The 121,896-nt window shown below is 48.6% G+C and overlaps 9 protein-coding genes, 2 long non-coding RNA genes and 1 pseudogene across 23 annotated transcripts in view; 7 read left to right on the forward strand and 5 right to left on the reverse strand.

The window, feature by feature from the left end:
• The window catches only part of MSI1 (musashi RNA binding protein 1), a 31,198-nt gene extending 25,339 nt beyond the window's left edge, over nucleotides 1-5,859 (reverse strand). Inside the window, exons 1-5 of the mRNA XM_075167312.1 lie at nucleotides 5,641-5,859; nucleotides 5,328-5,368; nucleotides 5,115-5,196; nucleotides 4,917-5,001; nucleotides 147-188 (exon numbers count right to left, since the gene is read on the reverse strand). Of these exons, the coding sequence (XP_075023413.1) occupies nucleotides 147-188; nucleotides 4,917-5,001; nucleotides 5,115-5,196; nucleotides 5,328-5,368; nucleotides 5,641-5,699 (309 nt within the window). The 5' untranslated portion in view covers nucleotides 5,700-5,859. The remainder of the gene's footprint in view (nucleotides 1-146; nucleotides 189-4,916; nucleotides 5,002-5,114; nucleotides 5,197-5,327; nucleotides 5,369-5,640) is intronic.
• Nucleotides 5,860-53,197: 47,338 nt separating this feature from the next.
• On the forward strand, nucleotides 53,198-54,660 carry COX6A1 (cytochrome c oxidase subunit 6A1). Its single transcript, XM_075167313.1, has 3 exons — nucleotides 53,198-53,380; nucleotides 53,670-53,809; nucleotides 54,390-54,660. Exons 1-3 carry the CDS (start codon nucleotides 53,278-53,280, stop codon nucleotides 54,474-54,476), a joined length of 330 nt encoding a protein of 109 aa, XP_075023414.1. The 5' UTR covers nucleotides 53,198-53,277; the 3' UTR covers nucleotides 54,477-54,660.
• A 2,071-nt stretch (nucleotides 54,661-56,731) lies between these two features.
• TRIAP1 (TP53 regulated inhibitor of apoptosis 1) lies at nucleotides 56,732-57,999 on the reverse strand. Its single transcript, XM_075167314.1, has 2 exons — nucleotides 57,812-57,999; nucleotides 56,732-57,355 (listed from the first exon to the last, which is right to left on the reverse strand). Exons 1-2 carry the CDS (start codon nucleotides 57,956-57,958, stop codon nucleotides 57,272-57,274), a joined length of 231 nt encoding a protein of 76 aa, XP_075023415.1. The 5' UTR covers nucleotides 57,959-57,999; the 3' UTR covers nucleotides 56,732-57,271.
• A 43-nt stretch (nucleotides 58,000-58,042) lies between these two features.
• On the forward strand, nucleotides 58,043-61,076 carry GATC (glutamyl-tRNA amidotransferase subunit C). 4 transcript variants are annotated; one of them, XR_012676396.1, is made up of 6 exons: nucleotides 58,043-58,230; nucleotides 58,612-58,778; nucleotides 59,180-59,283; nucleotides 59,651-59,845; nucleotides 60,754-60,893; nucleotides 61,004-61,076. XR_012676396.1 is itself a non-coding variant. In XM_075167318.1 (4 exons), the coding sequence occupies exons 1-4, from the start codon at nucleotides 58,060-58,062 to the stop codon at nucleotides 60,771-60,773; spliced, it is 462 nt and encodes a 153-aa protein (XP_075023419.1). In that variant the 5' UTR covers nucleotides 58,043-58,059; the 3' UTR covers nucleotides 60,774-61,070. The 4 variants fall into 4 exon arrangements, 2 of the variants coding, with proteins under 2 accessions (XP_075023419.1, XP_075023418.1); XR_012676397.1 differs by lacking the exon at nucleotides 59,651-59,845; XM_075167318.1 differs by lacking the exon at nucleotides 59,651-59,845 and having other exon boundaries at nucleotides 60,754-61,070.
• A 23-nt stretch (nucleotides 61,077-61,099) lies between these two features.
• Nucleotides 61,100-65,300, reverse strand: LOC142090064 (uncharacterized). The gene is made up of 3 exons (XR_012676398.1): nucleotides 64,657-65,300; nucleotides 64,416-64,532; nucleotides 61,100-61,192 (listed from the first exon to the last, which is right to left on the reverse strand). It is a non-coding gene; the product is annotated as an uncharacterized LOC142090064 (long non-coding RNA).
• On the forward strand, nucleotides 61,129-62,706 carry LOC142090065 (uncharacterized). The gene is made up of 2 exons (XR_012676399.1): nucleotides 61,129-61,205; nucleotides 61,994-62,706. It is a non-coding gene; the product is annotated as an uncharacterized LOC142090065 (long non-coding RNA).
• Nucleotides 65,222-67,584, forward strand: LOC142090063 (dynein light chain 1, cytoplasmic). 2 transcript variants are annotated; one of them, XM_075167319.1, is made up of 3 exons: nucleotides 65,222-65,320; nucleotides 65,922-66,059; nucleotides 67,194-67,584. In XM_075167319.1, the coding sequence occupies exons 2-3, from the start codon at nucleotides 65,928-65,930 to the stop codon at nucleotides 67,329-67,331; spliced, it is 270 nt and encodes an 89-aa protein (XP_075023420.1). In that variant the 5' UTR covers nucleotides 65,222-65,320; nucleotides 65,922-65,927; the 3' UTR covers nucleotides 67,332-67,584. The 2 variants fall into 2 exon arrangements, with proteins under 2 accessions (XP_075023420.1, XP_075023421.1); XM_075167320.1 differs by having other exon boundaries at nucleotides 65,240-65,320; nucleotides 65,917-66,059.
• Nucleotides 67,585-68,242: 658 nt separating this feature from the next.
• COQ5 (coenzyme Q5, methyltransferase) lies at nucleotides 68,243-76,579 on the reverse strand. Its single transcript, XM_075167316.1, has 7 exons — nucleotides 76,300-76,579; nucleotides 75,753-75,902; nucleotides 75,043-75,267; nucleotides 72,203-72,309; nucleotides 69,296-69,384; nucleotides 68,966-69,077; nucleotides 68,243-68,848 (listed from the first exon to the last, which is right to left on the reverse strand). Exons 1-7 carry the CDS (start codon nucleotides 76,451-76,453, stop codon nucleotides 68,747-68,749), a joined length of 939 nt encoding a protein of 312 aa, XP_075023417.1. The 5' UTR covers nucleotides 76,454-76,579; the 3' UTR covers nucleotides 68,243-68,746.
• Nucleotides 76,580-77,845: 1,266 nt separating this feature from the next.
• Nucleotides 77,846-80,674, forward strand: LOC142090066 (dynein light chain 1, cytoplasmic-like). 4 transcript variants are annotated; one of them, XM_075167325.1, is made up of 3 exons: nucleotides 77,846-78,071; nucleotides 78,600-78,737; nucleotides 80,069-80,674. In XM_075167325.1, exons 2-3 carry the CDS (start codon nucleotides 78,606-78,608, stop codon nucleotides 80,204-80,206), a joined length of 270 nt encoding a protein of 89 aa, XP_075023426.1. In that variant the 5' UTR covers nucleotides 77,846-78,071; nucleotides 78,600-78,605; the 3' UTR covers nucleotides 80,207-80,674. The 4 variants fall into 4 exon arrangements, with proteins under 4 accessions (XP_075023426.1, XP_075023423.1, XP_075023424.1 ...); XM_075167322.1 differs by having other exon boundaries at nucleotides 77,846-77,976; XM_075167323.1 differs by having other exon boundaries at nucleotides 77,866-77,976; nucleotides 78,595-78,737.
• Nucleotides 80,675-80,925: 251 nt separating this feature from the next.
• On the forward strand, nucleotides 80,926-121,254 carry RNF10 (ring finger protein 10). 6 transcript variants are annotated; one of them, XM_075167332.1, is made up of 18 exons: nucleotides 80,926-81,109; nucleotides 85,111-85,321; nucleotides 93,866-94,068; nucleotides 95,043-95,242; nucleotides 96,271-96,361; nucleotides 97,396-97,580; nucleotides 97,659-97,795; nucleotides 99,373-99,533; nucleotides 100,107-100,235; nucleotides 100,392-100,650; nucleotides 100,892-101,025; nucleotides 101,857-101,974; nucleotides 102,319-102,420; nucleotides 102,925-103,059; nucleotides 103,806-103,903; nucleotides 104,128-104,188; nucleotides 104,352-104,510; nucleotides 105,421-107,791. In XM_075167332.1, exons 2-18 carry the CDS (start codon nucleotides 85,288-85,290, stop codon nucleotides 105,495-105,497), a joined length of 2,283 nt encoding a protein of 760 aa, XP_075023433.1. In that variant the 5' UTR covers nucleotides 80,926-81,109; nucleotides 85,111-85,287; the 3' UTR covers nucleotides 105,498-107,791. The 6 variants fall into 6 exon arrangements, with proteins under 6 accessions (XP_075023433.1, XP_075023431.1, XP_075023430.1 ...); XM_075167330.1 differs by lacking the exon at nucleotides 80,926-81,109 and adding an exon at nucleotides 84,586-84,644; XM_075167329.1 differs by lacking the exon at nucleotides 80,926-81,109 and having other exon boundaries at nucleotides 85,030-85,321.
• LOC142090070 (dynein light chain 2, cytoplasmic-like) lies at nucleotides 81,318-83,621 on the forward strand (annotated as a pseudogene).
• On the reverse strand, nucleotides 107,889-109,731 carry POP5 (POP5 ribonuclease P/MRP subunit). Its single transcript, XM_075167336.1, has 5 exons — nucleotides 109,697-109,731; nucleotides 109,463-109,605; nucleotides 109,218-109,367; nucleotides 108,563-108,646; nucleotides 107,889-108,384 (listed from the first exon to the last, which is right to left on the reverse strand). Exons 1-5 carry the CDS (start codon nucleotides 109,714-109,716, stop codon nucleotides 108,281-108,283), a joined length of 501 nt encoding a protein of 166 aa, XP_075023437.1. The 5' UTR covers nucleotides 109,717-109,731; the 3' UTR covers nucleotides 107,889-108,280.
• Nucleotides 121,255-121,896: the final 642 nt, after the last annotated feature.

Below are 121,896 nucleotides of genomic sequence, written 5' to 3' on the forward strand. Positions count from 1 at the left end.
GCGCAGCAGCTCCCGCTCCAGGTGAGTCCTGAGCAAACCCCAGGGAGCGACTCCGTTGAGTGCACTGGCAACCTTGCACGGAGGGACAAGATTCACCACCACAAATTTCACCCTTTGGAGTGGCAAGGGCTGCCCGCAGTGCTTACCTTGGGCTGTGCTCGGCGGGGGAACGCTACCTTCGGGTCAATCTGAAAGAGATGTGGGGAAGAACAGGTGAACACGCTTTTGCTGCCTATTTACAGACGCAGGGTTTCCTCCATGCGCACGGCTGTCTCTGCTCACGTGGCACCTTGCTAAAAACCCAAATAATCTACCTGAGGTGCATAAAATGAAGCTGGCTGCAGACATCTTTCCCTCTCGGTAAGGTGTAATCCAGGGAGACTACAAGTCCCAGCATGCAGTGGTCCGTCTCCGGCTGAGCGCTGGCCAGACACACCCCGGAGCCCATCACATGCTGGGATTAACAGGCTGGGCTGCACCCTCCCGCTCGGCCTGCCCCTGGGTGCCCTGCATCACCGGCCTCATATTAAAAGTGCTTTCTTTTGCCTTTTTGCTCTCCCCCTTCACTCTACCTACAAGTACAGAAGCTCACCTGGGTAGCAACAGGACAGAAAAGCGGCAGCGCACAAAAAGCCAAACGTTTCATCCCACAAAACACAGCGTGAAGAACTAAAAGGGCAGACAGGACGGCACAAATTAAACCGAGGAGTCCAGAGCCCCCCAGGCTGCGGAGGCCGTGGCCGCAGGGCAGCGTGCTGCCCCTCTCCCCAGGCTGCGCCGCACACAATGATGCGATGCCTCCCCTCTGCAGGCTGAGCCCTCCATTGTGCCTGCTCAGCTCCTCTATAAACCTGCCGCCGGCCGGAGCTGCCGGTCCCCGCGCCGCCATCCAGGTGCCGCACGTTCTGCTGGGCTCAGCACGGATGAGCGCGTGCCCGCATTGGCCTCACACCACCACAAAAGCCGGGACAACACTAATGCAGCTGCAAGCCAAACATCCACAAAGCCTCCGCTCCTCCTCAGCCACCACCTCTTTCTTTATAGCCTATTTTTACAGCAACTCCTGTAAAGTTACATCACATCAGGGATGATCCAGACCTACAAATCAGCTTACAAAGACCTATGGTAAAGGCAGGCCTGGCTCATCCCCGCACTTGGACATGCTGCAGCTGGGAGGACAGCCCAGAGCGTCGTCCCATCAGCCCGGCAGCTCAAACAGCCCAAAAGGAAGCTGTGTTTCTCCAGCTCCTCTCACTGCTTTGTTCAGCTTTCCAGCCTGGCCACCCTCCTGTCCCGCGTCCTTTCACTTGTCACACAGACCCGGAGCTCAGCCTCCCCGCACCCTTCCACCAGCTTCTCTCCCTGCCTTCCCCACCTCCATCCTGACTCACAGCCTACAACATAAATAAACTCAGCACGTAAGTAAACAGAGGCAAAAGTGAGGAGCACAAATAAACTCAAAAATAAACCTCCCTCCCCAAGCTCCAAGCACCAGCAGATTAGCATTACCCTCCAGTGCCTCCCTGGGGCATCTGAACCGTCCCTCCCCTCCCCGCGCACACACACCCCCCCACCGCTTCCTGGCTAGTGCAGACACCCACGGCGAATTCTGAGGACAGGGGACGGCAGGAGACCAGGAGGTTGATGGCAGATAATAAGCAAAAACAATAATCTACTGTCTTTTACTTCTCAGCCAGTGTCATTCAGCTCCTGCCAAGAAGATGCTTTCATACTCAGCAATGCTAAGCTCGGCCTCATTTTCTCATTACCCTGAGTGTGATCAACTGGGCAGAGATAACGCGTCCTCCTGGCTGGAGGGAGCAGGCAGTCATTTCACAAATTCTTCTGCACAACCAGCTATTGTTGCAGGTAGAGGGAGGCCGGGGCAGCGGACTGCAGGGGCAGCCCTGGGAACGCGCGGAGAGGAGCGAGTTCAGTGCCGGACTCAAGTTACTCGAACTGGACTGCTCCTCGGTGGCTGGAGTCTTTCTAATTAAAGCAAAAGCGCTGGTACCTTATTCCCTCATTTCTGGTGTTAAAACAAATAGCCCTGGAGGAGTTGTGTTTCAGTGTCACCCGCTGACGTAATGGATCCTTTTTACAAACCTAGATAGAAATCTGCTCAGTAAGAGCATTCAGAACTGCTCAGATTGTATCCAAAAAACAAAACCCTGGGATCAGGCCGCGGTGAGTGGAAGTCACTTGAGCACAAACCGTTTCCACTTCACCCCACAGGGCTTTGGGGATGAGGAATCCCACTGACGTTGCAGGTGTACCAAGCAGGCCGGCCGGGCTCCTCAGTAACGCTCTTCAGGCCACCTACGGCACCGTTTAATGGCTCAGGTCACGTAACTCCTGCGTTAACCCGGCTGGTTTCAGCGCCCCAAAGCAGGAGGAGGGCAGGGAAGGACCCGCGAGACCTCAGGACTGGGTTTGTTCATTCATCGCACCTCTACAGCTACCTTCGCTCCATTCGTCAGTGCTGCCCGAGAGCTGCACATCGCTCCCTCCGCCACAAAAGACAAACCCAGCAAAAACTCAGCAACGGCAACAAAGAAACGACAGGGCGACCCAGCACCGCCAAGCCTGCTCTTCCCACAGCGCATAAAGAAGCAGCTCAAGGCAGCAGCCAGCTGCAGCTTTACAAAGTCACACAAATCTTTTACCTTGAGACTGCAAAGCCAATTCTCGTATCAAGCATTTCCATAAATAACCCCATAGGCTGCTGCTATCTAGCTTACAAACAAAGAGGAGTCTGAAAAGCACAAGGTTTCCCCCGAGAATCGGGCCAACAGCCCTCGTTAGGGTACGAAGAATCGGAAAACAATGAAGCAACAAGTTGGGCAGACACTGTCTATCAAGTGTGACTTGCCAGGAGACACCGAGCCTCAAGAGAAGGCTGTCCTTCCAGGACACTGGGCCTTTTCCTGCAAAGTTTCATAAAACCCTAAATTAGGATTCAGATGAGTTTGTGTCATTTAACCCATGACTCACAGCAGAGCCTTTCAGCTCAGCAGGGAAAAGCCATACGGAGGCTCCATGCGGTACCACAAGACCAACCTCTCACCCAGCAATTACCAGGCAAAACACCCCAAAACATCTGACCCAGCTGAAAACCGCAATAAATAAAGAATAAAAAGGAAGGGGGGAGAGGATCAAAGTTCCTAACAAAGGAAGGGCCCTGGCAAAACTGCCCCCATTCTCTGCCGCGCCGGCAGGGCGAGCGGAGCAGATGCAGCCGGGAATTTCAATGGCTGGCCGGTCCCCACGCGCCCTGCGCCACGAGGCCCTTCTGTTCTCCCGCAGCGCCCGCCCGCCCGCCCCTGCCCTGCCCGTCCCTCCCCGCCCTCGTGGGCCGCACGGTGGGCTGCAGAGCGGCTTCGCACAGGCGGCAGCGGCAGTTCGGGGAGAAGAACGGAGAGCGTGGGTTTCGGCTCGCTCCTAGCCCCAAAACACTTTCGGGATTAGTGCTACAGCAGACATCCATCACTTGCCTTTCCAAGAGGGGTGTATGCCAGCCCGCAAACTCATGACGGGACTAGCTGAGCAGACACTGTGTTTACACAGGCTAGTAAAAAAAAGAAAGAGAAAAAAGAAAGCCCTGGGCCTTCCTCAAAACACTTCACTGTAACCCTCCCCCAGAGCAAAACTCACTTTACATCACTCCTGAAAGGAGGAGGGCTGGGAGTCCTGGGGACCCAGCCTCGGCCAGGAAGGCTGGGGTAGGTTTAACCGGGAGCTCCCGTGGGGAGGAAGGACCTGTGCACATCAAAGGGAGCGATCCAGGCAGTTAAACAGGAACAGACATAAATCTCGCTGCAACTCACGCCGTAAACCCTAAGAAAGGGGGTCTCGCTCTCCCGCCCTCTCCCTTCTGCCGAGATAAAGGCTAGGATGCCCGAGCCACGCGCTGGAAAAAAATAAAGTTGCGTGTTTGGACTCTTCAGCAGCCTGTGCCCAGAGCCGGAACGTCTTCCCTTGCCGTGCCACCCCCTCGCAGCCCCCGCCGCTCCCCCATCCCTACCCTCACCTTCACCCCCGGGCAGCAATAAGGAAAAGGAATTCAGGGGAAGGCAAGTCACTAAAACTACAGAGAAGGGACCTCCCACTCAGACACCTCACCCCCACCCCCCGAAACAGCCTGCACATCTCCCAAGCACCGCAGATTTGCAAGGCAGGACGGGGCACGGTGCGCCACTGACCCAGGGAGCCACCGAAATCTTCCTGCTGGCCCAGCTGGGGCTCCTCATCAGCCCCCGCTTCTAGAGCAAGGGCTGGAGCTGTGGTCACTCCAAGAGGTCGGTGGTGGCCCACATGGGCGGGCGCTGGCCACACTTGGAGACAATAAAGTCTTGAACCTCCACAACCGTTACAAAAACTTCGCCTGGGGAAACCATGGAAGAGGGGCGTGCGGCACGAAGGCTCTCTGCCGAGGGGAGGGCACAGGCCACCACGGCTGCGGGAAGCGGGGCCTGGGCGGTGGGGGACAGCACCCCCGGGAGGGAGTGGTGCTCGGCAGCACACGGGGGGAGGGGGTGGCTCCCCTCTCCCCAAACGCAGCCGCATCCGTTTCCTGGTGCAAACCCTCGCCCCAAACGCGCTCAGGTGTCCCAGCTCCGAGAGGGCCACGGTCACTCCTCGGAGGGGCCTTACGACCCATGGGCAGGAGGAAAACCATCGCCAGGATCTGCAGACCCACGCCAGGACATCGGCCCCGGGCCGACGGCGAGCCCGGTGCGCGGGCGGCAGCTAGGCTACCCGCCAGTGAGCGGCACGGAGAAGGGGCCAATTGATCCGTATCAGGAATCGATAGTTTACAACCTCTAACTGGAAATCAAACACGGCAATCGACGGCTGCTCTGAGCACAGCCACTCCGCCGGCAAATGCACCCCTGAGATGAGAGAAGTCATCTCACCGTCTTGGAGTCCAGTTCATGTCTGGATTGGGCCAGGACCTTGTCGACGCCAGCCTGGTCCATGAACGTGACGAACCCGAAGCCCCTGAGCCCCGCAGCCCGGGCAGGAGAGGGGATGCGGAGAGAAGAGAGAAAGTTGGTTAAAGTGGCGGCCGGGCCGCGGCGGGGGCGAAGGGAGGCGCGGGCCCGGCCTCTCACCTGGATCTCTTTGTCAGCGGGTCCCGCATCACCAGGCACTCCTTCACCTCGCCGAACTGGCTGAAGTACTCCCGCAAGCCCTCTGCAAGCACAGCGCCCACCGTTGGGTGCCCCGGCCCGGCCCGGCCCCGCCGCCCCCGCCGAGCTCGGCCCCGGCCCCGGCCCCGCCACCCCCGGCCCCGGCGGCAGGTGCGGGGCCGCCGCGGCGCTCACCTTGCGTGGTCTGCCAGCTCAGTCCCCCGATGAACATTTTGCTGCGGGAGGAAGGGGAGAGCCGTGAGCGGGGCCGCGCCGGGGGGCCGCGGCGCCCCGCGGGGGTGGCGGCGGCGGCGGCGGCGGCGGGGCCGGGCGGGGAGGGGAGGGCGCGGATCGGCCATGTTGGCAGCGGCACCGCCGCCGCCGCCGCCGCGCCTGCCCGGGCCGGGCGGCCGGGGCCGGGGGAGGGGGCGGCCGCGGCCGGGGCCGGGGCCGGGGCCGGGAGCGGGGGGGCGGCGGGGGCGGCCGGCGGCGGCCGCCGCGGCGGTACCAGGGGTCGTGCGGGGAGTCCGGGGAGGCGAGGCCGGGCTGGCTGCCGTCTGTCTCCATTCGGACCTCTTCTCCCTGCGAGGAGCGGCGCCGCACTCCCGGGGCAGATGAGCGCTGGAAAAGGGGCCGGACGGACAGGCCATGCTGCCCCCTCCCCCGACCCCTCTCCGCCGGGCGGGGAGGGAGCGAGGGAGGAGGGCCCGGCGGGCACAACCTGCCCGGCTCCTCCCACCCCCGCCGGCCCGCCGGCCGCCCTGCGCATAAAACCCGCCGGCGGCGCCGGGGCCGAGCGCTGGGAGCCGCGCCCGCACCGCGCCGGGGGAGCGCGCCCGGCCCCGGGCGCGGCGGCGGGAGCAGCCCGGGAGCCCACGGCCGCTTTGTCCCCGGCCGCGCCGCCCGCACCTGCCCCGGGGCGGCGGACAAAGGGCGGCGGGCTGAGCCCCGCCGCGGCGGAGCCGGGCCTGGCCCGCTGCGCTCGGGCTCGCCGCGGCGGACCCCGGAGACCCCGGACCCCCCCCGGTGTCTCGCCGCCGCCGAGCGGGCGCCGGCACCGGGCGAGTTAAAGCCGGCGCGGGGAGGGCCCAGGACCGGCCCCCGCCGCCGCCCTCCCCGCCGAGGGCGCTTCCAGGGCGGGACCGGGGCTGCCCTCCTCGCCCCCGGGTCCCCAGCGGGGCGGTGGGCACCGGGGAGCCCCGGCGCCCGCCCCGAGGCGCCTTCCCGGGGCCCCGGTACCTCCGCGGGGACCCTGCGGGGTCAGAGGCGGCCCGGCCCGGCCTCGCCGCTGCCCGCCCCGCACGGCAGTGCCCGGCTGCACCGGCCGGGGCCCCGAGCAGAGCTGCTGCTGCTGGGCACGGCCGCCGAGCCCCGCGGCGGCGGGTCCGCGCAGCCCAGCCCGCTCTCCGCACCCGCGGCTCGCCGGGAGGGCGGCCCGGCTGGCCCCCAAGTCACCGCGCGGTTCCTCGCTCATTCAAACTGACAGACGGACTCGTGCCAAGCTCCAGCCTCTCTCCGCTGCCACGCAAGTTCATCCACATGCTGATGGCTTCTGGAGCAGGTCCGTGCACTCCCTGCCTTTGCTCTTGGGCAAGCCGGCCCGGGTGGCTGGAGGAGCTCAGCGAGGAGCAAATGCAATGCTGGTTGTCACCTGTAAAGCTAGAGTCAGAGGAGAGTTGTAGCCGCTCTCTCCTGACTGTGCCATGCATCGCTCTGAGGAAGGGCACTTGTTTGCATCTGCGGCATATCAGAACAGAGCAGTGCACAAAACCTCTGGTGACAGTTGCTGTGAGCCCCTCTCGTTGCAAGGGGGTGTCACAGGGTCCCAGGCACCTGCGTGCCACTGTGCTGCCAAACGCTCCCACACGCCTCCCTAGCTCTACTCCTCCCAGCACCAGGTATTGACAGCTCTCAGGTCTGTGCCGTTCCCATTTGACCTTTCTTCCCCTTCTCTCGTGACTGCTTTTCCACGTGCCAATACACTTCATCTCCCTCCTGGAGAGGAACCAGGACACCTTTGTTTTAACAGTACTTTGCAATAGTATCTTTCATTACATGGGCTCATCCCAAGGCTGCAACTCTGAGTTAAATTCATCCTCTGCCCGTTAGCTCTGCCAAACCACCATTCACCCACTCCATTTCCTGAGCCGGCTCAGTGACACCATCCCGTCTCCTGGCCCCGTACCTGGGCATAGCAACACACTTGACACCAGAGACTTGGTAGCCACCTCTGGGAAATGAGCTATGCAGCATCCCAGCTGTGGCCATGGAGCAGCCCCAGCTCCCACTGCCACCAGTCCAGGCTGAGCTGCTTCTCCAGAATAACCCACTCATCATTCCACAGGGCTGAAGTCACCACTTTGGGTGGAGGTGCCCTGAGAGGCAGCGGGGCTGGTGCAGAGAGAAATATAAATAGCGACGGGCAGAGGTGGTACCGCAGCTGGCAGTGATGGGGAAGGGCTGCGCGGCCGGTGGAAGCAGCGGTGCTGAGGCAGCATCTCGGCCACCTCCCCTTGTATGTCCTGAGAAACCCGGACGATAGCTGGGCTGTCAGAAAGCCACCGCTGCCGCCTGCCATGCCGCCCAAACTCACTGCTGCTGCGCTGCCTCCTGGCACCTGCTCTCTCCAATTTGGATGGCAAATACTACAAAGGGGCGCGCTAACATTTTCAAGTCACCTGGCACAGGTTTTATGCTTCATAATTGCCCAACCTAGGCACAGTACTAATGCTAATTAAACACAAGAAAGAAAAAAAAGAAACAAGAGCTCAGTGTTGGACACGCTAAAGGATAACATCTCTTGGTTTACTATCGGTGCATTGCTGTAATTTTAAATGTGTGTTATGTATAAGACAGATAAAGTAGAGCACTCTGAGGGACACAGTGTTAACATACTTCATTGTATCTTTTTTTGCATTGTGCTTATTACTTTATTCTCTTTTTCTCCACCAAAATAATGTTGGAGAAGGGAGAACAGGATCAGTGTGAGTTGACATCTGTGAGCATCAGAGGAAAAAAAAGTGAGCCTTCAGGAGGATTTGGATGGAGGATGTGGCTGGACTTGCATCACTGGGAATGACGCTGTACCATGTAACTTATTCCGAGGCCTTCTCCAAAATATACATGCAATATTTTGTATTTCCACCTTAGGACCCCGAAGTGCTTTGTAAATATCAATTCATTTATCTCTGTAACACACAAGACAGTGGGTCTTGAAAAATCTGTTGATTAGTGACAGTAGGAAGCTTTCCTCACAGGGAAGTAAATATATAAAACATTCCAGACCTTATGATTGGAAAGATGATCTGCAAATATAAAATAATGCAGCATTGTATTCCTGGGGTTGCAGACAGACAGCTGTAGTGCCTCTGTGGCTGCTGCTGAGAGGTTGCCAAACACCAGCGAGATTAACAAAACTGCTCAGTTTTCTTGCTGCTATTCAGCGTCTCGTGTGTGGTAGAGTGACACTATCAAAATCATGTCCACTTCCTGCTGAGGAGGATGATTGGCAAAGCTCTGCCCAGCACCAGTGGCAGACACTGGAGTTATTCATGGCGAGAGGGAGGTTCCAAAAAGTGGAGGTTAGGGGAGGGGCAGGGCAGCAGCCGCCTCTTTTCCTCCCTCATCGTGTAAGGCTTAAGGAGAGATTGTGTCTTGGAGACCTGTCTCTAGCCAGGAAATTTTGGCAGTCGGGTACTAAAGAAGTTTTGCTTTTCATTTAGTTTGGGCAGTTGATAAACAAACTTGAACTGGAATTCAAATCATTTTTGTAATATTTGCATTACGATGCTAAACATGCAAACCTGGAAGATATTAACTGCAGCTCCGTAGGCAGCCTGGGGGCAATGCCAGTCTCTGGCAGCGGCTTCCGGCGGTGCTCGCGCCTGCTTTGGGAGGGATGCTGACCTCTGGGAAGGCTGATGGCAAAACCTCCCTGCTAGCCCATGCGCGAGGCAGCCAGGGGTGCCTGCCTCAACGGGAACCCTCTGCTCGGCCACCTCCTGCCTGGCAGGAGCTTGCTTGGGGCAAGAGTCAGGCATATAGGGGGAGAAGAGCTATTTAGAGAAATTTAATTATTTAGACTCCACTCAGGTGGGGGGAGGGAGAGAGTCAGCAACAGGAAGAGAGGAGTGGCTGCAAAGGCACCAAGGATTTCTTTGCTTCATGTAAGAAACCTCACGGAGCAAGATTCGCAATGGGAAAACAGGCTACACGGTGCAGAGCATTGAAGAACAGGGTGGGAAAGAATAGAGGAGAGGAAGCGGGCTGCATGCAAGACAGGAAGAGAAAAGAGAAACATAGGTGTGGGTGAATAAAGAGCAGGAGAGTCTGAAGAGTAAATAAAGACAACTGGGATAACTGGGAGAAAGGAGTGAGGGAGGAGAGAGGAGACGACCTCCCAAATTACCACAAAACAGCAAGAGGGATTGGAGCCTCAGAAAAAAAAAAGGGAAAGAGGTCTGCATGGGATGGAAAATAAAAAGAGAACTTGTAGTGTAGTAAATAGGGGTTCAGCATAAAACAGCAAACAAGGAGAGGTCTCTGAAGGACAGTAGGAGATTGCAGGCTTCCACTCGCTGTCCTGGAAATGATGGCTAAGGGAAAAATCAGAGAGCCCTTCCTGCTATTCTCCCTCTCTACAAGCTCTAAAAACTACTACGTGGTGTCTGGTCTCCATGATCCTACCTAAATCAGTCCAGCAAACGAGGGAGGAAACACTGACTGCTCAGCTCTAACACCGGAGCTGCTCCGCACACCGAGAGCGCCCAGCACTGCACCAGCCTGGCCCCTGCGCAGGTGCCACCTCTCTGCAGCAGCCTGCAAATGGTCCCACTCTCCGAAGAGGAGCTGAAAACATTTTCACGTCCCATTATTTTTTTTTTTCTTAACACAACACTCCGAAGATTGCATATAAATTGTCAGAAAGCAACAACAGATTTGAAAAATGAGACCTCTCTCCTCGAAGGTGCCCTGAGCTCCACCTTCCCTCTAACCTCCTAGTTACCATTTGTCACAGCCTTTCATCAGTCACTGCTTTCTGCTCCATCCTTGCTCCTGCCTAACCTCTCCGCAGTCCTCGCTCCAGCAACCCGTGTAAAGGGGACCTTTCCCAGAGCATCCGCTGTTAAGAGGCTCTTCCCCAGCCCAGAAGCGGAGCATTGCCTCCTGCTCTTCCCCTCCTCGCCTGGAAGCTCAGAGCTTCCCGTGGGGTGACACAGAGGGACCCATTTCCCCACCGTTAGAGAGATGAGGACGGATGCAACAGAAATCCACCAGATGTGCTAGAGTGTTTCAAAGAAGACATTGATTAAACTGTTCCCTGTGCTCATTGAGGATAAGGCAATTGGCTCAGCTGGCACAGAAGGAGACAAAGGTTAGACAGTAGGAGAAACTTAGCAACTATGAGGATGGCTAAAGATGGGAGAGGCCGGTCAGGAAGGCCAAGGAATCCCCATCCATGAAGGTTTTTAAGAACAAATTAAGCAAACGTCAGGTTCTATTTTGTCCTTGCCTGTTGCAGAGGAGACCCTCTTGGCACCACTTTCAGTCCTCAGTTTCCACAGTTTCTTCAGCACGTGAGGTGAAAGGACAGGAGCAGTTTGAAGTAAAGGAGGCAAAAGCGAGGGCTTATCTAATAGGAAGGGGAGTTCTGGGTGCCTTCCAATGCATAGACGGAGGCTAGAGAAGAGAGGAGTAACACAGAGAAATTTAAAGGCTATGGTCCACGGGCACATGTCAGGGCAAGGATGCAGCATGGGGCCGGGCTGCACCAAACACCACCAGGACTGGAGAAAAGGTCTGGGACGGAGTTGGATAAATAGGGGTGACAGAAAAAGGTCTGGGTCAGGTTTGAGAGCATCAGCCAGTGCACCGGCTGCCAGGTATCTTAGACAAAATGGGTTTCTGTATTAGCATTTTTAAAGAGTATTAAAGTTCTGTATTAAAAATAAAATCCTGTATCCCAGTGGGGAAAACAAAAAAAAAAGAAAAGGAAAGAAAAAACCCCAAACACAGCCTCACACGGGACACAGCTTTTCCAGTGTCTCCCCGCAGTGACACTGCTGGGTGCCTTGCAGCCCAGTCTGCTGGGCCTCCAGTAACCAGCTCCTCAGGCAGGGACCAGTGATGCTGCACTATCAGTTGATCTGCACATCCTCTGCAAGTCTGACGCATGTGTGAATTATTCATCCGGGGCTGAAGTCAGCACCATGTCAAGGACCTCTAAAATCCGCCTTAAAGGTAGCAGAGTCCAAGGGAACAGGGGAGCAAGGCGAGAACAGGGCTCAGGGGAGGGAGGACTGGATCCTCCGCTAGGATGCTTGCAGGAGGCAGAAAGTCTGGGTCCTGGCACTGTCCCAGAGCAGCACCAGAAGGAAGAGGCACTTACAGGAGCAAACAGAGAACTTTTGGCTCAACACACGAACAGGAGCTGAGCAAGCAGAAGCGTTTCTTCATCCCCTCTCTTTCAGGACATAATCGATTTCCTACCTCTGCTACAACACTCACACTGGCTTTTAACTCTCGCATTTCTTCAAGACTTACTTTCTAATCTAAGCTGATGGAACCTTTGCTCCACAAATCCCAACAGCACTTCTCAGAAGACAACTTTATAGCATTCTGGTACTATGGTGGTGTAAAGTAACTGGGACTACACTGTTAAACCTAACAGCACAAAACTGAGAAGGTTTACAGATTATTTGGAGGAATGAACAGAAAAGACCATCTTTAAAATCCAGAGTACATGCTGGAGCGCCTGAGACGGGAAAGGTTCAGACCAAGGCAAGTGCACAGGACAGAAATACACGCTGTAAATCTCCTTAAGCAGCTCAGCCTGTCCTGGTTCCTCAAGGTTTTCCCAAGGTATTTTGTTTGTACTTGTCACATGACTTACATCAGGCATCACATCCTAATCAAGACGGACACCAGTGTCTTCCCAGGCAAAGCTCCCATCCTCAGACTGCAGGAGCGGCTTAGCTGCTTTGTACATGTAACCCCTGCCTGAGCCTCCTCCCTGCTGCACGGGGAATGGAGGCAAGAGGGGCTGCGGGGGTCCGGGTGCACTTGTAGTCATCTCTGGTCGTTCTTCTCTTTGCTGTAGAAGAGTTGTCTACAGCAAGGCACAAACTCGCCCAGTGGGTGTGGTACTTAGAACTCCTGGTTTTCTACAGCAGTGCACCCGGAACAGATGCTCCGGGGCCAGGAGTGGGAGGGTTCCCCCCACCCCAGGGCACAGCATCTTCGCCCAGGCTTACAGGCTCCCAACCCTTCCAGGCTAGGGAATGTGAAATGAGGCAGCTGTTACTGAAGAATCCAGCTGCAGCAACCTACACCAGCTTTTAAATATGTTGAGTTTGGAACTGGAAAAGGCTCAAAATCCATTCTTTGGTCCCAAGGCAGAGCGATTCCCCCTGCCCACAGACCCAGAGAGCTAACCTCTCGCTGAAGACAAGCTCTGATTCTGCACTGCTCATAGTCTAGTGGGAAATACTTTGCTCCTGCTGCTGCTTGTCCATTCTTGCCCTTGTATCTTTTGCTCACTTTTCACAGCCTTTAAGCATTTATCTTTTCACGCCTTTGCCTGCTCTGGATTTCCCTCAAGGCTGATTTTGCTACATAAGGGTCCTTATGCCATTTTCTTTTTTCTTTTTTTTTTTTTTTTGGGGTCCCAGGCAGAACTTTCCCACTACCTCATGCCCATGCAGTTCCACGAGCTGAAGTAAACTGAGTCACTGACCCTTTTCCCACCAGGAGCAAGAAGCGATTCGCAAACTCTACTCCTCACAGCTCCCAGCTGGCTGGTGGCCAAGCCACCGCAACAGCAAAGGAGCAGCTCCCTCCAAAGTAGCTGTCCAAGACGTTCTTCAGCACAACGCTGGGACACAAGCAACATGGAGATACTCTGGCAGAAGCAGGGGGATGCAGAGGAGCAGCAGAAACCTCTCACAGTGGAGGTGCACAATATATAGTGGAACCATCCCTTTACTAAAAGTAGGAATGAAACAGTAACCTCTGCAATTCAGAGTCTCTGTTGGATACATGTATCAAAATGGAGAATATTAACATAAAAAAAACACTTAAGGTTCCTACAAAAATTTAATCTAATAAGTGTTTTCAGGATTTTAGCTCCATCTACCTGCCACATTCCTGATCAACGAATGAGCAGATTCCGCCCTCCTGTTTGCAGGAGTGACCGGTGCAGCTCTGGAGACAGCAGAGGAGAGGAATCTCATGAGTTACACTGTAAATAGTGGGATCATACTCAGGCTTGTGACATCCTGACTCACCGGACTTGTAATCTGATTATACGGGTGTTTTTGGAAACCCTGTTTAGTATGTCCTGCCCGGCTCCAGCATTTCCCCTCTGGGGATCACCAAGTTTGCTGCTTCACAGACACCCTTGGGGTTTGGAAACTGCCCACTTGTGACGGATGGAAACAGTGAGGCGTCTTCCAAAACTTCCCGTTGATTTTGAGCATTTGAGTCAAAAACCCGGAGATGCAGCAAACGTTCCTCTTTCCAAATAAGGCCTGGGGAAGCTCTGGGCATGCAGCATTTTCTGCAAAACAAGCACGTGGTGTCTCAAGGTGCGCACCCAAGATCGGAGTTTCTTTATACGTAGTGGCATAGGTCGAAAGCGTAATGCTCAGATAATCTATACTTTCTCTATGTTTTTAGCTGCCATAGCACCCTGTCCTCTGTTTACTGACACTTCTAGACACCAAGAAAGCTAGTACAAGTGTTTTCCTATCTCAAAATTTATCATGTTCCTGTGACATGAAGTGTATTTAAAACAAATCACATTTTGTAGGGTGAATCTAAAAAAGCCTCTCTGGTGTTTGAAGAAACCTGGGCATAGAAGAGACATCTGCTGGGAGAGCAGCTCTGGAGCCAAGCAAGTTTTTGAAGTTGGAAAGCTCCTCTTACACACTCCTGCTAGTCAGAGAAAATGTGCTCAAGTTCGTTGGTCATTCTGGAGCCCTGAAAGCAATGCAGCGTCTGGTAAATTCATTCCCAGATGCTGGGGGAACGAGGGATTGTGGGAGACAGTTTAAGATGGGGAGGGATTTACTGCAGAACAGAGAAAAAGCAAATCAATGAAAGTTTGTTCAGCCTTACTTCCCCTTTTTTTTTTTTTTAAGCGAGGCTGCAGTAGGAGAAATTTTGGGATTTTATGCTTGTGTTGCTTTAAGTACAGGAATGCTGGAAACGGAGGTATTTGATACCTTTGCTGCTAATTACAGTGCAAGGTCCCAGTGTCCTGACAATGCCCTTGTCCCTGACCTGGAGGGGCCTCACTGTCTCAGGGTCAGCTGTAATTTAGTTTTAGGTCAGACCTGGGACTCTCCTGCCAAACTAACTGCACTTTGTTTTGAAGTAGGAACCGTTTACTAGCAAGTCTGAGACCATCAAACTCATTTCACTAACGAGAAACAGGAACGAAGTGCAGAGCCCCAGAGACGAAGGTCAGTGTTCGACACAAGGAAAGCTCAGCTGCGTCACGAAGGAAGGGGCTGTTCTGCCCACCGAGCCACACAAGCGCGCGAGCTCACATCTTCTGCTCCCTTCAATTACGCGTGTTTATTACAAAAATACCTAGGGACCAGCTAAGCCGTGCCGGCCCCCGAGCAGGCACGACGGGCTGTCAGCCCCCCACCTTAGAGAGCTTACAAGACAGTTGCTGCACTTCGGAGGAGGCTCGAGAAAGAGGACCGAGCTCTTCAGTAAAGCTCATGAGTCGTTGGTGCTGCTCCTACCTCTTCTCACAGGTTGGCCAGGTGATTTGGGCCAAGAAACTCCGGTTTTCTACTTGAAAACTGAGATCTTTCTTCCCTTCTTTTTTTTCTCAAAAAAAAAAAAGCTTTGAGATCTTCAGAGAGAACATGCTGCAGAAAATAACCCAAAAGCTGTAAAGGGAAATACTTTTTAACTTCCTCCAAATAATCGGCACTCTCTAACTCACAGGGAATGAAGTATTTTTTCACACCAACAGATTTTGATCCGATCTTCTTCCCCCTCACCATATTCATGGACAGAGATTATACTGTCATGATACCGCACAGCATTACCTGAAATTAACTTGTCACTTAAAGAATCGTTCTTTACAATTTGTGGGTTAGTCTGAGCGCCCAGTGCATTTTCCGTATTTTCAGAGTCCCTGCTCTTTTGCATTTATGTAGACATAGGACTGAGTTTGCTAAAGAAAAACCTACCCAGAGCACAAATTTTTTCCAACTCTGCACATCACTGCGACGAGAGGCCAACTTGCACTTACAGGAAAAAAGCTGGATGAAAAATTTGTGCCAATTTACTAAACAGTAAAAGTCTTTTGACAGCAAAGGAGTGTTCCATGTCCGAATCTGTAAACACATGAATGAGACAGAGAAGCATAGACCCAAACACGCTCTTTGGGAACACTAAACCAGCTCTAGATGCTGGCCGCAGTTGGGGTTAGTGACCAGATGCAAGAGACCACAGCTATAGTGAGAAACAGGACCGCTAAGGGATGTTCAGATCTTTCTTTCATAAAAGTTGACTAGAAGACTGCCACACACCGTGATGTGCGTTAACACTTGTACACTGCCGTGCTTGCCAGCTTGTGCTGGTTTTGGCTGGGATAGAGTTAATTTTCTTCGCAGTAGCTACTATGGGGCTGTGTTTTGGATTTGTGCTGAAAACAGTGTTGATAACACAGGGCTGTTTTCGTTCCTGCTGAGCAGTGCTTGCACACAGTCAAGGCCTCTTCTGCCCCTCACCCCACCCCACCAGCGAGGAGGCTGGGGGTGCCCAAGGAGCTGGGAGGGGACACGGCTGGGACAGCTGACCCCAGCTGACCAAAGGGGTATTCCATACCATACGATGTCACGCTCAGCATATAGAGCTGGGGGAAGAAGAAGGAAGGGGGGGACATTCGGAGTGATGGCGCTTGTCTGCCCGAGTCACCGTTAGGCGTGATGGAGCCCTGCTTCCCTGGCGATGGCTGAGCACCTGCCTGCCAATGCGGAGTAGGCTATGAATTCCTTGTTTTGCTTTGCTTGTGTGCGCAGCTTTTGCTTTCCCTATTAAACTGTCTTTATCTCAACCCACGAGTTTTCTCACTTTTACCCTTCCGATTCTCTCCCCCATCCCACTGGGGGGGAGTGAGCAAGCGGCTGTGTGAACTGAATTGCTGGCTGGGGTTAAACCACGACACAGCTGCAAGGCAGTGTGGTAGAAAGAATTACCAGTCCTGCAGACTTTCAGATTAGTTCAAAATGCAATACCCCCGCTGCCAAACACCACAGGTCCCTAAGTACACGTAAACCCAAATCTCTCCTCTCACCATTGGTGTCTCTGCAAATATCAAACCAGCTTCCAAGAGCTCATCTTAATGACCAGAGCTCTTTGTGGGACAGGTCCCAGCTATCCGAGAGCTGGGTACCTCCTTCATGACTCCCCGAGAAAGCCACGTGTTTCAGGAGCGATGCAACTGCCATGCACCAGAACAAGGCTCTGGAGCACAGCAGATAGCTTCCTTGGCAGCTGGCCCGCAGAGCTGGAGCTTGCTCCCAGGAGAGATTAGAGGGAGTAAAAACCTCATTGCCATCAGAGCAGAGCACTCAACCTGCTTCTACCAGAGATTTCTCACAAGAGAAAAAAAATCCAAAAGTGTCTCTACAAATAGGAGGCTGCCGGAACAGAGAAAAGATAACCCAGTCAATGTCATGCACACAGCTTTGCTAACAGCTTGGGTAACACTGACCAGTAAAGGACAGGCAGAAGCTCTGAGCAGAGCCTGTTTTACACCCGGAAGATTACCTGACTAACATCTGGACAGAGAATTGCCTCCCTACATAAAGTCGCCCAAAACCCAGATCTGCAGCTGCAAAGCTTTCAAGTGAGGTTTTTAAATTTGGAAGTTGAATACCACGAAATATATTCTATCCCCCAAACAACCTTATTCAAGCCCCTTTTTTTATTTTCAAGGCATGGTAGAGGACAGAAGCTCCCCTCATGTTCCCAGGTCGTGCAATTTATACCCTGAGGCAGATGAAAGTACAAACTACTCGGACTCGCTTGGACTCTGTGTGCGTTTGGACTCCCCTGCTACTTCAGGTGTCACCACATCTGCATAACCCTCCAGTGACGAGGAAAGGAGAGGTTTTCAGCGGTTTCAAGGAAGGCTGAGCTCTGCCCATAGACAAGGTAATTTTCTGTCGACACACGGAGGCTGCACAGACGAGCCGTTTCCCAAGGGCACAGCAGAGCCCCTTCGGAGGCAGCTCCGAGGCTGGAGCTCCTGTGCAGCAGGGCACGATGTGGGCTCACCCCCAGCCCAGCAGGCTCCTGGGGACAGGGCCACAATGACGATGGACTGCCCAGTTAACCGTACGGAGGTCATCTCCTGTCCTCCGCTCCACCGGCAAGAGGTAGGGCTCTGCAAGGTGGAGCGTGGAGCTCTGGGCAGGGCTGCGCGGGCAGCAGCCCGGCCTGGGAACTCAGGAGCAGCAAGGAAGGAGAGGATGCTGGAGTGGAAGTGATTTGAATTAGAACAAACTGGCTGCTGAATAGAAGCTTTTATTCCAGCATGGAGAAGGCTTTGTTAGTCAAGCACATGTGATGCACAAAAGCCCCCACTTGAATTCATTGAGTTTTAATTGGTTCTCAGGTGGGGGAGGAGATGGGTGTTAGGAATTAGGGATTCCTTAAAGAGGCAATATCATTAAATCTTAATGCCTCTTCCCTCTCACCCCCAGCTTCGGCTTAGGAGTCTGGCCTCATTCAATTGTCTTATGTTAGAGAATCAGAAAAACTGAGGGAGAGAAAGGGTGGGAGGGGGAGTCACTAATAAAGCCTAAAGGGAGATCAATGAACGAGGAGGGTGAGGGGCAGGAGGAAGACTGAAAAAAGAAAGAGGCTGGTTGGGAGAGGAGGGAGGTCACACGCAGGCAGGGAAGGCAGGAGAACCTCAAAGGGATGAGGGAAAGAGAATGATACCATTCGAGTCGGGGCTTTCTTTTCTCCCTGCATTCCTTCTTTTATTGAACACTTAAGACTTCCCTTGGAGATCCTCTAGCTTGGCTCTGTGAGCCTGTGCTCCAAAACAACAGAGTCGATCACCACAAGGACGGAAGCAAGTCCAGGGATGGGCATGGGGTGCATGTGCATGGGGAACGACGGCAGCGAGAGAAACCTGCTTGGAAGGACCTCGCGAGAGCTGCTGCTTGTTTTGCCAGACACAGCACGTTTCAGACAGAAGTTTTGTTACTAAGAGCCTGCCGCAGACGTAGCTGAACCAAGGTCCTTGTGAGTGAAAGAGAACGGGAGCAATCGGGAGCCAAGGAGATTTCACAGTCGGCGTTGTGGGAGGTACAGCACGCTGCCCAGCTTACGAAAGAGACCCTGGGTACCTGCAAGCCAGACAACTGCTACACTGTGATGGGGGACACACATCTCACGAATGTATAATGATTTCCATCAGTCCCATACATCATAGGAGAATGAATTAATATTGTTTTACCTATTACATTTGGAATTTAGATAGGTAAGTGAATGACATACCAAACACACTGCCAGCAAACACCAACTCGAACGCATTTTCTTTTAGAGTTCCCGACAGAAGAACGCTGCTTCTATATTTAAGTCAGACAGTTTATCCTGTATAAAGCCATACACAGCAGATCTTCTTTGCAGGAAGCACTGCCTACTGTTTTACTATAATTCTTCATTACAAAATTAGACTGCACAATCTCTGCTTGTAGACACCACGGCACTAACCTCCCCCGAAACAGGGGCACTGCGGCCGATTACCATGTGTACTCAAATGGGAGGTCTCTGACTCCTGTTCCAGGACAGTGTGGGACGCTGAAAACAGCATTCCCACGGTGGCTTCTCTCTAAGAGGCTGTCTGATCCGAGTCACTTACTGTGGTGTGAAATCTGAAGGAAATACAAGATCCTCTGCTGACACAGCTGTGGTACGGGGTAGCTCTCACATACACGTGGGTTATTCATGTTTTTAAGGTGATCAGTGAATTCACCTATTGAGAGTGTCATAGGATCCAGTTTTCCAACCCCCCTCCCTGAAATACAAGCCTAAGTATCATTTAGAAGTGACACAGAGACTGAAGTCTCATTTGGTCCTTAACTCCAACTAAAAGCAGACGTGGTCTCCACCTGGCAAAGGCATTCGTGAGCAGCGAGCCGCGACAGTGCCTGGCACCGGCTACACAGAAAGCGTTTAACCACACATGGAGAAGAGCTAACACTACTTGCCTTGATTTTTAATACTGCAAAGTCTACACTCTGACTCTGCCAAGCTGCCTATTGTCACCGCTTGACCAGTGACAACCCACAAGAGCCCTGCCCTCCAGGAGCAGCAGGGCTTTCCTCCAACAACGGAGTCTCCCCTGGAAGGCTCATGTAGGAAAAAACAAACAAAAAGCCCCACAAATCATATTAGAGATTTTTTTTTTCCCCCTTCTATTCCCTTCTAAGCAATGTTTCTTGTGTGCTTCAGTTTGCCTCTTCTCATAGCGCACCTGCATTACAGGTAGCATACAAGTTACAGACAGATTTATTTCATTTTCTATCTTACTAGTTTTAATTAATCCACAGGCATAATTTCAAATTATATCTGACTCACTTGAAGCAACCAGCTGCTCTTCATCATCAATGGTAACATTTGCGAGTCCATCTTTTGTGCATAGTTCTAAACACGATCCCTGCCTCATCAGAAAGCCGCATCGCTCTGCAGAGCACTAAGCAATTGCACTGTCTCCTACAACCCTGCATTCAGTGTTAGAGACAGAGCAACTCCTGTGACTATCTTCCCAGTAACAAAATGTAGGAAAAGGCTGTCGTGGTAAGGATGGGCAAGGTCATGCCTCCAAGATTGTTCCCTATATTTATCCTAGACTTGTTGCCCTGGATGCATTTGCCCTCCTCCCAGCAGTTTTCTAGTAGCAGCCTTTCCTGCAATTGTTTCCTTCTCTTTCAGATACGTTCAGTTTATCTTTATACTTCAGTGCAGGAGTATTGGTTTTCCTGATACCACCTTGTTTCTCAGCAGTTCCCTATTTTGTAGCTTCCAATAGGATCAGACCAAATGCCATTTGTGCCTTTGGAAAGAAAAATAATTAAAACCCCCTCCCATTATGCTCAAAAATCTTGCTGCTCTCCTATGGCTTTCTGTAGAGGCCTTTGGTAGTTGAGATCCTCCTGCAATATTTTTCCTAGCAAGTATCATTTCCACAGCCTTTTGGTATGCGACAGCAGGCACTTCTGAACTGCTCCACTACACAAGCCACAGATTTGTCTGTCACAAACAGTGTCAGTTATCACAGCATCAAATTTGCTGTGTGCAGCAGGTCTCTTTAAGACTGCCATGAATTGAAAATTGTTTTCCTACCTCTTCTCAATGCCTGACGGAACAGGTATCTCAGCAATCAGCAGTGGTTTTGGAGCAAAGTGTGACTGACACATCTGTATCAGCTATCCAGTTAATTTTATTCCCGGCCTGTTTCGTTACATTAAACCTCAAGATGCTCACCATATTTCCTCCCTTCCAAGCAGGAGAGATAGCAAAACCATGTTTTTGGCTCCAGAAAAAGTTTAGCTACGGCTGCTCCACCAATTAGACTGGCTTCACCTCACAGTAACCAGGAGATTGCCTCTTTCTTTGCAAATACGAACATCACACAAACGAAGACAATCCTAAGCAGAACTCGGCCCTAACAAGATATGGCTGCCAATTTCAACAGGACCACAACGGCTATGTCCTGTGCCAAGCTACTGGTCAGGCACAAGCTTTTACGTTCTGTCATCCTCTGTGAAGGGGCAGATTTATGTGGCTGCTGACACGGTTTCAAGAGTTATAATACGAAGACCACCTACAGCACAGGTCTTTACAAAGCTGGTTGGAACGCTAGTACAGAAAGATGCTCTGCCCTCCTTGGAAATCACCTATTTCTGCTCCAGGGGACAAGCCCTTGCAAGGACTTTGGGAGCACCCATCCTTTGCTCTGTGGAGGGCCACATCAGCACGCTGTGCGCAGCCCGAGGGTTTCCTGCGGCCTGCCTGCCAGCGAGACAGCTTGCAGCAGCTTGCAGCAGCCCCCGGCAGGCTCCACATGCAGGCTCCTGCCCCAGACCACGCCAGGGCTGTAGCTGCTGCAGGACCGGACGTCAGAGCATTCTCAGCTTCTCTGGGCCCAAGGCCACGTCCAGGTTCGTGCAGGAGGAGGAGGACAGAGCTGCACTAGAGCCGGGCACTACGCATTACAGAGACAGAATGAGGCTAGGATGACTAATGAGAGAAGCCAGCACCGCAGAAGCTTTCCAGCCCAGTGCCCTCACAGGTTTCTGTGCGAGATGGTAATGCTTTGCACATTTATTGGTGTAATATTGCACACTTACCGTTCTTTAAACTTGCACGAGCCCACACCTCGGTGGCCCCCAGCCAGTGGGCATTCTTAGGAAGATCTTTGCAAATGCACATCGCTACTGATAAACACCACACAAGTCACCACTGTGAACCTCAGGGCAGTGCTCTGCTACTTCAGTACGTTTGCCCGTTGTACCTAACGTGTTATTTCTCTGAATGACATCAGTGCTCCGTCTCCTGTGTTTGACAGGTAAGTAGAGGAGGGGCACTGTGGCTTTAAGAAGGTCATTTCCACTGTCCTGCCGGTGTAATTAGCCTGCTCAAGAAAGGGCAGAGGCTGGAAATTGGATTGAGCAAACCAGGCTTTAGCCGCAGGATTGTTATGTTAATCACCTGAGCTCAGCAGTCCCTGCCCTTCAAACCAGTACAAACCCAGTACAAACCCAGGACCCCTCTGCAGAGCACACCCAGCCTGGCTCAGGCTCCAGCTGCCCCAGGACGTCTCTCCACCGCCCGGGATGCGGGGGCCAGCCCCGGGGCCGCCCGGCACCGGGAGGGGATGCTCGGCCCGCGGTCATACCGCTCCTCTGGTCCGGCGCGGCGGCCACGGCTGCCAGCAGCGCGAAGACTCAGCGGGGTCACGGGTGCCGCTGTGAGCTGACGGGCCAGGCCTGCTTTGCACCAGCTGAGGATCCAGCCCCGGCCGTGCTGAGTCAATAAGCAGGTCTGAAAGCACAGATTGCTTACTGCTATTTCACCGATGAAAAATAGCATTAAGAACAATAGGCCAGATTCGTATCCGGCACAATAACGGCTGTAGGCAGCCGAGCCGCGGGCGGGTTCAGTCGGGTGCCAGCCCCTCTGCAGCGACAGCACGAGGCCCCTGGTCCCTGGGCCGCCGGCTCGTGCTCACGTCCAGCGTCTTCAGCACCAGGGCTGCCCCAAGTTAACCCAGGGGCGAGGCCTGGGGGTACAGCCTGGGGGTACTCTCCTCAGGAGAGCCGCCACGCTCCGCACCGGCGTCACCTCCAGCACCAGCTGCTGCGACGCCGCTGAAACAGGAGCCCTGCGCAAGCCAGCGGCAGTGGCCAGCCTGGCCCAGGGCGCCCCGTTTGCTGAAGGGACCGGCGCCGCCAGCGAGAACTGGCCCCGCTCGCCCCAGCCACAGCCGGCTGCCTGCTGCCTCCTGCTTTGTCCTCGCCACCCCTCCCCTCCCCGGGAAGCAAGGCTGGGGTTTACCTCACTGCGCTTTACTAGCTTGTGTCCCCTGGAAACGTCCCTTTTTGTCCCTCTCTGCTCAGAAACTTTGGGCCAGCCGTCTTCGCTGCCGCCACCACCAACCACCCACCTTCTTTTTAAGGCAGCGACCCAGGCTGGCCATTGTCCCCTCCTTGCTGCTCCTATTTTCTTAGGGCGAGCTCTCGCCTCTCCCCCACGTCGGGCCAGCTGGGGCTCCGCGTTACCTCCCTTGTTCTTCGGCGCATTTTTTCACTGCGTCCCTGCACTGCCGGGGGGGGGAGGAGGGTGGGAGGGCAGCGTCTGGCCCCACACCCAGCGCGCCGGATGGCATGGTTTTGGAGAGGCCTGGCTTAGTGAAGTTATTCAAGCCAACGGCAGCCTGGCAACCAGGCGGCCACAATGGGAGCGCAGGAGGAGGAATGTTTCCACATGCCTGATCAATGGGAGCAAGGGAGACAGCAAAGCAAACAGAAGCTGGGAAAGAGACACAAAGAGAAAGCAGCCTTTTCTCTGCTCAGTTCCTTTCATTTGTCACAGCTCTTTGTGCAGCTGATGACAACGGAGGCCCTTCGGAGGCTAGTTTTAGGGAGTTTGGTTTTTCTAATTAAATAAAACGCCGTGTCCTTTTTCTTCACTTGTCACCTTCCCGCTCGCCAAAAAAACCCGAAGAGCAGCCCCATCTGTGCTCGAGCCTCCCGCCCCGTGCGCCTGCCGGGAGCCCCAAGCACCTCTTTCTCCCCGGGAAGGCAGAACGGCACCACCACCCCCTCGCTTGCTCAGAAGCGGCTCCCGGGCGGGACGCGGGGCCCTGCCCGAGCGGCGGCAGGGCCCTGCCCGGGGGGCCGGCAGCGCCGAGCAGCACATGCCACCCGCGCCCCCCCGGCCGCTCATTACAGGAATAAAGAGCCCGGCGAAGGACAACTTCTCTGGAGGTGGCGCGCTCCCCGCAGCAGCTGCGGACGAGACTAACGGGCAGCTTTCTATGGGAACGAGGCAGCGTTCAAAATAGGGTTAGAGGAGAGTTGCCTTGGAAACCTGGACCATTTCTGCCAAGGGGCTACAATTTCCCTCAAAGGGTCCCAGACAGGATTTACCTGGGAGCCGACTGTGGGACAGAAACTCCTGCAATCTGCAAAGCAGCTGCCCCGGAGGGGGGTGGAGGCGAAGGAGGGGTTTCTGGGCAGAGGCACCAGCTTGCTGGTGCTGGGCTGCACGGTCACAAACAGCGGCCGAATCCAGCCGTGTTGCGTAACCGCTGGTGGGAGCCCAAAGTTGTTTCCTCTAATTGCTATGCAAGAGTTCACAGCAACAGGCCTCCTCTGTGCAGGAGCTTACAGGAAAGGTCCTCCCCGGCTCTAAGGCAACACCAAGCAAACCAGCAGGAGAGAAAGTTTGGGGGTAAGCTTTCCTGCACTGAGGCCAGAGCAGAGATTATTCTGTCTCTTTTTAGGAAAAAAAGGTCTACCTGGATGTATATAGCCCTGAAGAACAGAAAAACCTGGCTGCTGAGGAACAGGAGACAGGACACCTGCCTCCTCCGCCAAAACGCAGGCTTCTCCTCCTGTGACCAACTCCATCCCCAAGCGGCTGGGGCTGCAGCCCTCTGGGCATCATGTGGAGGAAGAGGATTAGTGATCCTGCCTTAGGAGGAGGGAACTTTAGTTAGGAAGACGGCAACATCTGGGACCCCACCAGTCTTTTGCTCACGGTTAGGTTCAGGATGTGACCAAACTGTAAAAGGGAGCTCCGGCAACATGAGTCAGGGAATGGCAGCGTGAGCTCAAGGGAACAGAATGAAACTTGGTCCTAATCACGGATGTAGCACTGGTTCAACAGCACAGGAAAATTCCTGCCCACTTCCAACAGCCAAAGACACAAGTGGCTAAGTACAGGCTTCTCAGTCCCCATGGCCAGATGTTCAGAGGTGCAGGTTTATTCGCTGTCAGGCTCTCCAGGCAGACAGCAAGTTCTTCTGCCGATACCTGTTTCTATTCCCAGGATTGCTGCTGAACCCTGGGATAAACCTCTGGGCTCCTCAGTCGTCCTATTTCTCAGTCAATCAGCGGGGCTAATATTGGAGCAGACATTTTGGCAGTCAGGCTCTGAAGTGATAAGGACACGTACTCTTACCAGCTCTGATGTCACCCTGACTAGCACTTCACACCCTGCACCTCCACCCAGCCCTCTCCTTTGAGGTTCAGGCACACCCCCGTTGCCTGGTCAGGTTAAAGAGGATCCCACGAGCCGTTCTGCATGAAAACTGAATTCCAACAGCGTGGGGGTTTCCTCTGCTTCACTCTGGAGGCATCAAGGGGGTGAAACGCTGCCTCAGTTTCACTGCTTCCCTCACCTCCTAACAGCATCACGTGTGACGTTTTGCTGGGTAATGATGTTTGTGAGGTGTTCATTTAACAACGTAAGTGCCTCTAAATAATGATTAATAATAATAATAATAAAAAAGACTAAAGAATAGGATTCTACCCTACCCCAAGTCTCCTTAACACCAAGTTGTTTGCTGCCATATAATCAGCAAACTTGTTTTTGGGAAGCGTCTCTATTTCCATATCGAGTATATCACTGCCATCCCACAGCCCTACCTGGCGTTCCACTGCCCCCAGACATGCGCTAAGTGCCAGCCTGCAGCTGAATGAAGAGCAGGAACCTCCCCTCCCCGACTTCAGAGTGAAAACTCACTCCACAAGCATTACCTACTGCTTCAAAATTATTCCAGCACTCCTTGAGCCTTCTTGTAAGGAAGGAGAAATCCACCTTCACTCCTGCTCAAAGGGTTGCTTTCATTAGGGCCTCTATAGATTTGTGATGGCAAGTATTTGACCTGCTTCAAAAATATTCATGAGACTCTCACATGCATTCAGTAAGGGCAGACAGGCAAAAATCCTCAGCTTATGTTCTCCTGGGGTCTCAGGGTGCTGATGGCAATGTACATCCTAATTACAATATATACCATACTGAGAATGAGACCTTGTCAGCTCTGGCGACACTTTCTTTGAGACAAAGAAACAACCTGGAAGTGATTGTGATTATTTCTCAATAGATCAGAAAAAAGTCTAACCACGTGAGAGTATTTTTAAGTAACTGCCCTTTTCCCTGGCCTCAGTGAGAAGCTTCCAGGACAGGCCACAGGGAACATCTGAACCGTACAAGAATATTTAGACACTTCCAGAGCTCAGGTTGTGTAGGACAGCAAAGTGTGCTGCTCCTATACAGGGCGGGGTGCGGGGGGAGGTCTCAGGTGCGAAAACTGCCAAGATAGCGCATTACGGTATTCACTAAGCTCCAAAACAAAGAGATTGCCCTTCTTTACAGACAGTGCATTTGAAGTGTCACAGCGTAACATGCATGGGACAAAACAAGCAGGAAAAGCAGCACTCACTCACCACAAACAAGCACCACAGAATGCTAACCAGTTACTGCAGACTTCCAGAAATGTTGCAGAGAAGCGCAAAATGCAACCCAAGTGGTCCCTTATGAGAAAGAAAAGCAAAATGTACTCCCTTTTAACACGATCACTGCAAGGCAAAGCAGTTCTGACACAGCCAGTGCTCCTCTTTCACTCTTGCACCTGCTGTGAAGACACCGTCCTGACAAGCAGCAGCACTCTATAGCTCCCCGGACTGCCTCTCAACAAGACCCTTCTGTGCTGCCCGTGGATTCATCTCCAGATAACATTCTTCAGTAGAAGGACAACCTGCTGATGGACACATGCAATTAGTAGCCTGCTGACAGGCACCCTTTCAGCCTCTCTGTGGCCCCTTTTACTCAGGTAAAGCTGGCACAGTGATCCAGCCACCCATCCTTTGTTACAGCTCTATAAAGTGGAGGGAATAATTCAAAAAGTCTTAAAGGGAACCTCAGGGTGGGAAGAGAAAACATGATAGGTATTTCATAGCTGAGGGAGAAGCAGCGTTTTATCACTGTTGAAATGGCTCCCACTACTGAATCAATAAGTGCTTGAGCTTTTTATGATTCTCCTTAGCACAGGTAATACCACAACAAGGCAAAAAGCTACCACCTGCAAATATATAAACAGGTAAATCTCAGAGGGGAGAAGGGGCGGGGTGGAAAGAGAGCATTTCTTTCAGGAACTACTGCATTAATCCCAACTGAAAGGGGAATACTTCCCCTAATACCCTTCCTTTCAGTCTTCTGACAATGCGACCCTGATGCAGACCGCACAGATGATGCGGACAGCACACGCAAGGCAACCGGGATGGCGGTGCTGCCCCCCCGACCTGCTGGTGTCCTGCAAGGCGTGCAGCGCACACCGCAACCAGTGACCAGATCTCCAAGCAGCCTAATTACGTGACCTTGCCACAGGGGCCGACCCCAGGGCGGCAGGAAAGGAAATCCTTTCAGGCATTTCACGTCAGAGCTTCTTGAGATCCTTCCCACTTGCTCATGTTCCAGTCCCACTGGCACACGTGGGCCACAGCCTTGTATAGCTCTCTTCTGAACAAAACTAGAAGCAAAGTGATCCCAACTCATTTTAGTATGGATCAAGCAAGTGGTTACAGGACAGACGGCAAGTATTTATTATAACAGCCTCTTCCACCCACAGCCATAGCTCCCTAATGAAAACCAGAGAAACCCATCCCCTGGGGTACAGTCCGTTCATGGCCGCAGCACACGTGGGTGCCGGAGACAAAGCACAGGGCGGACCCAAGCCTGTCTCCTTCGCCACTTGAGACCCTGACCTTGACCATCACTTGGCAGAGGACGCAGGCGCTGTTCAGAGATTGCTCCCCCCAGTGTCCAGGCTTTTCCCTTTGCTCAGGGACATTACACAAAACACAGCCCAGACTTACCACAGGTGGTACTTAATTGTGAAGAACAGCCATCCTTTCTATACAAATCCACCAGTCTCCCCCTAGCCTGCCACAGCCCACTCAGACATTCCTACAAAACCAGGGAAAGTGGCTTTTAACCTTTTCTCATTTGCAGACTCTTACAGGTTTTTCACTAGAAATATGGACTTACATATAGTGAACTTCAGCCTACTGAAAATACACCACACTTCTCTTGTCAAAGCATGTAGTAAGAATCCTTACAAGCTAGAGAAGCAGAAGTTAAGCTGGGTCAACCAGGATAACAAGAAAAAATTACAATTCATTGTCTTTACCTAGGGAAGAAATGTTCCTTTGCTCCAGTGAAAAAGCTGTGACTTCCAGAGAGTTTGGGCATGCTGACTTCTACAGCCCATCCCTCATTTTCCAGTGATCAGCCAGACTGCGCAGTACAAGGAAGAAATCTCTTCTGGCTTGCCATCTTACTTCATGTGGGGGACCAACGAGCAGACATGTGAGCGCTACCCATAACCTCCACTGGAATTAAAAAGTCATTCACACAAAGCCATCAGTAACCTCCTATACCCTGCCAAGATCTATGACCAGGCACAGAAGTGCCCTCCTAATAGCTCTGCAAGTCCCCTTTTGGAAAGGCTCTGACAGCTGGTCTCTGTTATACCACTTAGCACCTGATGAGCAGCAACTGGGAAGGGGGTGCTTACAGGTGGCCACAGCAATGCGCTTCCCAATTCTGGGGGCCTGTCAGTGGCAGAGTCCTGCACAGATCTGGGGGAAAGTGGATTTCACCACCCTGAAATTCTGCCATACAGCAGGTCACCCCTCTTCTGCATCGTCACTCTGTCCTGCTGGTTACAGACAGTTGGCTCTAACTCCAGGAGCAGCAAAAGCTACTGTCTCATTTCCTCTGTCATCTGTATTGTCTTAGCACTAAAAGCCATACGAATCCACAGAATTAAATCCACCCACTGCTGCAATTCCAGAAGTGTATGCATCCTTCCATCATAATAAAACTGCGACACTAATGGTGCCCAGCAGCAAGTCCCCCATCCTGCCTGTTGGCCATTATAGCTCTTAGTGATTCTCTGTCATGCTAGCAGAGTTTGTCAGCTTGTCTCACACCCAGTTCTGGGGATACCGGTGTATCCAAAAGGCATCTCACAACACCCATCACAAAAACAACCACAGGGCTGAGCACCGAAACTGGCCACGGGATGTCTGCCCACAGCTCTGAGAAGCTAATTTGAATCAGGCCAGCTGTATGGACTCAATAATTAACAAAGAATGTACCTGAAGCCAGTATATTAAGGGGTGAGAATGCATTTCAGGTCTAGAGAATTAAACCATTGTAATCAGAGGAAAAAAAAAAATCTGCGGCAAAATCCTTGCATAGACCTTGACTATTCCCTTAGCAGGACAAACCTGATGACTAGTTGTTGTTTACAACGATAAGGTCAGAGGAAAGGCCATTTCCTCTCAACAATTGTCAGAAGGGATTAAAACCTGCATTCAGGCTTGCTTTGAACTAGCAGGTACTCCATTCCCCGATGGTATCGGGATCCATTCAGCGAGGTCTCAGCAGCCTCCAGGGCACGTCTCCATAATGCCCCTATTGTGGGAATATGCAGGACTGCTTCCTGCACTCACTCTATCTTTATGAAGCTTCACCCTTGTGGTCTGATACCCAGGTCAGGAAGCAATCCTGCAATCACTGTTTAATTAGTCATTTCCCAAGTCTGCCTCAGTTGAGAGTTGCTGCTGCTTGTCAGCTTCTGAAGAGGGAGGTTGGGAATCAGAAACATCACCCGCAGACTGGGAAAGAAAAGTTGCTCGCAGGGTTTGCGGCGCGTTTGTACCGCAGCCCGGCACGCCACATTCTCCATTTCCACCTTTTTTTTTTTCCTAAGTAGAAGGATTTGAGCAGATGAAGGGGCCATTGCACCTTCTGCAAGTCAAGACAAAAGCTGATTTATAGCAAAAGTGGTTTTATTTTTGTTGATTTGTTGTTATGGGCTGGGCTTTGGTTGGCTTGGGTTTTGTTCTGTTTTTTTTTTTTTTTTTCCTTGAGAAATAGCGTCTTTGATACAAAGCACATACCTCAAGAGAGGTCTGTTCCAGGAATTCCAGTTGCATACTTTCCTTTGTGGAAGTCAGTACTGAGCCTGAGAGGTTGGATACACACAGCTTCAGCTTTTCCAAATGAGCTCACTGGAAGAGGTACTTCTTACCACACAGGCACCAATTTGAAAAGAATGAGAGTTACGTAGTATTAAAATACTTGTCTAGATAATGAGTGTTTGTGTGTGGAGGAATGCTAAAGGAAAAATGTGTTTGTTGAAACCCAACTGTTTTGAAAAACATGGTGATTTTTCTGTTCAACAAAATAAATGAGGTATTTCAATAATGTCAAAAAGGCCTATTTGGGCATTTTCAGTGTATTGGACGTTGTCGAGAAAAGCTTTTCAAAACAAAAAAACATACAATTATATAAGAAGTTACATAAAGCTATATAAAATAACTTTTTTTTCAGTTTAAAGACACTGAAATCAGAGGAACTGCTCAATCAAAACAAAACAATGTTTTCAGAGTTTCATTTTGTAAGAAAATTTGATATAAAATGTGATTCATTCTGGAATGGAAAAGGTTTTGAAATCTCAACATTTCCCAGTAAAATGAGAACTTCTGTCTTTCTCTAGTTCCAGTTTCCCTTGCTGTAATGAAATAATTGGAAGAGTGGTGTATGTGAAAATTTCCTTCCGACAGCGGGACAACCCTGCTTTTGAAAAGTGTGTGTGAAGCAAAAAAAAAATTCAGAGGAACAAAACCCCTAACAGATCAGTAATCCCATTGAGAAATTTACATAAATGTCGAGAAACGATACTGGAATTCACAGAAGACTGATATGAGGGAAACTGCCTCCAGTGGGGAGTAGAACTGGTGAGGGAGTTATAACATGAATTATCGTATCTATCATATGAGAAGTTCCTGCTCTGCCCCTGGATCTAGCATGTAACTTCTTACAACCTTGTTCAAATCGTATCTTGCAACGTGCTGGATCAGTCTCTGTACTGGGCTAATGCACATTGCTTCCAGCAGTGCGGAGTGCAGGCAGAAAAAATATGTATTTGCTACAAAAAATTGTGCAAGTATGTCCTCAGAAGGGTTTCTTTTCCTCTTTCTCCCGCTAAGGCTATACTAACCCTGGTAACAGCCAAATCCAGAAGACGCAGGGATGAGATAACATCACATGAGCATCCTTTCTCCTCAGCCACGCCTTTGCCACTCAAGGAGACAAGTGGCATCTCCATGCTCCGCTCCTCTGATTTCCTGACAGTTTCCCTTTCTGCAGCAATGTTATCTGGGATTACCCTATGCAGTCTTCTGTTACGTGATCTTCCTCTTAAGCTGAGATTTCTTGCAAAGTGCCAAAATGCAGTAAGAAAAATTATTTTTAAGACCCGCACTGATGAGAGAAGGATGCAGAAGAGAGCTGTGAAGAGAGCTCAAGAACACCTGTGAGGTTATCATCTCCATCCTCACCTGGGGGAACAAAAGCTCGGCATCCAGCATTACCATAGCACCAACAGCCATCAGCAAATTGCTCCCGTAAGAAAAGAACAGATGTGACAAAGATTGTTCCAGGGTCTACAGCAGACCACAGCCAAAGCACAAGAGTCTAAATGTGCTGGGCTGGGATGGCAAGGGAAGTCACAACTGGGTTCCATCTAGGGGGAATTATTCTTACACTCAATTCATCAATTTATGGGCAAGCGATTCCACAGGCAACGTTGACTTGATTAAACAGAGCCATAATGACAGTGAGTGTAGGGAAGCATCCAGCCAAGTATGCAAACTAGCCTTCTCAGCCTAGAATAAAAGCTTCCTAACCAATAATTTCATGCTTTTATCTATACGATCATTAATACAGATACCAAACAATGCCAGCTCGACGTGGTGTCAAAGGCTCTGACAACCTCTAATTGATAATAAATAATTCAATTTCTGTCCCAATCCAAAACTGCTGAATCTTGGGACATGTTCCAAATAAATGATTAAAAAGAACTTTGAATGTAATTATATCTAACACAATTGGGGATATTGCCCAGATGAAATTTACAGCAACTATTCAGAGCTACAAAATTTCAATGACATTGGCAACTCTTTATGCCTACCAGAAAATGAAATGTTCTTTACTCAGGCAATGGCACAGACTGCATTTTTTATCTGCCAGCTGTATGCCAGCAACTCACCCAGGCCAACCGTGCTTCCCACAGAGGTGCAGTGTTTCCCAAAAGCACTCGAGAAAATTTGGGAACAGGCTTTTGCCACAGCCAGATCTTTAGTGCTCTGTACATGCAGAACTGGATCTTCTTTCTGATACAGCTGATTCTTCCCCTCCCCCAAAACTGCTTACATTACAATTAACAAAAATTTCTTAAGAAACCCGTAGTTCCTGGAATGAAATTAGGGCGATGTGTTTCAGCAACGCAAGTGACTATCAGCACAATCCTGAAGTGATGAATGCAGCATCTCAGAGGCACACCGACTGTTCCCAGTAATTCCCAAACTCCAAAGCTAGAAGGAACTCTGAACACTTATTAGTGAAAACACAAGACACATATTTACAAGAGCATTCTTATACAAGATTTGACTCCTATTTTTCTTTCACTTGCGTAAATCCTTGCTGAAATCTTAGTTTCTGCATCTGTAAAACAGGGATGATGACATTCACTGTGATTTCTTTGGATGCAAATTGTTTTGAATGCCAAATTTTTCTTTTCCTGAGAGAGGCAGGAGGGAGAACAGCGTATGTAACTGACCTGAAGAAGTGGTGACTCTTAAGAACTTTTTAGATCTGCAGCAGTTATCTTACTGAGCTCATACTGAAACAGTAGAAATGCATTTGCCTTGTCGAACCTGTCCTGTTTCTTTATTCCCAGTCCCTTCTGGAAAATCCAGCATCGGCATCACTGGAATCCCCACGCTCACAGGCAGGGCAGCGACAGCACCAGCGTGAAGGTGTGCAAAGAGGTCCGTGTTGCCTGTCTAGAACTCTGATCTCTCCCTGGACCTGCTTAGGCATATTTCTCAGCCTTTACAATACAACTTGCTATTTGCGAATACGAAGTGCCGGAAGAAGACAACAGCTCTTCATAGTTCACAACACACGGTTCTGGACTTTGATGCTCACCGTGTTTACCTGGCAGAGTGGTCAGAGACAGCGGCCAGCCTGAAGCAAAGGCAAAGAGATCACCTGCAACGTCTGCAGGATCATGACAACACTGGAGAAAATGAAATAGCTCCATAATTTGGTGAAGTTCTCAACTACCATGATCAGGGGAGCCGGGCTTGTTTCTTCAAGAAAACAACCATAAGGGAGAGAGGGGGCAGGTGAGCGCCAGAAGCGCGCCTGCGTTATCCAGAGCTGCGCTGCGCGCCCCGTATCACGTAGGTACTAAAGACAGCCTGCTCCTCTCCGGAGGACCGAAAGGCACTGCTGTGCTCTGACAGTGTCAGCTACTGCCCAGTTAGGCACCTCCGTGTTAGTCACATGACAGAAGGAGGCATTGGTATCAGTAATTGGAACAGCCAGTTGTGTTAAACAGGAGACAATGAACAGATTTAACAGATCTCGGATCTGCAGTTAGCAGACCACACAAGCATATGCTTAGCTTGAAGGAAGGACGCAGTGCTGTTGGAATCGGTGGTTTATTAGACCCTATGGGACCAGCTCACATGCTGAGGTCAGAGCTGGCACCTCAGTTCCTGCTGGATATTCACTCTGCCTCGCCTACAGAAGAAAATTCTCTTACAGGTGAAAAAACAGGTGACTATTGTGCACCTTCTTACACTAGATACTTTCTCTGAAGTATCTGCTACCAACCCCTCTAAAAAGGAAATGTTATATAAACCTACACTCCAATCTAGTGGTGACAAGCTAATAATAATGATGAAACTTTGCTGGCTTCCTTTAAAAAGGAAGAAAACTTATAAACTACTCTTAAAACCTAATATTTTAAATGACTGGATCTTCTTTCACAGCAATATTCACCATAAATTATAAGTTAAGTTATATAAAGCAAGTTATATAAGAGTAAGTATATATATGTGTAAGTTATATAAAAGGGAGACAGGCTAACAGAAAAATTAAATATCAGAAAATATAAGGATGCTTTCCTTACACAATCTCAGTTGCACACATGAACTAGCCAAAGATCTCATATGTCTTCAGAGCCTTGGTGAGGTTGATGTTATTTTTCTAGAAACCCCGGATAATGGAATAGTGGAACCCAGGCACCGAAATGCTGTAATGTCAGAAATCACGTTGGAAGTTGATGGGAGAACTGGATCGAACTCCATGACCCTGTAACATTTTCACCACCAGGTCACAGGTGCAGAGTGTTTGTTCACAAAGTAACTTCACAATCATTAATACTTTGTGATTAAGCTACGTATCTACAGGAAATGTTTTCCAAACGCTTTGTTATGCGAAGTTCATTAAACGGGAGTTTGCAGCAGTTCATCCAGAAATTCCACATGGCAGGGTCCTTTCTGAAAGAGGAGAAGCCAGTGGCAATAACAGAGGATTCAAGTTAATATCCTGATTTCTCACTGAAAGCCTGCAGGTTGGAAAGGGCAGAGGATGCTAGAACAGCTGTATGCTTCACCTCTAGAAAACCAGGCAACAAACCCCGGCCAGCAGCTCTTCTGCTGAACAGAAGGGGCAGCACTGGAAGACTTAATCTGATCCGTTGTGTTAAAAAGAATTTCTCTACTAAAAAGCCCCTAAAAACAAAACAAGAAAGAAAAGCATTTCAGAGCTCCAGGAAGGGTCAGAAATGGGATAAGATAGAAGCAGAAATGCAGAAGATGTATTAAAAAGATGTCATCACCTCTTTAATGTGTTTTGTCTTTTCAGCTGTAAACATCCATAGTTGCTCCTTTTGCACTGGTACAGAAGATGGGAAAAGGCTGATCTCGTAGCACCAGCCGTACTCCGAGGGCTGGGCAGCTGGCTCCAGCCTTCCTGAACAGACGCAGGGCGCGTGCTGCTGAGGTGAACTCAGTTTAATAGGTTGCTGCTTACAGGCTTAGACTGATTTACAGGTGTTTGCCCTGAAATATGACCATCCATGTCATCACTGCTAATCCTCACCCATCTCTGAAACCCTTCCACTTCAAGGGATAGCTATTTTTGGAGGAGAAAACCACATACATACCAAAAAGAAACAGTGCTCTCTAAATCTCCTCCCACGGGAAGGGCAGCCTGGCTATCACACACCCGACAAGTTGTCTAGTACAGCACAACACCAAACCCTCGGCTGCCTCTGTCGCGGCGGGTGTCAGCCATCGGCATGTGACAGTAATAACAGGGACGTCACAGGGAGAGCACACACAGACCTCGCATCCTCCTCCCTTGCAGCCTGGTAGAAAACCTCCTGCTGGCAATGCAAAGCCTAGGAAGCATAGCTGGCCTGCGTCCTGGGTATTTTCCATCTTTCTCTGCTGAAGACTTCTCTTCTGCTTGCTCTCTCAGGTTTGTGACCTCTTTTCTGCAACTGACCTTCCATGAAGCTCAGAACCCAGTGCTGGATCCTGACGCACTGCTGGAGACCCAGCCTGATAGACCCAGCGGCCGGAGCACCGTGACACGCTTTACCTGGTGAATCCGTTTCTATTCCCTGCACATACTGCTCCAGCAACGTGGTAATGATTTGCAGACATACATGAGAACAAGGTTCACAGTATAGGTAGTCTAAACAAAAAAAATACCTTGGCATTGAAAGTAAATTTACAAAAGTAGATAACCTTTTTTTTCTTAAGTAATATATCATATAGGTACTGACCACATTGCATTAATCTGTCTCTTAGCTTAGCTGAGAGACTGCTGAGTACAGCTTCTAGAAATCTAGCACTCGCAGCAAAATACAGCTTCTAGGAGCTCACGGCCATGCCAGGCCTCACATACTGAGCATAAGACCCAGTATTCTGGCTGCTGTGCTTTGCTCCATACCCACAGAACCCGCATTTTAGCTATTTTGAAGCATAGCATCCCGCCCTCTCTGTCGCTTTGGGATTTCACGTGGCAGATACACTGGTTTGGCAGGTCACGGTGAGTTTCATAGCTTTGCCAGGTAACCGGGCACTCTGTGGGCGAGGTGTCTTATCCACGAACCACAACCAGGAGGACTGCTGCCAGAAGGAATAGCCTCGTGTTGGGCGCCATTTCCCATCACGTGGCCCAACACATCTACCTGGTGGAAGATACAGAAACCTATCGCAGAGCCCGAACGATGACTCCGGGCATCGGGTTCTCAGTCAACTCAGCGTATTCCATAACTTGGAGAATCAGATGCATGGGCACAGGTCTCCCATTTTTTAACCCTGAAAAAAGCCCAGAAAGCTTCTAGAAACTTTCACAGACTTTCCAAGCGGCCAAGCAAAAACCAAACATGAAGCCAAACTACACAAGCTAGAGACAGAGATAAAACTGGATGGAAGTCCACAGGGATTGTGAGTTTCATATCCAAAATAGCAGAGAAAATTCATCTCTGCACTGCTGTAAATGTCACATCGGTGCTCACAACGCTGCAGGAACAATCCGTCCAAGACTCCCCACTTCTCTTCAGTGCCACAGACCCAATACCTCCAGCAAAAGCTGACGGTGACTCTACGTGCTGACAGTGCAGGGATCCCATTCCCTGCAGCATGGAGTACAAGGAACTTCTCACACGCCTCAAGTTTCATCTCCACCTCTCCTATTCTTGGCCTTAAAAGAACAACAATATTTTGAGGCATCTGAGTGCATACCAACACACTGCAGACTGCCCTACAATTTCTGTGGATGCTACCACTCTCCAAAAGTCTTCCTTGGGACAGGCAGTTGCATATGTGTGTTTTTACCTCTTCAGTTTTCCCAGTGACTTCCACATTCTACCCCCTCCTGGCTCTTTCAGATACATCCTGCTTCTGTTTTTCCCCTGCTGTGTGAGCAGTTCTCTGTCTGTTCTTGCTTCCTTTTGCTCTAGCTCTGCACAGCACTTACTTGTTAGTTACTCAGAATCCTAATAATTTAGGTCAAAAAGCCCGGTGAATCTGATGTGGTTTGTTTCACATAAAAAGAGTGAAATTGAAAACCACCTTATTCTTCTCAACTGAAATGCTGCATCCCTGTTAATTCAGGTGTATAAATAACACTCTCTAATGCTGCATCAAGGGCTCTGCTGTGTGATTAAACCTGCCTCCCTGACCTGTAATTAGAAACTTTGCCTCTGAAAGGCAGTTTGCAGAGAGAAAAGGAGAAAGAGAGAGAGAAGGAACCGGCTCTCAGACCCAACAATTTTGTTCTTAATAAATTATTCAGAGTTTTTGAAAGTTGAGCTGGATTTCCATCTGCTGGCATTGAAGACCCAAAGGGAAGAAGAATTGAAGGATTCTCACAGCAGAACACAACCGTACAGAGCATGGGGCTGGAAACAAGAAGCCAGCCGAGAAGTTCACTGTACCCTCTGCCTGTCCCTGTTCAGCTGCTGCCTTTGCACGCCTGGACTTCCGACAGGTCTCGGAGCAATGCAGAGTGACCCTCCGCCAGAGTCCCACTGAGCCAGTGTCACGTGTTTGGGATAGAACATTAGAAGAAACCCCCAAAATTCAGGGAATGCTTTACGAATGTCAGCAGAATCAGGCAACGAACATGCAAAATAGATGGTGATGGACATGAGTACAGAAACAATATAGAGACCGGGTTGCATGGTCCCACACAAGTAATATATAAGCTTTTCAAGACAAGTAATTTAAAGACGAATCCATTAATGATTAAACTGATCTTTCGCCCCAGGGCCAGACGGCACAGACCATTGTACTACTACTGATGGTAGTCACTGTGAGCTGCAGCCCCAAGGGTACACCTGATGTTATAAGGTGAACTTCTCACTTGGAAGTGCGGAGATAGTAAATATGTTTTTCTCCTGGAGTCACAGTAGGAAAAACTGCTATTCCTTCAGCCAAATGTAGATTCATTTAACAAAAAACCAAATAAAACATTCCAGCTTCTACAACGGATGTCAATAATCTTTCCTCTTTCCATAAATGGGGGATAGAATAAGCTTCAGAGCACTGGCCCCAGGATGAGAGGTCTCTGGCCTTGGGTATTTGGCAGCTGTTTCCAGAGTTCTGCTTGATTTCAGATCAGAGAGATTTTGTGATGAATTCCTCCTCTGGTTACACCTATAATCTTTGTGTTGAGGGTGTGACTGACATCATAGTTTCAGTCTTTTATGTTTTCAGGCTCAAGTTTGCAAGGCCTCACACTGGGGGGGGATCAAGAGTCTGACAATTTTCTGCATAATTGTATTTTTCTAGGAATTTCACAAGGTTGATCCAGGGTTTCAGGGAAGCCTTATGAATTGAGACATCAGGTTTAAGGGGACTTACGTGAGAGAGGAGAAACCTAGCATTTACATTTCAAGGACCCTTTGGTCAAAAAACCAGACCTCACTGAATTCTCCAATCTTTATGTCTTCTACTGTGTTTTAGACATCCACAATTTTAACTCAAAGAAGAGGTGAAGTCTACCAAAATATTAAATTGTCACTGGTGGAAATGTCTTCATCCCAGGCTGCCTAAGTTTGTAAATGTATGAGGTGCAGAGCCATGGAGACCACAACCCTGGTATGAGGGTACAGGACTGCATGAAACAAAAGAGTCCTTCAAATTCAATAACAACAACTTTCAGTAATCTTTTGTGTTTGTAATGTGGTAGAGTCCAAGTTTATCACAGAGCTGCCAGAACATAAATCTGATATAAACTACTTTGGATTAGATAGCGCAGCAGAAAGAGCTTTACTGGGGTATTGTGACAAGTTTTGTGAATTTCTTAAAGAAACAGAACTTGGAATTACTAGCAGTGTTGTTAAGTTATTGCCTTGTGGGCTTGAACACTCAGCACTAAGAAGGAAAGAGGAAAAAAGGTAACAACTTCAGAAAATAGAGCAGTACTTGAAACTTATATTAAGGCACGTTTGGTTTTCAATCAGAATTTTAAGTCAGTGGTAGTTAAAGCCGTGAATCCAGCATGCTCTACCTTCCTCCAATGCAACCATGGGCTATCCTCCCCCCATTTTTACAAATCCTCAGAGTGAGTCTACTATCACTTCACCACTCTTTCCTCTGAGGGTCTTTCTCATCTTTTAACATTGGTAAGCAAGTACATAAGCAAAAAGAGGTAAAAAGAGCTAGGAACTTGCCATACATCAACTTCCAGAGACTGCCTGCTTCTGCACGGTGCTTTCACACACAGGGACTGCCCAGTGGCCCCCGAGATGCACCAGCTCCACACCAGCATGGCGAGGAGCAGCCAGGCAGGCAGCTTCAGCGCTCTGCAGGGACCGAGTTCACACTCAGCTGCTTGTGGGGCTCTGCTCGGACTCTGTCCAGCCCTGGGCTCCACTCTAGCCTGCTGAGTTACTAACCAGGTTCTCTGGTTTTCAGCAAGTCATACGTCAGCCAGAACCAGCCCGCGTGGTTTGAAACAACCCTTCCCGTCTGCTGCCTTGGCCCCCCTCGCTCTCAGCAGCTCTGTCAGCATAGCTGCTCAGTGCGAGCTGGCTGGCCTGCCCTCTATTTCCCATTTCTTGAGGGCAGCTCACTATCTACAGTCGTTCCTTTGCAGATTTTGCACTCTCAAACCAGGATTTACTCCATAAGCCGCACTGCCCCCCTGCACAAATGCCTCATATGCCACCTTTCCAAACCCCTCAGCTCCCCCTCCAATGCCTGGGGCATGCGTGAGCCCCCAAGCAGGCTGTGTATGGGTTGCTGTGATTCCAACATTTTCCTCTTCAGGAATCCCTCATTCTCTCCTACAATAGCATTTTAATGCCCCATCTACCTCCTTCCCCTGAGTAAATGGGTCCTCTAAATGTCACTGTCAGGGTTTCTGCGCGCACCTACACTACTGCTGTAGCAGGGTACCCTCAGCTCCCTCGTATCGGGGTTGCTGTGTGTCCCCATCCTTTTTCCTTCTAACTTTGGATCTTCAGTCTCCTCCTTCTGCAGAGGTTGCACACAAACCCTGTATTTATCTGATTTTCAGTGTGCTCACATGATAACTTTTCTAGAGTGATAGACAGAGATGAGATAAAGGTATTGGTATGAGTGCTATCACCCTACAAATGCAGTGGTATCTAAATTACTGCTGCTCCCCTATTTTTCCCTTTTTTATTTCCTAGTATTTTCACAAACTAGCGGTGTTCTCTCTCCCAGTAATAACACAAATTCTCTGAAATTTTTGCAATTGGTCAGATGGAGCATTTAGAAGTTGTCCTGTTCCATGAAGTCAGAGAGAAATGATGTCCAAATGAGCATGCAGCCTCACAAGTTTAGCCTTAAACATTATGAAAATCAAAGGGAACCTTTCGTCATTCCAACCTTGAATTGAATGAACCACAGTGGGATAACCTTCAGTTCGTCTTGGGAAAAAGAGGGTTTATGTGAGGTTTTCTTGGTGACATCCCAAGCGACTTCCAAATCTCAGAATAAAAGGAAAAGTGGATCTAATGGTTTGCATTATTCCCAACCTCCATACTGAAATACGGTACTACACTGAAAAATGTCTCGCAAAAAAAAAAGGAGGAATTGTTCTGCATCTATTAAACTCCAGTGACTCTGAAGAACACCTTTCCTGTTCCTCAGTACAAATATTTTTCTAGCTTTCAGAATGCAGAGAGGGTTCTGAAAATCGAGCTGGGTTTCTGTGCGTCAACTGAGTCAGAAGGTGCCATTTCTACACAGCGGCTTTGCAAATATGATTAAAGCCTGAAGCACAATGCTGTGCTCCATGGGACATATCTGACCCACACACTGCCTTTTCAACTCTCTGCTTTTTCTAAATCATGTACATTATGAGTCAATAGGAAGGAAACGTGTAAACAAGAATGGAAAAGGTTGTCGCGAGTTCATTAATTCTGATCACTTAATAAGCTGTAAATTGAAGTGCATGAATTCCATTCTGTTGAACACCAGGGTAAATTTGAAGAATCTCTATTGACTTAATTTACACTGATATGCATTAGAATAGTTTCTGGCACATTCAGAATCAAAATAATTATTACAGTAACATTCAAGACCAGAAGCACCTAGTTCACGTTTAGATAACTAAATGAGGGCCAGACTTACAAAAGTAGGGAATCACCACATTAAAAAAAAAAAAAAATCTTAATCCTTTTTTAAAGGCAGTGCAGAGGCACGGCCATGGGGCCCAGGCAATTTAGGGCTGCAGGACTGGCCTGAAGAAGCAGGGTGATACTTTGCACCTAACTAATGAGAACACAGTGTTGTGCAAAAGAGTGACTACTGACCTCCGTACCTGCTTCTTACAGAGAAAAAGATTAACTGTACACAAGGAGGCAGAACTATTTGAATAACTTTGTCAAGCCAATATTCAGAGTGGTACTGATACATTTCAGAGCTTCTTTGCGTACAGATCCCCTCAGAGGTCACAAGGAATCCAGAAGGATATCTTTCCACTCAAAGACAAGCATTGCTTTGGAATTCTTTACTCTGTAGTTAGGATGCTATCCATAAAATCTTAGACTAGCTTTCTTGGAAGACAAAACACTTGGCCCCTTCCAGGGACCAAAAAGAATCCCTAACATCTTCAGGAACGCTTTAGGTTTCTGAAATAATGAAGAGAAAGACATCGTGGTGGAAGGAGGAACCTGAGGAGTCTCAAAAAAAAACAAAAAAAAATCACTGGAGCTGCTCAGCTGCAATGCCACGAAGTTGCCTCTGTCTTCTGCTGCCGCGGGTTTGTCTGCAAGGAAGTCCCAAGGAAGCAGATCTAAAGTGATGCCCTTGAAACACGCAGCTATGACCGTCCGAAAATGCTCCAGCGAAGCGTCTAGAGAGCTCCTCCTGCCGGCCGCTTTCTCCGCGGTCCGCGCTCGCCCAGGCACCCCGTTCTCGGTTTGTCTTTTCAGGGGTTGGCAATGAAGGGAGGCAAAGCTAATGCCACTCTTTCGATTCGCCGTAGCAATACACTAGCACGGTCCCAAACGCCTCCCGTACCGTGCCCATTTGCGCTCTGCCCGCGCAGGCGGGCGGCGAGGCCGTGCCCGGCGGGCCGCGGCCGGCGCGGCAGCTGCGGAGGAGCGCGGGAGCGCGACGGGCAGAGGCGGGCCGGGCCGGCAGCGAGGCAGGCGGCGACAAGCCCTCAGCGCCGAGCGGCCCAGTGCCACAGCCACCAAGCGAGAGGAGCGGAGCAGGTCCGGTGACAGCACCACACCTAGCCAGGAGCCCAAAGACTGTCAGACAAGCCCGCAGCGACGAGCCAGGTCTGAGGCCAAGCCGGAAAGCCAAGTCGGCAAGTCAGGATCAGCAAGGTCCACAGGCAGGCACAGACACCCCGACATCCTACCCCAGCCGAGGACCGAGGACAAGGGCAGCTCTGTGCCGCGGCTGCCAAGGGAAGCGGGGAGGCCCCAGCAGGCTTCTCTCAGCTCTTTGGCACGCAGCTCTTTTCACAGCACTCTGATCCCAGGTTACTCCACCGTATCAGAGCAGACCTTGAGCACAGGCAGCCAAACCTGTAGGACAGGGGGAAGAGGTTGCAGAGTCAGCTGGTGCACCCAGGGCCCCGACAACACGCGGCCCAGCACAGTCAGTGAAGAACATAAAAATTACTTGAAGTGCTGACGAAAGAACCTGGGTACAAACATGCCACGGGGGTTGGCAGCGTGAAAGATTGACAATCTGTACTTCAGCTGTTTCAGGGTCTGGTCAGGAATGACCTTTGCAGGACGCTGTACGTGTGCTTCGTTGTGCCAGAATGAAACACTTCATTCTAAGCCAGAGTAAATTTAAAACTGCCACTGGGATGTAAGGACAAAGCCCCTCCGAGTTTTTCACCTATAACTTGAAACAGAAAAACACAAATGTAAACTAATGCTGGCTTCCCATACAAAATCCATCCACACCACATACTCCTCTGTGACGTTTCAACTGCTCGGTTCTTTGGTCAAGCTATGTCCCAAAAGAAGAAATGGATGAGACATACCGGCATCCCATTTCCTACCTCCTCACTGGTGACTTTTGCCATAACCCTGCATCGGCTAGATCTCGCAGGTATGTGCGCCGGTTCAAACTCCCAACCCTGCCTGCATGAGGAGGTAAAACATCCTGAGGCAACAAAGCTCAAGTGGCAGGTAAGAACTATCTTCAAAAAAGGAGCTTGTCAAATCAACAGGGGGAAGACTAACCCTTTGGAAAGGGCAACCGTGATTATCTTATTGAGTTACAACAGGAAAAATCAAAGACAGACACAGAAGGGAAGGGAAACAATGTGAGGTGAGCATCCCAATAGTGTTCCCAGCTGGACTGACACTGATACGCTGCCTAGATAAAGGTAGTCTGCCCTGCAAAGGCTGCGTGGCTACAGCAGAGAGCAATGGTCTACTGAAAAAAGAACATCTTTTATCGATATTGATAAACAAACATCGCCAGATTATGTAAGCTATTTTGGAAAAAAGTCACATTTACAAGAGGGACCTGTAATTTTGCTGAGCTGGCCAGGGATGTATTTTGTCTCCTTCTGTATAGAGTACTGAATGTATACAGGACTGTTACTAAATGTGGTTCCTCTGCCAAGCAATTGTATTCCCGTACTTTATATTTCCAGTGCGAAAACGCTAATGAAACATTTTAAACCAAAGCCGTTTCCTTGGAGCTGCCTCTGACCTTCTTTCCCTCCTCTCAGCCGAATCTCCCTGCCAGGATGAATTCAGACCCAATGTCTGCTCCTCCCACCAGGCTTTTGGATATGTGACAATATCCTAGTCACTGGGAGCTGTGCCTGCTGGTGTCCATTGTCTTTTGTCCAGTTTGGGAGAGGGCTTTTAAGGAACAGCTCAGAATGAAATTTATGAAGAGTCCAATGATTTACAGGAATGGCCAACCATGTAGCTAGTTTCTGCATGCATCTATCAGCAACTTAGGAGTCCTTGGCAATTAATTCACAAGGCTCCAGCATAGGAATGGTTCAAGGCTCAAGAAGAGGCTTTTGAAACGTTAAAAAAAAATTTGAAATGAGGAGCCAATCTCAAAATACTACAACCCTGTGCATCAGCTAGAGCTGTGGTAGGATGCTGGGGGAAGCACAGGGGGACTGCCTTCCAACCTGCCATGCAGAGCCTGTTACATTCCCTAACAGAGCCCCGACAGGCACAAAAAGGGGACACCCTGACCAGAGAGGAGCTGCTGGCTGGGCTCTGTGGAATGCATCTGTTCCATCAGTTCGGTGACGGGCACAGCAGGGACATGCAGTCTGATCACAGCCACTGCTGAGTACAGCCGAGCGACTACACCCTGACACTGAGGTCCCAGTGCAGTGAAAGGAGATAACGTAGGGTCCAAGAAAGGTGCTGCTCGTAACGGAGGTGCTGAGTAGGGTGCACGGCCCAGGTGGAACAGCAGTGGGTCTGTGGGACAGGGCATAGGGACCATCAGCCAGGTACAGCAAGGTGCAGCTGACACAAGGCCCTGGATAATCCAGCAATGATGCTCACGGTATGGTGGGGTACTACCGGAAGGAAAACAAGTCACATGCCTTATTTACAATCAGTCACGATCTGTGGGGACATTGTATGCCCATACCCCATAGTGTCATCTGCGTCTCACTTTGTACGATGTCATCTATACTGCCTGCCCTATATAGTTTAGGTACATGAACAAATACACACCTTGGTAGTGTAAAAGTAAAACTGCTTTCTCTGTTAACATCTCCTGTAATCACACTGCAAACAGGGTGCAAAAACCTTTGCAGATATCTATCCAATTCCCACATTAAATTACTTGACAAATGCTTTCATTTGAAGCCCAACTACCTGCTAGGAATTCACAACTACGCTTGAGTCCTTTGTCTACAAACTCTTAACTTTTCTTCTTCAGCCCCTTGTCCCCCCTTCCATCAGTGTTCTGCAATTTGCCAGCCTCCTTTATGTCTCAGTTATGTCTGCACAATGTGAGGCAGGCAGACCCATGTGCCCACAAACAGAAAAGCTCCTCCAGCTCACAATAACTCAGCAGGCTTCTGTGATTTTCAGAGACGGCATTACTGTGTGCCCATGTCTGCTGTCAAATTAGTGCCTGGACACGGGCTCCATGGCTAACCTCAGCCTTACCCCAAACATGAAACTGTCCCCGAGCCCTCAGAAACATTCATCTTCTCTTGCAGCTCTTCTTACAAAGTGGTGTAAACCTGGTTGATGCTTCTAGGAAATAAAGAACACGCTTACTCCTCCAAAGACTTATTACGATTTTACGTCCTCTTTCTGCAACCTGCTGAGGGTGGCTGTGCTCCCTATCATGCATTTACAACACATCAAAACAGATTTGAAGGGTGGGCAGTCCTCTTAAGATTTCTGAAGGAAAATGAAGACAAAATCCATAAAAAACCATCCTTCACGCATAGCAGAGGTTGAAAAATAAAACCTAAACCTAAGTTCATTTTCCTCTTTAGTGCAAGTTCTGGCAGTCCCGGGACTGTTCTAACTTCTAGCTGCTTGTCATGGCTGTAACATCACAGCAGTGAGGAAAAACCCTGAGCACGGTTACTCCAACCTTAGCTGCCTTCCCCTTAAAACCCCCACCCTGCCCTACTCTGTCTGAGGCTGTGAAAAGACAATAATAAAGATAGGAAGCTGTTCCTAGAGCTCCGACAAGGGAAACAGTTATTTCCATGCCCTGCCTTACTTTAAATACCTGTACATAGGAAAGATGGCATGCACAGACCACACACAAACCTGTAACTGAAGCAAGATTTTCTCAAGTCATAGACGTTATCTATCTAGACTGTAATTGCTGTTGTCTGTTTCAACCTTCTCCTCGAGGTGTCTCCACCTCCCATTACAATGTCACAGCAAAAGAAGTTCCCTGGTGGTCTGCAAAGAGGCAAAAGGAGCAAATGGCAAGACAGAACTGACATTGTTTATATAACATAAAATTAATTCTAAATCAACAATTCAGAGAAAGTAACATTGTTGTGCAAAAAGTAGACAAAAATAGTTATTTCATTGACAGATGGTGCTACTAACAGCAACATTTTGCATATAAAAAGCACGCTGTACCCCAAATCCTTGAAGTGTTTTAGAAAAAGGAATACACTACTATTCTTCAGTGTTTTACAGAAAAAGTGAGGCATAAGGCATTCATAGGGCTTTGTCAAAGTAATGACAATTTATCACCAGAATGAAGAATAGAATCCAGGCTTTTTAATCCCTGTTACTCAGTTATGTGCATTACTTTAAAACAGCCCTTGGATTTACTCATTTTAGTGTCGGTTGGGTAAAAAGGAGCACTAAAGCAGAAGGAAACATGTGTTCTACATCTTAAAACAAGATTTTCCTTGTGGAATGGCAATAAGGATACCCTACAGCCTTAGCTCTTCTATGCAGCCATAAAGCCTTCATCCTCTTGACTGCGCTGGTAGCCAGGATAACCCCCAATCCATATTCTATGCCCAGTGCATGCTGCGGGAGGCAAAGATAACAAAGGCTGTGACAGAACTCCATCAGGGAAGTCCTTTTGGGCCCCATTTCCATCAACTCATAAAAGGAACAGCCTGGACCCACATGCTGGGCTCTGCTAAGGCTGCTCCAGGCTGCAGCTCTTCATTTGCAAAAGAAATGACCCATTCATTTCTCTCTGACCTCTGCAGACACTTCAGACTGCTGACCTCATCTGCCGATGGCCCCCACCACTACTGCGAGCTTCCTCAAACAGGTGCTCCTGGACTAAAACCTCTGCCTTCCCAGGCAACCTGAACTAACGCAGCTTCAAGAATCCTGTACCAGGGCTCCCGGGGGGCTGTTTGTGCACCGTTGGGAATGCTCAGCCCTCAAAGCATTTATTTCCTATCCAGAAAAGCAGAGGCCATACAAAAAGGCGGTGCAGATGAGAGGATGTAATTTTAACTGAGTCAACTGAAGGTAAAAAATATACTTGCTTGTGTGTGCATGTGCACTCGACAACACAGATCTCTTCCCTGCAACTACTGACAGCTGCACCTAGTATTAGCGTGTGGTTGCGCAAGCAAGTCCTGCCGTTCCTGTAGAGAAGCGAGTGGCTTGTGCCTGGGGTGTTCTCGTCTCTGCAGTAGATTTCCAGATTCAGTTTTGTGTCGATGGATGAAAGGTGACAATGATACTTCAGCAGGGGAATCCACACGCTTGCACTGCATCCCAGGAAAAAGACACATCTCTTCAGACATGCTCATCACCCACATTTACCTTGGCATTTGCAGCCTTATTCCCAAGAGTATCACAACCCATCTTGACTGTTGTTCTTAACAGCCCCATCCTAGAGAGAAGGTTATGCCGTTTCACAGCTAGGCGCAGGGTAGCGAGTCTCTTGTCAAAAGTCACAAAGGCATTCGGTGGCTGAACCGGGAATTCAGTGCTGGTTTAAAGACCAAGTTCAGAGCCCTGCTCACCGGACTAATTCTAGACAATAACATTTTTCTACTTGGCAGAGAGATGGGACCTTTCAGATATGTCTAGAAGAATACTGAGGTCCTCAGATGGAGTCACAGATATATGCAGCACAGACTAACATAATTTTTCAGTAGAAGTGGCATAAAAATAAAGCAAACTAGGTCAGTTGTTCCATTGGTCTCCAAAGAACACCCAATTATCAGAATGAACACAACCATCTTTAATAAGTAAGCCGGTTTGGAAGCTGAACTGTTTGTTCCAAGTGCCACATACACACCAGCTCTTGCTACTGGCAGAAGCGGCCTCTGAATCAGAGCCCGAAGTCTGATGCAAGAGAAACTTGGGCATCTCAAGCTGCTTTCCCCAGCAGAGAACAACCCTATTAGTTTGAGAAAGTCCCCTGCCTGCTTTCTCTCTGAGTAATTAAGAGTGAAATCCTCCTCTCTGTGACCCCAATGCTCTCAGCCTAGGCTGATTTACACATGAAAGGAACCCTCTGAGGGGCTTTCTCCCTTTCACATTCACAACCAGGCAGGACCTATAAATAAAACCTTTCTGAAAACAGGAGCTTTCAAAAAGGTCTGTGTATGTGCGCAAATGTATACGAGAGAAAGGGAATGGATGTGTGCACTTGAGAATGCGTGTGTGTTTGCATGCATATGTGAAGAGCGGGTGAGAGGAATGTGCATTCATACACCAGCCCGCATGCAAACAAGTATACTCGGAAAAGCATCTACATGGACGTGTGAGTGTGCACAGGTAGTTGGGAGCACTTACAGGAGCAAGAGGGCATGTCCAGGCTGATTTCCAGCTACACGGTTCCAGAGGACGTTCACCCAAGTCAGCTGAGTCACTCTAGAGTTACACATAAAAAAAATGAGAGCAGATTTAGACCCAGCTATGCATATGAGAGTATGCTTGTGATGCACTTTCCCTCTACAAAGCAGTAAAGTTTTACATCGCTTTGGATATTATGTGGGAGAATCGCGTCTTGTGGCATGTGTTCCTACGGCTTTGACAGAAGGTGAGATTTTTAAAAGGCTGCATCTTCTCAGCGGCCTGGGACAGAGAGAACAGTGTTGCATTTTCCAGGGCTGTCATTGTTCAAAAGTAATTCTTACAGTTTGTTGGAACACAAAACCCCTCAAAGTTTGAAAAATAAACAATGGGACTGATGCCACGAAAGTGAAGGTCAGAAAATCAAAAAGACTGTGACTGCCTTTACATAGCTTATAAACACAAAAGCGCCTAGATACGAATCTGTACTCTCCCCCGCTGTGCTGTTCACCCATGTGTCTCTGCAGTCAGGGTATTCCCCCTTCCATGAGGCCGAAGAAGGGCCCTACACAGTTTCCAGGAAGCTGGCGGTCAGTGTGACCCTGCCCTAATGCAAAGCAGGTGGCACAGAGCTCCGAGCCACGCCAGGACAGACTGCAGGGTTTCATAAAGCAGGTACCGGTCTGCGAGTCTTTGTCCCCATAAGAGGCTTTTTAAGACCTGGCTACAACGTGGTAATTTGAGAACGGCAAACTCTTTCACTCCGCTACCCTGACCAGCTGAATCATCTGCTTACTGGGACCGCATCCGCGCTCTGTGCCAGCAGTCGGGCTATAGGGCGCTAGCACCGCTGGAGCTGCACCACGGCTTGGTGGGAGACTCCGGGGTGCAAGGCAGGAGGGGTGCTGCACCCTGCACCGTTCTGACTCCGCCACTGCTCATGGCAGCTCTCAGATCTCTCCCCCGCCCAATTCTTATGCAAACATTTAGAAGCAGCAGGCAGAGAAAGGCACAAAGCAGGAGACTAAGCAGCGCAGAGCCTCGCAGAAGTGCACAAAGCGCAAACGCCTCTTCTGCCAGTTCAAAAACTCCTTCCACCAGGCAGGCGTGTGTGAGCAGGGATGCAGAGCTCCCCTCCTACTGAGCTCGCCGCTAAAGCCCTCCCCCAGTTCCCAGGGTCTTCAAATGAAGATTTGCATAGTACTTCCAGATCATTCCCGAGAGAAGGGACAATGGCTCTCAGCGCCCTCTTCCCCCCTCCCTCCTTCACTTACAAAGCTGATAAAGCCCTGGTGAAAAGGAGAACAAAGGATTTACAGATGGCAGAATATTGATTTCTGCAGTCCCAGGACTACAGGGAGAAGACGAAGAACCCCCCAGAAACTCTGTGAAGTTTGAGACACAGGCGCGCTCTCTGCGGCACGAACTCCGCGTTTGTTAAGCCAGCATCCGAAGGAGGAAGCATTGCTATTCGAGAGGGACGAGCAGGTCCCGAAAACTTGAGAATGCAGAGAGATGAGGTTACAGCCTGAAACCCCCGTGAGCGCCTCTGTTGCTCCCGCACCGCCCGAGCGGAGAGGCGCTTCCAGCGAAAGCAGCTTGCCACCCGGCGGGCCAGCCCGGCATTGCCGGAGCCTTCGGCCCCGGCTGGCGGCGTCGAAGGCTTTTAGGAGTCGCCCCTCATCGGTGATCCATGCGGTTATCCGTGTCCTCTTCTCCCCGCTCTCCGCCACTGCAGCTAGGAAAAATAAGAAGAAAGGTGAAAGGCGAGCCTTTGGAAAGTGGCCTTTGATTCTGAATTACAGTGGAACCTCCCTATCTCAAAACTCACTAACTTTAGGGCCATCACCTGAAGGCTAAAGCTTCCTGCCTCCACAAGCATTTCTGTGCTTAGTAGGTATAAACCCAAGCTTTCTTTTGTGCTACAAACATTCTTTTTCAGCTTAGCGAGTCAACTCCACCCCTACTGAACACCAGCTCACTCCAATTTTGCTAAACTGAACACCGATACTATCCAAAGGGTTCAAATCGGACACTGCACATCCACAGGAGACATTTACTGTGTACCCAAGTCAGGTTCCAGGAGTTCTGGCCTGACCTCCACCTGTCCCACCACCACACTAAAAACAGCTTTCTCAAAGTGGCTGGCTACCAGCACTTTATATGTTTTTTTTTTTTTCTTTTCAGAGCTAACTTTGTGGCAGTTCTGCACTCAGAAGGCTCCCAGCATGATGGATCTTTTGGAAAAATGCATGTGTTGAAACTTCCTCAAAATGTGGGATTTAGGACCAGATTTTTAAAGGAGATAAGCTAGTTTCTAAATCAAGCTATAGGCCCTCAAATAGGTCAGCTTTGGAAAAACCCACATGAAGTCCTTTCTGCAAGGCAGTAGCGCGTACCAGTGAGGACAAGAGGGGGTTCCCAGGCCACAGGTCAGTAATCCAGACCGAGCCACCGAGCCAGTGGCAGAGCTGACTCTTCATTCACCGGTATTTTCCCCACAGCTTTGTAAAAATATATGCTGCCAGGATGAGTGCAGTCATCACAGTGACAATAACGATTACATATTGCCCAGTTGAAGTATATTTCATACAACTATACCAAAACATTCTTCACAATACTTTTAAAAATATCTAGGTTTCTTCGAATACCTATCTTCTCTCAATGAGAAATTTTTCACATGGAATCTTTTGTGTCTTCTAGCAGTCACTCCCAATTTACACCACATTTAAAGAAGAGGTGAATCAGACCCATTAGACTCCTGACACACCTGATACGGAGATTAATTGCAGCTGTTGGGATGATAAAGCCTAAGAAAGTCCCATGTTAAATCAGCGTAACTCAGACTGTAATGAAACTGCCACCACACTAGCGTTCAGGACAGACCTGAACCCCATTTTCAGTTGCTCTCCACGAGCCCCTTGGAGCTCTGTGGGTGGAAGAAGTGCTCACAAGGAATGCTTTTAGCCTGGGGCAGCTGTGCTGAGCGTTGCCACTGCTACATACTGCTCTCTGCGAGCATCTTCCTCTCTGAAGAGCATTTTCAAGACTGTCAGAGGAGTGAAGGCGTCAGGGAGAAGTAGGGAGAAGCACACCTTGGCTGCTCTCACCTCCTGCTGAACGCTTGCACGTTGTCTTTTGAGGCTACTGCACCAGAACAGCTCACAAATTCTTCTTAGAGAGTACCACTTCATGCTTCTTTCCTCATCCTAGCCAAAGTTTGCGTCTTGTTTTGCTGATCCTTTTCTGTTTTCTCTCCTTTGTAAACACGAGTGTCTGTTGCTTACTTAAGAGTTCTTTTTGCTACAAACAAGTAGTTTTGTTTATGTAGCTCCTGCTATAAAAACAACAATTTGCTTTAGGATACAGAACTTAATCTTGGTTTCATCACGTAATTATACAAAATGCTTGTATCTTCTGTTCCCAAGAAAAGTCACATGCAAATTCCTTTTTAAAAGTCTGATATTACACATCTCGTAAGCCTGAATCCAAAGGATGCAGGTGGAGAAAAGCAAAATCTACCGCCAGTGTGGACAAGAACTTCATTACAAAGTTCCCAACCTCATTCAGCAAAGCAGGCGTGCATGCACACGGCGAGCTGCAGTGGTTTCAGGTCTGTACTGTACAAAACGCATCACGTCGATGAAGACAGAAGAACACTTCTGCAGGTACACACAATGCCACCAGGGAATAACTTTTCCTTTCAGTAGGGAAGCCAGACTGTTCTTAAAATGATTTATTAAATGAAATAATATGAAAGCAAATTACTGGAAGACGTAATTGTGATTTAATAAAGAGAATAGCAAACAAACCAAAGTACTTATTAACAGAGTTCACACTGCAAAGATACAGTAAACATAAACAACTGAGCAATATCTTCACGGCAAGGTACATTTCACAACAGCCTTCCAAGATCCTGGCCATTTTACTGTTCCTATATGCTGCACAGTAGATTTGGACACAAGCCCTGCTCCCAGTGAAAAAGGGGAAAGAAACCACGCTCCCCAGCAGCAAACACAGCTCCCTACCATCTAACAACCACGCTGTAACAGCAGCTCAGCCACACCATGTGCTTGGGCCTTGCCAACAGAGAAGTGATCGGTTTCGTGGGGCCAAGGTGAAACATGAGCCTGCACCACCCCGGCCAGAGCAGCACTGCGTAATAACATCACCCCTCTCGCACCTTTCTTCAGCTCCCCTTCCTCTTTCACGGATGTCTGCCTCATATCACAGACAAACCTCCCCCTTCTCCTTCCACACACAAACATACCTCGTTAGGAGGAAAATACAACTCCTCCACCAACATTCGCTCACTGACCAGACCTTACCACCGACCCTTCCCGAGAGCCCCGTTTCTCTGCTGTCCCGCTCTGCCTGTGCCAGTCCCTCAACCCACTACAGGAGTCCTCTCATTTTACTGCAGGGCTTTAAGTGTTTGAAAACATACTCTCCATCTACATGGCTTCTACCAAAGGTCAAACAGCCAACCATCCAGTAAAGAATTATAATAAAATAGGATCTGGATATTGGCAAATTAATGATGATGACTTTTTTTTTCCCCTGGAGATCTTGTGTTTATTCAAGTGATGTTATTATTTCAGCAGACTCATCCCAGGAATCCACATAATTAAGAACACATCAGTGGTTACAAAAACACACTTCATTACTGACAAACACCTTTTTACTGTTATGATTGAAACGGTTTTTATATCCCAGTGATGGGATTGGTCCCTAATGTGAGAAAGTCACGTTAACAAGAAACTGCCCTTCTCTGTTGTTGCATACAAGAAACTCAAATACAGCTCTGCGATCGCTTCACTGCCACGGAATTCTCCGCAGGAGGCCAGGGCTGCCTCCCAGGTCACCTGCACCGAGGCTCTCTGAAGCCCGCCCGCGGACAGCCACGGCGGCAGGCGGCCCTCCCCCGCTCTCCCTCCACAACGCCACCCACCAGCGCGCTTCCTTCTGCCCGGAGAGCCGGGGGGTCCAACATCCAGCAGAAGCCAGTGCAAACCACTGCCGACCGCCACAGCCGCCCCACTCAGCCCCCCTCCTCCGCAGCCCCCCGGGGCACGGGGCTCCGCCGCTCCCCGCCCGCCTGCCCCGGCTCTAGACCAGCCCCGCCCGAGCAGCCCTTCTGCGCCCTCACACCCGGGACGTCCCCGCTGCTCGCAGGGTAGGCGCCCCCCACCCTCGGCCCCCTCCCCTCGACGCCAAAATAGCGCCGGTTCCCGCCCTTTAACGGCACCTCCCGCCCCCGCCCGCGCCCCCGCGGGACGGCGCATGCGCAGCAAGGCGGCCGCGGCCCGCCGCCGCTCAAGGTCAGGCTCGCGGAGGGCGCGGAGGGCGCATGCTCAGGCCCGGCGGGCGGTGCGCGCGCAGGCGCTGTGTCCCTGCCGGCCGCCGTCGGTTCCGGTTCCGGTTCCGGTCCCGGTGGGCGCCCACGGAGGCGAGGGGATGGCGGCGCTCGGAAGGGTCTCCCGGCTGCTGCTCGCCGCCGCCGCCCCGCGCTCCCTGCCGGGGCGGAGCATGTCGGCCGCGGCGCACGAGGGCGGCGGAGGTAACGGGGCTCCTCGGGGCGAGGGCGAGGCCGGGGCCCGCTGCCCTTGAGAGCCGCGGCCCTTTGCGGGGCGAGCCCCGGCGAGGGGCCGCAGTCTCCCCGGCATGCCCGCACGAGAGGGGAGCTCCCTCTCCCTCTTGAACCAGGGAGGGAGACCCACGCTGGAGTGGGGGACGTGGAGCGTAGCTGCTCGTTAATTTGCATGTTAATTGCATTGAACGTGCTCTCGGGTCACTACCGCCAACGACATAGCGACTGTTGTTCTCATTCACGTCTCGCTTCCTACCAGCCCGCCTGTGGAAGCTCCTGACCTTCGTGGTGGCCCTGCCCGGGGTCGGCGTGTGCATGCTGAACTGCTACTTGAAAGCGCAGCACGAGCACGAGCGGCCCGCGTTTGTTCCCTACGCTCACCTCCGGATCAGGACCAAGGTACGTTCGCCGCCTCTGATCAAAGGCCCTCTTTTTCCCCCACGATTGCAGAGCTGCGTCTGGGATTACCGCAGCGTCTCTTGCTTTCTTGTCCGCTACGTGAGGTGCTGCGTGTGTAGCCACGATCTTAACTCACAGCTTTGTTTGTGAGGCAGCAGGAGTTTCTCACCGCTCAGGTGAAGTACCCATCGTATTCACTGGCCGTCCCACCCCCAAGTAATCCTGCTAATGCCTTGCTGAAAAGCGTTTCAGTCCTAGAGCTGCTGTACTTACCTTAAACTAATACAGATCTAAAAGCGAACAGAGGAGATCCCAGATTCTCAAAACTGGGGTCCTTATAGTGTAGCACCGTTGACGTTCAAGCAAGAGCAAAGATCTTGTTATCTCGGGATGGTGGCTCCCAGCTAAGGGAGACTGTTCCAGCTCCTGCTTCCTACAGCCCGGGAACAGATGCCAGCTCGCTTAATTCATCAGCCCGTCGGGCTGTGTGATGTTCGAGTCCAGGTTGCTGTTGATTTCCTGTGCTCTAGAGATTGTGCAGTCGGCTGCCACTGGTTTATCTTCCTTCTTCTCCCAACAGCCTTTCCCCTGGGGTGACGGGAACAAAACTCTCTTCCACAATCCCCACGTTAACGCTCTCCCAACCGGTTATGAAGATGAAAACTAAGATCCTGACCACAGCCAGAACTTTGGCTCTTCCCGTCTTGGACCAGAATGTTGTGTGGGAACCATCGTTTAGGGAACCATCATTTCAGAAACTCCACATTCCTTCTGCGATGAAGCTGAATAGCGTTGTGACCTCTGTCTGTGCTTGTGTAGAGGTCCTTTAAATAAACAACTCCAAACCTGAATTTAGGATCTGACTTTTTATGTTAATCTGAACCCTTAGAAGTTCTTTAGTTCAGCGTTCGCTTAAAACATCGAGGCTTCCCATGGGATACAGTGCAGGAGCAAAGGGGTTTGACTGCCTGAATGTTAACATCTGCTCCCGTATCTGGTAACGCTAACAACAGGAGCACAATATTTATTAACAGTCATGAAGGCAATTTTCTCTCAGACCCTTCTGGGAGAGGGAGTGGCAGCAAAGATGTTTAATTAAACTCTGTGTGCCTTCACAGTGTTAATCTTCGGCTCTCAAATTTTCTAGTGTATCAGCACACATGTTGCTCACAACTCTGCTATTCATAAAGCTGCAGTCTGGTTGTACAAAATCTCTCATACAGGTGTTGCAAATGAAAACACAGTTTTTGCTCCGTTGCATACATCTGTATAATGTACACTGTGTCACTCAGAAGCTTCTTGACCTAGAAGAGCTTAATTACCTTCCAGAGCTAACAGCCGATTCTAAAGCCCTGAGTCTGTTCCAGTACAGTATTAATTTTGAAGTTTTTCTTCTCTGCAAATCAACCGTTTTCCAACTCCTTCTGCAACTTCTGTATTTTTTGCGTGGTATGAAAGAGAGCTATGTCTTAGCTGTCATTAATGCTGTTTTTGCCAAAAGGAAGAATGCAGCAGCTGACTTGACATCTTGCTGCTGAAAGCAGTGATGGATGGCAAGCGAGAATCCTTCCCCACGTTTCAATGCAATTTTTTCATCCACTTACTAGTAAAATGACTGCTAAGACAAGCTTTTCTGTGTTAAAGGCACAGAACAAGGCACTAATGGACACAGTAGTTTTAAAGCTAGCTGACAAAATCGCACTACATTTATTCCTATATGAAGATCACAGAAAAGCAAACTGGTTGTATGTGTTATTCCTTAAAAAAAAAAAAGCCGCATACTTGACAGTCCCAAAAATGGCATTTACAGTGCTCCTAGAAAGACCTTTCCCTTAACTTACTATTTGTATCCATACCTGAGCGACCCAGCAGTTTAAGTGTCAACAGCTTGTCAAGTGCCATGTGTCACCCCTCTACCGACGTGGCACTGGCTGCCTCGCGCAGCCGGGAGAGGAGCGTGGCTGACCCGGGCCGCCTGGCTGCGCGCCGGCCGATCTGCCCAGGCCACACCGAGACGCAGGGACCGACGGCCCCAGCCCGCTGCAGCTCCCGCCCTTCCCTCGCGTCCCACGCTGCTCTCGCTGTCTGGGGCCATTGCTGAGGGGCTGTGCTGCAGACAAGCCAGCCATTATGTTTGAGAACAACTTTTTTTTTAAGTTTTTGAAAAAGTAAAACCTCTGAATGATCCTTCAGGTAGTGCCTGAAAGCTAAGAGAGTGAAGCTCACTTTTTTCCTCACTGTAATTCTAGGAGAATTAGGAAGCTGACTTCTCCTTGATCCCCACTCATGGTATTTTTCACTCTTTCACCGGTGTTGGTGTAACGAGAGGGGACATCTTTTGCCCGTCCCTGTATGAGGATCAACGGAAACCTCCTCCCCTGCCACAGTGCTCTCAGGGCCACTGGAGGGGATGGATCCTGACCCCTCGCTTCTCTTCCAAATACCCTTTTTCTAATTAGTGCAAGCATTTCTGCAGTTCACAAGCCCGCACAAATAACTTCCATTTGCTTTCCTGCGTGTAAAGTACACGCAGTTCAGGAGCAGCTTCGTGAGCCGGTGAGATCCCCACCGGCAGCTGGGGCTTTTGACATTATCAGCTCTCAGGCTTCATCCCGGTGTTCCCCTCACTCCACACACGCTTTAGCTACCACACGCAAAAGCCTAACAGTGATCGTGGCCAGCCTGGTGCTTCGTGGTAGTGTGGAAAAGGACGGCCAGGGCTGCGCTGCGGTTTTGCTGCAGGAATGCGTAATGCTAAAGGAGAGAGAATTCAAGTTCAGGATTGTTTCGGTACCTCAGAAAAGGCTGAAGAAGTAGCCTCCGCATTAAAAGTGTCCTCTTCAGCTTCTGCTGCAGGCCACCTCTGTCCCTCCCAGAGGTCACACCAGATTCTACCGGACAGTTACCTACTTGAACAAAATATAACCTGGATGTATTTATTTTAGCTAAGTTATTGCAGGCCCAATAGAGTGCTTTTATACCATCTCTGTGGCTGATACAAAACAATGCTTTAGCCCCTCGGCATTCAGGATCACCTAACACAAACTTCTTCCACCAAAATTCAGCAGCATAGAGACGAGACAAAGTAAATCAACCTCCTTCATACTCTTTTTAAACACTTTCAAGTGTTACATAAATAAAGCACAAAGCAACTACTATCTCAGCCCACTCTAATAAGCATTCTCCCATTATAGAGTACATTCAACAGGAAGTTAGTTCAAACGGCTTTTCACGCTGTTAGATGCTGAACCACCACCAAAATTCATTGACAAGGAGGCAGTAGTTACACACGATCCAGTCTTTTTTTGTGTGTGTGGCTGTTTGTTTTTACAAGCAGAGAAGATTCCTCGCTTCCCAGAAAGCAGCTTAACAAAGGTCTTATCCAGGCGGCGTCTAGTCTTTGCCTGGTGATGTTGCTTGGCCCAAAGGCTCCCACCAGTGACTCCATCCATACAGCTGAGGTCAAGAGGAGTTTTCAGTTTTTCCTTTGCTTGGGCCCATGAACTCCAGGCCTTCGATGGGTATGTCCTTCTCCTTGATCGCCTTCTGCAGAGAAGAAAAACAAAACCAAAAAGTTAGACTTGACACGTCTTTATAATGCTGGTTGATGTAATCTTGGGTACAGAACACGACATAGAAGAAGCAGTCTTAAGACTGACTTGGATAAAGCCTCAATATTAGAGATGCTCAAGTGCACACCGGGGACCCGTGCTGAGCTGCAGCCCCGGGCACGGGCCGCGGCCCCTGGAGCAGCCTCCAGAAGGTACACGAGCGAGAGCGGCCCAGCAGGAGACTCCTGCGAAACGCTCCACGGCACCACCGGCAGGACGGGCAGCGCGAGGAGAGCCGGAGCAGCGCGGCGGGGCGCGCCGCTGCGGGCGAGGGCTGCTGCAGCCGCCGGGAGGGCTGGGGGGGGCCCGGCGGAAGGACTCCCGCGGCGGGCGGCGAGGCGGACAGCGAGAGCGCCGGGCCGCGGAAGGGGCCGGGCCGCGCGGCACGCACCTGCACGCAGAGCTGGTAGCGCTTGAAGAGCTGCCCGCAGGGGTCCCCGGCGCTCTCGCCCTTCAGGAACTTCTCGGCGAACCAGCGGTTGAAGCACTGGTCGTACTCGCGCTTCAGCTCGGTGCAAGCCTCGCCCACGCTGTTCATGGCGCCGGCCGCGCGCCCCGCCACCGCGCCGGGCCGGCCGCGCCGCCGCTCTGACGCGCTTCCGGCGCGGCGCGGTGACGTGGCGCCGCCGCTAGCGCGCGATGCGGGCGCTGACCCTCGGCCGCTGGCTCCGCGGGGCGCGGGGGCGCGGGGGGGCGCGGGCGCCGCGGCGGGTCCCTCCGGCCCGGGCCGCCCTGACGGCGCCCGCCCCGCGCCCCGCGCCCGTCCCCCCGCGCCCCGCCTGGCAGCGCGGCCAGCAGCGGCCGCCGCAGGTAGGGCAGCTCGGCCCGAGCGGCGCCCGCGGGGAGCGGGAGGACGCGCGCGGCCCCGAAACGCGGCCCCGAAACGCGGCCCCGAAACGCGGCCCCGAAACGCGGCCCCGGGCGGTCCCTGCCGCCGGCCCACTCCGCCCCGCGCTGAGAGACCGGAGCCAGCGCCCGCGCCGGCTTGCCCTCCGCTGGGCCGGGGGTTGGAAGGAGGGAGAAATACGAGTTCGAGTAAATTTTCCAGGAAAGTGCAGGAAATCGGCAGTGCCGGCAGGTGTAAACTCGGGTTTCGCCATGTAACAAGCTCTTAGTCAAAAAGAGAAAAGGAGCGCTGTACTACACTTGCTCACCTTTGCCTCTTTTGTCCGTGTTTGTCTCTTTGTACAGCGAAAAGTGACGGTGGAAGTGCTGGATCGCTTGGAACACCTGGCCTTGGTGGATTTCCGCGACGCAGAGGGCGTAGAGCGACTGCAGAAAGCGATCCAGTTTGCTGATCAGCTTCACGAAGTAAACACCGATGGAGTGGAACCGATGGATTCGGTCCTGGAAGACAGGTAATGAATCACAGCAGCCTCCTTTCAGCTGTTAACATATCAAACTCTTAGCTTTTGTAACTTTTTTTCGCCTGGGAATCTCCCTGGTTATGCATTTGGCCCCTCTGCGTACAGAGAAGTCTTACCGTGGCTTTGTGTGGAAGGAGGATGTCACTGGCACCCGTGACATTTATGTGTAAGCACAGCAAAGACAAACTCCAGCTCCTTTGTGTATCTTGCTTGTCGTGAGTGATCTGCACGCGCTGCTCCCCAAGTATGTCAGTGGCGTTCTTAGTTGCTTCAAAATGTTCCAATACTTGTCTTACCACTTACTTAAGACCAAAACCAGGTTTAGAGGTAAGCCACACTTCATATTCATAGAATAGCTGTATTACGACAGGCTAGTAATCTTTGTTCTTCAGGTGTCTGTATCTCAGAGAAGATGACGTTACAGAAGGCAACTGCACGAACGAGCTGCTGAAAAATGCCAGAGAGAAAGTAGAAGAATATTTTGTAGCCCCACCAGGTATTGTCTTGCTTATAAAAACCTCTTAATTTTGCTTGAATTAACCTGAGGAACGTAACCTGCCATAACTGCATTTACTTTCAGAAATACTAGCTAGTAGTAAGGAAGTACTAAAATAAATAACTGAAGCCATCTGAAAAACACAAACTGCAATCTATTGGTCCAAAAGCAGCGCAGAAGCTAACCTTACTCTAAAGTTACTGCACATGTTGAGCGATTATTTACACAGGTCAGACAGAACTTACTTTCCTTACTTGTGCAGGAAAGTACATAGAATAAACTGGAGAAGCGCTTTTCTGCTAAGCTGTGCTACCCAGAAGGTAACTTACAGCTGGTCTCACACAACTTCCGTTTTGTTTTCTATCAGGTAACATCCCTTTACCAAAGCTAGAAGAACGAGAGACTTTTCTGCAGGGCTCTTAGCGAAAGCCCGGAACCCAAACGCCGTTTTGGTACTTTATTTGGGAAAACTAAGGTTCGTGCAGTCACAGCCGAGAAACCCTGGCATGCATTTTGATCAAAAGAAGAGCACGTGCAAGACAATTTACGGAAGGAGGAAGGTGTAAGAAGCTTAGTAGTGCTACTGAAATACTCAACGTTTATGAAGCTGGAAGGCAGCATGACAGATGACCTTAGTGCTTTTATTTAGCAAAGTGAATTTGATGTTATTCTTTAAGATACTGAATGGCTTAAAGGCTTTAAAGAGAACATTAAAAGGTGATGATTAAAAAACCCAGAACACTATGTTTTTCCTCAACAAGCTTGTCAGGAAAATGAGAGGTTATGGAAGAGTACGTAACATTTTTGAGTATCTCTGTGACGTACGGACAGAACTCAGATTTTCATTATGGAAGAAAAGGCACTTTGAGAAGATGATTCACTGAAATATTTTGCTTCTGTCGAGTATTTCCATTTTATCTCTGTGCTCCATGTCTGTGTGGGTTACCTTCTATTTCCCACTTCGTATTTTTATTCTCACAAATCAAATAATAGGAGTTGTACATTTGAGAAAGAACTTTTCATACATAGAAATAGCTGCTCTAAAATTAAAAATCCTTGACATAAATATTTCTGTACACCAGATGTGTATCTCTAGTGATACTAGCGATGTTTCCTAGATTAAACCATTTTTCTGCTTCAAACAAAGCATTGCAGTTGTTTGTTATTTAAAGTATCCCGTGTGGCTACGTTTGTTGTAAATAAAAAATGTAATTACTTGTGAACTTGGCATTTTTGTTCTGTTGGCGCAGTGAACTAAATATGCACTATAACCGTTATTTTTTTGTTGGAACAGGTTTTAGAAATACAAGTACCCCAGTACCCTTTAGTGTTGCAGAGAGACATTGCTAGCAGGAAGCTAGCAATAGCTTTATTAGAAGCAGCAGTAACTTTTCTTCCTGGATGGTGCCCCATCCACATACAGATTTAAGAATGCAGATTATTTATTCCAATTTTCATGATCTTTTCCAGTGCACAGAGTTGCATCCTGAGCCACAGTGGAATTTTCTTCAGAAGGGCTAGAAAAGACCCCTGAAGTTACTGCAATCGGATACTACTAGCCAGCAGCTCTGAGTCTGCTCTCGCGGCTCTTGGGAGCCTGGCAGGAGAAGGCAAGCAGGCTCCCCCATGACTGCAGGCGCGTGCTTCCCCTGAGGGCAGAAACTCGCCCCACGAGATCGTAGCTTGATGTCATCCAGTCACGTTCTGTATCTTTTTGCAGAGGAAAGCCATTGCTCCCGTTCCGTCTTTCTGTACGTCTGTACCAGCTAGGCGTGGTGTCCCTTCAGGTCCTGCCGTTCAGGTCCTGCCGTTCAGGTCCTGCCGTTCAGGTCCTGCCAGCTGTCTGCTGGACGAAGCCTGAGCGTGGCCGTGATAACTATTTCTCCTATGAACTGCATCTTCCACATCCCTGCAAACAAGAGGTAATATAAACTAGAGATTAATGATACACGTGTGTTGTTTCTTAACATCTCAAAAGTCCATCAAGCACATTAGAAGTATCATAATTTGAAAAACACTGAAAAAAATAAAGAGTGTGAATAGTACTGCTACTAGGTTCAGCCGTTAGTGGCTTGCCCGTAATACCATGTGTACAAACTGCTTTGACAAGCTCCTTCTCGGGCCGTCCGTTATGTGCCACGTATTTAATGGAAAACCTAGGCTGAGTGAAAAGGACTACTTTGCTGGTATAAGAAATCACAGCCATTGGGTAGGATCCGCTTCCACTCACTACCCTCAAAGGTTGCATGTTTGGTAAGCTTTGAACTGTTTTTTTTCTGGAACTGATTTTTTTTCATCTTTCTCTGGCAGGAAGTGAGAGCAAACTCTTGTCCCACTCTTATTTGTGCAGTTACTTCATTATTTGTTTAAGCTTCCATAATACACACACACACACACATATACATACGCATGAAACGTAATTATTACGATACTTGAATTCTTTCAAGGGTGTTGAATTGAAATCTCTATTTAACCCCACCGATCCAATTCTCTGCAAAGCTGTAACACTGTATTAGTGCTTTAGTCTCAGGCTTTTCAGGAATCGGACCCTGCAAATGCTAAAGTTTTACAAATATACAAACTCAGCCTAAAAGTCATTTATGATGCATTATATAAATCACAAGGAAAGACCTCAGGTCACAGCATACAACAAGCATGTTAGCAGAGCATTCCCAGTTTGAGAAATCCCCACTTGTTCTATCCATTTCAGCCGCCGCCTCTGACCATCAGAGAGAATGGGGACAACATTATTTACATGGAAAACGGAAGAGGAATTTGAGAGTGGACTGCATGGCCGCAGGAGCTTCCAACCCAATATAACATCAAGTAACTATTTAAAAGCAACAACCAAACCAACATTGGGACAAAGATGATCCCACATTCCCAATGCAGCACAGGCTAAGCTTAAAACCGCCAGTTCGCTGCTGCTCCCTTACCCACATACTCCAGTGAGAGAACAGACTGCCTGGTGCTTGTTCCCTGCAGCCTAAACTGCGTTGAAAGTGGAAAACACACATTTCCTTAATGAAGGGGTTTGTTGCAACTTCACCACTAATAAGGGAGTTACAGCCCTGACTCAGACACCTGCAACCACCAAAACAGAAACCCCAGCAAGGGCCAGAGGAGCTGCCTGTGAGGCAGAATACGTCAGTGCCTCAGCCTGCCCTCGGCGCGTCTAATGCGGTGGGTGCTGCGCCCCACGGGATGGCGCAAAGCCCCGCTGGGCCCCGGCTGCACCCCAAGGTGGGGACGAGACGCCCTTCGAGGTGCTGGTTCATCTGCCTTCACTGCAGGGCCTTGACGCGCAGGTGGGTCCGGATCTGGGTCAGGTCTTTACGGTATTCTGCCACCGTGCAATTTATAAACCCTGGCAAGTGAACAAATATAGCTAAGGACTCGTGTAATAAAATCGCTACCTGTAAATTCCTCGTAACTGCAGTGAGGCAAACTTAATGTATATTTGTGAAACAACTCATCTTTTCCCAGTGGTTAATAGGTATGGCAAAAAGAAAAAAAAAAAAAAGTTTGGTAAAAAAAAATAACAAAAGGAGGCCAGATTCTGAGATGATGTAAATGTATCTAGTTTCCCTGGAGACCATGGAGATAACTTGACTTACACGTGCTAAGGTTTTTCCACTATTATGCAGATCTGTAACATATAACATTGGATTAGAAGTCTTAGCATGTAGATTCCAGGTTTACAAAGAAAATTTCAAGGTGGAGATTTCTTCAGTTTTACGGAAAAAAGAAAATGGAAGTTGTTTTACTGCTAATAATGATTATTTTATGTTTTGATAGTAACTAGGAGCCCCAGGAAAAATCTCTATTAGATAGAGTGATACTGTATGCAACACGGAGCAAAAAAAGGCCTCAACTGAAAAGTGCTTACAATCTAACCTCCATCTGCAAGAGGAACCTCATGATATGCCTTATCCATTACCTAATTTTCTTCGGCACCTCCTGTACTCCAGCTATCATCTCCTATGTGTATTTGTTCTGCCTTCCCCTGCAGCTCTGTCCTGAGGGAAACTATACTTTTATATTCTTGATTAACAAGTAAGGCTCTAATGTTTCTCTTTAAAGCCATCTATCTCAGGCTTTAATGTTTCTCGTTAACGACATGTATCTCACCCACACTGACATTTCCTGCAGTCGTCATCACATCTGTTCCTTCAGATTTCTTAATAAATGCATAGAAATTTGCCTGCAGCTACCAAACACAACCACCTCCTCAGAGATACATGGGTGTTTCTGAGGTTCATTGTGAGCACTGGGAAGATTGTTAAATGGTTCAGTTCTGTCAGCACAAAACTACCTAGCACTCAAAGAACCATTGCTAGTGCTGCAGATACTAAACACAGTTCTGTAAATTAATTGCTTACTGTGCCCTCGAGACTATTCCAAGCTTCTTCAAGGTCTCTTATGCCCTTTCATCTGCTATATTAAACCAGGTCAGTTCCCAGAATTTCGTAACTTTCCGAGTTGTCCCTAACATGCAGTCCTGATGGCAAGACAGAAAGCAAAGCTGTGAACTGCATCTCTTCTAACTGGAACGCTAAACCCTGGGAGCTAAAGTCAGAGGTTATTTCTGAGATACTCTAGAGTGACAGAAGTACTACATTATCCAGTTTTAATATTTTGGGGACTGTATATTCTTCTGAGGTTGCCCCAGAGCACGCAAAAGCAAAAGGTTGCTTGCAGTTATGCTGCTTTTGCTAGGAATGACACTGAGCAGGTAACTATACTGTACAAATATGAAAAATATTTGCATTTCAAGTGAGGTGGATGACTGCTCTTGAGTTTTTTATTTCTACAAGGAAATGGCAGTCCCACCAACCAATATTTGAAAACCTCTTTTAAGTCATCCAGTGCTGTTTGCTATAGATATGGTTCAGAGTCCTGTTATTAACAGATCACCAGCTATGGAAGACTCAACAGCAATTTTCTAGCTGCTGACAAGAGTGAAAGTGCCCCAGGGAGAGTGAAACTAACAAAACATAGCACTGGGGATCTCCCAAAACATCTCGATTTCTTTAAAACAAACAAACAAACAAAAACCCCAAACAAAACCAGAAAAAATAAAAGGGAAAAAAGGTAAGAGTTGCAGAAATAGCGAGGTCTGCAAAAGATACCTTAAATGAGACTTAAGAAGTCTGATGGATTCAGTTCATTAAAGGAACAAAGTTTAGAGCTGGCTTGACCACACTCAATGAACATGGGTAAAAGATTTCTGTCAGAGGTCGCTCAGTCTGAAAGACAAAGACAAACTGAGCGCAGACACGTGCATAGGAAAGATGATCAAGTGCCATTTGCAAGACACGGAGTCCTTCCTCCGGCAGGCGTGGGCTTTCCTCTCGGCAAGGGGCACCTTACCGAGGAGCTGTGCCAGCTCGGGGAGAAGCGAGCGCCTGCTGCAGGGGTCGCTGGGTTAAAACGGCCTCAGGGTGATCTGGGTCGCGGCGAGTAATGACGTGGCCTTTGGGGCCCCCGTATCAGCGACGGAGAGGCGTTTGACAGAAGCCGGTGGGCACGTTGCACTGCGCGGGGGGCTGAGCGTACCTTAAGGTTTTTGCCCAGGGTCCCTAGACGTGCCAGTGCCGAGCAGTACGGGAGCCAGGGCTGGAGGCTGTTCGTACACAGCCGAAACCTACATTAACATCCCAACAGCACGCGCTCTGCCGGAGGCGCGGGGCGCGCTCCCCGGTGACCCCTGCACCCCGCGCGGGGACCCGGGACCGCCCCAGAGGCCTCGCCCCGCCGGGCCCACGGCTGCGCCCACGCCGCTGCGGCCGCCCGTCGCTATGGGAACGGACGCAGGCGCGGGGCATGCCGGTCTGAAAGAAAACGCAGGAGTAAAACCCTACCAGAACGCCGGGCCGAGACCAATGAGCGCTCGGGGGGGCGGGGTGGTGACCAATGGCTGACGGCCGGTGCGCAGGGGGCGGGGTTGGGGCTCTCGGCGGCGGCCGCGGCGCGCAGCGGGCACTCCGCAGCGCTGCTCCGCTACAGGGCCGGTCCCGCAGCGCCCGCCTGAACGGTGAGGGGAGCGGGGCGGCTCCCGAGGGAGGCCGGGACCGGCCCGGGCACCGGCTGCTGTGCCTCGGTCTTCCCGGTGCCCGGGCACGCTGGCAGCTGGCAGGGCCCTTCCCCAGCGGCCGCCTCCGCCTTTCCCGCGTCCCTGGGGGCTGCAGGCGGGAGCCTTCCCCGCGGCCGCGCCGGGCCCCGAGCCCTCGGCGGGGGCTGCGGGGCGTCGTTGGCCTGCCGCGGCAGGGAAGGGCCGCCGGGGCGGGTGCTGGCGCGGCTGCGCCCTCTCCCGGGGCTCCCGGCCGGCCTCGGGCTGGGAAGGGGCTGGGGCGGGCGGCGGGGTCCGGCGGGGCTGGAGGCCGCTCCGGCCGCGCTTGTGTGGTGCGGGCTGGAGCGGCTGGGGAGCGGGTGCTCGGTGGGAGCGGGCTCCCGAGCCGCCGTTCCTCTGGCTGCGGGCACAGGCCGTGCCTGCGCCCCGGCACCGCCGGCAGAAATGGTGCAGGGCCGCGGCGGGGGGCACGGCGGGGCCCTGAAGAGCGGCTGTGAACGGCGACGCCCGTGCGGCTGCTTGGCCGGAGGTCCTGCAGCTTTGAATTCTCCTTTGCCCAGTACAGGCCACCATGAGCGATCGAAAGGCAGTGATCAAGAATGCGGACATGTCCGAAGAGATGCAGCAAGACTCTGTGGAGTGTGCTACTCAGGCCTTAGAGAAGTACAACATCGAGAAGGACATTGCTGCTCACATAAAGAAGGTAAATGTCTGCTCGTACTGTTGTCATGAAATCTCAATGCACATGAAAAATCAAGCAGGGAGAATGCTGCTGGGCAAGTAGCTCTAGAGAAACAAGTTCTAGAGACACTAGATAATCAAGTTGGACTTTCTCGGTAGGCTGGTGTCCTTATGTTCCTTTCCCCACCCTTTATGTGGACTTTTCCAGGTCCTCCTCCTTTTCTCTTGCAGTACCTTCTACTTCAGCCTATTCTGCCACTGACCCATTGTCCAGGTGAACGGAGAGTGGCAGCCGACTGTCCCTGTGACGGATGAGCTGGTACAAAACACAGGAGCTCTGTGGAGCCTATTTGAGAAGTGGGGGTTTTGCTGACCTCGTCAGGAAGTGGTTTTGTGTTGGTTTTTTTTTTTTTCGCCCCCACATGTAAGACAAACTGTTCATGCTAATGCAGAACAGATGGTTCCTCGCTTCCAGTTTGTCAGATTTTCTCTCTGACTCCTACTGGGAGCCCAACTGAGCTGCAGGTAGTTGAAGGGTTGGCTTGAGCAGAACACAAACTCTCGCATGCTGTCACAAACTGTCTCTTCAGCTGACGGCTGTTAGATGCTGCAGTATATGACCCCTGACTGCAAGCTTTTACTCGTCCTGTACTTGTACACACGAGTTTATTTGAAAGTCATAGCAGGCTCCGGACTACAGTGTGTAGGAAGAATGTGGTCTCATGACCTGCTATGAAGGATGTGGCAGAGAATTTTCCGTCGAAAGTCCTTTCACCATCCTTGGTGAAAACAGCTAATGAAGTCAAAATAATGGCTTAATCTGTGTAGATTCAGAAGAAGCAGCGATGTTCTTAAAAGTTATGGTTTGAGATCATGGTGCGACTTCTGGGGAAAAGTTACTTCCCCAAACATATGTTCTAAGCTTATTCCTGCTCAGCTCAGGAGCACTTTTTTTTTTTTTGGTCTGACTAAGCAGCAGATGAGTTATAAAGTGACAGATGAACCTTGCACTTAAGAGCATATGCTGCTCCTTAATTGCCTTCTTCCAAAAGTGATACTTGCTAACAAGTGACATACCATTGCAAAAAAAACCTTGTTAGACAATATTAGTACAATTCTCACAAAAATACTGAATTCCTAATTCTCTCTCTTGCAGGAGTTTGACAAGAAATACAATCCCACTTGGCACTGCATCGTGGGAAGGAACTTTGGCAGCTACGTGACTCACGAGACCAAGCACTTCATCTACTTCTACCTCGGCCAAGTCGCTATTCTTCTTTTCAAGTCTGGTTAGAACCATGGACTGTTACTGAAACGTGCCCTGCTTACAGGACTGCACACTAACTCCAAACAGCCTCCTACCTTCAGCCTTCCTGAGGAAACAGACCTTGATCTTCAGGTCTTTTGTTGTATTGTTAATGGTCAGGGATTTGCTGTAGCAGCTGGTATTTTCATTGTGGCTATTCAAAAGGCAAAAATGTCTTCCTTGTATTTATTTTCTTTCAAAAGACGGCTTCTTTGCTAATAAAACTGTCGGAACAAGTTTATCCTTTAAGAGTTTTCTCTGTCCTTCTGCCCTCTTAGTGCTTGCATTACCCTCTATTCCACTGTGAATGAAGAAGGAACAGCCCCACTTCTGTTCCCCCCGCCCCCAAATCCACAGCATCCAAATCCTGAGCTAATCTATGACTATGTCATCAGTCAGTAACTGAGAACAGGAGATACTTTCCCTGAGAGAAGAGACTGCTTTTACAATTCTTGATAAGCATATTTTCAGCATGCACAGCCTCTGGTGCAAATTCTGGAGTTTAGACACATGGTGTTGCTTTTCTGATTTCAAATGAACTGGTGAGCTAAAAGCAATACTCCTTTCATCACCCAATTTTCAGAAGAGAAAAATTTTCATACTAGTTCATTACACAGCTGTCACTTTACAATGTAAATTTATACCTTCTCTAGATTTTTTTTTTTTTTTACTCTATCCCTGTATCCTACAGAGGTGCTACAGAAGCATCTCTTCTTCAACAGTGTAGTTTAAAGAACAGAAGGAAATACACAGTATTTTTACACAGAGATTATGCATCTAGCACTGACAAAGAAAAAGATTTCATATGTCATCTCATCCCAGACTATAGTTACGCAGTCATTCTTCAGAAAAAAACATCTTTCTTAGAAAGGTTAAAATATTGACTTGAGTGAAAAAAGTTGATGCAGAGCTGTTTTATTTCACAAACCTTCCATTTGCCTTTGAAAGAAGTAAAAGAATAATAGGAAAAATCCCTCAGAGTCCACATGACAAAGATAATGACAGCTTAATAAAAATCTAATAAATCCAAGTTACTTCTCACTGGTACGATATCCTCCTTGAAGCTTAGTAAAAAAAAAGGAGGCATCTTACTGGAAGACTAGTCAGTCTATTTCCATGTCCACACCACTGGTAACTGAAGTTGCTTCATTTGTTAGCATTGATCAGTTTTGGCCACATCCTTCACATTGCACTTGAAGGGAAATGCAAGTGTAAGAAACGCCACAGGAGTCACCGCAGGTTTCTTGGGGGAAAAAAAAGTAGCTGATGTTCTTCTGGGTCTGGCTGCTGAGCAGGTACCTGTTGCACAAGTTCTCAAAACAACTCTTCCATCTTGATAGCGTTAAAATTCCACAGCTTTACGATTCCTCAGGAAAATTCCCGTGTTTTGCTACATAGAAGACTCACAGTTTGAAACCTGAGTGAATGGCAACAATGCCCGAGTTTAAATTCTGATAATCCACTTTTAAAAACCCTGCATCTTCTATCATTGCCTTCAACTCCTCCTGAAAAATAATAGTTCCATAATTAGAACAACCTGAAGGCCTATAAGACAGCTGCCTGCAAAATTATGCTGGGACCGCGTTTTGTGTATTAGTGAATTGAGAGAAATACTGTCTTACCTGAGGGGGGAAACGTCGGATGCTTTCCACGAGATACTGGTAAGACTTCCAGTCACCAGCGATAACCTCACCCAGAACAGGGATGACCTGGAAACTGTATAGATCATAGAGCCTGCACAGACAGACAGCAAATGCAGATTAATACAAACAAGTTTAAAACCAATCCTCTCCAACACAAATTGATCTACACTATGGAGTTGTATTTGATTTTAAAGTGCATAATGAGGTGGCCTCAAAGTGTCTCCATCTCTTACCTCTTACAAATCCATCTCCATCTCTTACAAATAAGCGAGTCTTGTGACACAGCATAAAGTGTCACCATGTTCCTACCTGGAAAGAAGAGGGTTGCTGACGTGACTAAATTCAAGGCAGAGAAATCTTCCTCCTGGTTTCAGCACACGATAAGCCTCCTGAAGTGCCTGAGACAAAGCAGATGCAGCAAGTTTGTTTCTGCAGAACAGCACCTGCCTATTATCATGCCATGTGATGGCAACTCAGCGATGAACTGAGGGGAGTAAGGAGAATCCTGATTGGCAATCTCCAATATCTACTTGTGGAGAAGCATCCCAAGACAAGTACAAAAAAACCTCCAAACAAACAACAAAACCAAACCAGAAAAACTCTGGTTTGCTGTTATGCTGTTACATAAATAGATTTCTACCAGGCTTTGTGTCGAAACTATTATGTCAGGTTTGCAATTTTTCTTCTTTTTCCCTACTCTTAGTCTATGAATGTTTGCCAGCAGAGCTCTTGTAATTACAGACCAAACCCAAAAGGGAGAGGGTGACTCAGCTACAAGAAGCTGAAAATGAAAAGAAGGCATGATAGTTTTTATGGGTTTTGTTTTTAATCAAAAGAAAAGATTTTACTCAACTGTGAGGCACACCTAAAGGATCAAAGAAGAAATGATACCGGGTTTTGGATGAGCAATGTGTGAGAAGAGGGAGGACGGAGAGGTAAGAAGAAAACCTTTGGCTACTTTGAAAATTCCATCCTATATGCAAAATAAAACACCTAAGAAGAACCAAGACAAAATTCTGTTTACAACTGTATATACTTTCATACCAGCGCACAGCAGAGCTCTATTCAAGAACCTCTGCAGGTTGTACATCTGCTTGGCTTCAACTGTCATGTTCCTAAGGGATAAAATATAAACAGTATACATACGTGATGGGAGCTCTGCAAAACAATTGGAGGTGTTTTGTATCAGGTCTCCAGGGAGCTATGCTACCAGACTGCAGTATCCACGAAAGGGTGTAAGACAAAGAGACTGTGCTTTGGAAAGGTTGTGGTGGGTTGATCCTGGCTGGACGCCGGGTGCCCACCAAAGCTGCTCTGTCACTCCCCCTCCTAAGCTGGACAGCGGAGAGAAAATATAACGAAAGGCTCGTGGGTCAAGATAAGGACAGGGAGACCACTCACCAATTACTGTCATAGGCAAAACAGACTTGACTTGGGGAAAAAAAAATAATTTAATTTATTACCAATCAGATCAGAGTAGGATAATGAGAAATAAAAGCAAATTTAAAAAATACCTTGCTCCCACCCCTCCCTTCTTCCCAGGCTTAACTTCACTCCTGATTTTCTCTACCTCCTCCCTGCCAGCGGCGAGACAGGGAATGGGGGGTTGCGGTTAATTCATCACACGTTGTGTCTGCTGCTCCTTCCTCTGCAGGGGGAGGACTCCTCTTGCTCTTCCCCTGCTCCAGCGTGGGGTTCCTCCCACTGGAGACAGTCCTCCACGAACTTCTCCAACATGAGTCCTTCCCATTCTTCACGAACTGCTCCAGCGTGGGTCCCTTCCACAGGGTGCAGTCCTTCAGGAACAGACTGTTCCAGCATGGGTCCCCCACGGGGTCACAAGTCCTCCCAGCAAACCTGCTCCAGCGTGGGCTCTTCTCCATGGGTTCACAGGTCCTGCCAGGAGCCTGCTCCAGCGTGGACTCCTCTCCATGGGTTCACAGGTCCTGCCAGGAGCCTGCTCCAGCGTGGGCTCTCCACGGGGTCACAGCCTCTTTCAGGCATCCCCATGCTCCGGCGTGGGGTCCTCCACGGGCTGCAGGTGGATATCTGCTCCACTGTGGACCTCCATGGGTTGCAGGGGGACAGCCTGCCTCACCATGGCTTTCACCACGGGCTGCAGGGGAATCTGCTCCAGCGCCTGGAGCACCTCCTGCCCCTCCTTCTCCACTGACCTGGGTGTCTGCAGAGTTGTTTCTCTCACATATTCTCACTCCTCTCTTCGGTTGCAGTTGCGCAGTTTTCTTTTTCCCCCTCTTAAATATGAGGTGCTGATTGGCTTGGCCTTGGCCAGCGGCAGGTCCGACATAGGGGCAGCTTCTAGCAGCTCTCAGAGAAGCCACCCCGGTAGACCCCCGCTACCAAAACCTTGCCACGCAAACCCAATTCAAGGCTGCAGCTGAAGCATCGTGAAAGGCCATCTGCATTAGAAGTTCAAGGGCATACAGTTCAAGGTGGTTCAGATCTACACCTTCCACAGAAGGAGCACGGCCAAGGTTGTAACACACTCCTCCAAAACAGGCAACTAGTCCAGCTAGACAGGTTATCTAACCTATCTTCACCCACAAGACAGCTAGTCATTCTCAAAGGGCAGATACTGTTTAGAACAAAGGGTACTACTTATTCTAATTAAAATCTACTCATTCTTCATAGGAAACCCTACTACCACCCAGTGTAAAGACTCTGAGCAGCAGCCGGCTGAATGGGTTAGTTCAACGGCAGTGGTGGCAGCAGCCAGCTGCTTCCCACTCTCTGCTCTGGGAGCTCTGCTGGCTCAGGCAGGGAAACGGAACGGGGCAGGACGCGTTGGACCCACTGCCAGTGGGATATAGGTCAGGTGCTTCAGGAAGATTTGAGACATGCAGACTGACTGCAGTGTGCATGTGTAGATCCAGTAATATCATAGGTCAGGAGAAGGTGGGGAATGACTGTAGCATTCAGCCTTTTTCGCCTTAGGAAGAGATTGTGTGGCTTGCCAAGCTGGAAGGATTGGGCGCAACTAGTATAACTCTAACTTTTTATGACAAAGGTGGGGCATTTAATTGCATCCTTCATTCAAACAAGTTGCACGCTATGTGCCACTTATTTGAAATGCTTCAGGAGTAGATAAAAATGTTCCTTTATCCAAAGGAATTCCTCCTTTGCTTCCTCGGCTAGAATAAAAAAACTCAGGTGAATCATAAGGACCCCATGTCAGAATACAGTATAGCAACTTACCAAATCAATACGAGTTACATTTCGGATTCCAAAGGCAATTGTGTAAACATCAAACTTATCATCATCAAAGGGCAACTCTTCAGCATTCCCAAGCACCCAGGACAAACCTGCAGTAAAAGCCAAGGACACGGTATTGAATAAACCTTATATAACTCAGACCACTCCAGAAAGACTAGAACTTATCTATTCCAGAAGGAAATGATTAATAATAAAGTGATATTTAAAACTAATACTTCAATTTTGCATTTTGGTTGGAGGAAAGACACCTTGGTCTATACCCACAAACTTTTCAAGGCCCTGTACTATACAGCTGTCTTTCAAGCCAAGTAGTTAATTTTGCAGATCAGCCAAAACATTCTTCTGCATATACATGCATGTTGTGCTCACAGTGCCTTAGTCTGCCAAGATTTCGCTTAAATCTTGCATCATAGTGGCTTTCCAGAAATTGGCTGCCATTTGTTTGTAGCAAAGTTGCAAAAAGAGAATCTCTGCTCAAAGAGTAACTATAAACAATGATTAATGTCTTGCCATGCAACAATGGCCAAAACACTTAAAACATTTTGCTAGAAAGCTTCCATTGATTGAGGAACACAAAATGCCACACTCCCTCCATCAGCACTATCAGTATGTCATCCTGTTGCCTAAACCCCCAATGGATCAAGGCCATGTCTACCTGTGGAGCATGGATGTCCACGTTATTTGTACCAAAAATAAGATGCTTAATTTAGAATTAATAGTTCTTAAAGTCACTGTTTTTGGTGACTCAAATGCAAAACAAAAAAAAAACTAACAGAAAAAAACAGGAGTCTTCTGCAACAGAGATCAACAGTTTCAAAGGGCAGTATGCTAGAAAGCGACATGGAGGAGAGCAAAACACAGCAGAAAACAACAGTTGTTGCCACGACACATTCAAATTTCATTTTTACAAAATATATATATCTATAGTTGTAGAAAGTATTGTATGCAAAGAAACATGCAACATTATTAAAGCAGCAATTTTTAGTGTTATTTAAACCTAGACAGTTTGAAAAGACACCTAAGAAGTGAGCATCAAGAAAAGGTTTTGAGCAACAAGAAAACTGTCCCTCAGAATACACTGAGGTAAAATCACAGGGCAGGAGTTTGTCAGTGGATACACAAAAGGGGCTGTCGGTGTCCAACAAGAGGAACTGGGGCACGTGCAGCGCAGCCTACCACTCCTGCTGGCCAAAATGCACAATCAGCGATTGTGCAACACACATTTCTTTTCAGCGTGCACAGCCTCCACTGTTGGTGAATGTACGAAGGAAAACAGTGAAAGAAAACTCTGCCCCTTACAATTTTAAGAAAAACAAATTTTAGATCTCAGACAATCAACAGATAAGCAAGCTCAGAAATGAGATTACTACAACAGGGAGGAATCGCATGAAAAACAGAAGGTAGGACATATTAAATGGATATGTGCCCAACAAGGGAGTGAAAAAGAGTAAGAAGTCAGAATTGGGGCACAGTGGGGCATAAGGCAACTCAGGCCACAAGAAGGCACTTGGGCTTCTACAGCTACGATGTACAGAGGAAGAAAATTGAAAAACGTAAATGCTCATTTTAAGGATTTGGTAAGTCACAAAAATACCTAAAAAGTGCAGCTAATTAAATAAAATGCTTTATTTATAGTAGCTGGGAGGCAGCATCAAGCTTTATTTCAGGTCCTAAGCTACAGTCATAAAGTTTTTATACTTACAATGTTGGTACAGTTCAGGTGTTCCCAAACTATGATGCATAAAAATAGCTCTGGACAGGCTTGCAAGCTCATACAAGCACAATGCAAGCAGTATGCCAGAGCTGGAAGAACCAATGCTTTTACAATGAGTTCATTTTTTAAAGAAAAGGGAGAGACGGGCAGGCAATGGCCTGGGGTAACTCAGCAGGGAGCAAGAGCAGCTGAGAGAACCTGCGCCAGAAGCTTATCTTTCAGCCCCTTCGTGCTACTGAGCTGTTCTGTATGTCCTTCAACCTACACAATTTGTAGGCTGAAGTCCCGATGGGGGTGTGGGAGCAGGGCGCAGTGAAAGGACATAGAGGAGGTCTCGTAACACATACGCAGAGGCTGCCCAGAGCATACCTAATGGTGGTACCCAGGCAAACGAAGTTTGGGAACCTCCTGGTATACTTTACATTGCTAAGTATTTGCCAAATATCCATAAATGAAGAGAGGATAAACAACTATCATACAAACACGGAGCCACAAGTAGGACTTCCTTCTCTATGTCTTACTTCTTAAAATCAGGCTTTTCAATCAGGATTGGCGTGGTCCCCAACAAATTCTAGATATCAGTGAATTAATCCATTGACCTGCAAACTAACATTTAATATAATTCAGTTTCTCTGAGTATTATTAGCATATACTCTAACTGTGGAACGTTTGACAGGTTCACAACATACTTTAGTCCTTGCATTTTTTATTTGCTGCCTTGATTCTCAAAATACCCATTATAAGATCTTCACTGTAATCATTCTAGCGCTGAGCTCCGTGACATTATCTGCCTTAGTACAATCAGATTTGTTTGCACAGATATAAACAACAGGTTTAGGTTATGTGACCTATTTTGAAGGACAGCTGGATATCAGACCTCACGGACACTTCCATATTCAAGAGGATCACTGTACATCTGAACAACATACTACATACATGCTCACTGAAAAAGTAACTCAACATTGGCAAATATGCAAGCACAGCTATGGTATACACCATGACTATATAACTTAAATCGTAATCCTGGAGTGGTGATTACCTGATGGCTATCATGCATCAAATTCTTGCTATTAGGCATGCTACTGAAATGGTTCAATGCATGACTTACCTTCGGAGTAGCCAAGATGTTGTGCTTTCTGCTTCCCAACTTTTAACATTTCTTTGTTAATGTCACAGACCACCACTTGGGAATTCCCTAGCGACTTAGATTTGTCTTCCTGGTAACTCTCAGAAATTTCCTGCCACGATAAATTCTGATGGTGCTTAAGCTTCCGCTGGAGCTGGCGTTCTCGTACAGAGCGAACATAATTAATAAATCGAAAGGCAATGTCACCTGCATTTGTTTTAAAAAAAAAAAGATACATGTTTTCGAAGGTTTTCTGAACTTGGAAGTACTAGAACTCCAGGAAATTGGAACATAAGGCTTTGGACATCAAACTGAGTTTGATGTTCAAACCATGCACAGTATAGAAAGACAGAGAGAGAGAAAGAGAGAGAAAGGGTGTATATCTATATAAAAATATATAAAGGGAACATATTAAAAGCAGAGAGTCCATGACTTCCTACAAATAGAAATAGTTTTCCATAACAAATCATGGCAGTACTGTAACACTTTCAGAGTCTCGGGGCAAGATATTTCAAAACACAAAGAAATTAGGTCTCAATTCTTCTCTGTGAAAATCAAGTAGATGCTTCACTAGTTTTAAAGACAGGGAACTGAGGGAAAAAAAAAAAGGCTAGGCAACTTAAGTCTGAGCAGACTCAAACAGTTCAAAAACAGCATGGCATTCTCATGTGGAACACACCAAAATTATTCACCTGTTCCTCCAGCAACATCAAGAAGAAGTGTTCCTGGGGAAGGGTTCATTTTATGCATGAGGATATCCTTCCACACTCGATGAATCCCTAGAGTCATTGAATCGTTCATTACATCATATTTCTTGGCGACACTTTCAAAGACCTGGTAAACTGCAAAGAAAAGACATGGGAATGAGATGCAATTTACTTAAAAATGCCCCTGTGGAAGTAAAACGTTTCCTTTATTGCCTCATGGAGTTCTGCCACCACTGAAAAACACCACCTGAAAACTCCTTACAAAAAACGCGATCGAATCCTACTGAGCCCGTTGCCTGACAAACGTCTCTTCGGAGAAACACCGCCTCTTCCCGCAACCCCTCCGGAGCCGAGGGGAAGAATCGAGCTGGAGTAACACTGATACTCTTTACCGAGGCTCCCGGCAACGTCCCAAACCAACGGCCCAGCTCCACACACATCTCCAGGAGCCCCGTTAGGTTCCAGCCCGGCCCCGGCCGCCCTCCCCCGCGGCGCCGCACGGCTCCACAGCGGACCCCGCGGCCGCCCTCACTTTTCTCCCTTCTCTCCGCCTCCGTCACCGTCTGGAAGCCGAAGTGCGTCGCCGGCCCCGCGGCGAGGCCCCGCACAGAGCCACAGAGCGCCCGCAGAGCCCCGCCGCAGCGGGCGAGCAGCGCCCGGCACGGGCACAGCCCCGCCGCCGCCATCTTATAAGGGCGCGACCGCTGCACCGCGACCGCTGCACCTCGCCCGCCGGGCCCAGCGGCTCCCCCAACCGCACGACCGGCGGCGGGCGCGGCCGGGGCCGCCCCGCGGGGCGGGAGGCGGCGCGCCGGGACGGGACGGCCCAGCCGGGGCGGGGCGGCCTGCGGCCGGCTTCCGTGCCCGGCCCCGGGAAACGCGGGGCGCGCCGTGCCCCTGGCTCCTACCGGCGGTACTCGCACCGCGGGGCACCGCCCCCAGCAGTCGCCGAACTGCCTGCGTGCACAGCTGGATGCGCCCTGGTAGAATATACACGGCAGGAGAAAAAAATAACCAAAAAGAACCCAAACCCAACGCACCTCACACAGCATATGCCAGCAATTCTGCAAATAATTTTCTCTGAGTTCTTTAGATTTTTAGTTTAGCCGTTCCCTGGCTGAAGTAAAACCTGCTGGGGAGCAGGAGGGGGGGTTGGTTTGTGGGTTCTGATGAACCGAGGGGAGGAGTGAAAGGTTGCCTCCGATTACTGTCAGGAACATTAGTACAGATTAGGGACCTTTTCTGCTAATTTTTTGCAAAAGCTGCCCTGCTTGAATTGTTTGAGTAATCCAGAAATTCTGTCAGCTTTGTAGATACAACGAAGTTACTTAGCCCTTTCTCATGAGAGATTACACCACACCCAGACCAAAGGCTGCGTTCCCCGAGCACGAGTCCCCTTGCCAGGATCTTCCTCCCGTGTGGAGACTTGTTAGCGCCATCCTCAGACCCTACCACGATTTTCTCATATCTTATCTACAGAATTAGGCAAAAGTTAAAATTTTGATTTTTGTTCCATGTTCTTTGCAGTAGGATGCCTTGCAAAGCGTCACATACGATTTTTTGGTTTTGGTTCTTTTTTTTTTTTTTTTGGCTGCCTCAACTATAGGGAGAGACGACCTTTGCCTACCAGAGAAGTGACCGGGAGAGCCTCTCTCACGCTGCCTGTGCGGGCCGCTGGACAGACGCCAGCGGCTAGCCACGCTCAGGCAGCTCAGCCGCGAGGAAAGAAAGGGGAAGACCGAGCAGAGGCTGCGCACCGCCTGAGAGCAACCAGCCCAGGCACTCCCGCAAGCAGGGTGCTGCGGACGGGCCATAGCCCGGGCTCGCCCCCGCGGCGGCTCTGGGGGACCCGGGGCCACCCCAGAGGCCTCGCTCCCGCCGAGCCGGGGGCTCGGCCTGCATCGCCACCGCTGCCCGTCACTATGGGAACGGGTGCAGGCGCGAGGCATGCCGGTCTGAAAGAAACTGCTGCAGTAAAATGCTACGAGAGCGCCGGATCCTGGCCAATGAGCGCTCGGGGGGGTGGTGGAGGTGACCAATGGCTGGCGGCGAGTATGGAGTGGGTGGGGCTGGGGGCGCTTGGAGGCGACGGCGGCGCGCGCGGGTCGGTTAAACCGACGCGGCGGCGGAGCGAGCTGCGTGTCCGCCTTGGTCTGTGCCCCGCCCGCTCCGATCCACGCAGGGCTGGTCCCCCGGCACCCGCCCAACGGTGAGGAGAGCGGCGTGAGGGTGCTCTCGAGAGGGGCCGGGTCGGACCCGGGCACCGGGAAGGCTGAGGCCGGGCAGCCGGCGCTGCCGAGAGCGGTGCGTGTCCCGGCAGCTCCCCCGTGCCAGGGCCCTTCCCCAGCGGCCGCCTCCGCCTTTCCCGCGTCCCTGGGGGCTGCAGGCGGGAGCCTTCCCCGCGGCCGCGCCGGGCCCGAGCCCTCGGCGGGGGCTGCGGGGCGTCGTTGGCCTGCCGCGGCAGGGAAGGGCCGCCGGGGCGGGTGCTGGCGCGGCTGCGCCCTCTCCCGGGGCTCCCGGCCGGCCTCGGGCTGGGAAGGGGCTGGGGCGGGCGGCGGGGTCCGGCGGGGCTGGAGGCCGCTCCGGCCGCGCTTGTGTGGTGCGGGCTGGAGCGGCTGGGGAGCGGGTGCTCGGTGGGAGCGGGCTCCCGAGCCGCCGTTCCTCTGGCTGCGGGCACAGGCCGTGCCTGCGCCCCGGCACCGCCGGCAGAAATGGTGCAGGGCCGCGGCGGGGGGCACGGCGGGGCCCTGAAGAGCGGCTGTGAACGGCGACGCCCGTGCGGCTGCTTGGCCGGAGGTCCTGCAGCTTTGAATTCTCCTTTGCCCAGTACAGGCCACCATGAGCGATCGAAAGGCAGTGATCAAGAATGCGGACATGTCCGAAGAGATGCAGCAAGACGCTGTGGAGTGTGCTACTCAGGCCTTAGAGAAGTACAACATCGAGAAGGACATTGCTGCTCACATAAAGAAGGTAAATGTCTGCTCGTACTGTTGTCATGAAATCTCAATGCACATGAAAAATCAAGCAGGGAGAATGCTGCTGGGCAAGTAGCTCTAGAGAAACAAGTTCTAGAGACACTAGATAATCAAGTTGGACTTTCTCGGTAGGCTGGTGTCCTTATGTTCCTTTCCCCACCCTTTATGTGGACTTTTCCAGGTCCTCCTCCTTTTCTCTTGCAGTACCTTCTACTTCAGCCTATTCTGCCACTGACCCATTGTCCAGGTGAACGGAGAGTGGCAGCTGACTGTCCCTGTGACGGATGAGCTGGTACAAAACACAGGAGCTCTATTGAGCTCTCCTACAGCTTTCCTCTGAGAGAAAGCCTGTTTTCCATAGTCCTTGGTTTCAATTTTATTGAACTTAATCTTAAGGATTTGTTCACAATTCTGTCCAGCTGGGTCAAAAATTGCAGGGAAAAGTAGTTTTCTCCAAGTCTAGTGTAACCACACCTCTCCTTATGTAGTGACATAAGCAAAAACAGAAAAAAAAACCACCACAAAAAATTCCTGGTGGCACTGATTATCCATTTGCAACATCTGTGTCGTTCTTTATGTAGGATTAACAATACATGGGAAAGATCTAGTTCTGATTATATTTGCTGCTTCATCAACTCAGGAGAATGGAGAAATCAAAGACTGTCAATGGAAGTTAAACTGATCTGAGTGGAAGAGCTGTTTAAAAAGTAATTCAACTAAGCAGAATGATTGCTTCCACTAGAGAAATGTAAGTTTGCTAGGCCCACAGTATAGAAAGGCATTTTTTCCCCCCGGATGCAGGAAGTATCCAGGACAGAAAAAAGAGTCTAATATTCTTCTACTGGGAATTTGCAGAGGATTTGTTTGAAAAGTGTAAAGCCCAAATTCTTAGATTTGTTGATAGTACTAGTGTTACAGAGCATGTGGCAGAGAATTTTCCACCGAGTCCCTTCAGCACCCATGTTGCAGATGAACAATGAAGTCTAAATTATGGCTTAATCTCTGTGGGTATAAAACCACAAATCTGTGGTGAAGCTTTTACTTGAGGGCTATAGCTTTAGATCATGGTATGAATTACGGGGGGAGAAAGACTACTTTTCCTGAACAAATGTAATGTTTTAAAATTACTACTGCTCAGATGGGGAAGCACTGTGGCTTTCTTTTTTGTGGAAATTTTTTTTTGTCTGACTAAGCAGCAGGTGAACAATAAGATGTAAATAAGATAATCTGAGTACTTAAGAGCATCTGCTCTTCCTCTAATTGCCTTGCTCAGAAAGTGAATACCTATTGAGAAGAGTTCTTAATTTCAAGTGACCTGTTTTGCAGGAGTTTGACAAGAAATACAATCCCACTTGGCACTGCATCGTGGGAAGGAACTTTGGCAGCTACGTGACTCACGAGACCAAGCACTTCATCTACTTCTACCTCGGCCAAGTCGCTATTCTTCTTTTCAAGTCTGGTTAGAACCATGGACTGTTACTGAAACGTGCCCTGCTTACAGGACTGTGTGCTGACTCCTCTGACTAGTTACTGCAGCCTTCCTGAGGACGCAGACCTCGATCTTCAAGGGCAATGGCAGGGATTATGCTATAGCGGATGATGTTACATTGTGGATATAAAAAGGAAAAAAACCAAAAAAGTCTTCCTTGTATTTATTTTTTTTCAGAAGGCTGCTGCTTTGCTAGTAGAGCTGTTGGAGCAGTTTTGCCTTTGAGAGTTTTGTAGCTATCTACAGTATTGCCCAATTACTGCTTGTGCTGCGTAAGAACTGACAGCGTTGAGTTCTGTTCCAAACCCCTCTCGTTCTTCTGATTTGTCGTTTGACCGTTTCCCCTCCTGTTCTGCCGGACGCGCGGCCCAAAGCCTGAGCTGTTTCTTTCTCTGCCGGTGCCTCCTGGGGAACCGCTTTGGAAAATAAAGGACGAGACCTGCCCCCGCCCCCGCTCGTTATTTCTGGCCGCCCGGTGCCGTCGGGGCGCGGGCGGTGGGTGCCTGGGCCCGGGCGAGGCCGCAGCCCCGCGCGGGAGGTCGGGGCGCGGTGCCGGCGGCGGGACGGGCGCTGGGGGCGGCGCCGGCGGCGTCCCGGGACTACAGCTCCCGGCGTGCTGCGCGGCGGGCCAGGACTACGCGTCCCGTCGTGCCCGCGGGCCCGCCCGGGAACGGCTCCATCCGGGTCCCGGCCGCTGCTGTGGGCGACTGGTTGCCACGACGGGGCAGCGCTCGCCCGCCCGCGCCGTCGTTGGTGCTGCGGAGCTCGGCCTGCGTACCCTCCGCCATGGGCGAGAGCCGCACCTGCGGCTCCGGTGCGCCCGCAGCCGCGATCCGCCTCGGCCGGGCCCGCGGCGGGGCAGTGTGAACCCGAAGGCGGTAAGAGCGGGAGGAGCGGCGGGGGGGGGGCAGGCTCTCCCTTCGGCCCGCCCGGGTCGGGGCTGGGGGCGCTCTCAGGCGGCCTCCGCGCTCCGCACAGGGCCGGTGCCGCGGCGAGGGGCGTCAGGCGGCCTCGGGGTGGGGGTGCCTGGGGCGGCTTCCGCGCGGGGCGGCCTGGGGAAGCGGTAAAGCTGAGGCCGGGCGTTGTTCGCCTGCCGCGGCAGGGAAGGGCCGCCGGGGCGGGTGCTGGCGCGGCTGCGCCCTCTCCCGGGGCTCCCGGCCGGCGTCGGGCTGGGGAGGGGCTGGGGCGGGCGGCGGGGTCCGGCGGGGCTGGAGGCCGCTCCGGCCGCGCTTGTGTGGTGCGGGCTGGAGCGGCTGGGGAGCGGGTGCTCGGTGGGAGCGGGCTCCCGAGCCGCCGTTCCTCTGGCTGCGGGCACAGGCCGTGCCTGCGCCCCGGCACCGCCGGCAGAAATGGTGCAGGGCCGCGGCGGGGGGCACGGCGGGGCCCTGAAGAGCGGCTGTGAACGGCGACGCCCGTGCGGCTGCTTGGCAGGAGGTCCCGATAGGCAGCTGCCCCTGCAACTTTGAATGCTTTTCGTTGTTCGCTACAGACGCCCATGGGTGATCAGGCAGCTGCAGTAAGAGATACGGACATGTCCGAAGAGATGCAGCAACATGCTGTGGAGTTCTCTATGCCAACATTTTGGCCATAGAGAAATACAATGTTGAAAGAGAAATTGCAGCCCTTATGAAAAGGGTAAATGTTTGCTTGTAATATCCTTTTGTTGAACACTATACACAGCAGAAGTCAAGCAGGGTGGGTGTTGCTACACTCTTTGGAAAAGCAAGTTCTGTGGACACAAGATATATTTTTCCTTTTCCCACCCCTTACACATACCTTTCCTAGTTCTTGTTTTGCAATACCTTCTGTTTTTAATTGTTTTTTCATTATCTCATTGTCTAGCAGAACAGGAGAGTGTCTGCTGGCCTCTCTCAGTGTGACTGATTAGCTGGTAGAAAATACAGCCCTTTGAAGTCTGCTGTAACTTTCCTCTGAGGGAATTCATTTTTTTACTTAGTCTTTGACTTAAATTGTGTTCAAATTAGTCTTAAGGTTCTCTGCATAGTTCAGTAATAGTTGTGCAAGATTGGCTAGCTGCCAATCAAAATTTGCAGGGAAAAGTAATTTTCTGCACATCTTCTGTATTTGCATCCTCTTTTTATGTGCTGAACCATGGTAAAATCCCATGTCTTGGAGCACTGTTTATCTGGTGTCCACAGAATACCTGGTTTTATATATGCATGAAGAAGAAGAACAGATGCACAAAAGATCTGGTTCTGATATGCTTTCTGCTTTGCTATCTCAGGAGAATAAAGAAATCTAAGGCTGCCAGTGGAGGTTAAATATTACATGAATCTGAGTGGAAGACGTGTTTGAAGAGTCATTCAACTAAATGGTACAATTGCTTCTGTTGGGGCGGTCTTCCTTCCCTGTCACCCTAACAGAGATATAAGCAGGCTTATTTTTTCCACTTTTAAGAATGACGTTCTATGTTAATGGAGAGCAGAGGGTTCGAGCTCGTCGGATTTTCCTGAGGCTCCTAGTTGGAACTGAGAAATTGTGGTGAGGAGATAATTTATCCAGGGTCATAAGAACTGATCAGAAATGCTTGCATGCTCTCACAGAAAGTTTCTTCATTTGAGAGCTATTGGACATGACAGTATGTGATCACCGACTGGAACATTCTGCTTGTAGTAGAGCTGTATATCTTTGTTTTTGAAACGTGTGGTAGGCTTCTGAGTGTGATGGGAGAACATGATTGCGTGACCTGATACTTCAATGGTATAGCTTGAGAACATGGGATGACTTTTGAGGGGGAAATTGCAGTCCCTGGGCTTGTTTCTGCTCAGCTAGGAAGTGCTGTGGGCTTTTTTTTGGTCTAAGCAGCAGGTGGGGTATAAGAGCTAAGTAACGCAATCCTTATAGTTAAAAGCGTACGCTGCTGCTTAGTTGCCTTTTCAAAAAATTGTACTTGTTAAGAAGAGACACATTAATGACAGAACATCTGTAGTCAACTTTTGGGTGAGAACTGTGCTAATACCGAGTTCCTAGCGATCTCTGCTGCAGGAGTTTGAGAAGAAATACAGTCCCACTTGGCATTGCGTTGTAGGAAGGAAATTTGGCAGCTGTGTGTCTCGTGAGACCAAGCACTTCACCTTCTTCCTCATGTGTGGAGTAAATGTTCTTCTGTTTGAAGCTGGTTAGAGCTGTGGATTGTTGGTCAGCGTTGCTTGTGCTTGCAGGACTGCACGCTAATGGCAGCAGCTTAGCGTCTTCAGCCTTCCCGAGGAGCAGACGTTGGTCTTCAGGGGTAACGTCAGGGATTTTGCTGGAGTAGTTGGTGGTTTCGTTGTATTTAGGGGGAAAAAAGAAAAAAGAATGCCTTGTATCTATTTTCTTTCCAAAGTCGGCTTCTTTGCTAATAAATTGTTATGTGTGTTCCATCTTTAAGAGTTTTACGTCTGTTTTCTCTTTTTCCCTAACGTTGCTTGTGCTCCTCCTTATTTCCCTGTGAACAACCAGCTTTCAGAGAAATCCCTTCTCCCACCCAGAACAGCTGAACGCTGAGCTAAACGCAGGAGCAGGTCGGTAACCAAAGCTGCACAGAGGAGCCCGGCGGCTGGCCGGGCCCGTGCTCTGCCAGGGGCAGAGCGGAGCTGGAGCAAGCCCTCGGCGTGGGTCGCTCCCAGTGACTTGATGCGGTCACGGACTGCGCTGGCCGGTGTGTGGAGCCCCGAGCATGAGCTCGGTGTGCTGCCGGTGCTTTCAGTGACCCGAGTCCCTGCTGATGGCAGCTTCCTGCGTAAGCGGCAGCTGGGAAGCTGCCCCCGGGCTCGCTCAAAGCCGTTTGCCCGGCTGGCGGTAAGGGCGCGCGGCGTTGCAGCACGTCCGCCTGCCGCGGAGCCGCTGCCGCGGGGGCTCCCCCGGCGCGCTTGTGGCGTCCCGCGCGCGGCAGCGCTGTCCGGCAGCGCGGGGCTGCGGCGGGCGGACCGCGGGCGCGCGGCGCCAGGAGGGGGCGCTGCGGGCTGCGGGGCCACCGCGCGTTCCCGTCGCTATGGGAACGGCTGTGGGCGCGGGGCATGCTGGTCTGAACGGGAGCCCACCCCCGCCAAGAGGGGCCCGGTCCTAGCCAATAAGCGCCCGGGGCGGGCAGTGGCGTTGACCAATGGCTGGAGGCCGGTGCGCAGGGGGCGGGGCTGGGGCGCTCGGAGGCGGCCGCGGCGCGCGCGGGTCGGTTGAACCGACGCGGCGGCGGAGCGAGAGGGGGAGCGGTCCCTCAGCGTCGTGCAGGGCTTGTCCCGCGGCGCCCGCGAAGCGGTGAAGGGGAAGCGGCGCCGGTGCATGAGGGGAGCTTTGTGAGGGCCGGGCGGGGTCCCGTGAGGCGTCCTTGGGACAGTGCGGCCCCCGAGAGGGGCCGGATCGGACCCGGGCACCGGGAAGGCTGAGGCCGGGCAGCCGGCGCTGCCGAGAGCGGTGCGTGTCCCGGCGGTCCCCCGTGCCAGGGCCCTTCCCCAGCGGCCGCCTCCGCCTTTCCCGCGTCCCTGGGGGCTGCAGGCGGGAGCCTTCCCCGCGGCCGCGCCGGGCCCGAGCCCTCGGCGGGGGCTGCGGGGCGTCGTTGGCCTGCCGCGGCAGGGAAGGGCCGCCGGGGCGGGTGCTGGCGCGGCTGCGCCCTCTCCCGGGGCTCCCGGCCGGCGTCGGGCTGGGGGGGGGCTGGGGCGGGCGGCGGGGTCCGGCGGGGCTGGAGGCCGCTCCGGCCGTGCTTGTGTGGTGCGGGCTGGAGCGGCTGGGGAGCGGGTGCTCGGTGGGAGCGGGCTCCCGAGCCGCCGTTCCTCTGGCTGCGGGCACAGCGGGGCCCTGAAGAGCGGCTGTGAACGGTGACGCCCGTGCGGCTGCTTGGCCGGAGGTCCTGCAGCTTTGAATTCTCCTTTGCCCAGTACAGGCCACCATGAGCGATCGAAAGGCAGTGATCAAGAATGCGGACATGTCCGAAGAGATGCAGCAAGACGCTGTGGAGTGTGCCATTCAGTCTCTGGAGGAATGCAGTGTTGAGTGTGATACTGCAGCTCATATAAAGAGGACAAGTGTTTGCTCATAATGTCTTCCTATTGAATGCTAGATGGACTTCAAAAATCAAATAGAAGTGTTGGTGGGTAAGTAGTTCTAGAGAAGCAAGTGGACACTAGATAATCCAGTCAGACTTTCTCTGCAGACTGGTGTCCATATGTTCCGTTCTGTACCCCTTATATGCAGTTTTCTGGTTCTTCCCCTTCTCTTTCTCAATTCCTTCTATTTAAGTCCTTTCCTCCACTGTCCAAAGACAGCACTTGAATAGACATGTTGAGTTCCTAGTGGTCTCTTCTGCAGGAGTTTGACAGGAAATATAATCCTACCTGGCAGTGTGCTGTCGGAAGGAATTTTGTGACTCACGAGCCCAGTCACTTCATCCTTGTCTGCCTGGGTTCTGTTCTTCTCCTCATGCTTAAAGCCATGGACTGTTTCTCAAACTCTCAGCTCGTTACTCAATTGTGTGCTAACGGCACAAAGCCTGGTGCCTTCAGCCTTCCTGAGGAAGCAGACCTTGGCCTTCAAGGGCAATGGCAGGGATTTTGCTAGCATGTTTTTATTGTAGTTAGGGGAAAAATAGCAAAAAAACCTACCAACCAGGCTTCCTTGTATTTACTTTCTTTCCACAGGCAGCTTCCTTGCTAATAAAAGTGTTGTGTTCTGCCTTTAAAAGTCTTATGGCTATGTATCCTCTTTTTCTAGTATTGCTCGTGCTATTTCTTATTTCCCTGTGAATGTGGATGACTAACTTTGTTAGAAAGTTTATTTTCTCAAATCCAAAGCATCAAAACACTGTGGTAACCACCCTTATAATTTGGTCAGTAATTCTAAGAGTAATAGACCTAAAGAGGGAGGAAACAGGAGTTAAAAGGCAGCCTGTTATGAGGCTTCTCCTAAAATATTATTTATTAGCTCTGCCCTTTCGCACTCCACCCCTACTTTTCTTGTAAGAGACCTAGGAACTGCTTTCCCAGTGAACTTGAAGGTCTGATCCCTAAAATAAGGGGAAAGGGATCAGCAGATGCGCTCAAGATCTTTGAATGTTATTTTAAGTGTTAATTAAAATGCCTTTAGAATCTCTGTTGCCTTGTGGTTTTTCCCCTTTTGCTTTGAAGGAAAAGTTTAAAAGTATCACTTACGTTGGGCATTATGGAGTTATGTTTTACTTTCACAGTTGTTTGCTACAATTCAGTGGAAATACTTGATTCTTTACATCCTCTCAGGCCTCTCTGTTCGCAAGCTTCTCCCCTGGTACTGTCAACTCATACCTGCGTAAGAACTGACAGCGTTGAGTTCTGTTCCAAACCCCTCTCGTTCTTCTGATTTGTCGTTTGACCGTTTCCCCTCCTGTTCTGCCGGACGCGCGGCCCAAAGCCTGAGCTGTTTCTTTCTCTGCCGGTGCCTCCTGGGGAACCGCTTTGGAAAATAAAGGACGAGACCTGCCCCCGCCCCCGCTCGTTATTTCTGGCCGCCCGGTGCCGTCGGGGCGCGGGCGGTGGGTGCCTGGGCCCGGGCGAGGCCGCAGCCCCGTGCGGGAGGTCGGGGCGCGGTGCCGGCGGCGGGACGGGCGCTGGGGGCGGCGCCGGCGGCGTCCCGGGACTACAGCTCCCGGCGTGCTGCGCGGCGGGCCAGGACTACGCGTCCCGTCGTGCCCGCGGGCCCGCCCGGGAACGGCTCCATCCGGGTCCCGGCCGCTGCTGTGGGCGACTCGTCGCCATTACGGGGCAGCGGCGGCCGAGCCGGGGCCGGGGCGGCGCCGAGGAGCCGGAGGGTGCCTGGTGGCGCCGACCACTCGGCGGCAGGCAGCGCCGGGCCCCGCGGGGCTCCGTGAGCAGCTCCCTCCCCCGTCGCCCGGAGCCCCGCAGGCCCGGCCCGGCCTCCTGCGGCCCTCCCCGGTTCGAGCGGAGCAGCGAGAAGATGTCGCCATGAAGGAGGCCGAGTCCGCGCTGCGCCGCCCCCGCCGGTCGCCCCCGCGGGCCATGAGCCTGGGCCCCCGCCGGCTCCGCCAGCGCCCGTCGTGCCCCCCCGCTCAGGGCCGCCGCTCGCCCGCCGGGGCGCCCGTTGATGCTGCAGAGCGCGCCCGGCGCGACCCCCGCCTCAGCCCCCGCCATGGAGAAGAGCAGCCCCTGCGGCTCCGGTGCGCCCGGCTCCTCGGCCGGCAGCAAAGGGCAGCAGCCGCGATCCGCCTCGGCCGGGCCCGCCGCGGGGGAGTCTAAGCCCAAAGGCGGTAAGAGCCGGGGCGGCGGGGCCGCAGGAGCGGCTGCAGGCCGCCGGGCGGGGTGGGCGCGGGGCGGGGTCGGGCCGGGGTGCCGGGGCTTTCAGGCCGTTGGCCGCGGCCCCCCGGCGGCTTCTGGGTCTCGCTGGTGGGTGGGAAGCGGTGGTGGCTCGGGAGGGAGGAGCGGGGTAGCCGTGAGCAGCGTGAGGCCGCGGGGGCCGGCGGCCTTGTGCCGGGGTGGGGTTTGCCGTGAAGCTGAACTTCTTGTCGGGTTGTTTGTCTCAGCGGTGTTTTAACAGGCTTCGTTTCAGGTCACGGCTTGTTTTCGCTTTCTTTTTCCTTCCTCTTCTGGCCTGGTTCCCTCTTCGGTGAGCTGAGGTTCCTGCTCTCTTCTTCCTTTAAGGATTAATGCTTTATCTCCATTAGCATTGGAGTAATCAGCTTGAGAGCCAAAGCTTCGGTTTTATAGTAAGAATATATGCTTGCCAGTGCTTATTGAGAGAAACCTTAACTTTATTCTGTACTCAAGTTGAGTGTACCTATATATCTTGCTGAAGGAGGTCTGGAATCGATGCACAGCGTTCCCCTTACCGGCTGTATTTCAGTAACCTACTTTGGAGGAGTTCAGGGTTAGTCACATACTGTTTGCTCATCTGGCATTCAGACCAAAGTGTTACGTCTGTCATTGCAAACAGCTAGTTTTGCTGACATAGCCGTTCATGAGGAGCCATTCTGGTTCCTGTCATCTACCTTTTCAAGGTAAGACCTGAGCCGCCTCCCGTTCTCTGAAGCTGTTTGGGAGCAGAGTGTTCCTGGCAACCTTGCATTTTTTTCTAAAACCTAGAAATGGGGCAGTAGTGATTAAAATTAGTGGTTTTAGTCCCAGAAGTACGTGTGAGAGTGTCTACAGGTTGCTACAACACCATCGCTGTACTCATTTCCTTCCTCCTTAGTGGTTTGTTTCAACTGTATTACTTTAGATCTCTGAGAAAGCAGCGATGTATTCCAGAGGGTTAACAAAATGAGTATCTCGAAGGTGTTGACTCCTTTTTGGACCTTCTAAATGCACTCAGATCCCGGGTAGCCAAGTGTTACCTGCTCTTCACATGTATTAACTGATCTTCCACAGGATAGACTGAAGTGAGTAACATGGGAGTTGGCTCGCCCACAGCTCCCCAGGTTGTGGTGTAGCTGTGCGATTATAGTTAAGTTTTAACTTCAAATTCAAACATATGAAAGTCTTTTTAGGAAGAACTTTCTAGGCAGTCATTTCTGGAAGAACTCCTAACTGATTTGTAAAGTTTTTTTTCATCAGCAACAGGATTTGATGTGAGGGTCTTATTAGTCCTAGCTACTGTTGTTATTTTTCAGCCTCTTATTTCATTTTTTTTCTCTCTGATGGACGGACCAAGGGAAGCAGGGGCTATCAGGTGCTATGTATGCAACAAGAGTTTTAAAACCAGATCTTTGGCTTCTGATGGAATAACAAAGAATATAAACTTCTCTGCATGTGAAAGGCCAGCAGACATGAGGTTTTCCTGTTGTGGAGAACTGGTTTCTGTCTCACCGAGAGATACAGCTTCTTTTTTAGTGATGTGCGATGCTGTATGGAGGATTGTTCACAGAATATAAACATCCTTTAGTAAGGAGTTCAGGTGGCCTGTCCTATGGCTGGTATGCCTTCATGTAGAAGAAACAGTATCTGTAGTGAGGAAGGAAGTACAAAGCCTATCATTCCAGCCCAAAATAAAAGCGTGAAGTGATTTTTCTGGAATGCCACCTTTTGCAGGCTTGAAACAATGTCACTAGTAGCAGAGGAGCAGTGAGGAGAGAAATCCTGATATACCATACTCTTCTACTCCAATACAATAGACTAACTTTTGATTAAAAAAAACCCAAACTGTTTTGAAGACCTCATTTTTAATAAAACAGATGAAAATTTTGGCTTGATATAATTCCGCTTCTAAGATGCTTGTTTCTTAACTACAATGGAGGGCAAAGGGGTATGGAATGAGTTGCTTCCTTTACAGTGCATTGAAGAGGCCTGGCAAAATTAGAACCTCTTTTAGTAGGAGTAGATGTATATTTAGGAATATCTTAACTGGAGGATACTGAAAACTAAAGTGAGAAGATTCCCTTGGTCAGATTAGGGCAAACAACCACAGGACGAACATAAGAGAATGCACCTGTGTTAAATTGTGTCTACGTTTTGGTAGCTGTTGCACACAAGACGCTGGCATCTAACCATATGGGATATTTTTCTTGAGTTCCTTATGTAACTGATTTGGTCCACCCAATTTCTCTCCTGTTTCAGGAAAGGTATAGGAGGTATTCTGAAAATCTTGTGCCTCCTTCGAAAGGGAAAGTATTCTTGGTGCACCACAGACCCTCCTCTCAATGCTGACCTTTTGTTGCATAAGTGACTTTTGCACCAATGGTCACTGGATTTGAGTCTAGTCAAGCTCTTGCCATTTAGATGCTGTTCAGAGTTACCTGCTGTGATCAAGTCCAGCGGAAGAAATGAAGATGCAGACGTTTGTGAAACCTTGCGGTAGCTTCTCCTTCTGTTTCTCTTGCAGCACAGCTTGAAATGGGCTAAATAGGATACTGTAAGCTCTTGTACTTGTGGAAGTTGGATTCCAGCTATCTTTCAAACTTGGCCTTAGAAACTAAACTCAGAAGTTTCCAACAGAAAAGTTTCTTTGGCTTATATTAGTGCACCAACAGGAGTCACATCATTCCATTAGGATGGAATGAAGTAGCTAAGGGAAAATAGGCTTGTTGGGGTTCTCTGCAGTCCTCGAGACCTGGTGGACAACATTAGTTCTCACAAACGTTCCTGGGCCGCCTTATTACGGTGTGAGCATGCTTAGCTGGGGTGCGTGACTGCTCAGTCACCCTCTTGCTCACTGGGATGTTTGCCTTAGCAGCAGCAATAGCTTCAGTGTGTTTTCATGAAATCACCCTGCGGCTTAAGTGTGATCCACCACCCAACCCCCTTATGCAATACGGTTGGCTTCAACACAGCTCAGCTGAGAAGAGGCAAACAAAGACGGAAGGAAACTGCAGTCCTCACCCCAGTAGCAAACCAGTACTGCGGCTCCGGGACCAAAGTGGTCACCTACAGCTGCTTTTAGTCCTGTGAACTTGATCTCCTCTCTCTGGATCTTTGGAGATAGAGGTCCTCTAACAGAACGTGGCGTCCAGCGGGAGAAACCATGGGTGTCAGGACTTGCTCCAAAAGGCAACACAGCTTTGCTGCTATTTTTATAAAATTATATAGACAGTAATTTTTATAAGTCTGTGTTCTCTTGGAGTGTGGATGGGTAGATATATTTATTATAGATTAGATCATGTGAGAAGTGCAGAAGGACTAACTGAGGACCTGAGTGAAGAGTAAGTACCTCACCAGCACTGTTGCTGTTGCTCATTTTTAATTTGCCAAGAAAAGAAGGAAAAAAGAAACTACCAAATTCAAACCTACGCTACTTAAAACTGGGATCTAACAAGAGAGGATGGCAGTGAGCATCTTCCACTTTTCTCCCTGCATGAGTGCAGATAGCCCTGTCCTGCCCTGCTCTTCATGGGAATGCGAGGAGGGGTGATAGAAAGCAGAGAGCTCTCTGACACGTGGCATGCTGGAAAGAAAGGTTGGAAGGAACAGCACTGCTTAATGGGTGGGGGAGAAGTGTTCTAGTTTACAAATGCATACTCCAAACTCTTGGTTGTCTGTTGATGATTTCGTTATTACTCTGATGGACCAGAATCCTCATGAGGGTAGTTATTCTGGGAGGGGAAACTTGCAATCAGTAAAATCAAGTTTGAAGCGTCATTAGACTGTCATGTAAGGTCCTTCCTAAAAAAGGCACAGGTGGAGAGGACTTCCCTACAGAATGTGAGAGTCATTATAGCGACTCCCAAAGGCTCTAGAGTTGGTCTGAAAGGACCTGTAGTATGACAGGAATGTGTGTAAACCAGTTGACCGACAAATTTGACGGTGAGTAACTTGATTAAAACTGTGAGTGGTAGGAAATTCTTCTATCAGCTGCAGATGCAAGCTGTTCCTTGTTCCTGGGCCTTGTAAAGACACACTTTAGACTGAACTTCTCCTCTCGAGTTGTTTCTTTTCCCCAGTCGATGGTTGCAGAGAAACTGCAAAGTTGCTATAGACACAATAGGCATGTGCCCCTGTAGCATGTTCACTGAAATTGCAGATTTAAGAGGATGGTTGAGCTCTAAACTGACAAGCTCTGCTCCTGAATAACTGAAGTAGTAGTCCAAACCTCTTCAAAATGACTTAATTTTTTTACCAGAGACTCAATGGTGTTGATTATAGCCTCTTCCCTATAAACTCTCTCAAAAAAAGTCTAAGTAATCATTCAGCCAGACCTGGTCACACCCTCAGTACTTGGCAGCTTCTGGGGTGTTTTTTTCCTGATAACACTCAACCCGTGTCTTTTTAGCCTGATGTGCATTATAGCACTGCAAGCTATGCAAGCATGTGTTTGAGTTACACATCTCTGGTTCTGACGGAGTTGGTTCAATTCTGAATTAAAGGATCAGCCTTTTGAATAGCAGAGTAAGTGACCAGTTCTGGTGATGAAGTTTGTCTGTAAAATGGGTCTGTCACTTCATGTGCAAGTAATGATAGTGTCCTTTTACTTCTATAGCTGTAGTTGCAGGCAAAGACTGAAGTCTACCGTGTGCAAGAAACATCAGACCACCACAAAACCCAGTCAAGCCACTTTTATTACTTAACTTATTCTTAAGAAGTCAGATCCTCAGTGGTGTACAATAACACATGGACCTTCCAGTCCACCGCCCTCTCTTTTTGGGGGGGGCAGGTGGGAGAGAAAACTAAAAATAACAAAAAAGTGAGACTTCATGTGAATGATCCCATTCCAGCTGTTTTAAATGCTTGGGTAGATTGGAAGTGGTGCTGGGGAAGGGGAAAACTGGAGGCACGGGTAATGAAAACTACCCATGTGAGAAACACGATCCTGAATCACAGCAGCGTGTTTGCCTACCACGTAAGATTTATATTAAGGGGTGGGGAGGACTACGAAGTGCGAAAAGGGAAACTAGCAGGCTTTTATAAAATGGATCTAGATATTGTATGAGGCATTACTGTTTGTGTAACGCTTATGAGTATCCAGGGTGACTTTGGGGCTGGCTGGTGTGGACAGACGTCTCGCTGGGCCTGTGGAGTTTTGCTTCCAACCTTATGAACATACCTCTTCTACAAATAAAACTTGGGGCAGTTGGTGGAAATGCTAGGTTAAGTGACAGGTAAGCAGTCTGTTGTGTCCGTGGGGCATCTCTGATCTTGTGTTAAGACTATTAGAAATACCTTCATAGTAATTAATTTTCTGTTCTAGCAGTGTAATGAAGCAGCTGTTCAGATGCAGGAAACCCCTCTCAAGAGCCTGACTGATGCTTCTGCTCTTGTGAGCTTTATTCCTGCAGTATTTTGCACGTGTCCTGTGTTAGTCAGTGGTGTACTCAGCATGTTTTTGGGCATCTCTGATCTTGTGTTAAGACTATTAGAAATACCTTCATAGTAATTAATTTTCTGTTCTAGCAGTGTAATGAAGCAGCTGTTCAGATGCAGGAAACCCCTCTCAAGAGCCTGACTGATGCTTCTGCTCTTGTGAGCTTTATTCCTGCAGTATTTTGCACGTGTCCTGTGTTAGTCAGTGGTGTACTCAGCATGTTTTTGGGCAAACAGTTCTTGTTGCATAGGTTGGTGGACTTAGTACTTGGACATCAGGCACGTGCCCTGCAAGGCCAAAGCATTGGGTTTGTGCTTCAAAATCGATTAGCATTTGTTGGCCTCATGAAAGAAAAGGGTATTTTTAAAACAGAATTAGATCTGTTGGGGTCTTTTAAGCATAGGGGTAAACTGAGTGAAAATAGGCAATGAGGTCTTGCAAAGTGGGAGACTTCAAGACAAATGGAGGCAGCAGTATATTTATATAAGGGAACAATATATGATAAATTGTGTGTTTTCAGAAAATGGAATGAAAAAATGAACTAGTTGTTGTCAGTTTTTGTAATGGGACATGAAGGTGTGGTTTTGGTGTTTATCACCTAATGTACTGGGCAACACGCTAATGTCTGGTGATGGCAACTCCAAATCTGGATAAAGAAAATTCAACCATTCTAATAAAAGATAAAGCACAGCAAATACATCCTTCTTTTATACTCTTTGACCAGTTCTTTGGGCGGTGATAGGAGTGAAACAGTTTGGGTTGCTGGGGGGATTTGATGTCCCAATAAACACCAGCCTTTTAACCAGGGCCCACGGCAGCGGCCGGGGTGAGCACGTCTTTTGGGGCGAAGCTAGCTGAGGTGCAGGACATGTGGACAACTCCGAGGCTGCCGATCTGATTCTTGGGTTTTTTTTTTCTTTCAGATGGAAAGAATGCGAGTGGATCCAAACAGCGTTATAATCGTAAAAGAGAAACTTCATATTCAAAAAATGAGAACTTTTCCAGTCAGTTCCGTCGCTCCAATTCACAGAAAAGCAAAGCTTTTAACAAGATGCCCCCTCAAAGAGGCGGTAGCGGCGGAAGTGGCAAACTTTTTAGCTCTTGTAATGGTGGAAGACGAGATGAGGTGAGAATTGTAATGCCATGCCTCCAAGGCCTTCTTTCTTGGGACGAGAGGATCACTCTGACCTGCCTAGATAGGTCTTCTGTGTTCAGCTCCTGGGCTGGGAAGGGAAAGAGCGATAAGAGGTGCTAACATCGTTGAGATGCCAGAGTGAGTGTGAGCAGAACAACTTGGCAACAACAGAAGAGGAGTGCTCTCTGCTCTGAGAGACTTGCAATAAAAAATACCATCTGAGGAATGGGTACCTAGATGGGCCATGTACATATCTCGTGAAACAGAGGTCCTTCATGAAAATATCTAGTGATACGATTTCTAGCTTTTAAGTGTGAGGTGATTGTGTCTAACCACTTCAGTGTACAAATTTGCATGCGATAGTGGTATTGGGAAAGTAATCGTATTAGCCTTGGTGGCATAAAGATGGCTTTTATGCTGATGTGGGTCTAAATACTGTAGACTATTTGTGGGTTTTCACTGATACTCTAATTTTTCAGTTTGAGTGGATGAGCAACAGTGCTCACCTAAATTGCTGACTGTCAAAACTCACCTGCTGTCTCTGTTGAATTCTCATTCTTTGCTTCATTATATGAAAACTAACCAAAACAAGTACAACCTGTGCAAATAGTAATCAGACTTGTATTACTGGCTGTCTAAAAGAATATTGTCAGGATTTGAACAATTTTCTTCTGTTATTAACCTTGACTGCTAGGTTTTGCCAGCTTTTACTTGTCCTTATGTGGGTTGTTTTTATGCTCTCCTCCTTTTGATCAGTGTGGGGTAAGACCACTCAGTTCTAACTTTCAGGTTCTCATGCACTTCTAATGCTGCACTACTTGATTTGCAGAACTGGAATGGGAGAAGGTGAGTGAGTGGATGTTGCGTATTCTGTACGTAATCACTGATGGGGCCTGGGTATCAACTTGTACTGATGCTTTTGCAGTAAATTCTAGCAAGTTCTAACAAATGCTGTTGTCTCTTAGGTAGCAGAGGCTCGGCGGGCAGAGTTCAGCCCTGCCCAGTTCTCTGGTCCCAAGAAGATTAATCTGAACCACTTACTGAACTTCACTTTTGAACCCCGTGGCCAAGCAGGCCATTTTGATGGGAATGGACATGGCAACTGGGGGAAAAGGAACAAGTGGGGACATAAGCCTTTCAACAAGGAGCTCTTCCTACAGGCCAAGTGAGTGGAAGACCAGCAGGGCTCTTAGACTTCTACAGAGACACTGAGCTGTAAGGGATGATGAGCCAGGGAATTGTGTTTCACCTTGACTACTTGTATTGACTTTCCCAGGGTGAAGTTACCTCTCCTTTGTGTTTTTAGTGGTAATGACTATGCTTGAAAGGGATAAAAATATATCAAGTTGTCATCTTTACCTATTTACAAGGTATCTGATGGAGTGAGTCCTTTACTTACAAACCAATTAGTCTTCTCTAATTTTCTAGCATCGCTTGTGGAATATGACTCTCCATTTGGGAAGACCTGTGTGGTTTCCCTTACAGAAGACAGTTGTTTTTTTCCAAAAAATAGTGTGTTGAGATGGTAGGGGTAGCAGTTGCTGGATGGAAGCTAATCTGAATTTTTAAGTCCCAGAAGCAATTACTCATACAGGTCTTAGTTCTTAAACTGCCTATTTCACAGGCCCCTAGGTATGTAATATAACCCAAATGATGATAAGTATAGTAATCCAGCAGCAGAATTGCTTTTGACTGGAAATAATGGTCACTTTCACCGGAATTTGAAGTGTATTCAGGACTTCCTGTATCTGATCATGTTAAAGATAAAAAAAACTATTTTCAGCATTGGTGCTTCTGATTTTTCCCTATTGTTTTGTGGCTTATTGTAGTGAAGTCTATTTGCAGGAACCCCAGTAGTTCTAGTTTTTGTGAGCGTTTTTTCTCCACTTGTGGATTCCCTGTTTTTTAATAGGTCCCCCGATGGCGTTGGCTGTTTCTTTCATGTTTCTGGAAAACCACTCTGCCTGGCTCATTCTGTAGTTACTATGTGATGTTTACCTAACTGAAATGAGGCACACCTGTATTCTGGAAATCTGGTTGTGAATTGAACACTTTGGTTTTTGTTGGTAGAATTACTGACTGCGTTCAGCAGTTTTCTGCTGGACGAAGAAGCTCAGAGAATCCTATAGGATAGTTCTCAAAGAATTTTTAGAAGCAACTGAGTGGATCATCTGTCTCTTTGCCTTTCCCCAGCTGCCAGTTTGTTGTCTCTGAAGAACAGGACTACACAGTCCACTTTGCTGATCCAGATACCTTGGTCAACTGGGACTTTGTGGAGCAAGTGGTCAGTTGTGATGGGCTAGATTTTTTTTCTTCTTTTTCTTAAGAAGCTCAACCTGTCTTTAACTGCCTCTTTATCTCTGTGATGTTACGTAAAACTCGGCTGTTTCTGAGTTGAGGCCTCTCCTGTCACTCCCACAATACTGGGAAAGATCTGTCATGGAATATATTATGAAATACTTTCATGACAGGAAAAGAGAAGTGCTAAAATCTATTAGGAAAATTAGCAGCTTCTTCTTGCTTTCGCAGATGGGAGCTCATCAAAAATAGTATCTGACATTCTGTAGACAGAGTTCTTGTGATCGAGATATTAACAGAAAACTTGGGCATGAGTCCATGGAAGAGGACTAGAGCGTAGAATTTTGAAGAATTATTCTGTGCATAGGTGGTCCATCTTGCCTAGCAACAAAATGGAAAATCTCTTGAGAATTGTTGTCAGAACTTCGGGTTGCCTCAAGTAGAAACTTATTATCTGCCAAGACTAGTCTTAGTGTATGGTGTAGCTGAAGAGGAGGTAGGCTTACTGTTACCTGAAGCTACAACAGAGCTGAAAAATCTAGGTGCTTGCTTGGCAGTTATGTCTCTGCAACATACAGATGCTAACCAAGTGTCTGACTAAACTAGCATGTTCATGGAAGTAGGTAAGTTCAGTCTCGCAGTTAAAGGGGGCAGCACAAGTCTGCTTGTGTAAGTGAGGCGACAGAGCTCGTTTGCTGTCTCCTCAGTGTCTGAATTCAGATGATGAAGATGCTGCTAACTCTTAGAGGTGATGAATATATGAGGGGAAACACAAGAAGGGTCACTTTTTTAATGTCGTTAGAGTAGAAATACCGGATGGGTGGCTTTGAAGGTTATTCCATGTGCAGTCTGAAGGTGTTACTTAGTTCACAGTGTACTTCATTTCTTGGTGAATAAGCAGAGCCTAAAGAGCTGGAAGATTAATATGGTAGAGTAGATCTTACAGGTGGTTTATTCTGTAGCACAGGAACTGATTTCTAAGTCTAAAACTTGTGCTATTCTTCTCATGTGCCATTTCAGCGAATTTGTAGCCATGAAGTGCCCTCTTGCCCAATATGTCTGTACCCACCAACCGCAGCAAAGATCACCCGCTGTGGGCATATCTTTTGTTGGGCATGTATCCTTCACTATCTCTCCTTGAGTGAAAAGACCTGGAGTAAATGTCCTATTTGTTATGGCTCTGTTCACAAGAAGGATCTCAAGAGGTGAGACTGGATATTTATTAAATGATGTATCTTTTTGAAATGTAATTTTTCCCTACTAACCTCCTCCTTACATTGCAGTGTTGTTGCTATGGAAACACGTCAATATGCAATTGGTGATACCATTACGATGCAACTTATGAGAAGAGAGAAAGGTGTTCTGATAGCACTGCCCAAATCGCAGTGGATGAATATGGTGCAGCCTGTTTACGTTGGAGGTGAGTGTATCTGAGTACTGGTGGTTGGCGTCCTGCTCCTAACTGTGACTTGCGTAGAGGGGATTTGCCATGGCAATGCCGTGCTGTCACCTCAAAATAAACCAGACTACAAAACATGGGTTTTAGCAGCTGAAAAACTTAATGACCACATATTAATAATAAGCTTTCTACCCACGCTTTGTTTTTCGTAAGGCTTGAACTTGGGTGCTGTTTCCCTTCAAGTTACTGCATTGCAGACTCCTGCCTTCTTGATCATTGGTATTAGATTGATGTGTGTTCTGTATCGTACAGTCATTGGTGTCACTCTCGCTGCTTTTGTTGGCTCTTCAGCGTCCTTAACTTTTTTTTCCTCCTGGCTCCTCAGTATACAGCTTGGCGAAAATAACTGTGTCTAAACTATTTCAAGGATGTGATCTTCAACAAGGTTTTCATCATCTTCACTTACCAACTAAAATCTGTGAATGATGTGGGAAAATAATCAAAATTATTGCAAACCTATTCCAAACATCTGTTGCCTGACTTCTTCAGTTTTCTCCAGACAAGTAATGTGACTAACACATCATCTTATCTGTTAGTATCAAGAATTTTGATTTGTGTTAGTCACAAAAATTTTGTGACTAAAGAAATAATTTTACTTAACATTGCTGTTTTGTGGGCTGTCTTGGCTCACTTCATTTTGCAGTCACATTTATGAAAGGTCGCGTGCATTTAAGCTCTCTGTAAAAAGTCAAGTCTCCTAACGCGTGATGGGTATCCAGCATGCAGGGTGTGTGCTTACATGTTTCTCAGTATTTGAAAGTAAATGACTGTAAATCCTTTCATAAAACAAACAAAAGCACAAATACGGGACTTGAGATCATTCTAAACCCAGGAAATTCAGCATTAACTTGGTGTTCTGTGGACAAGGTTGGACCATTGGGGAGCAGTGAATATAGGGACTGTACTAGTATGTGATGCTATGGTTGCTGTAAAGTTTATAGTTAAGATAAGCTCTCTAGTAACAAGGACGACTACCTTTTGCTAAAGCTGCAATTCTTTAGCTTACTATTTCTGCTGTGCTTCTTGTAAAAAACTCATATTAATGTTTTGTGTGGATTTTTAATACGTACGGGCTTATGAACTAGTTTGAGCCAAAACAGAGGTCACTTTTGCAGAACTTTCCAGTTGCAGTATTTTTGAGTATGTAGAGAAGAGGCAGAAGCTGCAGACTGCATTGCTTCAGGAAGTTTTGACCACCCAAGGCTTCTCAAGGGCGATGCTTCCACAACATAGAAGTTTAGACTTGACTTTTTTTTTTGATGTGTAGCAACTGAGTGGTGAAGAGACAGGTTGAAAGTGGCAGATAAACTGCTGTGTGGGGGAGATGTGTGTAGCAGAGCAGGTATGTGGCACCAGCTTGTGTCATCAATGATATAATGGTAATATGCGGAGTCTGTATCAAACTCTTGCTAAGTATTGTCTGTCCTGGAGTGGATTAACTCACAAAATTGAGCAGTTACAAAACTTCGGAAGAAACAGCAGTCCAAACTGGTGCCTCTACATGCAGATATTAATGATTTGGTGCTCCTTCTGTTCAGATGACCAGCACAGTCAGTATTCAAAGCTGCTTCTGGCATCCAGGGAGCAGGTCTTGCAGCTGGTGATTCTGGAGGAGAAAGCGGCATTACTAAAACAGTATGAGGAAGAAAAACACACCCCAGAGGCTTGCTTTATTGAGGCGGCTATCCAGGAACTGAAGGTGAGAACCTCTTTGGAGGCTTTTAGTAACTTTATTTTTAAGAATATGCTGAGTGCTGAGCATCTATGTTCTGCTGCATAAGCGGTTGTGTGTGATTATTCTGGTCTCCACGATGTACATACTAGCATGGTGGTGATGTTTGCCGCTAGAATAGCATTATAAATCTTGGAGGAGACTGTAGCCTTTGGACCCCAGGTATCTGGCGTGATATTCAAGATAACAGAACAGAAAGCTTTTTACTGAATGGTATTCCTTCCATAAATGTAAAGGAGTTCTGCTTTCAAAGGAAGATGTGTTTCCTTTTCAGGTCCAGCAGTTTCTGGGATAACTTCTATCGGGCAGACATGAGCAAACCTGTAGAATATTCCTTTTCAGAGCCTTTAGGCGTCCTACAATGGGTGTGCTTTCCAATAACAAGAAGGAGAGGACCTCTTTCCAAGGGTCACCCTTTGTCATAGATGAATTACAGATCTATGAAAACCTGAAGTATAGGACAAAGCTAAAAATAACTATGGTGATAATCTCCTGGCTTAAATAGGAAATGTAAACTTGTTCTCTTTGGATGACCTGTAGGAGCGAGAAACAGCACTCTCTGCTGACCAGGATAAAAACAATGGCATTGCTGGAATCAGTGCAGCTGTGGAAGAATTGGTCCTAGAAAGCTCCAGGGCTGTGGAGCCTGCAGTTTCCCAAGAGAAAAAGGTGGGTGACAGCTCTGCTCTGGCAGATCTTGTTAATACTTAATTTTGCCACTTTACACTGCAGTGTATGGTGAACTGGTGCCAAAGATTTTTGCAGAGATTATAATCTTTTGAAGGAGGTGATGTGGTACTAACTGTATGCTCTCTGCTGGAATAGTGTGGTGTGGAATATCTCTCTGCATTTGATGAGGAGCTTGTGGAGCCTTGCTCTGATCTGGCAAGTTCCTTTTCACCTCCTGTGGAAGCAGAAGAGGCAGTGCTGGATGAAGAGGAAGTACCTGAGGTGGACACCGTAGGGGAACCTGATATGAACACTACAGAAGAACCAAATCCATCTGAAACAAGCTACCAAGAATCTAAAGATAAAATTAGCAGTGGACATCTTAGCAACTCTCCTTTTTACTATTTCTATCAAGGTCAGTGCAATGAAATCCTGGAATCATGGGGGCAGAGATGCCTCCTTTGGGATCCTGCTTGGGGAAGATGTTTGTTGCTTCATTAGAGGCACTAACCCCTGTGAAATAAAAGTCCCACAGAAACTCAGAAAGGAGCTTTAATTTTATTGCTGGAGAATGTACTGAGGTGGTGAGAAGGGTATTGAAAATTAACAGGCAAAGAACAAGATCTGATCTTATCTGATCTTATCTGATCTTATAGCGGAGGATGGACAGTGTATGTATCTTCACCCTGTGAATGTTCGATGTCTTGTTCGTGAATACGGCAGCTTGGAGAAGAGTCCAGAGAAGATAACTGCAGCTGTAGTGGAGATAACTGGCTACTCAATGACAGAGGTAGTTATTTTATCTTCTTATTAATTAAGGCCCTTGTTTTAGCAGATTGATCATTGTAGCTGATGGATGAGACTTGTTTCTCTTCAGTACTAAGAAATAATAACTATGAACGGGTAGGCATGCTAATCTGTGAAGGGCATCTGTGTAAGGTGCAGGACCTTACGTTGCTTTTGACAAGTAGGCTGCAGACTATTTTTTTTTTTTCCTAGAAGGTAGGAAGTTCTAGGAGTAAAAGAATTGCAAGTTTAAAATTGGTTTGTTGTTAAGCTGTCTAAAAAAAGTAAATTCTTTTCTCATATAAGACAGAAGCTTGAACTAGACAGATTATCATCTTTCTCAACCTGAAGAAGTGTTCTGCCTCTGTCTTGAACAAACAGTTGTTTCTGAGCATCAAGAGTAGAGGTGGGATGTTATGAAAATAAAGAGGATGGAAAGAAAATTCAGTGTTTGAGATAGAGGGAGTGAAAGTTCTCAAGGCACTGAAGTTCAAGGGATATTTGGTGCAGTGCAAAAATAATTGCTTCGGAAGACTGGTATTGTAGAATTTTATTCCAGTGATGTGAGTGAGAAGGGAGGAATAACAAGAAAGTCAGGAAGCGAGCTGGAGTAACTGCATCCAAATCTGATTATGATGTGGTTGGTGGAGATCTTGGAGCATTTGGTTCTGACCCAGGGCATCCTTCACGTGTTTGTAGTTTATAAAGTGGTTGTTGTGTCACTGCTGTTATTTTTTTCCATTTGATTTGATGATGGTGGGCGTTCTGTCTCCATAAGCTATTCATCACTATGGCAGCCTCTGGAGCCTGTTGTGATCTGCTCTTTTTTTATCAGGATATAAGACAGCGTCATCGCTACCTCTGTCACTTGCCCCTCACCTGTGAGTTCAGCATTTGTGAATTGGCTCTGAAGCCACCTGTCATCTCTAAGGAGACTTTAGAGTTGTTTTCAGGTTGGTACTACCTTTCTAGTAGGCTCTGTCCTGTATCCGTGAGGGTGAAGGGGAAGTCATTCTTATCCCTTAATGGCAGAAAAAAGAACATACATAGCAGCTTTTCTCCTCTTGCACCAACTGTCTAATGACTACGAGGCAGAACAACCTCAATTCACTGTTTTATAGACAACAATTATACAAAGAGTAAAAAAGCCTGACTGCTTGGAAGAGTGTATGCTGTTTGTAAGCATGTGTTGTAACTAATGTGTTATAACGGAATACGTTGTTCTCAAAGCTGGAGAAAACGTTGCCAAAGTATTGATGTGGGGTTTTTTATATCCAATGCTGTGCATCGCTCCTAGATGACCTTGAAAAGAGGAAACGTCTACGGCAGAAAAAAGCTCGTGATGAACGACGACGTGAACGCAGAATTGAGATAGAAGAAAACAAGAAACAGGGCAAATGTAAGTCATGATTGAGCACAACTGGTGGATTTCCAGTCATCTTTAGTTGCTGAGCTGATTTCTTGAGCTATAGGATGAACGCTAAGGCCTTTAGTTTCTAGTGTGCACTTAGAAGAAGATTACAAGGTATTAGAAACGACATCTGTAGAGTGAAAAATATAAGCTGTTTTAGTCAGGATGTTAAATGGTGTGCAAGTATGCAGCAATTGCATAACATTATGGGAGAGACAGAGGGCATTTGAGGGTGCAGCTATCTCCATGGTGTATATAGCTCTCAGGATTCTTAATTTCTGTTTTTATAGTAATAATGATATAGAGTGAAAAGTGAAGAAGGAACAAAAATGCCTAGGAACTGCTTCCGTCCAGCAGCAGGGCTTGTACTGGTCTCTAAAATAGAGGGTGGAAAGAAAATTGAGTTGGCACCTCCTAGACTCCTGAAACAACTTGCATATTGACAGTCCTCCCCCATATTGTGTAGTGCTTTAATTTAAAACCTCTTTCTAGATCCAGAGGTCCATATTGCTTTAGAGAATCTGCAGCAGTTCCCTGCTTTTACCTCTTGCCCTGGAGAAACTACCAGCATCGATCATCAGAGCTTCTGTCTGTCTCCTCTTGGCAGAAGCCCTGTGTTTCAGACAGGTGAGCATCTGGAAAAACACATCACATCTAGCTCTTGATCATTCTTTTGGGATCTACTGCTCAGGTCATCACGCTAAACTTTCTTAATGCTGATCAAAGACTGCTGCTTTCCTAGATTGCCTATGAGATCATACACAAAAGGCTGACACAGCTAAGAAACGTTCTGGTCCTTTGTCTGCTTTTTAATAGCTCTGCTTCAGTGACAATATGAGATCTGCATTGTAGCTACCCCATCTTTTAAATCTTTATTAAGGCAGAAGAAAAGAAAGGGAAAAAAATCCCCAAAAAGGGAAGAAAAGTGTGTATGCCAGGAAAACACCACTGGCATTTTTTCTTTCTACCCTCTCCGTCTTCCCCACCACATTATACTAAAATAAAATGTAGTTGATGAGCACTCAGGTTGTTGTCTGATGATGCTTTAGCAAATGTTTTATGTTGCAGATCATAAAAAATATTAAACAGAAACTATTCTTAAATGTTTTTCTCAAAAAAACAAACAAACAAACAAAAAAAACCCCACCAAAACAAAAAACCACACCACACCCAACAAATTTAAATCTCCCTTAAATAAAAAGATTGAGGAAGTTTGAGAGGTCCCACTGTGTGACTAATGGATGGAACTGATGAGATAAAAATGGTTAATTATGTAAGATAATAAAACTATTTCTGTTTCATCCTGATAAGCAGCATAATGAGTGCCTTTGCTAAATGCAACTGGCTTTAATTATCTGCTGCTTTCTCTGTAGAGTCTATTCCAACCCCCCTGTCGCCTGCTGCCAGCCAGGTCAGCCCGTTGCTCTGTGGGAGTTTGGAAGAGGAGTCTCCCTTCCCTTCCTTTGCCCAGGTAAGCCATGTAGCAGAGTAAATCTTGTCAGAATTACTTGTGTCTTAGTTGGGGGTTAGTCTGAGAACACAATTGCTTCCACAAAACAATGTGGGATAAATCTTTTGGAGACAACATAGGGTTTGAGTGCTTGAAGGGGTTCCTAGATTTTCTTGCCACTTAGGGGATATGCAGGATTGTTCTAGTACATGGGATTTGATCATATCTTACAACTTTTTTGATAGATGTTGAGAGTTGGAAAGGCAAAACCAGAAACATGGCCCAAACCTGCTCCAAAGACAAGAGGTAAAAAAATTTGGTATTACTACTACTATTACTACCTGAAGTAGTACATCTAAATCTAAGAAATCTTGTAACTTCACAAGAAACCTCTGGAGTGTGGAGGGGCATTTGCACTGCGAAAGTTTTATACAGCCTTCTGCCTCTCAAGGCCCTTTCCCTCTTTCAGATGAGAACAGTCTGGCACTCCCTGTGCCAGTGGATAGTGATGGAGAAAGTGACAGCTCTGACCGCATACCTGTGCCCAGCTTCCAGAATTCCTTCAGCCAAGCTATTGAGGCAGCCCTCCTGAAATTGGACAAACCGTCCACAGCTGATCATTTATCAGGTAAAAGGTGGGGGGGAGGCATGAAAAACTTCTGAAGTGAAAAAATTGAATATTTCCCCTTCTACCTCTGGGAGAAGTGAGAGCAGCAATTTTGGGGACCAAAAATGGGCTGCAGAACAGTTCTGAAAATTGTCAGGTTGTGGTTTCTGAACAGCTTCACTAGGGCTTCTGTTAACTTAAAGCAGTCTCTTAGTGGGAGCTGAGAAGATCTCCAACTAGCAAAGAATCCTGTTAGGACAAAGATGTTTTTTGACAATCATGTTTGCCATGTCTCTGCTGGAACTTAATTTAAGCTTTATCTCAAGGAAGTTCAGGTTATGCACTTTTAAACTAAAAATACCTGAGCTGCTGAACTACCACTTAAGTTTGACCAAAATGTCGAGGTAACTGCTAGCTGAAATTTGAAATTAGGGAGTCTGAAACAAATTGAGATGAACTTAAACCTGCAAGCCTGGTGCTGGCTGATAAAATTCATTTATCAGTTCTGATGTTTAGCTTTGGGTCCTGTTTGGAGACTGCACTGAATCATGGAGAGAGTTGGACGGGAGGGCCTGGGAGTTTCAGTGAAATTGAGCATCGGCTCCAGTGGTAGTGGGTTTTGGACATGGATGAAAGCAGTACTTGTCGGAAAGGCAAACTGCTGCACTCTTGCAGTCCTAGGATCTGCTGTTGCAACAGCAACTTTAGAATCACTTAAGCATGTTTATAGGTGTGTTTTAGGTGTGATGGAGTCTCCCTTAGTTTGTCTGCAGTAATTTTTTTGTTAAAATTAAACTCCTGGTGCTTAGTGAGTTGATAGGAAGTGTCACGGACCTGTAGAAGTCATTTAGGCTAGGGAAGACCACTTATCATTTTGTGTGATGTTCCTATTCCATGAGAAGAATGACAGTATCATTTTAATTCTTCACAGAGGAAAAGGGAGGCAAGAAAAGAAAGAAACAGAAGCAGAAGCTATTGTTCAGCACCTCTGTTGTTCACACAAAGTGATTCTGCTATTCAAGAGAAGTTTCCTCTCCTGGTTTTTTTTTCATTTTGCTTTGTTTTGCTGCTATAGTTTAAGTATTTAAATTTGAACAGACTAAACTTGTGTTTCCAGGGCTTCTAGGGTGTTCAGGAGGAAGCCATGGCAGTATATGTTGAAGTAAGATCTTTTGATTCCAACTGCTTAATCAGTTTATACTGAAACAAAGTTTTGAAAGAAACAACCCAGAGGCAAATCAGCCAAGGCATCTAGTCTGTGCCAAGGCGGTTCTTTTGGCCTAATAAGCAGTATGAAAGTCTTTACAGCTGCGTGGCACTGCCAGAATACTGCAATATTACCTAAGTGAAGAGGCAGAGAGCCTTCATTTCCCTAGAAGTATTCATGGGCAGAAGTCCCTCTGACTGTGACAGTAGTGCTGTTTCAGTCAAGCTGTCAAACTGCTCCCTTGAGAAACTGGTTTTCGCTGCACTGGAAATGGGCAAAAGAGCTTCCTGGCTTTAGAGTGTTAGCTGCTATATCTGTTCTTTTTCTAAAGAGCAAGAATTCCTCCTGTTCTCCTGGCTTGGAAAGATTTAAAGCTGAGGTGAGTGTAAAGCAGAACTTGGCTACTTGGTTTTGAAGTGACTCAGTGAATTTGTGTATTTCAAAATACGTACTGGCAGTAGTGGTAGAAGGAACCTCCTGGCTTCTCTCAGTTGTTCAACTCTTTTAATGTGGGTGAGTGAGGCTGCTAATTTTTTTTTTTTTTTGCCAACCATGGGCTGCACATTCTTTGTAACCTGATCATCTAGAATAAACACTCCACCGTAGGGCTCTTGGTAACTACCTGAACGATGTTTTGACACTGGCTGCTTTTGAATTGGAAGAACAACTGATAGCTGGAGTCTGTAGATAACTTTTATCCCCCAGCAAGAAACTGGGGTGTCTTGTACTGGGAGAAGGGCCTGTATCCGCTTGGTTCTGGGATGTAAGTTGATCTGCAGTAAGCACCTCGGGCTATAAACATGCCTTTTCTGGACCTCTCCCCGCTCTTTCTTTGGGTGGTCACATTCTGCACTGCTGGTGGTTTGATTTGAGCTAATGAGTTAAGTGGTGTGGATTTTGTTGAATAAAATGAACTATAGGTGTAATGTACCAGTCAAGGCCACAGTTGCAATAAATCATATGCACACGCACTTACAGTACTGCACACTTCCTGAGCTGTAACTGAACTGTCACATCAACGTGGAGCACAATACCACGTAGCTGCAGATTCAGATCGTACCTTCCTACTGACAGAACACTGGCACTAACTTACAGTGCAAGACTGAGAGGTGTCCTCTGCTACCTTCAGCCCCACCAATGGTCTGCCTGCATTTGCACGGGCTTTAAAAGGTTGATGCGCTCTCTCCCTCTGACGCTGTGACTGGTCTGAGCAAGGAGGCCGTGTGTTTGAGACTCCTGAAGACAGGTATTCTAACATTGTTAGGATGTTGGTAGAGCCATTGGTTGTGTCCCTATTTAAAAAGTTGATGTCAATACGTTGATGCTTGATTTCAAAGCAATAGGCTCCATATTATACAAGTGCTTCCTCAAGGCACTTAAGCGTGTGCGCACGGGGAGCTAGTACCAAAGAGCGTACTTCACAAAGCTCTGTATGCGGCTGTGATCAGAAAGAAGGGGGAGAGGGGGGATGTAAAGAATACTTCAGCTGCTACAGGAGGATAGGGGAAACACTTGTGAAACATTCTTTTGAAAGCAGCTTGACTTCACGCTTGGTCACAATTAACTACCCTTGATGGAAACCATACAGCTTGTCAAGAGAGTGCAAAGAAACGAAGACAAGATGCCTGAAAGTGGTAACACATCTTGCTGTTAATGCTTTACATGCACATTGGAAAACTATTGGTGGGCGCAGAGAAAGCAACTAAGTAAGAAAGATTCAAGTATGCAGTTAACTGCATTCACAGTACTATTGTTTCCTATTTGTAAGTCATTTTAAGCCATGGAACAGGAGTAACTACTTAGTGTCTAACCAGCATCTGTTGTGTTCTATTATCTCTACACATTTATAGTCAACTTTTCTTTGCATTGGGAAGAGAGACACAATGGCTGGAGCAACTCGCCTCCACCTCTCACAGGGACTAGAACAAGGAAGGGAATGATGCGAGCAAGGAAAACTGTCCCTTCTGCAGGGGCGGTCTCCACAGGACAGCATCTTCAAGCTGTATCTTGTTTTCCTACAGATTCAAGAGATGATACCAGCAACGCTACTTTCCTGTAACTGATTGGTGTAAACTTAATAAATATCTAAGCAGTACTTGTACCTGAGTTTTACAATGGGTCAGATGGAGCTCTACCTTGCATTCCCTGTAATCTCTGCTCCTGTGTACACAACTGGTACTTTTGTGACTCAAAACAACAGCTAGCCCTATGGATAACAGGTGCACTTGAAGTAAGATGTTAATGCTTTTTCTGTACTGAAGAATAACTACATTCCTTGTCCATGCCAACTGCCTAAAGCTCACTTCTACCTCAGCACAAAGATCACATTGAGCTGCTACACTCCTTAGGAGTGCAGGTGGTTTTGACTCTTGGAGTGAAACAGGCAAGTAACCTACTTAAGTAAAACCGTTGTTTGGTTGGTTTTTTTTTTAAATTTATTTAAGAACACTCAGAATAGGGGAATGAAGTCTAAATATGAGCAGATGCTTTTTCTGTCCCCTGCGTTGCTTAACACTGAAGACAACTGGTAGTAACATCTTGATTACACAAGTACAGGACAGAGGTGAACAGTAAGTAGTAATGTTCAGTCTGTCTCTGTGCCATCATCATCTTCCTCATCTCCACTTTGAGACTGCTCTTCTGTAAGGGAACAGCTCAACAAGGACTTCTGTACACACCGTCTTTCCTCTGCAATAGAGAGAGCAACAGAGGGTAATTACTTGATCTCTTCACATACACTGGAATATCCTCAACTTCTAAAAAAAGGAACATTTCTCAGTTCAAGAATTCAGAAGCAGCCCAGCATATCCTACAAAACCCACAGGAACTGAGGCCGCATTTTAGTAAAACGGCTGGAGGAACTCACCTTCATTTGTACAGTTTTGCAACAATGTCAGCAGCTGTCTTCTGTTATACTGAATTAGAAATTTCTGACATGTTCTTACAGTACCTGTGGGAGTCACAAGAACAATATGTAACAATCTACAAAACCAAGTGTTTCAGAGCTCTAGTGTATTTTCTGAAGATCACTGTATCAAGTGACAAATGCCCCAGGCAACAGCTTTATTAATGCAAGTGCTAAGAAGTGGCTGTAGACTTCGTTTCCCCACTGTTGAGGTTAAGTGGTGGAATAATAATTTCTAACGTGTAGTGCCCATTATTTGCCCCAAGTGGTTAATTTTCAGGACATGGATGATACTATACTTTGAAAATATATTTTAAAAAGAAAATAATGTAATATAGTATTTGCTGCTCTGGTTTTGTGTTAAATGTAATGCAGATTCAAGCAGAATTGACGAGGGTTTCGACAAAGAACGGCTGGTGCCCGTTTCGTAGTCAGCTCTGCCAGAAGCTGCTAGGTTAGCGGCGCATGAGGCGGGCCTGCCGCACCCCAGCAGTCAGACGGGGCTCGTCCACCGCACCGCGGCGGGCCTGGCAGGTACGATTGAGCTCCGCGTCCCCCCCGCCCCAGGCACCGGCGGCTCCGCGCCCGGCCCCCGGCAGCTCCGGCAGCGGCTGACCTCCGACGTGCAGGGTGTTGAGGAAGCAGGGGTGCCGCTGGTTCCGGCTCTCCAGCTGCCTCACGAAGGGGAGCGCGGAGCAGAGCAGCCTGTACGAGTCCTTGCGGCACCGCAGCAGCACCGTCCCGGTGTAGGCGTTCAGGTACTTCACTGCGGGGGCACACGCGCACCGGTGAGCCCGGAGCCCCGCGCCCCGGCCCTGCCGGAGGAGCCCCCTCGCCCCCCGCAGCGCCTCCCGCCGGCACCTGTGAAGGAGATGGAGCAGCAGGCCAGGCCGTAGTCCCCGTGCACCCGCCCGATGGCGTCCCTGACGGCGAGGCCCACCGCGCGGTCCTCGATGCACTGCCGGCACCGCGGGTCCTCCGAGACCACCTCGCACAGCACGTACCTGCGGGAGAGCGCGGCGTCGGCGGGACGGGGCCGGGGCGGGCGCGGGCGCGGACGCGGACACGGACCCGCGGCGGCGCCTCCCGCCTCACCTGTTCTTGAAGCGAACCATGGCGGCGGCGGCGGCGCCCGATCCGGACGGACGCTGCGCCTAGCCAATGGGCGAGGCGCCTCCGCGCACTGCAGCCAATCGTCGTCGCGCAGGGGCGGGGACAGAGGAAGGACTTCCCGGCCCCAACCGCCAGCGTGGTCTTGCCTTCCTCCACCAGCCTGCTGCGGGGCGTGCGCATGCGCGCTGCCTCCCCCCCCGCGACCCGCCGGCGGGTCTGCCGGGGCGGCCCGCGCGACCACCCCTCCGCCTCCCCGCACCCTCCGCGCGGGGGCGCGCGCGCCTCGCGGCTGAGGGGGCGGCTGAGGGGGCGGCTGAGGGGGCGGCGAGCGCTGGGCTCCGCGGGCCTTGCGGAAGGGTCATTCTTCCGGCTTTAGCCCTTTTCGCTGTGTTGCTTCACCCCCGTTGGCTAAGCCCGCTTTGTCTGGTGCCAGAAAGCCTACACGGTGGCGGCGGGCCATCCCGCGCTCCACCCCGCTTCGTCTGACCGGAGCCGCGGGAAGGTCCTGGGGAGGAGGGTGCGGAGAGGCCCGGTGCCGCAGCCCCCTCTCTGGCTGTGGCAGGTGGTGGGGCCGCCATCTGCCCTCCGGGCCTGAGGGCTTTAGCAGTGTCCGGTGCCACCCCTGTGCTCCTGGAAGGGCTCTCGGCCTTCGCTGCCTCGCAGAACTGTACTGCAGCGTTCCTAGCTCCTCAGGCTCCGGGTGTGGGGTGTTCTGGGGTATGCGCTAACTGTCTAGCAAATGAAAACAGCTGAGAAAATTGCAGAACAGAGCTCATTGTAATTATTTCTGTAGTGGTTTTCAAAGCTGTGATCTGACAGATGATCTGAGGAAGCAGGGAGTGCTCTTCGAAAAGATCTAGTACCAGAAGAAACTGGGGAGAGGGGAAGGTGGGGGGTAAGGGAAAAGATAGGAGGTGGGTGCTTGAATGTGAGGTGAGAGAAAGAGCCGGTCAGGGAGGCACGTAATTCACAGGAGAAGCACTTTCACCGAGGTCCCTGGGGCCAAATCACACGGGAGTGCTGAGGCGCTATAAATTAAGTGGGAACTCATTGCTAATTCAGAGTGGAAACATCATCTTCAATTACCTTAATTCTAGGCAAAGAAAACAATGATAAACCCAGTGGAAATCCTGTCCTGGGTGATAAACTTCTGTCCTCTGAAATAGATGCCTGTTCTGCTGCTCTCTTCCTTTCCCTATTAACTCTTCTCTCCTTCACCTGTGATCACACTTTTGAGTCACGTTTTTCTGAGAACTGCAGAATATGAGTTGCCTGAGGAGAAAAAAGCACAAAGTCCAGTATGGACTTGCCAAGGGACCTTTTCTTTTGTGCCATGACCAAAGGGACTGGGGGAAGCTGGTCAGTTTCTGAAGCTGATGCGGATGGAAGCATTTTCTCGATGAGAGAGACTGCGTTGCATTGATCTGTGCCATATTGCTTTGTGTTTTAGTATCTAAACTGAGATCTAGCTGTCACTGTTCCACTTGTCAATACAATGAGCTCCTAGGTGATCAGCTATTCTCACATTTTTGAACGATCAAAGTCCATGAAGATCCCCATGTATTTTCTTCGTGGAGTGAGGTCCTGGCTTAGCCTTCCAGCGCGCCTGCCAAGGTGTATTTGCCTGCTGCCCCTGTCTTTCTGGTGGCATGCCCCGTCCTGCCTTCTAACTGGGCTCGGGTTGTCCTGGGCTGCTCATGTGGCTTTCATTCATGCCCTCCCTCATTTCCTTCTCTTTGCAGAGGCACGGCAGGGGCACTGACAAGCAGACCATGTGAGTGCACTCTGCCCTGAAATCCAATAGGACATGTGCACTGTGCATGCTACAGGCTGGGCCTTATGTATAGCGAAGGCCTCTGTTTTCGGTCCAGAAGGCTGATTAGGAGAGACACGGTGCAAAGAGAGAGCAGTGTTGTGAGAGAGCCCTGTCCTGCTTCATTTCACGTAGGATATCGCCCTTAGTTCCCTGTTGTTGGTCTGGAGGATGCACAGAGCAGCTCTGAGCAACCACAGCTCCCTGTACAGTCACTGCCTGTGTTAGCACAAGCCGTGTGAGTCCGGTCCGGCGTCATAGTGTGCTGAGCTGACAGCACAGGACTAAAAGGTTACAACATCTTCACATTTGTTTTCCCACCTCCTCACTCCCATCTTCTGCCAGCTTTGCTGTATTGATTCCAGCGTCAGTGATTCAAGAAACTGTCACAAGCGATGGTGAGTTATACAGTCAAGGTGGGAAAGAACTGAGTCCTAAGAAAAGAGCTGAGAGAGAAAAATTCCGAAAATGCTATTTAAATTGAAGAGTCGGTCAAGAGACCTGCCAAGAGAGAGGATGGATGTCTCTCCTGCAGACTTGGAGAGACAATGTGGCCTTGGGATAGCTTATCAAATAGAAATTATGGAGGATAGAGTATACGAGGACAGGGGGAAATAACATGCACTGTCTATACACATTAGAGGCAATTTGTAAAGCAGTTTGAGAACTTTGGATAGAAGATTCTTTATCAGCGTAAGTGTTCGTCAATGGTTGTCCAATAAAGTGATGATGCTGGGGAGGTGCAGGAGGAGTACTGAGGTCTCGTTTTCCCAGCTTGTGTTTGCTACGTTTGGTAGCGTGCGTGTGGAGGGGTTATTCCCAATCACTCTGCATTGATTTTATTACCATTTTAGTTCATGGTTTGAGATTTTACTACAGGCTTGAAGATCTACACCCTCATTTTGGATTTATATGGCATTCGTAATCTCCAAATTGCAGGTTAGATTGCAGTTGTATTGTATAGAATTAATTGTGTTAATAAGCTGCAATAGACATTGTGATTAATGCATACATTTTATTGTATGCAGCCAGCTCTTAGAGTTTGTATGTATTTGCAATAATTAAAATGATCAGCAAATTTGTTTACTGAAAAAACATGTATCAGTTAGTGAATCCTTGCACTCTTTTTAGGTAGGATGTTTCCGTTTTATAGATGAGGAAACTGAGGTATAGGGGATTAAACGATTTGTTCGTAGTAAATAGCTGTCAGTCTGGAGATACAGAGCAAGGACATAATATAAGTAGAGGGAACCAGCATATTAGTGCATATTAGTGTTGGAACATAGGTCTTGTATGTTGCTCATGCATAAGGTAGCCAAGTAATTACATTCTGGAGTAAAATTAGGATGCACTGGTACTCCATCCTTGTGATACCACAATTTGAACTTCCCTGAGGAGCCAAACCCACGATTTTTCCTTCCCCCTGGAAGCATGGAATTGAATTTGCCATCAGATGCAGTATCAGAGTTGGGGATGACAACTACATTTTGTTGCACTGTATGCACGTTGCATCCTCAGATAACCCCGCAGTCGAAAATACAAAACAATCTGCCTAAAATTAAAACTGCTTCTTAAATCCTCTACCTGATGTTGCCTGAAGGTTTTTGTTCAGTTTATCTTCACAAGGTCACTGAGACAGAAGAGTGCGTTCCCTGAGCTTGTTGGCCTGGAGCCTTTCATGCAGATGCTTTCATTTAACATTTGGGACGTTCTCCCTCTCCCTTTGGTCCCTTCCTTTTTGCTCCCCCATTTTCTGTATCTCTCTACTCCCGCCATTTGAGCTGAGGATTCCTCAGGTCAGTACATGTAGGAAGAGAAGCGATCCTTTTTTATCACCTTAACATGTAACCACTAATCATAAGCGTTCTGGGCACCCAGGCTGTCACAGGCCGGAGGCTGCTGGTCTGTCTGCCAGAGCTGCCATGCACGCTGCCTGCAGCACTGCCCTCATCTTTGCTGTCATCCTGCCACATGGAGTATTTGTCTTGCAAAACCATGTGTTTGAAGCAAATTCTGTCTCTGCCTCTTTCAGTGGCTTGCAGTGTGATCTTGGACTACTCACTTAAGATCAAAATAGTAAATTCATGCTGCTTTGATTTTTTTTTTTTGATAGTCAAGAACAGGAAATTTCAGTTCAGATTAATAGTGACTGCGCGCTCTGAGAGACATCCCAAGTGTTGCAAGGTGAGCTTCCATTAAGATATCGAAAATTGGAAGCCACTTTGGAAGACTGAAGCCAAAGTTTAAGATCTGATAAAGGGCATAAGTGTCTATGAGTTTGGCATGTGCTGTCTAGAATGAACACAGCATCAGGAGCCTTCACTTCCTCTGCAGCAAAAACCAGTGGGAGAGGAGCGGTGCAAAGTGAGAAGCTGGCCCTAAACTTCCGAGCTTCATTTTCTCCAGCTCTGCAATGGGAATAATTGCAAATACTTTACTTATAGGTACATGTTAAAAATTAGTAAAATGTCCACTCAAATGTTGTTAATTATCAAATATAGTAAAACTGCTTCTATATATGAAAGATCTGCAGGCAGCACACTTTTCACTTGCAGCAAGCTGCTGCAAGAAGCAAACAGCTGTTTCCAAACTAGTAAATTAAATTAAGGCAAAAACTAGAATATTAGTTCAGATAGTTCAGGATTCTCTTTTCTCTTTCCTTTCTGCGTTAGGGAACACAGACTGAACAGTAGGCCACATAAGTTACTATGTAATCTGCTGTGTAAAAAAACCCAGATTTAATACCTCCTTAACAGGGATGTTAAGATGGATTAATTATTCTTTGTTCTGGTCTCTGAAGATAAAGGGTAATTACTATTAATTAAGTGTAATTGAAAAATTGCTCCTCCACAAAGAATCCAATAGCATTAGCGGGATTTTAACTTCTTGCTACCTATAGGGAGGCGTACAACATTCCATAATGTTATGGCAAAGACTGCCATAAACTTAAGAATGGCCTCAGAGAGTCTTACTCGCTTTTCAGCCTGCACTTGAGACGGGTATTTGCAGAGATAACAGATCTCAGAGCATGCTAGTGAGACAGGACGCAGTGTTTTGTTTTCTGCTGAATGGCACTTAAACAGAAGAAGATGCAATCTGTAAGGCTGGTTGTCATTGGTGATGCTGCAAGACTTTTCCTCAGTGAATTTCCAGAAACGTGTGGAACAACCACAGGTAAACCAAAGGGAAAGTATAAGAAACAACAATAACAAACAACAATAACGACCACAACAACAAAAGAAACCCTTGAGCTTGCCAATCTGGGAAGGAAGCTTTTGAAAAAAAGAAAAAACAACCCATGACTCTTTAGCAACCAGTGCGTCACCTGTGGGTCAGCACAGACAATAGAGGTGTCTGACAAAGAGTGGAGACTGTGTTGAGATATTTTAATTAAGATGAAAAAGAAAAAAAATTATGATTTTTACAAGGGCAGAGCACTTTCAATTACATAAGATTAGTAGATTGGTTAGCCTGAGACCTGAAATTCCTAACTGCCACACCGATTTCTGTTGTTAGCTAAAAATCCTCAAAATATTTAGGTGCATAACTTCCTTTGACTTCAGTGGGAGTTGGGCACCTTCATATGCGTAAAAGTCTGCCCCTTAAGCTCTCTAGACCTTAATTTCACATTGGCAAAATGAGGATAATAACATTTTTCTACTTCAAGGAGTGCTACAAATAAATTAATGAGTTGTTATGCACTTAAATAATATAATAATCAAGATAACAGAAGCTCTTACAACATAAACATAGCCTAACCTGAGCCACCTTCTTCAGGTATGAGTTGGTGTAGAGGCTACTCTGAAACAAAAATGATGTGTCTAGTGTTGCTTGTCTTGCAGATCTTTGCTCTCTGCTTTTTCTTTCCCCTGAATTCCCATATGCGGATTAAGGCATGGTCCTATTTTACAGTAAGATATATCTGCCTGTGTTGCCATATACTGAACAATCCTTTTTCTACATGTCTTTGTGTTTAACTCCCGCAGCCTAGAGCAGCATAGGCTCAGAGATGTCGTATGCGAGCACTTGTCTCCCCAAAGAGAGGCAATGAAAAACACTTCCCAGTGCATCCATCGCTCAGCAGCTGTGGCGCTGAGGCGAGAGGACAGGCGTCCTGGAGCAACCTCATATAATCCGTGCCTGCTGCCTGGCTCCGGCAGGGCAGCAGCAACGTGTGCCGGGGCGGCGGGAGGCTGCGGCGGAGCTGCCGGGTGGGGTACGGCTCGGCCGGGGCTCCCCTTGGCAGCTGCAGGGTCTCGGCTTGTCCCGGTGTCAGCTTGGTGCAAAGGGTATGTCAGTCACTGCCTCGCTGGGGCACAGGCCCTCAACTCTTTGCCTGACTCACTCTGGCAGAGACCTCCCCACCCGCCTGTTGTTGCCTGCATCCGATTCTAGCTGCGGCATCCCACTGCCCGGCACAGTGAGTGAAAGCCCCTCAAAAGCAGAGCAGGGTGCAGAGTGTAAGTGCAGATTCGAGCGGGGAGAATCAACAGCGACTCTTTTTATTTCTGCTGTGCCGACTGGGGGTGCTCACAAAGACCAATAAGTGCAAACAGATTTCAGAGGCAGTGGTTGTTATAGATTGAAGAAGACAAAAAGCACTGGAAGCATCTGACCTATTTTGGGAAGTTTGTCGGGGCTTTTTGCTTTTATTTTGTTCAATTTTTGTTTTCTAAAGATGTGCTTGCACCTGAGTCAGAGAGACTGTAAATATTTGTCACTTTTCCTAACTCTGCACACCATGAAAACAAAAGCAAACTAAAAAATATCTTGCTGCATTTGCTAGGCTGATTCCACCAGTTGCCCTGAGGGCACGGGGGTTTGAGCTGGCACTTGAGACGACTTCTGCCTGCTGCTGGTCGGTCCCAAGCTAAAGCTCCTGGTGATGCACGTAGCAACCTTCCTGCAGGGCTTGATGGCATCTGCCACAGCAAGATGATTTGGGGGCAACTGACCCAGGGCACGTCCCTCAGGCCACCTCAGTAAAACTCCATAGTGCTCATGCTGGAACTCAAGCAGTTGTTGCTATATGACCTTCTCTGTCCCTGTCTCATACCTGTGATGCTTAAAAGATCATGTTTATCCTGCTGTAACATTAGTGATTTAATTAGAGCTGAATTTGGTCCTACTGCCTCTGAACATGAGCAGCTTCCATCAGGTCATCTAAAGGATCAGATCTGGTTTCTTCTCTCTCTCAGTACCGGTGGCATCTGGTTTCATTTTCCATCTTTCCTAAGGGAGCTCACTTTTCCCCACGTTTCAGCATATGCCTGTTGTATGTCAGCACCCCGGGCTGCCTGTGTCTCCGTGCCAAGCCAAGTACCCCTCTTCCAGCCAGCAAGGTACAAGTGGTATAGAGCAGAACGTGAGATGCATCAAGAATTGCTGCTGTGGACTGTGGCTAGCTTAAAACTAGTACCTGCTTATGGGTCAAGAAACTCAGCTGGAGCCAGTTAAGTGTGGGGTTTTTTCTCCTCTGTGTAGGATGTGTAGAGGTAGCAAGATTTTCATCCTGTGGTGCCACAGGAGCCAGCATTTTTGCACAGCATGGCTCCTCTTTGTTGATACCACAACGGGCACCTGAGGGACTTCTCAGGGTCAATAGCAGGGTGGGGCACTGCTGATGAAATAGCAGGGCTAGCAGAGGACACGGAACTCCCAGCACCGTAACTTGATGTCCAGCACTGTCTGCATGACATCCCCCTTTGTTTCTAAATATGCTGACATGGGAAGTTTTCTACATGTGAGGGTTTGTCTGCAGGAGATGGATTGATTCTTTTAACTTGTTCCGCCTCTTCTCCTTCCCTGTACCCACCCCAACCACTTGGCCAAAACAAAACTCCCTCAGCTTTCTTTGTGGCACACAGAGGGACAGCTATTTAAGCAATAATTATGAAGTCCTTTCCTGTAAGATGTAGGATTTTCAAAAAGCGTAAGATGATGATTTTGAGTGTTTATTAGATTCCCCTAAAACATACATTCAAGTTCAGCTCTCAACATTTTTATGTATATTGCTACATAGATAAACCTATTGCTTGAAAAGGTATATATGCTCTCTATTATTTCTCTATTATTATATAACATTACCCAGTATTGTAAGATCAACATCTGTGAGTCAGATCACAGACATTAACAAAATAATTTAAAAATAATTTTATTTAATTAATTTACTTAAATTATACAGACTGAGCTCTTTTATTTTTGGGACTTGCAGGGTGCAGGTGTTTCTCTGGAAGCATGGGGACAAGCAACTTCATTAGTCTTTTAATAGTCTCTTAGTATCAGAGACTGATGGTGTCACCTTATATTGAAGCTAATTTTTCAATAAAAATGCAGCAGTTTATAACATGGATACAGAGCTCCTGCTCCCATTCACATTCCCTCCTACTCTACCCCGTATTCTCCAACAGAAAGATACCACAGTGACAGAGAAAACGAAGGACACATACTAAATCGCAGGTTCAGTTCTTTAGTGTCTTTCAGACATTATAGCTTTTTAGAGGAGATGATGTTGAGAGGACAGGGTGTAAGTAACTTCAGGTTAAGTAATGGACTTAAGGACTTCATATCCAAGCAGACTGTCTTTCTGGCTGTCAGTGCCGTGTAACCGTGTCACCGATATCCAGTCTGATGTTTTCTTTATTCTTATTCATGAGCACCCATGCTGAACAGCAGTCAAACTCTTCAGGCTGTGCCGTCTTGCGGATTATCACACTTGCAGGGCGGTTAAAGTCACTTCGCCTCAAGTCTCTGCCTCTGAGAAGTGCCCAAGGCTAATCACTGTGAAATGTGACGCCCATCATCTCTTCTTGTTCAAGTATGTGCGGCAGGCCTGTTGTTCACAAAAAGCCTTAACATCTGTTATTACATGGTAATCCTCACGCATCAGGCTTCCGAGTAAGAAACTGGTGGAGCCCAGCAAGGTATGGCTCAGCCTTAGTTTGCATAATTCCCAGAATGCAAGGCAACTTGCGCTCCCTTCTAAAATCATTAATAAGCAATAAGAATATTATATAAGCTGGCACCTTTTTTTAAACCATGATAATTTCAAATGCTCTTATAATTAGGACGAAGATGAGAGTTTGAGCTGGGGGAGGGAACAGACAAAGGATTAAGCTGATCTCCACCGTGACGTTAGAAGGTGGCTTTGTCTGTTATACCCTAGTTTGGACAATAATGGATATGCTTTAGGCACATGAAGAGGCAAATAGACAATTTATTTGAAAGTATTAATCCTTTTCATCCTGAAATGTTATTTCTTGCCATAAATAGGATCACAGCTTTCCAGTCCACTTGCATTCTGACTAACTGACCCTGCAGAAAAAGCCTGAAAAGCAATATATGTTTGTGTTGTATCCTGATGACTATCAACTCCATACTGGGCTGGATAAAGGGGACAAAAATGTTCTGTTGCTGAGAATATCTTTGTTTAAGCCAGAGTGACTGCTAGCTGATTGCAACTACCGTGCTATCACATTGCAAGAGACGTGGCCTCTTGGGGTAGCGGGTCCCAAGCCATGACAGATCAGATGTGATATTTTCATGAAGAAAAGTTTAGTGTCTGGATCGAGCAGGCAGGATTTGCTGGAGAAGGAAAACCAGGTGAAAGCATGGTTTATAGATGTAACTAATAGGGCTGCTTACTTTGGAGTAGGGAGGATTTAAAAAGTCACTTGTCAAAATCATTTTCCCTCTAACGCTGTAGCAGCCCTCAGATCTGAGCGTGTTCCTGATGTTCCCCCTCACTCACATGCACGAACACGGGGAGGCAGGCGGGAGGAGGCAGCGGCACTGACACACTATGGGGTTTGCAAGAACATGATGGCAATTTAGCAGAACGATTAAAAGATTGCAAACATTTATTAATAGCTTTGCTGCTGCAGCAGCTCTGCCGGAGAAGCCTTGCTTCCTCAGGGATGCTCTTACCTCCTGCCCGTTCCCTTCCAGAGCTCCAGAAATTGAGCAGTCGCGTTTGGACTCAGTTTCAGTTTAAAGCCACAGTGATGCACAATACTGCAGACCCCTTTATCCCACTACCAGGGGAGGGGATGGGGGGGAACCTGAGTGTGAGAAAGAAACAAGAGAAGGTATGCAGAGCAAAAGGAAAGGATTTTTTCTTTTCAGCTATTGCTTGGCCTTTCTTTTCTTCCCTGTGCTCCTCTCCCTTTCCCTCATTGCGCTCCTCTACTCACTCCTTCTCCTCTCCCTTAGGACAGAGCGACTTTTTGTTCAGTGCATTGGCACTAGATTCAGATGTGGGTCTACAGTGTCTTTTTGATACTGTACAACAAAATCACTGAAAGACAGGAATGAAAGCAGTGTTGGAGAAGATCTGCTGGCAGTTCTGCAGAGCAATCAAATTTCCTAACACGAGCGCCATCAGTTCTTTTGCGATTCTCATGACTGTGTTGTCGTCTCTTCAGATTTTTTTACCTTTAACATTGGGGAAAGGGAGGAGGTAAAGGTTCAATATAAAAAAAAAAAAGGGAAAAAAAAAAGGAAAGGACAATTAGCTGAACAAGAATTCATGGCCGATCCTGCTGAACAGCAGTAAACACTGTAAATGAGATGGGCAATTCTGATGTTTGAGTGCACAGTATCTGAGACATTTTTATCCCACAGAGCAGATGAGGGTGACTGACTGATACAAGTTTGCAACAGGAGGATATTTATCCTACGCATATGGTGACCTCCTCCATATTCCTATCCACGGTGGAATAATCAGTTTCTTTCACTGTTTTCTTAAACAGGGTCCTAAGAGAAACTGAAGTGTCTGGACAGCCTAAAGGGAATAAATTTTTTCTGCAACGATGACAGCAGATATGAATGCTTGTGTCCCCGTCGTTATCTAAAATCCTGCTTGTAACTGGGTGGGATGACAGCGCACCTCAAGCATGGCTTTTCCCGTACAGCATGGCCAAGCGACTGAATGTGCCATTGAGCATCAGCAGCTGACCACCTGTGCTTGACTTTTTAGTTCCATCAGGAGAATTTTTATTCTATTCATACACACAATTTAATCATGCCACTTGGCAATTTAAGAAAAATCTCATTGCATAATCACTACAGCTCTGCTTAATGCAGTAGAATAGGCAGAAGGGAAAGTGAAGTGGATCCAGTGGATCAGAAAGGAGAAAAAATATGATGGTGGAAGGATGCAGGAAAGAAAATACAGTTGAATTATGAGTCCTGCATTATTCTTACCTGAACCTGCTTTGGGCTGATTTCCCTTTTTTTGAACTGTTTCCCCTATTCCTTGAAGTTTTAAGTTAAAATATTTCCTTCATTGGTTTTCAAGTGCTGTGTCCAATTTGGAACTTGACTAGCATGAATTTTTGTCTATTGCAAGGGGATGTTGCTTATGAAAAACATCTGATTATGTCTGTTCACTTCTGTATACTCTGCCCTTCGTGGGATGAGCTGGGAAAGTACACAATAAGTGTAAGCCCCTCAGAAAACTTCCTCCCTTGGGATGTTTAAGGAAAGTCTGTATAAATTTCTGGAGAGCTTGGCAGGCAGCCTCTAGGACCTTAAGAAGGCCTGCTTTTCTAGGGAATGAGTGTAACACTTTGAATAATCCTAGTCTAAAAGACAGAGAACCCACCTGCTCTTGTAGTTGATACCATGGACGCATTTGGGCTAATTGCTTTTTCACTTTTTGTCTTTAGGAGCTGGAATTTCCTGTGCTTGGAGTATCCAAAGAATGACATAGATGAGGATGAAACAGGCCTGGATGTTGGAGAGGTACCTGGTCTCAGGTGAGAAAGGGTATAGATAGGATCCTGCAAACACCAGTTCAACAGAAGGAACTACGTTCTCTCTCTCATTTCTTGTTTGACGATTGCAAATGGCAGGCCCTTCCAGGTAGTAGCAGCTATATGGCTTCAGCTGCTCTGTCAGAGTTCTCATCCTTTCCTACAGTAGCTATTTCATTTACATTGGTTTCAGTGTCTTTAATTTCCAAGTTTGCTGTGTGTGATAACGAGAGGATGCCTTACAGTCTTGGGACAATTAGGACACCTGTTGGTGGAATTGTTTTGTTGTTTTTTTTTTCATGTCCTGAAAGGCTGTTTTGGGATGTGTTGGCCTTTACAAATATTTAAAGCAAGAAATTGTATTTTGTCAGTATTTCCCCTGCTCCCATCAGACCCTCAACCCTCACTAAGGCTCTTGCTTCCCATATACTTCATTTTCTTTTTATTAATTATTTTCTTGCTCATTAATAAAAATATATATTGTACTTCCCAAGTATGGGAACCACCATCCTCTCTGTTGTGGAGTAGTCACTGTAGTCTTTGCCATTGGCATTCCCTCCCATTGTTAGGACAGATGCTCCCTCTGGGTACAGTGGCCTTGTCTCTTGAGGTAA

Source organism: Calonectris borealis, chromosome 18 (assembly GCF_964195595.1).
Source record: "Calonectris borealis chromosome 18, bCalBor7.hap1.2, whole genome shotgun sequence".
Taxonomy (NCBI): domain Eukaryota; kingdom Metazoa; phylum Chordata; class Aves; order Procellariiformes; family Procellariidae; genus Calonectris; species Calonectris borealis.

Coding starts and splice junctions, on each gene's coding strand:
- COX6A1 (XM_075167313.1), top strand. CDS start 53,278: ATGGCGGCGCTCGGAAGGGTCTCCCGGCTGCTGCTCGCCGCCGCCGCC. Junction 53,381..53,669: donor GGCGCACGAGGGCGGCGGAG/GTAACGGGGCTC, acceptor GCTTCCTACCAG/CCCGCCTGTGGAAGCTCCTG. Junction 53,810..54,389: donor ACCTCCGGATCAGGACCAAG/GTACGTTCGCCG, acceptor TTCTCCCAACAG/CCTTTCCCCTGGGGTGACGG.
- TRIAP1 (XM_075167314.1), bottom strand. CDS start 57,958: ATGAACAGCGTGGGCGAGGCTTGCACCGAGCTGAAGCGCGAGTACGAC. Junction 57,356..57,811: donor GCTACCAGCTCTGCGTGCAG/GTGCGTGCCGCG, acceptor TCTTCTCTGCAG/AAGGCGATCAAGGAGAAGGA.
- GATC (XM_075167317.1), top strand. CDS start 58,060: ATGCGGGCGCTGACCCTCGGCCGCTGGCTCCGCGGGGCGCGGGGGCGC. Junction 58,779..59,179: donor GATTCGGTCCTGGAAGACAG/GTAATGAATCAC, acceptor TTTGTTCTTCAG/GTGTCTGTATCTCAGAGAAG. Junction 59,284..59,650: donor ATATTTTGTAGCCCCACCAG/GTATTGTCTTGC, acceptor GTTTTCTATCAG/GTAACATCCCTTTACCAAAG.
- LOC142090063 (XM_075167319.1), top strand. CDS start 65,928: ATGAGCGATCGAAAGGCAGTGATCAAGAATGCGGACATGTCCGAAGAG. Junction 66,060..67,193: donor TTGCTGCTCACATAAAGAAG/GTAAATGTCTGC, acceptor TCTCTCTTGCAG/GAGTTTGACAAGAAATACAA.
- COQ5 (XM_075167316.1), bottom strand. CDS start 76,453: ATGGCGGCGGCGGGGCTGTGCCCGTGCCGGGCGCTGCTCGCCCGCTGC. Junction 75,268..75,752: donor TGATGTTGCTGGAGGAACAG/GTGAATAATTTT, acceptor AAACAAATGCAG/GTGACATTGCCTTTCGATTT. Junction 69,385..72,202: donor ATGTAACTCGTATTGATTTG/GTAAGTTGCTAT, acceptor GCTTTGTCTCAG/GCACTTCAGGAGGCTTATCG.
- LOC142090066 (XM_075167325.1), top strand. CDS start 78,606: ATGAGCGATCGAAAGGCAGTGATCAAGAATGCGGACATGTCCGAAGAG. Junction 78,738..80,068: donor TTGCTGCTCACATAAAGAAG/GTAAATGTCTGC, acceptor CCTGTTTTGCAG/GAGTTTGACAAGAAATACAA.
- RNF10 (XM_075167327.1), top strand. CDS start 87,300: ATGCTGCAGAGCGCGCCCGGCGCGACCCCCGCCTCAGCCCCCGCCATG. Junction 87,463..93,865: donor GGAGTCTAAGCCCAAAGGCG/GTAAGAGCCGGG, acceptor TTTTTCTTTCAG/ATGGAAAGAATGCGAGTGGA. Junction 100,236..100,391: donor CAGTTTCCCAAGAGAAAAAG/GTGGGTGACAGC, acceptor CTGCTGGAATAG/TGTGGTGTGGAATATCTCTC.
- POP5 (XM_075167336.1), bottom strand. CDS start 109,716: ATGGTTCGCTTCAAGAACAG. Junction 109,606..109,696: donor ATGGTTCGCTTCAAGAACAG/GTGAGGCGGGAG, acceptor GCTCTCCCGCAG/GTACGTGCTGTGCGAGGTGG. Junction 109,368..109,462: donor CTGCTCCATCTCCTTCACAG/GTGCCGGCGGGA, acceptor GTGCCCCCGCAG/TGAAGTACCTGAACGCCTAC.